Raw genomic sequence first — 144,179 nt, 5'->3', positions numbered from 1 at the left:
CTAAATGTTTTGATGAATTGAAAATGGAGGACCCTTATGTAAAAAAGCCGAAAGTCTTTTTCTGGTCTTCATCCTCCAGTCAGTCCACTGTTGTTGTATTGAGCTGTACTGTATTGTACCCATTCTGCAATCGTTAATAACGTTTTCATTCATTCAATCATTCGCTTGTACCCGCCCTGCTGTTCTTAGCACCAATCGGCAAGCAGCGCTATTCTTTTTTTACTTCCTGAATGCCCTCCTTGATTTTAACGAGAGCTCAGCTCAACGACAACAACAACAGCTCACCGCAGCCGACGAGTGATTACTAGCGCACCGCAGCATGACAACGAGGCATAATGATTTTACTGCAACAAATGTTATAATAAAAGCCTTTCCATACATCTGTCTGATTGAAAACTTTATTAACAGACCGCAGAATGGGCACGCACAACTCGGCACGGACTGAGATATGAACAGTAACGCTTGCTATCTATGTCGTCATCGGACGTTGCTATGTTTGGGTAAATACGCTGATGTGTAACTATATAACGTGTAACTATATAATGTTGATGCCACAAAACGAATGCCTTTGTTAATCATAAGTACTAACTAACTTTGATGCAGTAGTGTGTGTGTGGGAGCGGCGTTGTTCAAAAGTTTGAACGGGGTGGACCAGATTGACGCGACACAATCCTCTTGGGCAAAACATCACGATATCCACGATACGTTAAAAAAGTGTATCGTTAATGAACTGTACCCGATATTTATATAATATCGTCATATCGCCCAGCCCTACTGTCAAGGCAGATTGTTTTTTTATCGCGTCGTTTCCGTTTCAGAGCAGTTAGAAAAGCCCCCGTTTTGATATAAAAAACAGCTCATTCTGGAGCATTCTATGAAAATCGTCTTTTAGTGGAATATTCCACAACGTTGATATTCGTCTGCCTTTTTATGAATCGTTTTCAAATAAACGCTAGATGATCAATATTATACGTGCACGCAAGCACATTACGGCCGCGCACGGATAATCGCTCCGTTGATTTCCTCACAGACTTTTACAGTGAAACCGAAAGAAGACATTTCACAAAACAGCTTATAACTTCATCAAACTTACTCTGATTATCCTAACACTGATAACATAGAGTCCTTACCTGACATCAGATGGTATCCAACTGGTATATTCCAATTCCTGATCACCATTCGAAAAAATCGATACGTGTATGGATCCAACGCGATACTGTAGATCTCTATGATCAGCGGGGATCTGAGGTTCCAGAATTAACTGTGGTAACCCCGGCTGGATCAGTGAACTGGAAAATGTGGAGTACCGGATTTTTTTCCCAATAAATTTTCATTGAGTCCATTCCAAAATCACTTATGTCATCTGGGAGACGACAGGGGGCGCTTTTTTTCACAGTGATTGCCGGCGCCGCTCGGCTATACTCGGGTAGGCTCGGGTGATGCAATAATTTTTCAGATCGCAAAAAAAAAAAAAAAAAAAATCCGAGAAATCTCGTGAGTGGCTAGCAACCACCTATAAAAAAACCCGAGAAATCTCGTGAGTGGCACTCAAAGTGTTAATAGAGAGCTGGTCGGCTAGTTAGATACAACAACAATATTGTCGAGCCACCATTGGAAGAGCAGAGTGACATGGTTTGAGAGAAGTGAAGTAAATAATAATTTCTATAGATTTGCAGACGGGCAAATAAGAAAGGAACGTTGAGAGACTTTGGGCTGAACCCAGCGGCGTTCTGGATTCAACTAACTACTACTGACTACATGCGGGTTAGCCTTAGCATAAAAGGGCTAACTAGCTAGTGACCATGCCATCGGGCTTTTGGAATATTAGCTATTAAACCTGCCATTGGGCGTTTGGAATACAGGAACCAGGTCCGTACGAGACCCCCTATCCAGCGACGACAGGATTATACCACGTTGGTCTGCAGCTCTCTGGAGTAGGAACTCCAGAGAATATCGTCTCCATCCTTCTCTTGCTCCCCCCGTGCTGTTCACTCTGTCTCCCTCCATTCAGAGCTCCAACGGTCTGGTACCAGTAGTTTAGGAACTATAATTACTTCGGACATTGTTGCATTGACATTATATTAGTATCAGGAGATCTGTGTTATATATGACATGTATGTTTTGCTTTAATATTAAAGTGATTATTTGAACTTGGTATCACTGTCCCCTCAGTTAATAGAGTGTCCGCCATTTTGTGTACATTTAATATCTGGCTAATTAATATTTAGTAGTTGTCGAACCTATCCTTTAAATACAGTCAGGGTTGTGTAGCCCCTTAGCTACACTATGTATTCAATGCCTTACTTACACAACCCATTTCATTCACACCCTATTGCACATAGAACCTCACCATTTCATTGCAATCATCATCATCATCATCATCATCATCATCATTGGTTTCAGGATTAATTGTAAGTGTGTGAAGTCTGTAAATGCCAAATTGGAGTTTGTGCAGATAACAAAGGGTGTTCCGCAAGGTAACATTTTAGGTCCAGTCCTCTTTATCATTTACAGTATATAAATTATATCATCTCCTCATTGAAAGGTTGTTAGGTTCATCTATATGCGGATGACACAATTGTGTATAGCGGACTCTGTTCAAATTCATGGTCTTCTTAAAATCCCAAAACATAGACTACAGCAATCTGCATATCTGTACTGTAAATGCTTACAAATATCTTGGAATCTGGCTCTACGACAAATTCACGTAAGCGCCAAGTGTGTGTTTTGTCATATAATATGCCGTTGTACACTCGCCACTGAAAATTAGGGTCTCCCTCAAATGACTCCTGAGTTTAAATAAAGTATAAATATATATATCGATATATATTCGATTTGAGGCTATCCTACTATCGAGGCTATAACCTTTCAGCTTGATATAGCCTGATATGCATTATCAATCGGCCTATCAGTGCATTCGTATTACAATACAAAGTTTGCAGTATATAGGAATATGCTTTTACCTCATCATACAATGTTTTTTGTCCATGACAGTTTGCATCTGGAAAAACATCAGTGCTTTTTACTTTATTAAGCTTCTATTTTTCAGTTGCATGCCCTGCTTCTATTTTTCAGTTGCATGCCCTTCTCTGAATTCTGAGTGAGTTGGAGTATTATCCCACTCCAGTAGTGTGTGACATCATCATACGCAGGGAAGCATCTCAAAGACTTTGGACATGGAAAGAACTTCCATTTGGCCTAATAAAAATTCTAACCACAGAATAGTTCACAGTAACCTGCTCTGAAAATGTGTCCACCTGACGTGGCTTCGTGGACTAGTAAAATATCCATCCTCGACCATGCGCTACCAAGAGTATACTCTCACAGCCATATGTTATGCGGCTATGGCCATGAGTTACACCATCATAACACATTGACATCACAATGACATGCTCCCTCAGCAGTTAGCAGCAGCATTCTCGGGTTACCTAATAGCGGGCTCTGGGAACGGGCCCTCAACCCCTCGACAGTCCACAGCTCCAATGCATCACTCTGCAGCACTCACGGGGAGCAGCTGGGAGCCAGTGTCTGCGGCCCCATGCAGGCATCACTCTGCAGCACTCACAGGGAGCAGCTGAGAGCCAGTGTCTGCCTCTGCGGCCCCAGGCATCACTCTGCAGCACTCACGGGGAGCAGCTGGGAGCCAGTGTCTGCGGCCCCATGCAGGCATCACTCTGCAGCACTCACAGGGAGCAGCTGAGAGCCAGTGTCTGCCTCTGCGGCCCCAGGCATCACTCTGCAGCACTCACAGGGAGCAGTTGGGAGCCAGTGTCTGCCTCTGCGGTCCCAGACTGTAGCATCGCTGCTGACGCGCTTGCAACTCCTTCCAATGCCTCCTCTTCCAGTTTGGTCATTTTAGGAACAGGCAGGCTGCAATATTAGAAGGGGGAGCCCGTTTGTTCCTAAAATTACCAAACTGGAAGGAGGCCACACTATTCAAACTGAACTGTCACTTATATAGCGTTTCAAGAGGTTCAATAGCTCAACGCCTCGGGGATATTATTTAAATAACAAAACCTCCAACTGCCATGATTACTGCAGTCGAGCTTCTTGCAACTGTAGCTATAACCTAATGTTTTTTTCTTCCACATTGGTGGTGTTGTGAGCCATATTCAAGACGACTAGTCTGTCTGGTAAAGTGGTAATGGCTCTGGTATATAGTGCAAGACCCCAAAATAGCCTGGTGGTCTCTACGGTAAATCCCTGGATGACAAGTTGAAGCTTTAAATATCACCACATGACATCGCTTTGAACGGAAACCTAACGCGTCGATGCTTTTGGAGAGCATGCTTTGAGATCTCCTTGGAGGGAGCAAGCCAGGCCCCTCCGTTCTCCTCCTAGTATCAATAGGCAGTGTTTCGGGGGCCCTCATCATGAAGACAAAAGAGGGGACGGCGCAGGACGAGAGGCATGCTCTTGTTTCCCCATCACATGCTGCTGTCCTCCTGTCGCGCCCCCCCCCCCCCCCCCCCGTCCACTCTGACGTTAAACCGCACCGACTGCTCGGTCTATACGAGAGACTCACCTAATACACCGGAGGAGCTTTGCGTCGGGGCAGCGCTCGGTTCTGCCTTGTCTCCCTCTCCTTGCGACCGGTGTCTGTGCCGGGAGCTCTCGGGGCCGCCGTCGCTGGGGCCGCTTGCGCCACTGGCCGCGGCGGCCGCCGCCGCCCCCGTATCGGGCATGCTCTCTCTTTCAGCGAGGAGCCGCGGAAGATATTATTCTCCGGTAAATTCGGGAGTAGTATCGCATCTCAGGAAGGCAAAGCATTGATCTCGTCCCGGTTAGTAGGTCCGAATCAGGGGTTAAACGCGTGTGAAAGTGAAGTGAAGGTTGTTGTGGCGGCGGCTCATCCCGGTTGGGAGGCAGGATGCGCGAGGAGCGATAGCGGCGCTCGGTTGTGTCTTTACTATGGAGGAGGGACAAAGAGAGAGAGGGGGGGACGAGTCGACGACACACACACACACACATACACGCACGCCCGCTTGCTCATACGCCACGCGCACGCACACACACGCAAACGCACATACACACTTACACACACGTCCACGAGAGAAAATATAATGGTTCTTGTCTGTTTCGCCCTCCAAGAGAAATTTCCATCGCCCTACAATGACCTCTGTCAACAGCCAGAGATCAAATTGTTTCCAAAAATAGAACTCGCTACTGTAGCATTGCATAGCTGCTTGAAAGCCACCCCGACTACAACACTGCATACACTGGAAATAGCCAGAGTCAGTTTATCAGGTGCTCTGCATTTCACGACACGTTATGGCTACATAGCTGTTTCTGCTGAGGAGTAGACGAAAATGGAAAAAGATGCAGGTGCATTATTAATTCTTCATACGTTTTCATTATAGTATAGAGATTCCATAAAGCATCAAATAAAGATTTTACTGTCAAAAGTAAAGAGGTTTCCTATACCTTCAGTTCAGCGGCAGCAGGCAGGGTGGGCTCTGCAGACCATGCAGGTTGCCCAGGCAATAGCTACTGTACCCCTCTGGACTGTGTGGCACTGTCCTGTCTCGTCCCGCAAGATTAAGTAGATAATGATTTATTTATCAATGCAAAAATATCTCCATACATTAATTTTTTAGTGAGGCTTGCAGGTCTGAGGACAGGTAATCTGTCTCGAGTCTCTCTGCAGTCAGATGGTCTCTACAGTATAGCCTATGACTGCAAAATTAAAAGAAGCAAGCAGTTTATGTGAAGCACTCAAATGGTGATGTGATGTGAAGGTCATGCTCATTAGTATATATGAGATGTAATATGCATTACATGGTGATTGCTTATCAACCCCTGTACACCTATAATGTTATAAATAAATAAATACCTGAGTGGTGTCTGTGTACTCATGCAATGCAATTAATTGAGCAAAACTTTATTTATAGAGCAAACATTTGAGATGAATCATAAAAATGGCATCACCACAAACTCCACGGTCAAACAACTACACAGACAAGAAAGAAAAGCGACAGCAGAAAAACATAAAATGCATCAGTCAATAATGTCACAGATTGAGTATATAGCACATCAGTATACAGCCTATTATATTGAATGTGTGTTTGGATAAGGTATGGTGTGATTGGTCCTGTCCTGTAGGTCTGCAAGAGAAGCCTTTGAACTGGTGACGTCACCTGCACTTTACATCACCTCTGCATAGACAGTGAACAAGGCGCTGACTTTGCATAAAATGTTCATGTGGGGGCACTTTAAGTTAAGAGGGGGGTCAGGGCGGCCTCCCCCAGGAAATTGTTTGCGTCTTTACTTCATTTCCTGCATTCCGGTGTACTTTTCTGCAGCAATTTGTGCCTTTTCTGCAGCAATTTATGGTGGAAATGTATTTATGTAAATGAAAAGACACCAATAATGCAGTAAGGCTCTCAGGCATTCTGGATTGCTTTCAAATATATATTCTCCTGTATTATATATAGTTAAGAAGGATATATAGATGTTTTGACCCCCTTATCTTTTTACCTCTTTTGGGGAGGGGGTTGTCTTTGGCCGCTATCCTTGAGAACCCCTCCGACCCCCTCTATGAGGAGCTAGCCAAGATGAGGAGCACATTCAGCCACAGACTCAGACCCCCTCGACACACCACTAACCGCCTTGGCCAGTCCTTCGGAACAGCGGCCACCACCAAGCTCCACAACAGTGGGCAGGGACCGCTGCCAGCAGCCGGAGAACTAATGGCAGCAGAACTCGAGTACTACAGTACTAGGAAATAATGTCTGATCACTAAAATATGTCTGACTCTTACCACCTAAACTGCACAGACTATGTGGACTACACGCACAGATCACTGCACAGACTATGTATATCATGCCAGTTAGGGTACCTTATGTATACTGCACCTGTGTATACTGTTTACTTTACTTACTCATAGTATATTCAGATTCTAAGTGTTTTATTGCCCATATTTATTGTAACTTATACTATAACTGATAGGGCATACAGAACCTTATCTGCACCTTTGATTACACAGTTTACTTGCTCATATTCTTATTCAGAGTTAATTATATTGTTTACACTGCTTATCTTTATCATTACTATACTTTTATTGACTATGTATGTCTTCTACCATCACCATACCTGTACCTCCCCTCCCCCATGCTACTATGACGCCCACATTTCCACAAGGTCTTCAATAAGGGAATATCTTATCTTATCTTATCTTAGCTATATTTTTTGAGGGGGACAAATTTACCTCTTCTCAATATTGAGGGGGACATCTCTTACACACTAATGAGGTTAGAATTCTGGTTCAGACCTGTTAGCAAGACTAGTATAATATGAACGTCATTCGGGCTGAACTGAACATTTTGTGGCTCCATACAGTCAGTGCCTAATTCGTTGTCTACAGAGCAGCCGCAGAGTTATCCAAGTGACAAGGAATTTAAGGGTTCTCTCTTCTTTCTAGCTTTAGGAGAGAGTATATTATACATGTGTTGACAAATATAGTCTGAATGAGGCACAGGAATATCCTTTTATATCGTAATTCTTAATATTGTTGGTGTTCCTCTTCAACATAGGCAGGTCAGATAAATGTTCTCCTTCACATGTTAAATAAAATATATAGGTAAGAAGAATGACTGAATCAATTTGTTATTAAAACAAAGAAAAAGTGGGGCGGTCAGGTGGCGTAGCGGAGATTGCGCTCGTCACCAATGCAGGAGATGCTGGGTTCGAGCCCAGCTCTCTGTGTTGCCACCAGCTTGGCTGGCCGTTCACACTAATACAATTGGCAGTATTAGGGGGTGGGGAAGCTGGCGCGTGGGAATCTGGCGTTGTGGACAGCGACGCCTACAGGTCAGGTCTCGGCGCTTGCTAAGCGGGGCAGGACTTGGTGGAGATAGCGTGCCCTCCCACGCGTTACACTTCACCAATGAGAGTCCTCGCTGCCAAGTGAAAAGACGTCACTGGCTGTCGGCGCACGTCTCGGAGGAAGCATGCGATCGACTCGGGATGCCCTTGTACCAACTCGTAGGAGAACATGCATACAGCAGCCAGGTAGGGGAGGGGGGGGAATTGGCACAACGACTAATTGGGATGGGGAGAAAATCAGAGAAATCAGAAGAAAAAAAAATAATAATAAAAAAAAAGTGAATGAGAGGCCGATAAGTTACACCCTTACATTTGAACAAAAATCTAGAATTAGTTTGATACGTTTTATTTTGCCTAACAAGGGGATGGGGTGGGTATATGAAGAATCACTGTTTTCACTTGCATTTTTTATTTTTATTTTTTTAATTATCTTTTTCCCCCTTCTTTTTTCGTTTTTCTCACCTCCCAATGTTAGTCATTATGCCAATTCCCAATCCCCTTCCTGGTCGTTGCGCACTCTAACTCCTACCGTCGGTCTGGGAGGGCGGAGACTATCACATGCTTCCTCCGACACATGTGTACCCAGCCCACCACTTCTTTTCACCTGGCAGCGTGGACTCTCACTGGGGGAGTGTAACGTGTGGAAGGTCACACTACCTCCCCCAGATCCTTCCCTTGCTGTGCAGGCGCCCCGACCGAACTGTAGGAGTCGCTGTTTACAACGACCAGGACCCACCCTCGCCGGGTTTCCCACCCGCGACGGTCGGCCAACCCGGAAGCACCACAGCTGGATTCTATCCCACTGTCTCTGTGGTGGTAGGCAGACGCTTAGTCCGCTGCACTACCCGGCCGCACCACTTGCATTTTCTTGATGTGATGATCTGTCCTTACAATGGTGGATGCAGGAAAGGTGACATTGCTGGGATGCATGGGGTTGAGGATGAATTCCATTTTCCCTGCTACTCGCTCTATACTCTGTACATAACTGTTACTGCACCGCCTCCTCAAGTGCAATAGTTAAGACTCTTAGAAAGACTGTGTTTAAACTGTACAGCACGAACATATTCTTAGTTTCCACCCCTGCAAGTTCTCTGTATGTTCTAGTATACGCTCCTAATACTGTATACTGTCACCTCTCGGATTCTATTTTTGATCTTCGCCCCCAATGCATTTGTACAAATCCTCCAAACTCCACTGGCTTTTGTATTTTATATTTACGGGGATTATGTGATCGTGTCTGTGTGTGTGTGTGCCTGTGTGTGTGTGTGTGTGTGTGTGTGTGTGTGTGTGTGAGTGAGTGAGTGAGTGAGTGAGTGAGTGTCAGCTCTGGCCCCTGTTTACAACATGGACATGTCATAGTGAATCTGTTATCATTGCTATACCTTAAGCATTAACTCATTTCCATCATTGTCCAATGGAATAAGCCACGCCCCTCGTGCACGGAACCTGTTTCTAACATGCTTCCTATCACCCATCATATGCTTTCTAACATCATCCCTATGTTTCCTATCACTCTTCCTAAGCTTCCTAACATGCTTCCTATCACCCTTACTGTGCTTCTTAAAATATCTCCTATATAATGCAGGACCTGTTGCAGAGGTCTTTATTCGGCATGCAACGACACTCAATGTTTTAGTGGTACACACAGCGGTTAGTTTAGCACACACACCGGAACACACACACGCATGCATTGTCTCTTTAGGATCGCAGATGCGATTCGTCTCTGCGATTAACCCATCCCGTCGTCCTTCCCCCCCAAGGGCAGCCGGGAGCAGACAGGCGTCAACGTGAGCCGCGCCAGGGGTCCAATCCAAGTGCTCCTGTCCGTCTTCGTCAAGGACGCCACAGCGTTAGCGATCTGTTGTTGTGCATGTTTTTCCATTGGGTTTATCTTATCGGGGGGGGGAACCCTTGCGAGCACGGGGAGAACATGCAAACTCCACACAGAAAGGCCTGGGAGATACCCCACCTGGGTACCTGGCATCATGGAAACCTGGTCCCCAAGCGGGAATCGAACCCTGGACCTTCTTGCTGTGAGGTGACAGTGTTAACCACTACACCACCGTGCCGCCTTATATGCTTCCTAACATGCTTCCTATGCTTGGTGCTGCAAGGCCTCGTGTAAATGTCCTGGAGAGTGGGAAGCCCACCTCCAATTAAATTGTGCGTTCGGCTTATCGGGCCACTCTCTGCAGTCTGCTGTGGTTGTGTGCAGTGCTATTCCCAAACCAGGAGGTGATGTTACCAGTCAGGATGCTCTCTATTGTGCATGAGTAGAAGTTCTTTATTTCTCACTTTGAAATTCCTTAGACGCCTACGGAAGTAGAGGCGCTGCCGTGCCTTCTACACGGTCTATGTCTGTGGTCCATGTCAAGTCTTCGGATATGTGGACCTCCTAAAATCCACAATCATCTATTTGGTTTTGCTAACGTTCAGGGAGAGGCTGTTCTCCTGGCACTACAGCGCCAGGTTCTCCACCTCTCCCAGGTAGGCCCTCTCGTCATTTGCAGAGATCAGGCCCACCACAGCTGTGTCGTCAGCAAATGCTTCCTACTACCTTTCCTATGCTTCCTAACATCCTTCCTATGCTTCCTATCATCCTTCCCATGCTTCCTATTACCACCTAGTGTTAGAATACTAATGCTAATGCTAATAACTATATTTGGTGAGCAGTCAGTGTGACTGTTGGTCACTGTGTTTGTCTGTGTGTTTGTTGCTAGGAGAGTGGTCAGTGTTTTTGTGTGTTTGCCTGTCTGTGTGTCTGGCGTGCAGCCTGGTGGAAATGTACACTCTACTGAGCACACTTTTCTAGTTCACTTTCATATTATTCTTGATGTGTTTTCTTTTGTCCTTTTTGTGTGAGAAAACACCAAGACATGTTCCTTGGATGCAGATACTTAGTAATAAACATTCTGAACAAAATGTATCCTGATTTGGATACACAGGGAGATCATGAAGATTGTGATATATTCTTGCATAAACCATATTTAATATTTAGTTTGTATTCATACATTTCACGACCGCTGCTCTGATACTCAGTTGATACTTTTAATTGTATTTAATAAAGTTGCATGTTTTTCTTGTATTTATTTTAAAGGGGCACTTCACCAAAAAACTGTGCAGATTTATTTTGCACATAATCTCACACACATCCAAAACTCTAAACAGTTTGCACACATTAATTTAGTTTGACAGTTGTTGAGAGTAAATTTGTTTGAATATGGACACCAGTGATGTACTTATTCTTAACGTATATATATATATCCACATTTCTCTGTATATACCTGGTTTGATAGGAATAAGTTGTCTCTTAATGAAAACAAACAAAATGTATGGTATTTGGTGGTGTTCCTACCGACTGGGAAATTAAACTGAATTTAAATGGAACCGAAATTGAAAGAGTATATGAAACAAAATTCTTAGGTGTGGTTATAGATCACAAACTCTGTTGGAAGCCACATATACAATATATCAAAGGTAAATTAGACAAATCTGTTGGCATTCTGTACAAAACAAGGGAGCTGTTAAACCAGAAATGTTTGCATATATTGTATTTTTCACTTGTTGTGCCATACATGTCTTATTGTGTTGAGGTCTGGGGGAATGTTTATAAAACAAATATAGATCCTATTATTAAACTACAGAAAAGAGTTATTAGAATAATAAACAAAGCTAGTTACCTTGAATCGACAAATCCATTATTCATAAAGTCCTGCACATTAAAATGTGTAGATATGGTTTACATAAAAACCTTGGAGATCATTTTTCGTGCTATGAGTAAGAACCTACCAGCTTGTATTCAATGTCTCTTTCAACCAAGAGAAGGAAAGTATAATTTAAGAGGGTTGTGTATTCTTAAAACATGTAAAAAGGTAAGAACTAATGTAAAAGCTAGATGTGTTTCAATTTTGGGAGTTAAATTGTGGAATAGTCTTAGTGACAAGTTGAAGTTGTGTACTTCTCAGGGGAGATTTAAAAAGGCCCTAAAGGATAAAATAATTCAGGAGTACAGTTTTTCTTAAAAAAAAAAAAAAAATAATATATATATTATATCTTGCAGCATATTTTAAAATTTTCTTTCTATATTTAGTTATTAATAATTGTAAAGGATAGGCATAAATAAGCATGTGCTTCAGCCTATTCCTTTTTTCGGTCATTGAGTTTGGATTTTGTGTGTGAGCTTACTTTGAATAATGTAGGCCTATACATTTGTGATTTTTCTTTTTTTCTTTTTCTTTTGAAAGTCCACACATGTGTGTTTTTGATTGATCTGTAAACAAAGACCGAAAATAAACTATTCATCATCATCATCATCATCATCATCATCATCATCATCATCATCATCATCATCATCATATAATAATTTTTACATATCTTTAGTTATATTATCATACTGGCCAATCGCATCTTGCTCTTCGCCATTATGAGATATCTCTTATCTCCTAGCACCTAATGTGCTCACGAACAAACAAATGCACTCACATGCACATGACCAGGCCACGCCCCGCGTCCCACTATATGACGCCGGACATGGTCACACTCTACCTTCCTCTTTTTTGTTTCCAACACGGAAGTAGCAGTGCACTCCGTGAACTAGCTGTTATGAAACGCAGGGAGAAATTACACAATGTTGGGTTTTTGCCAGAGGTTCACCAGCCCCTGGAATGTTCTTGGCACATAACAGCGCATCGGGCCTGTCCTGGGGTTTCCTCATCTCGTGACAGCGGATCGAGGGACATCGCACGACGGTTAGCAGTCGAGCTACGTCGCGCACAGGTAGGGCCTGCGCTAACAGGCATTGATACTAGCATGAGTGATACTGCTCGTTGTCCCGTGAGACAGCCGAGTTATGTATTGGCACGAGGGGCAGGATATTTGGGTAAACATGGTCGTCATGACTCTGTTTTGGATGTTTTCCCAGCTATCCTGGAGCGCGCGGCTAATGCTAATGCTACGATGCTGGGACGCCGTTCCTTTGTTTCCCGCCGTGGGCTGTCGCCACTCTTCCCTCCTCTTAACCATTTCATTGCTGAAGGTCAATCTGTGTCTAATGTGGGGGGTTTTGCTGAGGCTTATCTACCCTTTATACGGGTGGATGGGCTGACAACAGGGCGCAAGGGCTTGAGGGCCAGGTAGCATCGGTCCTTTGCCCTGGCATGGTTCAACGGTGTCCCACCCGGAAGCCGACGCCAGAGGGCGAGTCGGCCCGGCAGGTGGCTGTATGGGCTGATGAAGTTTATACCGCCGCAGGACGGAATTTAGCGGCGACCAGTGTCATTGCTCAGTTGACTGCTTTTCTGTCCACAATGGTGTCGGGTAGTGGGGCCTTAGGGCCAGCCGACATTGAAAACATTGCACGTGTTTTTGGGGTTATACAGCTTTTAACTCAGTCGCAAGCTATAACCGCAGGGAGGACTAGGATGCTGTCAACGCTTGTTCACAGACATCTTTGGTTGGAGCAGTCTTCCTTTGAGGAGGAGAAAAGGCTTCTCCTCCGCACCAAGCAGCCAGAGGTGAGGGCGCGGCCTCGCCAGCGACTGTGGCGAGGCCCCCGACCAGCGGCCATGTTTCCCCCACCTGAGGTACCCTGGACACAAAGAAAACAGGTGATTGCAAGGCCGACAGCCTTGGCGGCCGAGGGATCGGCTACATTAGATGAGCACGCCCTAAAAAACCGTCGCCGTCTAGCTGTGTCTAGCTCGCTCTCCGGTCACCCCCCCCCCCCCCCAACACCAGCGGGATACGGGCTCTGATTTGTCCCCTTTGGCTGCGGGCCGCATGCCTTCAACGAGGCGCAAGCGGTCCCACGTTTAACTTCTCATGGGGACAGGGGCTGACACCCAGTTGCTGGCTAGGCCTGGGTCTGCCTATGAGAATGCTGTACTGTCAAGCGGCTCCCACGCCACACGTTCTGCGTCTGTGTTTGGTGAGCCTGGTGTTGTGCCTGTCAATGACGAAGGTTGTCAGGGGGGGAACTCGAGGCCCAGGGGGTCGCAGCGTGAGTTCCCCCAGCCCCGCCCTCGCCAGGCTGGGTATCACATTAGTGCCTCCCACGGCCGGAAGACCGGCAGTGGTCAGTCAGGCACGCGTAATTTGGGTGGTAGTAATATCACTGCAGGGCTACAGTGTGTAGGAACCCACCCTATCGGGCAGTGTGGGGACCACACGCCTTGCATGTCCAGCTGTTGAACAGTTTCTCAGCAATCCATGCCGGGGAGGTGTTCAGTGGGGGAGCTTTTGTCACCCAGTGTGATGTCAGCTTTCCCCGTATCAAACCGGCCCTTTCTGTCGGGGTCCCCCGTTGGGTGCGATTGCCTCGTTGGTAGTGTCAGGGTGAGATATCCAGGCTCCACGAGACGCCCTGCTCGCACGGTTGGCGAGTCCAGGGTTGGCAACGCACAGCGGGTGGGACCGTTTTCAGGTTTGGTACAGACCCTGTTGTCAGGGTCAGCAGCACTGACAGCTCTGGCCGACGAGATCCAATCTCTGTTAGCGAAGCAAGCCATCTTGGTGGTCCCAAAGGAGGACGCGATGCGTGGCGTTTACTCACGGTATTTTCTGGTGCCCAAGAAATCGGGAGGTGTCAGACCTATTCTGGATATGTCTGCGTTCAATCGGCTGATTGTGGCGAGGCGGTTCAGGATGTTGACCGTCAAACACCTGATAAGCTCTGTCAGAGTGGGAGACTTGTTCACCTCCATAGACCTGAAGGATGCGTACTTTCACATCCCGATCTTCCCTCCTCACAGGAAATTCCTTCGCTTCCTTTTTCAGAGTGTAGCGTACGAATACCAGAGGCTGCCGTTCAGCTATTCTCTGGCCCCTCGCACATTCACCAAGTGCGTAGAGACCGTGCTGGAGCCTCTACGTCGTCAGGGGATACAAGTTATTTTCTATCTCGACGACATTCTGCTCCTCAGCCGGTCGGAGGAGGTCGCCAGGTCTCATACCAGGCTGGTGGTGGAATTCCTCACCAGTCTGGGTTTTGCTGTGAACTGGAAGAAGAGTACTCCTCTTCCCAGTCAACAGGTGGAGTACTTGGGCTTGGTTCTAAGCTCAAGGCCCATGAGGGCAACCATCTCAGAGCGACGGCGAGTGGATATTCTCGGCGCGCTCAGGGGCTCCGTCCTGGCAGGACGGTTACGGCGCTGTCCGTGATGCGCCTGCTCGGTATGATGGCATCTGCTCACTCTGTGGTCCCTCTTCGCCTCCTATTTATGAGGAGGGTTCAGAGGTGGTTTTCCAGTGTGAAAATAGACCTGGTGAGAGGCAAGTGGAAACGACTGAAGGTTCCCATGTCAATACTGGGGGATCTCGACCACTGGAGGAGGACTGGTACCCTCACAAGCGGGATCTCCATGGGCTGCAGGCTGTCACACGTCACGGTCTTCACCGACGCCTCCCTCACGGGATGGGGGGGGACGTGTCGGACCAACGCAGTAGGGGGCAGCTGGACGTGCCATGCTACCCGGTCTGCACTGCATATCAATGTGTTGGAATTAAAGGTGGTCCTTCTGGTCCTCAAGCAGTTCGGCCACCTGGTGGTGGGTGAGCACGTGTTGATCAGGACCGACAACACGACGACAGCGTCGTATATCAACAGACAGGGAGGAGTACGCTCCATCCGTCTGCACCGGGCGGCGGTCGAGTTCTGGCTATGGGCGTCTCTCAATCTGCGCAGCCTGAGGGCGCTCCACATCCCTGGCAAGGAGAATGTGGGCGCGGATGTGATGTTGCAGGGCGGTCCTCATCCCGACGAGTGGGGACTACGTCCAGACATAGTCAGACAGGTCTGGGACCGATTCGGGGAGGCCACGGTGGATCTGTTTGCGAGCAGACAGTCTCACCAGTGCCCCTTATGGTTCTCGGTCAGTCGGGGGGACAATCCTTCCCTGGGGGTGGATCCGGTGTCCTGCCCCCTAGACGCTGTTCTTTCCTTCTTCCAGTCTATCCTGGGTAGACTGTCGGCCTCGACGGTGAGGGTATACGCCGCAGCTATATCCTCTTGTCATGTGGGTTTTGGGGGCGTCTCAAGCCTGTAGGACGTTCTCTGTCTCCGAGTTGGGACCTCCAACTGGTCCTGGGCCGGTTGTCGGAGGCCCCGTTTGAGCCTTTTGAGCAAGCGCCATTAGAGCAGCTGTCTTTTATGACGGCGTTCCTTCTGGCCACCACCTCCGCTAAGCGCGTGGGTGAGCTGTGTGCTCTCTCGGTGCGGCCTGAGTGCCTGTCTATTCGGGCCAATAGCGGTGCGACTTTGAGGCCTAATCCAGTCTTCGTGCCAAAGAATATTCAGAGCTCTTTTCGCTCCAGGGATATTGTGGTTCAGGCGTTTCATCCGCCTCCTCACACTAGTGAGTTAGAGGCGAGCCTTCATCTGTCGTGTCCTGTCCGTGCACTGGGGGTTTACCTCAGTCGGACGCAGGATCTCAGGGCTTCCGATCAACTGTTTGTTTGTTACGGTGGCCCTCGCGCAGGTAAGGCACTGTCCAAGCAGCGCCTGTCACATTGGTTGTGCGAGGGTATTGCCCTTTGCTACACGTTGGCTGGACAGGTCCCCCCTGGGGGCGTCAGGGCGCACTCCACTCGTGGAGTGGCGGCCTCTGCTGCCCTGTTGGGGGGGCCTCGGTGGAGGACATCTGCGCTGCGGCCTCCTGGTCCTCCCCGGGTCCCTTCGTTAAGTTTTACCTTGTGGACATGACTGGGGGTTCTGTCTCCCAGGCAGTTCTGAGGTCTGGGACCTCTCCTGCGTCCCGCCATTTGGTGGGCTAGCAGGGGTGTGTGGGTGTGTGCCACGGGGTGCTGTGTCACAGGTGGTCCCGCCTGTGCTGTGCGTGCTGTGCGTTCCCCCTTTTTCGCACTTTGGTGGAGTTGACTGCCTCCCCCCCTTCGTTAGGACGTGCGGGTGGACGGGACTCCGCTCCTCCCTGGTTGGGGCTTACGGGCCCTCAGGGGGTACACTTGTCGGGCCACGTGTCTGCTCTGCCCCATATCTCATAATGGCGAAGAGCGAGACACGATTGGCCAGTATGATAATATAACAAAAGGTTATCCTATAACCTAGTTATATGAATACTGGCTGAGCGTCTCGCTCTTAGCGCCCTGAGGTCCCTTGGTTGGGTTTTCAGTGTTGGAAATCTTTCAGAGGAAGGTAGAGTGTGACCATGTCCGGCGTCATATAGTGGGACGCAGGGGCGTGGCCTGGTCACGTGCATGTGAGTGCATTTGTTTGTTCGTGAGCACATTAGGTGCTAGGAGATAAGAGATATCTCATAATGACGAAGAGCGAGACGCTCAGCCAGTATTCATATAACTAGGTTATAGGATAACCTTTCGATACTACATATCCCTTACCTACTCTTACTGTCACAGTTCCTACTTGGCTACTCCCTCCCTCTCTCTCTCTCTCTCTCTCTCTCTCTCTCTCTCTCTCTCTCTCTCTCTCTCTCTCTCTCTCTCTCTCTCTCTCTCTAATCGTGTTATTCTGCTCTCTCGTATAGTTCTAGTCCATTGTTCTTCGACTGTGTCTAACCCTTGTTGTCCTCCTTCCCCGCAGTCCTACCTGGCTCTTCACCCTGATCTCTGGCTCTCGATAGACGTGCTATGACCCCTGCCTCCCTGACAACTCTCCTTGCCTTTTCCCGGAACGTATGAGGACCTGCACCCATTTTCGATCCCTGCCTGGCTGACTACCCTGTACCCGTTTTGACCCCTGTCTGGCTGACTACCCTGCACCCGTGTATCGAATCCTGCCTGTCTGACTCTCCTGTCCCGCACACGCCCCTGGACTGTATGAGTACTCCCCCCGTGTATCGGCCTCTGCCTGAATACCTGACTACCCTTTTATAATTAAATATACCTGAACTGTAATACATCCTCTTAACATGCAACGGCCCACATGTGGGCCCTCACGAGGGCGATTTTCCCACCGGCACTTTGGCGACCTCTAGCGGCTCGGTGTGCATATTTTTTTATTAAAGCCCTATTTGTTGCCTGTCGATAGCCGTTTCAGGTGACAAAATCCGTTCAGCGGTTCTCGAGTTACATGCCGATATGTGAGGCGTGCGCCGAAGTACACGGTATTGCGCAAATATTACTCCCGACTCTTGGGGCTCTAGCTCCGTCAATCATTTGGCGATCTCGAAAATGATTGGACAGGGTTGTAGCCAATGAGGGTGGCTTTCCAATCATACCCCACCTGGGGATGTATGAATCAGGGATCTAGGTGAACGGTCACGAGCGAAAACAGGAAGAGAAAAAAAACAGAATGAATTGAAGTCTATGAGGAAAAGGAAACCATGAACGCTACACAGTTTACCAAAATCGCTCCTAATCACTCATTTCTGAATGGATTTCTATGAAATCTGGACATGTACTACATGAAAAGTGTGTCTTTTCAGCCATAGCTATTTTTGGGGAAATACTACTTCTGGACTACTAACTACTACAGAAAAACGTGAGTAACAAGTTTTTCTACAACTCAAATTCAGACCTACAGTATGTTACTCTATTTCATTAGCACTAAAAGTGAATAAAAAAAAACTAAAACTAAAATGACCACCTTTGGGGGCGATTACAAGATCTGTCTGCCGATTCTCATTATCTGCATATTGGGTTCAATACGTTGAGTCGTGACACTTACTAGTTACGCTGCTGACCAGTAGGACTTACTACCATAGTGTCTCTGACAACTGAGACAGTTGGTCAACACACATAGGCACAGTAGTAAAGAAGGCGAAACAGCGTCTCTACCACCTGAGACAGTTAAGGAAGTTCAGAGTATCGGGGAAGATACTCCAGTCCTTCTACTCAGGAGCTGTAGAGAGCATCCTGACCGGAAACATCACTGCCTGGTATGGAAACAGCACGGCACAGGACAAGAAGGCCCTACAGAAAGTGGTGCGCTCAGCCGAGCGTACCACGGGTATTGCACTACCCCCCCTGCAGGTTCTATACAACAAGAGGTGCAAATCCAGAGCCTGCAGGATAATGAAAGACCCTCACCACCCCAATAACAGCCTGTTTCAGCTGCTGAGGTCAGGCAGACGCCTGCAAATCCCAGCTACTAGGACAGAGCGGCTTAGGCTCAGCTTCTTCCCCCAGGCCATCAGAGCCATGAACAATGTACATTGAGTGCTCAGAACATTGAACTGTCCACACACAAGCACACATGAACACACACACGACACGCACACTGTGCACGCTCACACACGAGCAGCCACTTAACACTTTAACATGAGCGGGCACACACTCATGTCGCACACACGCACACTTATGGCCAAAGGAAAGGACACTTTAAATTAGAATAACAGGAACAGTGTATTGCACTACCAAAGCTAACTAGCATGCCACACATGCGCTGTAAATAACTATGTACAGATACCGAGATGTCACTCCATGTTACCTGCTACCTGTTACTGCACAATGTTGTTTCTTCTTTTGATTCTATTATATGTACCACTGTATTGCACATCGTTGCGGGCAAGACCACCCGCATTTCATTGTATACCTGTATGCCGTGACAATTAAAACTCTTGACTTGACTTGACTTGATACCTGTATCACTGTACATATTAATTAATTAATTACATGTACATACATCTGATTAGCACTATACTCAGTAGTGCTAATTTATATATTTTATGCTCAGTTTAATCACCTGTACATTGTATATTACTCTTGAACTTTACTGTTACATTATGCACTCTGGTTGGATGCCAAACTTCTTTTCGTTGTACTGTACTTATGCTGTAGAGGTGTAAAAAGTACCCAGAAATTATACTTAAGTGAAAGTATGGGTACCGTCTCAAAATCTGACTCAAGTAAAAGTCAAAGTATCTGGCTAAAAACACACTTGAGTAAAAGTAAAAAAGTCCTACTTTTAAATGTACTTAAGTACTAAAAAGTAAAAGTAATTTTTTTTTAAAGGGATACACCAGGGGTCTCAAACTCATTCCATCGTGGGCCAAGTTTTCATTTTAATTACAGTACACATTGCACCAGGTGAGTTAGTTGAAGAGGTGAGCCAATTAGTGAAATCATCAGCTGGTATTTAGGCAAGGCTGGAATGAAACCAAGCATACACTCTGCCCACAATGGAATGTGTTCTGCAATAGACAATGCTGAAATGAAAGAACCGAGGACACTTTTTTTGCATTAAAATTATTTAATGCACTTCTCCATTGAAGGTAAACTAACATGGACGGCATTCACATCACAGCATGAATAATTTCACAATATTAAAAACAGAATGGTGTATCCTGAATAATATCACAATATTAACCACAGCATACTGGATTATCCTGAATAATATCACAATATTAAAGGCAGAATACTGGAGTACCCTGAATAATATCACAATATTAAAGAGAGAATACTGGATTATCCTGAATAATATCACAATATTAACCACAGCATAATGCGGATCTGACTCTCTATTATTCTGATAGCAGGTGTTTAATCAAAGATCCCCGCTTTCTAGTGTTGCACAAGGACCAATCAGAATGGGTATGGGCGGGTTCATTTTCCATTGATGGGGATTTGATTGGCTGTTTACCTGTGGTCGCAGGATTAATAACATTAACGTTAGTTCGGCCAGATAAACAATTAAAATATACTAATTCAAATGGTTGGACCTGTGAGATTTGTACTTTGTAGGTCTGCATTTTAAATGTAAGGAGTAAAAAGTATGTTTTTTTTCTCTGAAATGTAATGGAGTAAAAGTACAAAGTATACAAACCTAATAATACTTGAGTAAAGTACAAATCCCCCAAAACAGTACTTAAGTATTGTAACGAAGTACAATTACTCAAGTACTTTACACCCCTGTGACAATACATTTTAATCTAATCTAATCTAATCTAATCTAATCTAATCTAATCTAATCTAATCTAATCTAATCTAATCTAATCTAATCTAATCTAATATAAAATAATATAACATGAGGGGTGCATTTGATAACATGCTAACAGTGGTGATGTCATCCCCCCTCGTTCTCCCTCTGTGCTCACCGCCACAGTAAAACAGCCTGATTAACTAACTTTCCTTTTAGCCAGCAGGAACATAGATGTTGTTGTCATGATGGTGCCGCATGTCTGTTGTGAGGTGGCAGCTGCCATGCCTGGTGGCACACACAGTGAGGGGCCCCATACATTATTAAGGTATCGGGTTAAAGATGGCTCCCCTGGCCCCAGCCCTGCTTTGCTCTCTCTCTCTGTCTCTCAATCTCTCTCTCACTCTCTCTCTCTCTGACTCCAACTCCTTTCTATCATTCTGTGTGTGGTTTGTGATGTGTGCGTGCACGCGTGTGCATCCATGCATGTGTATGTGTGTGTGAGAGAGAGAGAGAGAGAAAGAGTGAGGACGAGAGAGTACACTGTGTGTGTGTGCGTGAGTGTGTGTGTGTGCGTGTGTGTGTGCGTGCGTGCGTGCGTGTGTGTGTGTGTGTGTGTGTGTGTGTAGCCTACTTAATCTATTTCTTCTTTCTCCAACAGTCCAGGACATCTTCCAAACTAGGGCCACTTTCACAATGAGATATTCATCATTTGAAAGATGTGACAGCATGAAAGTAACTAACTTACGTACGACTGAAGTTGCTGCTTATCCCAAGACTGTTAAGGCAGCGGTGGCGGAGCCCAATAGCAGAACACAGGAAGAGAGAGAATGGAGCGTTTTAGGTTTAGGTTTTAATTCCTTTGGGTTCCGAGCAGACAAGGCAATAGAGAATATACAAGAATGTGCGACATTGGACGAGTAGCGACTCTTGCTTGAGTTTCTCAGGAACGTCCGGGCGGGTGGTACATCAGGAGACAGCGTCGGCCAAGAGTGGTGGTCCTGGGCACAGGGAGAACAGAGGTTAGGACATGGCAGACGACTTTCAGCTGGGCTGATTGTTGCCAGATCACAGCGTGGGGAAGATGGCGTCGGAAGCAGGCGGAGAGATGGAGGCTCTCGCCGTGATTGTGACAGGACCCCCCCCTCTACGGGCGCCTCCTGGCGACCCTCCAGGCTTGTCTGGATTGGCCCGATGGAAGTCCCGGATGAGGGCAGGATCCAGGATCAGCTGGCGGGAGATCCAACTGCGCTCCTCCGGACCGTAGCCCTCCCAGTCCACTAAGTATTGGAAACTGCGGCCACGGCAGCGCACGTGCAGCAGCCGCCGGACGATGTAAGCGGGGTGGTCATCAATGATCAGCAGAGGAGGAGGTTCCGGAGCTGGAGGGGACAGACTGTTCAACTGTGAGACATGAAAAGAGGGGTGAACGTGCACATGGGAAGGAAGCTTGAGCCTGACGACTGAGGGGTTGATAATAGACAGAATCTTGTAGGGACCAACGAAACGGGGGGTGAGCTTCCGGGAAACTGACTTTAGAGGAAGGTCTCGGGATGAGAGCAAAACCATCTGACCTGGTTGATAGTCGGGAGCCGGGGTCCGGCGGCGGTCGGCAAAGCGGCGTTTCCGGTCAGCGGAGCAGAGCAGAGAGGCGCTGGTGTCCTTCCATATCCTCCTGCAGCGGCGAAGGTGCGCCTGCACAGAGGGGACTGAGATATCTTCTTCCTGAGTAGGAAACAGTGGAGGCTGGTAGCCCAGAGAGGACTCGAAAGGGGACTGACCTGTGGCAGCGGAGGACAGGGAGTTGTGAGCGTATTCGATCCATGGTAGGAAGGCGCTCCAGCCAGAGGGGTCCCGGGTCGTGACGCAGCGGAGGGCGGACCCTAGGTCTTGGTTGGCCCCGCTCCGAATGACCGTTGGTCTGTGGGTGGTACCCGGAGGAGAGGCTGACCGTGGCCCCCAGGGCTCGGCAGAAGGCCTTCCAGACCTGAGAGATAAACTGAGGCCCTCTGTAGGAGACGATGTCCACCGGGATCCCGTGGAGGCGGAAGACGTGAAGCACCATCAGGTCCGCAGTCTCTGAAGCAGAGGGGAGTTTGGGGAGAGTGACAAAGTGAACGGCCTTCGAGAACCGATCGACAATGGTTAGAATGACAGTGTTACCGTGTGAAGGAGGCAGACCGGTGACGAAGTCTAGGGCGACGTGTGACCAGGGCCGGCCAGGAACAGGCAGTGGAAGGAGGAGCCCGGCAGGCGGTCGGTGGGAGGCCTTCCCACGAGTACAGATGGAGCAGGCAAGGACGAAGGAGCGGGTGTCTTCCCTCATGGAGGGCCACCAGAAGTGCCACTTCAGCAGGGGTACGGGGGTCCCCAGGATGACAGGCGAACCGGGAGGTGTGGATCCACTGGAGCACCTGAGATCGGACAAGGTCGGGGACAAAAAGCTGGTTAGGTGGGCCGTTACCTGGATCAGGCTGGGTGAGCTGGGCCTCTCTGACGACGGACTAGATCTCCCAGGTGGCGGAAGCCACCAAACAGGAGGAGGGGAGGATGGTGTCTGGGTGAGAGAGAACCCCTTTGGGGACAAACTGCAGAGAGAGAGTCTGGCTTAGCATTCTTGGAACCAGGCCTGTAGGTCAAGGTGAAGTTGAACCGACCGAAGAACAGCGCCCAACGGGCCTGGCGGGAGTTCAGGCGCTTGGCCGTCTGGATGTAGGCGAGGTTCTTATGGTCCGCCCAGACAAGGAAGGGGATCTCGGAACCCTCCAGCCAGTGTCTCCATTCTTCCAAGGCCAGCTTGACCGCCAGGAGCTCCAGGTTCCCAATATCGTAGTTGACCTCGGCCGGGGTCAGGTGGCGAGAGAAGAAGGCGCAGGGGTGTAGTTTCTGGTCGAGAGCGGAGCGCTGGGAGAGGACCGCCCCCACCCCAGTACTGGAGGCGTCCACCTCCACCACAAACTGGCGGGACGTGTCCGGCTGGACGAGGATGGGTGCGGAGGTGAAGCGCCTATGCAGCTCGGAGAAGGCGGAGTCCACCTTATCGGACCAGACGAAGGGCACGGAGGGTGAAGTGAGTTGGGTGAGGGGTGCGGCGACCTGGCTGTAGTCCCTGATGAAACGTTGATAGAAGTTCGAAAACCCCAGGAAGCGTTGGAGCTGCTTGACGTTGGTGGGCCTGGGCCACTCCAGCACAGCCTTGATCTGGCCGCCCTCGATTATGTAGCCGAGGAACCCGATGGAGGAGACGTGGAACTCGCACTTCTCTGCCTTGACAAACAACTTGTTCTCCAGCAGGCATTGGAGGACCCGGCGGACATGCTGGACGTGCTCTTCCATAGAGCGCAAAAAATCAGAATGTCATCCAAATACACAAAAACAGAGCGGTTCAGGACATCACGGAGAACGTCATTTACAAGGGCCTGGAAGACAGTAGGGGCATTGGTCAACCCAAAGGGCATTACCTTGTACTCGAAGTGACCGAGCCACGTCTTAAAGGCTGTCTTCCATTCGTCCCCCTCCCGGATACGGACAAGGTGATCGGCATTCCTGAGGTCCAGCTTTGTAAAAATGGTGGCACCTTGCAGGGGTTCAAAAGCAGAGTTAATCAACGGTAGAGGGAACTTGTTCTTGACCGTGATGTTGTTATAATGTGTGATAATGCTTGAGGCCAGGGACTCGTGGACATATTTCTCCATGGACTCCCTCTCCGGGCGCGAGAGGTTGAACAAGCGAGTAGCGGGGAGCGGAGCTCCTGGAAGCAGGTCAATGGCACAGTCGTAAAGACAATGGGGTGGCAGGGAGAGAGCATGCTGTTTGCTAAAAACAGCCTCTAGTCTAGATCATGATATATTGGAGGGATAGTGGAAAGGTCAATGGGTTCATTGGAAACGTGAGAATCAGTGTGGCCGAGCAGACCGCAGGCAGGTGGCGTGGCAGTGGGCGCTCCAGCTAACGACAGTAGGCCAGTTTATCACTGGGTTGTGTAATTTCAACCAGGGCATGCCGAGTACAATAGGGTTATGGGGGGAACTAGTGACGTGAAAGTGAATAACCTCGTTGTGATTTCCTGAGAGCAACAGGCGGAGTGGCTTGGTGTGATGAGTTATCCGTGAGAGCAGCCTCCCATTTAGGCCATGGGCATTGCGGGGAATAGGCAGCGCGTCAGTAGCAATGTGGAAGCGGGATACGACGCCGGCGTCAATGAGGTTTTCGTCAGCGCCCGAATCGACTAGTGCAGACAGGGGAAGTGACTGGCCGTTCCAACACAGGGTGGCACTGAATTGCATATTGGGACCGGAGCTGGGAACATAATTGAGGCTCGAACATGCACCCAGCATTAGTGTCGAGCCCCTCCGTTTGAGCTAAGCGGACACGAATCGCGGAAGTGACCGAGCTGGCCGCAATAAATACATGCCCCAGTCCTGAGCCTGTGGAGGCGTTCGTTGGGGTGAACGTGGGACCGGTCAAGTTCCATTGGCTCAGGGGAGTGGTGCTCGGCGCGAGCAGCGCGCCTGGGGGGAGAAGAGTGAGATGACTTGGATAACGAGGAGCGGGTGCCGCTCGTCCTTTCACGGCGGCGCTCACGAAGACGCATGTCTAGTTCTCTGGCTAACTCAATTAGCTCGTCCAGGGAGTTCGGTCTTTCTTTGGATGCCATTTCGTCTTTAAGGACGTTGCTGAGGCCTTGACGGAATGCCTCTTTTAACGGAATGTCATTCCACCCGGACCCTGCTGCTAGGATACGGAATTCAATGGAGTATTCGCTAACGCTGCGGTGGGCCTGGCGGATGGTGAACAAGCCAGCTGAGCTATCCGAGCCACAAGGGTGGTCGAATACTTTTTGCATGTCGGTGACGTATGTGGAAAATGAATTTACAGAGGGGAGACTGACTGAAATGGAGAGCTGTTGCCCATGCTAACGCAGGACCCTTGAGCAGACCCGACAGGTAATCGATTTTAGATTCATCACTTTGGTAGGTGTATGGCTGTTGTCCGAATACTAGCGTACATTGAAAAATAAAGGTGCGACACTTTGAGACGTCTCCGTCGTAGCGCTCTGGTGCGGGGACCTGGGACTCTCTGTACGGGGGTGCGACTGTTTGGGTTGGCTGGGCTGCAATGTATGTTCAAACCGGTTACATCGTTCGTATCGCTCAGCGCCGCTGATAGTCAGAGAGCGAAGTTGGGCAGAGGTCTCAGCAAGTGAGCGTGTGTGTTGGTTTACCAACCCAGCGTGTCCGTTGATGATGGTCCGGACCTCTCTCCACTCTCCGGCGTCCTGTGTTGCTGGACTCGTCATGTTGTTCTCAGTGTTCTGTTAAGGCAGCGGTGGCGGAGCCCAATAGCAGAACACAGGGAGAGAGAGAATGGAGCGTTTTAGGTAGGTTTTAATTCCTTTGGGTTCCGAGCAGACAAGGCAATAGAGAATATAAAAGAATGTGCGACATTGGACGAGTAGTGACTCTTGCTTGAGTTTCTCAGGAACGTCCGGGCAGGTGGTACGTCAGGAGATAGCGTCGGCCAAGAGTGGTGGTCCTGGGCACAGGGAGAACAGAGGTTAGGACATGGCAGGCAATACAGACAGAGCAGGCAAGCTGGGTACGTCCTCGTACCTATGGAATAACACTGAGACGATCAGGAGCAGGATCCGCAGGGTTGATATCCGGGCCGGTGATGAGCTGACGACTCTCAGCTGGGCTGATTGTTGCCAGATCACAGCGTGGGGAAGATGGCGTCGGAAGCTGCCCATATAAGGGCGTGGAAGCAGGCAGAGATTGGAGGCTCTCGCCGTGATTGTGACAAAGACATGCGTTTATAAAACAGTTACATTGCAAAAGATGTAATTATCTGCAATTAACATGCAGACAAACATTCAGAGACAATGTTTTTATCCATAATGCAAATAGCAACATTTTCATCATCATAATTCATTATTTAAAAACATTTAACCAATTGATCTATAAATAAATACCCTTTCCTTATCAAACATGTCCCAGAGCGGTACAACAAGAGATAATCTATTTTTCCAACAAAATAATTTGTAACCTGATTACTTATTTGTATTTGTAAAAACTTTATAATTTTTTTTATAAATGATATTACAGTTACCATTTATTTGTAATCACATAACTGTAATCCCATACATGTAATCGGTTACCCCTCATTGACCTCGATACCTTCTTTATGTAGGTGTGCAGGCCGGCCCTCCCCCTCAGTGAAAGCTCAGACCTACTAGTCCACCGGCATAAATTCTGCTTACTCACCATCCTCTCAGCTGACAGCTGCAAAGATACGCACTGGGGTGCACACACACACGCACACACACAGGCACACACAGGCACGCACGCAGGCACGCACGCACGCACGCACGCACGCACGCACGCACGCACGCACGCACGCACGCACGCACGCACACACACACACACAGACACACACAGACAAACACAGACACACACAGACACACTCCAATGCACATGGAGTCTCTATTTCTATACCCAGCAGTGAATGCAGGCTGAACAACAACCACCACTGTCTACTACACCGACACTGATTCTAACGCTTACAGACATCTTAAGAGTAAAATCCTATCTTGTCCACTTTGGCAAATCCACTGGTCTGAAATATAGATCCAGTGAATACAACTTTGATACATAATTTTTAGCAACAGGGTGTTGACTAAATGATGGTGCAGTAATGGCAAAAACAAGGCGGCATACTGTATGTACTTGAGGTGGAGCGCTAATCCCAACCAGGCCTGCTTAGGTTGTGTGCTGCTGGCTGTATTCTATTTCACCACACTGGTGGCATCCACTCGTCAGTTGGAAAGAAAGGTCACCAGGTTCATGTTCTCCAATCTCCTCCTATACATAGGCTATTATGAATTTTCTTTTTAGAATTTTTTTTGCCAAGCCTGCCATTTTCTGAGCAGTTTAATATTTGGCGTTTGCATATTCTACTTGTGCAAACAGAAAAGGAAAACCTGTAGCCAATAGGGGGGGGGGGGGGGGGGGGCGGGGGGGCGGTACAAATAAACAAACAAGAAAACAATTATCAAAAACGAGCAGAGATAATAATAAATATCTAATAAATAAAGAATCACACATTCTTAATTTGTTTACACTTTATTTTCATTAACTTCATTAATCTACATTGTCAGTCAATTAAAACAAATCCTAAAGGGAACCATTGGGTAAAAGAATGTAACGAGTAAGTAGTAACGCTAATGCAATGTAAAAAAAAAATTCCACAATGTTGCACCAAATGATATGAGTAGGGGGTATCTGCAGAGCCGCAGAGCCAGGCTGGACGGGTTGGAGGCGGTCTGGACAAGTATTAGTGGTCTGGACAAGTATTTGCACTACTGCGCACCATTTTCAACTTCACTTTCGTCTCGTTTACATAGGTACATAGACAGTAATGTTACATCTAGACATTTATGACATGTAATAATAGAGTAAACTTGTAAATAGACAGTAATGTTACATCTAGACATACCAGATCTAGTAATAATAATAATAATAATAATAATAATAATAATAATAATAATAATAATAATAATAGTCCCTCAAACTGCAGGACATGTAAACAGTCAAGTTGCAGAACAACTGTTTGCACAAATGAGAAAGAACAATTACTTTTTAACGCAGCAACTACCATCGACCCATCTGTTCCTGATGAGAAACATCCTAGAACACTTCAACAACAACAAAAACAAGAAGCGAATGGACAACATCAAAAAGTTATTTGGGACGACAGCGGTGGCAATAAACAGCTACCACCAGGCTGTATTGGGTACATTTTCTACTTGCACTTGCATTAAAGATATTTAATGCATTAATCCTGTTTTTAATTGATCTAGGAAATAATGTATAAATGTCTTCATTCATCAAGTTCACTGTTCCTTACTAAGCTGTGTTTGTCATCTGCTTACAGTGTCACTGGAAGCAGCTCAAGGTGTGCTCCCTGAAGCGGGTTCAGGTCTGCCCCCAGCAATGACAAGTAAGTGGAATTGCATGCCTGGGTCCTTAGAAAGTCTTAAAATGTCTTAAATTCAAGTTTAGCCGCCTTGACTGAAACCATGCATGATTTGTCCAATAATCATATTAAACTGCCACCCACCACCTTAAATAATGAACTCTTAATTGCTCCAAGTCAAGAGTGCTAACTATTACACCATAGAACCTGGCTTCTGCAGCAGAAGCAGGCCTATAAAAACCTATGCCTACCTACAGTAATTCTTACCTCTACACTATTAGTTTTATTAAACATTGTTACTATTTCTCTTATATTTTTGTGTATGTCCATCCCTGTAGAACTTGAGATTCCAGTGGACAATGACTACTCACCAGACCAACCCTGGGCGAAGTCCCGAAACCCTATCCAACAACAACTGGTAGGCAAATTTCTACAAATAATTACTGTGGGATATTTGTAGATATCCTGATGAAGAATGTTCTCAGTCAACCGAGGTCAAGATAATATGGTTTATTATCCAGACAGATAGAAATATACATAGTACAAGAGAGAATGGCTGAGGGCTTCCCCCAGGTGATCAGCTGAAATGACCCAGGTAAGAAGACCTCGATTGTGGTCGGGAGGAGCCCTATATAGTTCAACAAGGGGGGGTGTGTGGTCCCATTTGATAGGTCAATTGGGGGGGGGGGGGTACAGGTTTGGGGAGAAAGGGGAGGGGAATGTCTTATTCCACAGAGAGGGGGGGGGGGCACAGGTAAGGGGGACACAGGGGAGGGGAGTATATTTACATGAGGACATTATATTATACCACAATACTCACTTTTCTTTCTTATAATGTGGGTGAGATTAATGTATAATATACCAGGATTGTTTGGAACAGGTAAAAGTGGATAGGTACAAGAATGGGACCGATGTAATTCATTGGTTATCAGATAATGAATAAAATAGAAAATAATTAAAATAATGAAAATGTTGGCCAATGTGATCTGTTGGTTGTTGGCATAACAGTTTAAAATAGAATTATTTACATACATGATTCATGACATGATCGACTGGACTGCGGTCTGTGTTATTTTGATATCAGAGATGTGGGAATAGGTATCACCCTTTTCTTTTATTAATCGCTCAAAATATCTATATCAATGAGTGGTCCTCAACTCTGATATCAAACAACAATTAACATAATCATTAGAAGCTATAGCTGTGCAAATATCTTGGCATACCTTCAGTCGTTCATGTCGTGACTCAGGGGAGCTAATGTGATGGTTGTGCATACAGGCATCGTAATAAACCAATTAAATACATGCACTGTCTCTGTGTGGTCAGAGTGCACAGGGTGAAAACACAAAATCGTGTGCATAATTATTAGGAATAGGATTTACACATAAGCATTAACTTAGTGGCTAATGTGTACAAAAACATTTAAACAACCGTTAACCTAGTGGTTAATAAAACTAACATGATTGATTATGGGAAACTGTTCAAAAATATATATATGCACAATTTATAATGATTCTTGATGAAATTACTTAGGATCCAGTTGTATTTAACCTGAGTTTGAGTGTCACTTTCATCTGTGATTGAAAGATTGATCTTTACTTAGAATCAGGCAATTTTGTAACCTAAGTAATTCAAATGTGATGTAATGTGATCATGTGACCACTTCTTCCTTCAGCAATACATTTTAGCTCATTATTACTAACCATTGTTAATGCTTTCTCATTGATTTCTTTTCATCACATCCCTAGTTCATCGTTTTGCAGATACATACAATTGTGTGAAAAGTTTCCTGCTTGTGAAGGTATTAATCTGAATGATGTTGCGTCGTTGTTGACAAGGTGTTCTCTGTCGGTCGTGTGGCAGGGCCAAACAGTAACACATAAAAATTAAATAAATACATAACAATGTGGACACTGTGTGTTCAGAAGTCTCTTGGTTCACAGGTCTCTGATGATGTGTCTCTTGTTGACGATGCAGTCGGGAACATTCACTGGTCCATCATTCAGAGGGGGCCTACAGGAGGTCGCCGTCCACTCCCTGTGTACCTTGTCAAGGGTCACCGGTAGCAGTCAACTATAGTGGCCTTGCAGACTCTTTTCCTGGAGCCTATGTTGTTCTCCACCACCATCACATGTCTGCCACTGTGCTCACGCTTGACCTTTATCAGGCCCAGAGACATGGTGGTCAGGGCGTTTTTGAATGTGTTGTGCTGGTTGTTGGTCCCCCCGTTCCTCGTCATCGCGGTACTAGAGGGGCGAGGGTTTGCTGGTGTAGCGGCTTGTCTGTAGGACGCTCTCTCTCACACGGATGACAAGCTTATCATCGGAATCCATCTTGATGGTCAGGGCTTTGGTTCCCATCTGCAGGTGATGGGTTTGGTCTGCCGTGGTCTGCAGTGTCGGGGTGGAGGCCGTCAAAGGTTGATCTCCTCTTCGTCAGTGTCTCCTTGGTCAGTCTCCTTCGTGGTCCCCTGCTCCACTTCCTTGGGGATGGCGTCCCTGGGTGGGCTGGGTTGGATGGCGGCTCTCTCAGGTTGTGTCGTCGCCCTGGTTGTGCTCCCCTTCGTTTGGTCTGCCGTGTTCTGGTTCAGGTCACGCGTCGTCTCACTCATCCTGTCCTCTCACCAATTTATGATCTGAGGATGATAAAAAAAAACTGCCTTAGAAAACCTCCTCACATAAATGATTCAACGCCTTTCTGCTAAAGAGGAAAATCATTTAGGGTTAATTCAATTCATTGTGTAATACCATCATGCATTTGATATAGTTTGGATCCGATCTTTGCATGGAATCAGAAAATTTCTTTTTATCTTTATAATCTGTGATGTCAAATTTAATTTGATCTTACCTCAGGATGCGTTGGGTGTACCTCAGGATACTTACCTCGCCACGCCTTCTCTGGCGTTCTTCACGTCTCAGTGTGGCTCGTCATAATTTAGCATGGGGAAAAAACATAAAATCTAGGCAGCCAGTTAATTTTGCATGAAAAACAATCATTCATTTTCTCGTCTACTCTTAAGTAGTATTAATTTAATTACCTCTAATATACCTTGTGCATTTTGATAATCATTGTGTAAATGATTATCCTGCTTTCAACTGATACAAATAATTCTAACCCTAGCTAACCTTACTGTCATGCATTTGTCCTAATAAACTAACCTACACTGTAGCACTCAACACTTTGATGACCATTGTTACTCAGCTGATAGAGTTGTACCCTTTTTGATGTCCTGTCATACAGACCCTGTGAGTCTCTTTTGGATAAAAGTGTCAGCTAAATCATCAATGTACGTGTATACCTTGTACATTTAGATAATTGTGCTTCAATTTTGGTGGTTGATATTTTGCAGTCATGGAAATGTATTAGTTTGTTAAAAGAATCATGCATGTTATTGGTTATAAGCAGAGAATAGAAGGAGGGGATAGCATGCAAGTTATGTTATTTTGTTAGTATGGGAAATATGGTGTCTTTCATGACTGCAAATTCTTCACCCGTGTCTGATTCATGTTAACTAAGTGGTTCTCTGTTGGTCCACCAAGTCTGTGGTCAGATGCAGGCATTTGCATTGCTTTGTCTCTCTTCTCCATCACCTGTGGGTTTCAAGTGTCCATCCTGAATAGTGTCTGCTATCGTCTCACAATTGATTTCCCTTTAGCTCCAAACTGCTTTGTTCTAATGTAGATTAACTCAGTCCCTTTCTGTCTCTTGATTGTCTGTTTGCTTCCTGTAAACACAATTTACATGTGGGTGTTTGGATGCAGATTTGTTTTAACTGGTCAATCGATTGTCTTTCAGCTCCACACATGTTGACATGCAAATTGTTGGAGTTTCAGTCTTTTGTGATACAATTTGGGTGTGGGTCTCTGCATCTCGCCTCAGAGCTTGACTGAAAATAAAAACACATGTTAATTTTCCACTCTTAAGACCATTTGAGTGGGTTCTTTGTTGATTGTCTGTGAGCTTAACAAAAACATCAGCTAGTTCTCATCCATCCCATCCTAGGATGTAATGATAGTGTTATCATTTATCAATCATATCGCATATGTACACAAGCATCATATGAATGTGGAACCACACATTTTGAATCATGTTTAAAAATGTCTTACGATGGAAAAGGCTAGTTATCTTTCATTGGTTCTTTAGATAAACACATTAACTCAAGTGAATAAACCTACTTGTTAACCTAAACATCTTACTTTTAAACATAATCTATGTTGTTTGTGCCCAAGTTTTCAACATTAAAAGCTTATAAAGTCTAATCTAACGCTGTTTATGTGGACTACAATTCCTGTACTGCCATATACCGGAAACCGGAAGTGTTTGTTTAGCTCCCCGTATTGGTCAGTATGACCGGTATGCCCACAGATGTATTATAATTCTGAAACAGACATTGTAATTAGCTTTATGTGACTTATAATGTGTAAATTAAAGCAACATAAACACTCAAGTGATCTGAGATATAGTTGTAATTTACTGTAACTGAGATGATAGTTGTGTATGTAAGTTTCTACGTCAAATGTATATACTCTCTTTTCTTGACTCCTTTTGTATCACAAACAGTACTGAATTTGCAATTCTGGTATGTCATAAATGTATAGATGTAGCAGTACTGACTATCTGTATGTCATGTATGTCATATATGTCCTGATGAATTGAAAATGGGGGACCCTGATGTAAACAAGACAAAAGTCTTTCTCTGGTCTGCATCCCCTTAACAATTGTGTGTATTGAGCTGTACTGTATTGTACCCATTCTGCAATCTGTTAATAAAGTTTTCAATCAATCAATCAAAGCATCTATATTTATGATTTTCATACTCACCGGGGAAAGCTGTTGTGTTGACGTCGTATATTATACGTGGATTTCATATACCTTCGGCCTCGGGCATATTAAACCTTACCGTTCGCCCAATGATAGTTTCATATCGCACTTTTGTATGACGTCATCAGTCCACGCGACGTTCACGCGTTCCCATTCGCCTCGGAAATAACGCTTTGCAATTCATACAGTATTTTTTTTACGAGCTCTCAATAGCCTGGAATTCCTAAACCAGCGTTTTGTTACCGAATGAACGCACCTGTGCATATGTGAAACGTAAACAAACTGAAACGATAAAACTATACTTCCCCAAATGGTCGTTCCCGTGGGCCGGTTTTGTTGATTCCGGAAATTACTATCCTAATTTGTCCCGTGAGTTGCACCTCAATGTTATTCTCTGTATAACGGTACTCGTCTCTCAATGCTCGGCGCGATATCAGTCGGCATATTGTGCGTATACAAACGAGACTTTAAACAGACAAACAAACATTAATACATATAAGTTAACGTGTGTGTATATCTGACTGTTTTGGATCGCTGTTCGTTTAGTCGACCAGCATCTGCGGCGACAAGGCATTTATCCCTTGATATATTAACTATACATCGTTATTAAAGTCATAACGACCGAACCTGACTTCGAAATTTACCAGCGATATATTAGATGTGAATATACCGTTTAATCATACTCTCGGTCTCTTCAACTCGCGACTAATGTCCCGTTTAATGTACTTTCCGCGACTGATGTCCCGTTTAATGTACATTCACGTACTCCCGGGGCGTCGCGTAATCATGTACTACTAGGACATCGCGTGATCATCTTCCCGCTATCTGTATGATCAATTGGTTAATTTAATCCAAATATATCGTTTTCAGGAATGGAAGAGGTTGTGAGCTTAGTTTGAGGTTGCATCTATGAATATATGACGTTACTCTGTTAAATCTAATTAGATTATAACAGCTTCTCGGTCCTAACTTCCCGCCTCTTTGCCAAAAGAATCACAAGTTTCTAAGAGAGTAGCGTTTTCCAATGATATCACTCTAATAAGCTCACGTATCTCCTTTTGTTGCCTATATTTCAGTCTGAATTAGACTTGGGTTAGCAATCCAACAACCTGTATTGTGTGCCTTAGCTTTTGGTCGGCTCCAACTCGACCAGGAATAGCACTTCAACCTTTGTGCCTAAACTTTCGGGAATAGCACATATAACCCATCCTCTCAGAACCGCCTGATAAGGACCCAGGTGCACGCGCGCCCTGGTAACGATTCTCAATACAGATCAGATATATTAATGCACATTATTCTTACTCAGCCATGATCTCAATATTTGACAACATTCTGTAATATTCACCTGGCACAGAGAAAAGCGGGAAGGTTTTAATTCCTTGCCATACATTTTTGGTCGACCAGTCTATTATACTCACTTTTCTCTGTATAGCTGAAACAATACAGCACGCCGGTAGGACGCAAGAGTCCGTCACAAGTTCGTAGACGCCAATTGTGGGATATTTGTGGATATCCTGATGAAGAATGTTCTCAGTCAACCGAGGCTTGGATAATAACAAGGTTTATTAACCAAACAGAGATTACATAGAGAGAATGGCTGAGGGCTTCCCCCAGGTGATCAGCTGAAATGACCCAGGTAAGAAGACCTCGATTGTGGTCGGGAGGAGCCCTATATAGTTCAACAAGGGGGGGGGTGTGTGGTCCCATTTGATAGGTCAATTGGGGGGGGGGGTACAGGTTTGGGGAGAAAGGGGAGGGGAATGTCTTATTCCACAGAGAGGGGGGGGGGGGGGGCACAGGTAAGGGGGACACAGGGGAGGGGAGTATATTTACATGAGGACATTATATTATACCACATTACTTTCTATGTAAAACTACTCATCTGTATCACAACAATGGTTATTATCTTCAGCTCAGTTATGTCCTGGACCGAAAGAGGCCTTCGGAAGAAATAATTGTGAAGGAAGGACAAACTTGTTTGACACGGGATGAGTTTTGGAGCCTTGGGTTGAACAGCTATATGGATTCAACTGTGAGTAGTCACATGGTCTAACAGATTAACATTTATTACCGAAGGGAGAGTTTCAGTCATGTTCACTATAATGTCTTAATTGTGATTTCTTGCAGATTGGAAATGCATGCCTGAAGCTCATTGGTGAACTGGCTCTGAAACGTGTATGACCTATTTTTTAATTACACATTTAAAAGTAACTTTTGGTACTGAAGGCAGACTATTAATAATCATGTTTGTTTTTTCCTCATCAGGACATGGACATTTATATAGAAGACATGTATGTTGTTCCTACCTGGAAGGACCGAAGTATCAACCCGTTAGCTTCATTTCCGGTAAGTGTAATTAATTGATGAAATAAATATAATTATTCAGTTAGTAAATTGAATAAGCATAATGGCACATCCCTACTCTAATGGTAAACTCATGTTTCATAAATATTAGGCTGACATGAAGATGAAACATGCAATAGTCTTTCCAGCCTGGACCGAAAACCACTTTGTGCTATGTGTAAGTGAAATTAGTAATGCGTGTCTTATAAACTAATCATGTCTGCCGTTCTGGGAGAATAGCAGAATCCACATTCCCACAGAAACCTGACTGACATGCTGTGCTTATTTTTACATACCCATTATAGGTCTTGAAGCCACGCATACAGGAGATTCTATTATTGGACTCGAAATACATAGAGCATACCTCTGGCTTTGGCGATGAAGACTACAGAACTGTTTTTAGGTACACAGATGAGAGCTACTTTTTGTTGTGTTCATATGGCATTTAGATGTGATGGTTCACCGATGAGCGATGCTGCCCTTGGGGGGAGGGAGTGCAGAGACTCAAATGCATCAGCGACCCAACTAACTGCGTGTCTGTCTGCATGAATAAAGACTTCTCAAAGTCCAGTTATTATACTGATATCGAATAATTAATTCTGCTCCCTCCCTCCAACCTTGGTTGCTATGCCCACACAAAACCGCAAAACTTCACCCTGGACTCCGGTTTTCAAAGACCGGGGTTGCAGTGTAGCAAATCCCCGGTTGTGTGTGGCCGAACAGTGCAACTGCGCACATACAATCATGGTTATATTAAATCCAGCGCTCGTGTGGACTGGGCCTAACTTGCCTGCCATTACGTTGCGTTCTGAAAAGCGAAACTGACCCTGAAAACGAAACGAAAATGGCCCTGTGTGTAACTGCAGCCGTCTCTGTGCTAACAGTCACGTTTTTAGTACGAGAAGACAAGACAAAACTTCTTTCTCTGGTCTGCATCCCCGTAACAATTGTGTGTATTGAGCCGTACTGTATTGTACCCATTCTGCAATCTTGTTGAAATAAACACTCATTCACACTCAAAATCTGTGTTCATTTTTTATTTTGCATACTAATGTTCCGTGTCTTGAGTCGTACTTGTATTGAAAAACTGATTTTATATGTCTGAGGAGAAGACCGGTACTCATCATCTTCGTCTCCACAAAAAGAAAAATGACATGTGAAGTATGTTGTGTGCCAGGTTCAAACAGTGCTGTATATGTACAGTTTATTCCTACTCCTATCCAAGCTCCGGGAGGGTCATCAAAGAGAAGTCGCCTATTCTTAGTCCTTGCCCCACAATGGTGGAATGAACTACCCACCCCAGTTAGGACAGCCGAATCCCGTCTAATCTTTCGCCGTCGACTAAAGACTCACTACTTCAACCATTATCTAAATTAAAAAAATCTAACCCTAACTAACCTTACTGTCATGCACTTGTCCTAATAAACTAACCTACACTGTAGCACTCAACACTTTATGAACATTGTTACTGAGACGAAAGTTAAGTTTACTCTATTATTACTAGATCTGGTATGTCATAAATGTCTAGATGTACACTTTATGAACATTGTTACTGAGACGAAAGTTAAGTTTACTCTATTATTACTAGATCTGGTATGTCTAGAGATGTAACATTACTGTCTATGTACACATCATGTCTAGATGTACACTTTATGAACATTGTTACTGAGACGAAAGTTAAGTTTACTCTATTATTACTAGATCTGGTATGTCTAGATGTAACATTACTGTCTATTTACAAGTTTACTACATGTCATAAATGTCTAGATGTAACATTACTGTCTATGTACCTATGTAAACGAGACGAAAGTGAAGTTGAAAATGGTGCGCAGTAGTGCAAATACTTGTCCAGACCACTAATACTTGTCCAGACCGCCTCCAACCCGTCCGAACCCGTCCAGCCTGGCTCTGCGGCTCTGCAGATACCCCCTATTGAATGATATCGCCAGTTGGGAAAGGAAGCAACACGGACAACATTTGATGGCGCAAAATGGGTGGGTCGTCCCAAAGATTGACAGGTCTTGAACCAGTTGGATTACAGAAATATTATCAAACTGGAACACCCGGACCAATCAAAATCATCATAGATACTGACGAATAATTCGTGGTAAATGTGAATGACAGCGGATTTGTAAACACGCGTGGCTGTTACTGTTAGACGGGATAGGCTGTACAAAATGTAATTTTTTTAATGAATGTACATTTGCTATCATGTAGCAAGACCGGTTTCTGTCTGACCGATTCATTCACCAATTGCAATTAGCGTGACATGGACTCCAAGTCCAAGCAGAATATGAAACTGCACCGATTATCAGTATGAGTTTGTCAATGTCAAGACAAAAACGTAGGTCTCCGCGTCAGTCTCTCAAAATAGAAATACTTGACCTAAATCAGACGTCGTTTCTTCTAATAGTGGCAACATTCCTAACTACGGTATGTTGAAATCCATCTCCGCTGCGATGTGGAGAGGTGCTGCTGTCCACACACTCAAGACAAGGTTTGTGGGTAGATTTGGTCTGTGAATGATGAATGAAAACTTTATTAACAGATTGCAAAATGGGTACAATACAGTACGGCTCAATACACACAATTGTTAAGGGGATGCAGACCAGAGAAATACTTTTGTCTTGTTTACATCAGGGTCCCCCATTTTCAATTCATAGTAACATTTATGACATTGATTGATTGATTGATTGAAAAGTTTATTAACAGATTGCAGAATGGGTACAGTACAGTACAGCTCAATACATACAATTGTTAAGGGGATGCAGACCAGAGAAAGACTTTCGTCTTGTTTACATCAGGGTCCCCCATTTTCAATTCATCATAACATATATGACATACATGACATACAGATAGACAGTACTGCTACATCTATACATTTATGACATATCAGATTTGCAAATACAGTACTGTTTGTGATACAAAAGTGTCCAGAAAAGGAGTGTATATACATTTGGCATAGAAACTGTACATTGGAGGAGGTTGGTTGGGTGGGGTGGGGTTGGGTGAGGGCTGTACATTGGAGGTGGGGGGGGGGGTTGGGAAGGGGACACACACACATTTTACACTGTACATTGGAATATTGACAAAGCCTTACTTGGTCATTTACTGTACAACTAGGTTAGGACATTTGTAGGGGCCAGTTTCGAATTGCAGTCTCACGTAGGTGTTTTTTGAGAGTGTTTTTGAAGGTGGGTCGTGATTCACATTCCTTTACAGCTTTAGGCAGGGCATTCCACATTGATGTGGCATAATTGCGAAACGTGTTTAGTCCCTTGTTTGAGCCGAATCTGGGTTTTACATGATTTGTGGAGCTCCCTCTGGTGTTGTGATCGTGGTATTCACTGACCTTTGGGAAGTATTTTGACATGTACATGGGTACCTTGGTCGCGTAGTGTATCTTGTAGACCAGGCCCATTGCAAGTTGCTGTACTCTGTCGTCTACTCTAAGCCATCCTAGGTTGTCAAAGTGGGCAGGGGTGAGGTGGGTTCTAGGAGTCAGGTCAAGTAGTAGTCTGACTAGCTTGTTTTGAGATGTTTGTAATTTGTTTTTAGTGCCTTTGAGGTGCTTTGGTACCATGAGGTGCAAGCATAGTCGTAGTATCCTTGAATGAGTGCTCCTGCTAGAGTCTTCAGGGTATTCTTGTTTACCAGAGAGGAGATCCGGTACAAGAATCGCGTTCGTTGGTTGACTTTTTTTATTACATTGGATGCCATTTTGTCACAGGAAAGATTAGCCTCTAGGATGGAACCCAGGTAGGTAATTTCATCTTTCCTTGTGATAATATTGTCACCCACTGTAACCGAGAAGCCGTCGGTCTTGCTGAGTTTGTTATTTGAACCGAAGAGAATGGACTCTGTTTTGCCCATGTGTAATGATAGTTTGTTGTCGGCGAGCCATATGCAGATTTTGCCTAGTTCCAAGCTGAGGGCTTTTTCAACCTGTAACTTGTTCTTGTCAGAGACCAGCAGGGCTGAGTCGTCCGCAAACAGGAACAAGTTGCAGTCACAAGCTGACGACATGTCATTTGCATAAATTAGGAATAGTAGCGGTCCTAGTATGCTTCCTTGTGGAACACCACAGCTCACTGTGAGGGGGGGGGGATAGTGTACCGTTTACTTCCACCATCTGTTCCCTCCCCTCCAGGTAGGATTGTATCCAGCTCACTGATAAACTATCAAAACCAATTGCTTTTAGTTTGTCAATCAGAATGGTGTGATTGACAGTGTCGAAGGCCTTTTGTAGGTCCAGCATGACCATGCTGCAGTATTTGCCCGCGTCCACCTCTTGTTTGATGTGGTCGTTCAAGTAGAGAAGGCATGTGTCAGTGGAGTGGGATGTTCTGAAGCCAGATTGGAATTCGTAGATTAGATTTTTTTCCGCGAGGTACTTTTCGATCTGTTCGTATACTATTTTTTCCATGACTTTTCCATGACTTTCGAGATGGATGTAAGGATAGAAACAGGGCGGTAGTTACCCGGGTCTAATTTGCTGCCCTTTTTGTGCAGGGGTGTTACTCTCGCAATTTTGAAGTCCTTGGGGACGTGTCCCTGTTTTATGGAGAGGTTTATTATGTGTGTGATGACTGGGGTGATGGCTGCTGCTGAGTCTCTGAGGAATTTGGAGGGGATGTTGTCATGGCCAGTGGCCTTGTTTGGTTGGAGGGCGCTCAGTTTTTTGAGTACCTCATCTGTAGTTACTATTTCCAGTTTGAAGTCGTCTTTGTGGACGCCTAGGTTCTTGTAGTATGCTACTATGTGTTCTACCCCATACTGCCCTGAGTGGGAGGGTAGTTTGTTTACCAGTGTTGTGGCTATGTTTGTGAAGAAAGTGTTTAAGTAATTGGCTACATCCAGCTTGTCTGTGATGAGCGTGTTGTCCGTCTGACATACTCAACATACATGACATTTATGGCATAGGGACATACATGACATCATGACATTTATGGCATAGGGACATAAATGACATACAGGTACTGTATAATAGTACTGTTACATTTGTGACATATACGATATGCAAATATACAGTACTGTCTGTTACCCATAGATCCTGACAGAGTATATGATGGAGACTGTACATTAGGAGGGGGTGGGTGGGTGGGAGAGAAATATACATAAGGTGGGGAGAGAATATATACGAGGGAGGAGACTGTCTATTAGGAGGAGGTGGGGGGGTTTGGACATTTACGGTGGCCAGTTTCGAATTGCAGCGTGCTCTTTAACACATTGACTGTCACGCTTCTATCCATCAATGTATGCTCACTGCCACCAGTCTAAGCCTATGGAGATGTTCACCTTCTTTGCAGGGCTATAACTTTTTAAATTGTATTGCTAAATTGACATTACTATGGCCCATTCAACATCGATTATCTATCGTTCAGGATGTAGGAACGTTATACTTTTTCATTCATAGATTCTTCCAAAAATAGCTTCTAGAATAGAAGTATGTTTTTATCGTTTTCTGCAGTAATTCATAGAACGTGAGTTATAGGCATAAACCCATATATAGATTATCAACTGCCGTTCATTGCCGATACACGCTATATTAAAAAAATTCAACGGTACATACATGATCGTATACGTTATGATCAGGGGTGCAGTCGTAATATGGGCGGAGGCCAAACGGTATCCTATTATTATACAAAGTCTAGGCACTTATCACCTAGACTTTGCATAATAATAGGATGCGCGCACTTCGAAGCCCAAACTCCGTTTGACCGCGGTTGCCCAGCACTGCACCACTGGTTATGATTCATCATGCGCGGATGAAAGGGGGGGGGGGGGGCATTTATAATTCCGTGATCGTCAGTAAATGCTTTATGTAGTATGGGTGATATATTGATCAGAGCGGTTTGCATTGAAAAGAATAAACAATCAAGCTGAAAGTAACGTTACTGTCCTCTTACCGTTCGCCGATGAGACTGGAGGAAAAAGATCCCACTTATTTGACGTCGATAGACTAGATCCATTTCCGGTTTGTATGGCGCAATAAACGCCCAAATCATATCGATTATTGAGTTATGGCAGCAATCCATTGCACGCCAGTGTGTGTCTATAGTCCCGCAACGATACGTGACTGCCGGACGGATTTCCCAGATGCACTGAGATTACCAGATCCACTTCCGGTTGCAACTCGCCCGATCATCCACCAGGCGGCGGTATTGAGGCGTTGCACTGTTGTGCAGAGTCCCACTGTATCAGCAGAGGCTGGGTGGCGGAATTATGAATGCCATGGCGAAAAAATGAAATATGATCTCAATAACGTCGTACAGCGTGGTTTGGCAGAATTCGCATGACCAGCAAACCCGTCGTAAGCCGTTTTTGGCGGTCAATGTGTTAAGAGCGGTTTTTAATGTGGGTAGGGATTCACATTCCTTTACAGCTTTGGGTAGGGCGTTCCACATTGATGTGGCATAATTGCGAAACTTGTTTAGTCCTTTGTTTGAGCCGAATCTGGGTTTAACATGATTTATGGAGCTCCCTCTGGTGTTGTGGTCGTGGTATTCACTGACCTTTGGGAAGTATTTTGACATGTACATGGGTACCTTAGTCGTATAGTGTATCTTGTAGACCAGGCCCATTGCAAGTTGCTGTACTCTTAGGTAGTCAAAGTGGGCAGGGGTGAGGTGGGTTCTAGGAGTAAGGTCAAGTAGTAGTCTGACCAGTTTGTTTTGTGATGTTTGTAATCTTGTTTTTAGCGCCTTTGAGGTGCTTTGGTACCATGAGGTGCAAGCATAGTCGTCAGGGTTAGAAATTAACATTTTTTTTCAAGGGCTTTTTTTGCCCCCCTTAATTGATTTTCGGGGGCTTTTTTTTGTATTTCGGGGGCACTGAATTTTTATGATGAAAATTAACATAAGGATTATAAAACATTGTTGACACTTTTTTTTACAGTCTTCGTCCCTATGTTTGATAATGTAATGTTAATGTCTCCATATATAGGGCTCTACGCTAACCTTTTTCCCAAGGAGCACATGTGCTCCTAAATAAAATGTTAATAAATAAAATCTAAATAAAAATTTAGGAGCACACAAAGAAATTTAGGAGCACAGTGAAAATTGTTCAAGTAACAGAGTTTATTAACTATTTATCTCATGCATTATTATACTGTGCGTGTGCACACTATGAATTGAAAATGGGGGACCCTGATGTAAACAAGACGAAAGTCTTTCTCTGGTCTGCATCCCCTTAACTTGTGTGTATTGAGCTGTACTGTATTGTACCCATTCTGCAATCTGTTAATAAAGTTTTCAATCAATCAAACGCAAAGGATATCGGTGCTGCTTTTGTATGTTGTAGTGTTGTTATGATACCAACATTTTGACTTTGATACAGATAGGAAAGGTAATGGAATATATTATTAGATGACAGAACATTGAAAATTCTTTATACAATTATTTAATTCATTATGAAATAGAAATTCCGTTTTTGGGTGGAACGTTTGTTGCAAGGAGGGAGGAGGCGGGGACCGCTGCGTGTTACACACAACACGGAGAAATGGTCTAGCTGCTTCGGTGCGTCGTTAACGTTAACGTCGGAAGAAATTCCCCACTAAGCCCTAAATTCAGAGCAGAGCAGTATCCTAATGACTTTTATGCTTCAGTCGATAAGGTGTTTTGCGAATTCTGTCAACATACCGTGGGGACTGGACCCGCAAAAACACGTGCGAATATCACTTCAAAAGCCATGTCAGCCGGATTCCTCTCTTTCTCCTCGTCTCTCTTTTGCTCAAAATAAAAATGAATGGGCTTCATGGCTGGCTGATTTTTTTTGCGTTGTCTGATTCTGAATGTATAACTTGCCTAAGCCGGTAACGTGACTTTGTTTTCGGGCGCTACTGTAATTGGACGTTTATGCGCCTTGTGTAATGTGGGACTATTATAACAGCGGAGCTGTTTTGTAATCGTCACTCGTCTCGAGTAAATGATTTTTCCGGGTGGCGCGCACACACATATTATTAGGGCCAAATACAAGGGAAATGCTCGCACTGTAGATCATATATATAATTATATATATAATTAGTAAACTGTCGGGGGCATTTTCTGCCCCCCTTAACTGATATTCGGGGGCATTTTGTCCATTTTCAAGGGCATTTTGCCCCGAGCCCCCGTTAATTTCGAACCCTGATAGTCGTAGTACCCTTGAATGAGTGCTCCTGCCAGAGTCTTCAGGGTATTCTTGTTTACCAGAGAGGAGATCCGGTACAAGAATCTAGTTTGTTGGTTGACTTATTTTATTACATTGGATGCCATTTTGTCACAGGAAATATTTGCCTCTAGGATGGAACCTAGGTATGTAATTTCATCCTTGTGACTAGGGATGCCCCGATCACGTTTTTTGCCACCGATACCGATCACCGATCGTCGTGATCCATATCGGCCGATACCGATACCGATTGTTTTTGATTAACACTTTGGGTGCCGGCCAAAAATCCGGAAAATGACTGTGGGTTGCCAGGATTCCTGGACGATTCTAGCATATCTCATGATCTTAGCGGAGCTATTTCTATATTTTATATTATAACTATGGGGAAATGGTTGGGCTCATTTGAAGACGACAAGTTGATGTACACAATGCAAAAAACCGTTTGTTTCTGCATGTCTTCGTTCGTTCACAATTACAAGTTAAAAAACGTCAACAAAAGATAAAAGTGGAGGTAAATTATTTAGAACAGAAGTTACAGGCACTTTTATGAAAGGTGTGCCGGCGGGGTGATAATAGGTACTGAACGTGTTATAAAGCAATTTAGACTGGGATGGATGGATGGATGGTTTGATTGATTGATTGTTTGACAGATTGTTTTATTGGTTTGATTGATAGAATGTTTTATTGTTTTGTTGATAGTTTGATTCATAGATTGATTTGTTTGATTGATTGATTACTTTGTTGGTCATTTGATTGATAGAATGTTTGATTGTTTTGTTGATAGTTTGATTCATAGATTGATTTGTTTGATTGATTGATTACTTTGTTGGTCATTTGATTGATAGAATGTTTGATTGTTTTGTTGATAGTTTGATTCATAGATTGATTTGTTTGATTGATTGATTACTTTGTTGGTCATTTGATTGATAGAATGTTTGATTGTTTTGTTGATAGTTTGCTTGATAGAATGTTTGATTGTTTTGTTGATAGTTTGATTCATAGATTGATTTGTTTGATTGATTGATTACTTTGTTGGTAATTTGCTTGATAGAATGTTTGATTGTTTTGTTGATAGTTTGATTCATAGATTGATTGGTTTGATTGATTGATTACTTTGTTGGTCATTTGATTGATAGAATGTTTGATTGTTTTGTTGATAGTTTGATTCATAGATTGATTTGTTTGATTGATTGATTACTTTGTTGGTCATTTGATTGATAGAATGTTTGATTGTTTTGTTGATAGTTTGCTTGATAGAATGTTTGATTGTTTTGTTGATAGTTTGATTCATAGATTGATTGGTTTGATTGATTGATTACTTTGTTGGTCATTTGCTTGATAGAATGTTTGATTGTTTTGTTGATAGTTTGATTCATAGATTGATTGGTTTGATTGATTGATTACTTTGTTGGTCATTTGATTGATAGAATGTTTGATTGTTTTGTTGATAGTTTGATTCATAGATTGATTTGTTTGATTGATTACTTTGTTGGTCATTTGCTTGATAGAATGTTTGATTGTTTTGTTGATAGTTTGATTCATAGATTGATTTGTTTGATTGATTGATTACTTTGTTGGTCATTTGATTGATATGCCTGGCGCTAATGAACAAGTAAGTTTTATAACTACTGGTGTAGGTCCAGACAACATTATTATAAAATACAGAATACTTTACAATGCAAAAAACTTGAAACTTTGATGCCATGAACATTTTTATTGTAAAATATGTTCAATAAACTGGGTGACAAGTCATCAGTACCAACCATTGTTGCTGTGCATTATATGCTGGTAACATTCACAGTATAGGATTATGGTAATTTACCAAGACAATACCTTATAAAAAGTGAACACTGGAGGATAATCAACCATTGTTTCAGTGCATTTAGGAGTTTGTTGGTAACATTCACAGTATAGGATTATGGTAATTTACCAATACAATACCTTATAAAAAGTGAACACTGGAGGATAATCAACCATTGTTTCAGTGCATTTAGGAGTTTGTTGGTAACATTCACAGTATAGGATTATGGTAATTTACCAAGACAATACCTTATAAAAAGTGAACACTGTGATGATAACCAACCATTGTTTCAGTGCATTTAGGAGTTTGTTGGTAACATTCACAGTATAGGATTATGGTAATTTACCAAGACAATACCTTATAAAAAGTGAACACTGGAGGATAATCAACCATTGTTTCAGTGCATTTAGGAGTTTGTTGGTAACATTCACAGTATAGGATTATGGTAATTTACCAAGACAATACCTTATAAAAAGTGAACACTGGAGGATAATCAACCATTGTTTCAGTGCATTTAGGAGTTTGTTGGTAACATTCACAGTATAGGATTATGGTAATTTACCAATACAATACCTTATAAAAAGTGAACACTGGAGGATAATCAACCATTGTTTCAGTGCATTTAGGAGTTTGTTGGTAACATTCACAGTATAGGATTATGGTAATTTACCAAGACAATACCTTATAAAAAGTGAACACTGGCTGATGATAACCAACCATTGTGTCAGTGCATTTAGGAGTTTGTTGGTAACATTCACAGTATAGGATTATGGTAATTTACAAAGACAATACCTTATAAAAAGTGAACACTGGAGGATAACCAACCATTGTTTCAGTGCATTTAGGAGTTTGTTGGTAACATTCACAGTATAGGATTATGGTAATTTACCAAGACAATACCTTATAAAAAGTGAACACTGGAGGATAATCAACCATTGTTTCAGTGCATTTAGGAGTTTGTTGGTAACATTCACAGTATAGGATTATGGTAATTTACCAAGACAATACCTTATAAAAAGTGAACACTGGAGGATAATCAACCATTGTTTCAGTGCATTTAGGAGTTTGTTGGTAACATTCACAGTATAGGATTATGGTAATTTACCAAGACAATACCTTATAAAAAGTGAACACTGTGATGATAACCAACCATTGTTTCAGTGCATTTAGGAGTTTGTTGGTAACATTCACAGTATAGGATTATGGTAATTTACCAAGACAATACCTTATAAAAAGTGAACACTGTGATGATAACCAACCATTGTTTCAGTGCATTTAGGAGTTTGTTGGTAACATTCACAGTATAGGATTATGGTAATTTACCAAGACAATACCTTATAAAAAGTGAACACTGTGATGATAACCAACCATTGTTTCAGTGCATTTAGGAGTTTGTTGGTAACATTCACAGTATAGGATTATGGTAATTTACCAAGACAATACCTTATAAAAAGTGAACACTGGCTGATGATAACCAACCATTGTGTCAGTGCATTTAGGAGTTTGTTGGTAACATTCACAGTATAGGATTATGGTAATTTACAAAGACAATACCTTATAAAAAGTGAACACTGGAGGATAACCAACCATTGTTTCAGTGCATTTAGAAGTTTGCTGGTAACATTCACGTCACATGAACTACAGGGCATATCTTACTTGGTCTCTCGCATCGATGACTGCATTGTCCATTGATAAATGGATGAAGCGCCAGATGATCTGTGGACCAAAAAATATCCAATACATGCTTCCAAAGTATATAAATAATAGGCCAATGGACTGCATTAGAAAAGTGTGGTATGTTACCTACAGTATATACTTTTTTAAACTGGGTGACTGTCAGCAACCATTGGTTCTGTGCAAACGGTAAAAATGAGGGGGGAAAAAGATAAATAAAAAAAAACTATATACACACACAATGCAAATTATGAATGGAGTCGATACAGCTAGATCGCTAACATAACGTCTCATCTGCAAGTGGTCCAAACATGCCTATGCAATATCGACAACCGTGGCCCAAATACATGTGTTCAACGCATTTGTCTTGTACAGAAAACAGTGCAACTACCCATACACTATACTATACTATACTATACTACAATATACTATACTATACTATACTACACTATACTATACTACACTCAGCTAGCTATACTATGTACCGGTACACATGGTTCTGTCTGTATCACACAATGATGGATTATTTAGAAGTAATCTGTACTTCTGTGTGCCGGATTATTTAGAAGTAGTCTGTACTTCTGTATGACAACTAATAAAGAAACTATTTAGAGAAATCCCTCTTTGTGTGGTACAGAGCGAAGCATTTGTCACGATGCAGGGGGACTTTGCACGATGTGCAAAAATATCTGGTCTCACTCCTGATGCCACGCCTACTGCAGACACGACATTTCCTACACGGTAGCTTTCTCTTCGGGGTGGCTTTGTATGCAACCATTACATGCTTCACAAAGCCACCCACTAATCTGCTCTGCGGGTCCCCCAGTGGGGCCCTAGGGTCGACACGCCCCACCTGCTCAGCCCCTGCCTCCTCCTCATCCCCACCCCCTGCCTCCTCCCCTGCCTCCTCCCCTGCCTCCGCCTCCGCCTCCATCTCCGCTGTCACCCCAGGAATCTTCTTCTCCTTACCGTCTGTGTAGGTCCGCGCCACAGCCCTGGTGAACCGGAAGAGGTTGGAGTAATGCCCTTGTGGGTGCTTTTTTTTGTACAAGACAAACGCGTTGAAGATACATATTTGGATCAGATACATCACAAACTTTTTGGTCCACTTTCCAGTCTTACGTGTAACCGGATAGTACGATATATTTTGATCCAGCTGATCGACGCCGTTCATGAATTTATTGTACTCCAGGATTGATGTTGGCTTGAGCATCTCCACCCTCAGCGCTTTGCCCTTCTTCTGCTTCTTCCACACCATCGCCTTTTCCATAGTGTCCTCGTGGAAGCTGCTGATGGTCTTCACGATTCTCTTATCGCGCCATGCCACGATCAGGACCTCCTTGTTGTTGACCGCAATGCGCTCCCCCACACCGATGTCACGTTTGGTAATGTTCTTGATGATGGCTGGCTCGCCCCGGTGCTTCCTGAGGGTACCACAGACGTCGGTCCTCAACTGTCGGAGCCTGGCTGACATACGTACCGAGTTGTAGAAGTTGTCCATGTAGAGCGTATAGCCGGCCCCAGACAGACGTCCAAGCAGACCGACGACCGTGTCCCCCAGGAGCGAGCCTTCCCGACAATATGGCTTAAATGAAAAGCAATATCCTGTGCGTGATTCGCACAGGAAGTAGGACTTGATGCCATAGCGGGTGGGCTTGTTGGGGTTGTAGACCCGGAAGGTCAGGCGGCCTCGCCATGCCATCACCCCCTCGTCAATGGCGAGCTCGCGTTCAGGCTGGTACAGCTCCTTGCACCTCGTGTTTACATGGTCGACTACAGGGCGTACTTTGCACAATTTGTCTCTAACCTCCAGGGAAGTATTGTCCGCAAAGTGGAGGAATCGCCAGATCAATTGGAACCTGTTGCGTGGCATGGTATCAGAGTAGTACGGTGTGTACATCATGTCGTCAGTGGTCCACATCTGGTCCACGCGAGGCTTCCGCAGGACACTGCTAAGGAAATGGAGTCCGAGGAACTTCTTCAGCTCCTTCAATGTGAGGGGCTTCCAAAGCAGTGCCCTGCTACTGGTTAGCGTGGGGTCCAGCCGGGCAATGGACTGCTCAGCGTAGAGGTTGGACTGGGCAACAATAGAGTTCAGAAAAGCATCTGTCAGGAACAGATCCATCCATTTCGCAGGCCGGTAAGATCTGAGTGCCTTGGCGTCCTGGAGCAACCCCGGTTGGGCTGTGAAGGGGATCCTTTGAGGCACCCAGCCCTCACGAGACCAGGCATTCTCCTCTTCCTGACGGATCGCAGCCCTGCTCTTCGCTCCTCCACGACCTGTCAATTATACAAATATACTATAACACCCCTACTGTAGACATTCATATGCCACGTAGTTACAAACTGTGTGAGTGAATGAGTGAGTGTGTGTGGGGTTCAGATGTCAGAGCTGGACGTGGTGTGGGGGTCAGAGGTCAGAGCTGGAAGTGGTGTGCAGAGTGAGGCCAACTTACCGCTCTTAGATGTGCGTTTCCGCCCTGCAACAGGTTCCGGCATGTCCAGACTAGCATCCAGTTCTAGAATCACATGATGTAATACATTACACTAGGGCAACGCATTGTCATTGTATTTACCACCATCACCACCAGACCAGGCCCTGCAGCAGCCAGTCACCACCAGGCCCAGGCCCTGCAGCAGCCAGTCACCACCAGGCCCAGGCCCTGCAGCAGCCAGTCACCACCAGGCCCAGGCTCTAGCAGCAGCCAGTCACCACCAGGCCCAGGCTCTAGCAGCAGCCAGCTACCACCAGGCCCAGGCTCTAGCAGCAGCCAGTCACCACCATGTACAATTACCTGCAGGAGTAGAATGTGATCCTATGTCGTTGCCAGTCTCAGCGTCACTATCTGCAGGGTCTGCGCCAGAATCTGAATTGGATTAAATTCATTCAGTAAGTAAGTCTCACAAAACACAATAGTAATACATTTACACATACATAAATGTAGTTAGTACATACCCAAGCATGTTGGTGTATTGGCCCCGGATTCGGTTTCGGAGTGTTCTGCTGTGTGAACACAAAATAAATCAGCGGCCATCAAAGCATGTACATGTGTGTGTGTTGTAATCAATGGAATTTTACATATGCTACACAACCATGCATTTAAATATAGGCCTCGCCATGTGTCCATGCCATTGTGTATGTGTGTGCTGTAATCAATGGAATTTGCATATAGAGGCCTCACCATGTACTGCGAAGTTCAAAGGTGTTGGAGAGGATGCATGTCTTTTGATCTTGTGTGTGTGTGTGTGTACACACACTGCACACACACACACACACATACACACACACATCAAATGGCATGGGGTGAGGCATCTACACACACACACACACACACATCCATGTAACTAAATGTAGTGGCCTGTACATGCCTACTATATCCTATATCATTCAACTATCGATTTGAACATGCACAAAACAATATTCACATTGCAACATACCAATTACCACGTCGACCACCACCACCACGTCGTATCATGCCCAGCATGCAACTATTATCACTTACATGATAGCTACACACTTCAAAGAGCCACTTCAAAGGGCGTGCACATGCACACACACACACACACACGCACACAAGACAACCTAACTGTAGCACATGGTAGCGTGGCCTGTACTGCATGCCTACTATATCCTATATCATTCAACTATCGATTTGAACATGCACAAAACAATATTCACATTGCAACATACCAATTACCACGTCGACCACCACCACCACGTCGTATCATGCCCAGCATGCAACTATTATCACTTACATGATAGCTACACACTTCAAAGAGCCACTTCAAAGGGCGTGCACATGCACACACACACACACACACACGCACACAAGACAACCTAACTGTAGCACATGGTAGCGTGGCCTGTACTGCATGCCTACTATATCCTATATCATTCAACTATTGATTTGAACATGCACAAAACAATATTCACATTGCAACATACCAATTACCACGTCGACCACCACCACCACGTCGTATCATGCCCAGCATGCAACTATTATCACTTACATGATAGCTACACACTTCAAAGAGCCACTTCAAAGGGCGTGCACATGCACACACACACACACACACGCACACAAGACAACCTAACTGTAGCACATGGTCGCGTGGCCTGTACTCTACATCCCTACTATATCCTATATCATTCAACTATCGATTTGAACATGCACAAAACAATATTCACATTGCATTAGTAAACATGACGTACCGTTGCCCCGTCGACCACCACCGTGTCCGACTCCCACGTCTGAATCGTGCGATGAATCAGACTCATACCTCCGACCCAAGCCGAGATCATCGTCAGATGATTCCGGAGCTAGAATATAATAAATGCATATCAGCGTTAGGTTTGGCAAACTAACGTTACATAGTCACAGAATAAGCGGTAGGTAAATCATCAAATACACGTTTCACACACACACAATCACATGCATATCGCCGGCGTTGGTTTGTCGAACTAACGTTACATAGACAGTCACAGTATGTAAATCATCAAATACACGTTTCACACACACACACAATCACATGCATATCGCCGTTGGTTTGTCGAACTAACGTTACATAGTCACAGTATGTAAATCATCAAATACACGTTTCACACACACACATATATATATATATATATATAAGACCGTGTAATTACCTGGTGGTTCCCAATCGGCGCTCCCATCAGATTCGTGGGCGGTCGAATCGCTGTCCCCTGACTCGCATGAAGAAGCTATGACCACAGCGGCAGCCTTCCTCTTCCTCGAACTGCGTCGGGTAGAGCCGCTCCCGGTCCCGGGGAGAGACGCGTTACTGGGCCCAGCAACGGTCTCACGGCTCTCTCCGATCGGAGCTACCAAAGACGTTGGTGCTGTTGGTGCTGCTGCTGCTTGAACAACCGCGGGTCCAAACGCCAGCTTCGTCTGAACAAAGCGACCCGCCGCCGGATTGTCCCCTCGCTTTCCTACACTACGTCTCTTCATACTGATCTAAATGAAACTACTAACTGATCAAACTACTATTACTACTACTGAAATATACTACCTAGACTACACACTAATCCCTCGAATAGTACTACTACTTAGCACGACTAAGTACTTTCTAAAGCACAGCTGAAACCTTACAATTAGTCTGATACTACCACTATACTGTATAACACTATAAATATAGACTATAGGCTGATCTCAATTCAAATCTCTCTCTCAATCTCTCTCTCTCTCTCTCTATCGCTCTATCTATCTCTCTCTCTCTCTCTCCTCCAAAACCTCGTAGATTCTGGGATCGCGCTAACGTTTTATACCTGTGGTTACATTGGCCAGGTATGCTGGCCAATCAAATGCCAGATTCATTGTGGGGTACAATATTCCCCCTATTGTGATAGTGTTAGAAAATAGGGGGACACTGCCACCTAGTGAAATTTGAGAGGAAATGCAGTTTCCGGTTAAAATTTTCTTCCAAAAGCTCGGCGGTGAAGTTCAGACGGGGAAAATCGAAAAAAGATGTAAACAGATCAAAGACGCTGTACAGCGTCCTCGGCACCTTGAGCATGGCCGGGAAAGACGCTGTAAAGCGTTTCCCGGCACCCAAAGTGTTAAAAAGAAATTAAAAGTTATTTTATATACAATTTTTTTTTTTTTTTTTTTTTATAAAATATATATATTATATAATTAGACTTGTACTTGTATTATCTGCGACTGCGAGACATCGCCACCACGCAACAAGTCAAAATGCTCACTATCTGCAAACAGCTCCACTGTCTGTGTGTACTCTAGTAGCCCAGCTCAAAAGGATTCTCCGGCGCTGCAGCGGGACCCCATTGGTAACGTTAAGTGCTTTGGTCGTTTCACATTCAGCAAGCCCTCAGCTCGAATACGCATTAAATCAATGTTATAAGACATTGATATCAAGAGCTATCTGTAGCTACTGCTAGCCGGCTAGATGACGTTAAGACAGAACTTTAGTTCAATGGGACATTTCGTTTTGAACAGTAAACGAACGTCAGCTAACGCAAGCTAACTGAGGTATGAACATGAACTACTAGACTTTCTGGATCATTTGTTGATATCAGGAGCTATCGGTAGCTAGCCGGCTAAATACCGTTAGACAATGCCTACTAAACGTGAATAGTTGACTGGGTAATTTTGTTTAAACAGTAACGATAGCTAGGTAGCTAACGTTAGCGCAGGTCGAATGCAGTGCACTACAGACTCGAGCAGAGGAGCCGCACCTCTTTGTTTACAAACTCTACACGGGGGCGGGCGGGGCTAGGGAGGAGGAGCAGCGGCAGTTTGCAGGTCGTGTGTGTCTGAGACAGACAGCGAGTGAGAGCTTCGCTTGATCGGTTTCCGCTATCGGCGAATATGACTAATTATCGGAATTCACAGATTGCATATTTATACTGAGTATCGGCCGATAACGATCGGTGGCCGATCGATCGGGGCATCCCTACTTGTGACAATATTGTCCCCCACTGTAACTGAGAAGCTGTCGGTCTTGCTGAGTTTGTTATTTGATCCGAAGAGAATGGACTCTGTTTTACCCAGGTGTAATGATAGTTTGTTATCAGCGAGCCAGGTGCAGATTCTGCCGAGTTCTGAGCTGAGGGTTTTTTCAACCTGTAACTTGTTCTTGTCAGAGACCAGCAGGGCTGAGTCGTCCGCGAACAAGAACAAGTTGCAGTCACAAGCTGACGACATGTCATTTGCATAAATTAGGAACAGTAGCGGTCCTAGTATGCTTCCTTGTGGAACACCACAGCTCACTGTGAGGGGGGGGGGTAGAGTACCGTTTACCTCCACCATCTGTTCTCTCCCCTCAAGGTAGGATTGCATCCAGCTCACTGATAAAACCAATTGCTTTTAGCTTGTCAATCAGAATGGAGTGATTGACAGTGTCGAAGGCCTTTTGTAGGTCCAGCATGACCATGCCGCAGTATTTGCCCGCATCCACCTCTTGTTTGATGTGGTCGTTCAAATAGAGAAGGCATGTGTCAGTGGAGTGGGATGTTCTGAAGCCAGATTGGAATTCGTAGATTAGATTTTTTCCCGCTAGGTACTTTTCGACCTGTTCATAGACTATCTTTTCCATGACTTTCGAGATGGAGGTAAGAATAGAAACAGGGCGGTAGTTGCCTGGGTCTAATTTGCTGCCCTTTTTGTGCAGGGGGGGTCACTCTCGCAATTTTGAAGTCCTTGGGAACGTGTCCCTGTTTTATGGAGAGGTTTATTATGTGTGTGATGACTGGGGTGATGGTGACTGCTGAGTCTCTGAGGAATTTGGAGGGGATGTTGTCATGGCCAGTGGCCTTGTTAGGTTGGAGGGCGCTCAGTTTTTTGAGTACCTCATCTGTTGTTACCATTTCCAGTTTGAAGTCGTCTTTGCGGACCCCTAGGTTTTTGTAGTATGCACTATGTGTTCTACCCCATAATGCCCTGAGTGGGAGGGTAGTTTATTAACCAGTGTTGTGGCTATGTTTGTAAAGAATATGTTTAGGTATTTGGCCACATCCTGTTTGTCTGTGATGAGCGTGTTTTCTGTCTTTATGTTTATGTTTGTAAATCTGGTTTTTAGTTTTTTGCTGCAGCCTAGTTGGTTGTTGAGTAATTTCCAAAGTTCGCAGGGTTTGTTTTTGTTTTTCCTCCATTTTGTCATTGATGCATTTTTTTGCGGTTTTGATCATGGTGTTTACGTAATTTCTTAGTCTGTTTCTTTGAATTTTTTGTTCAACCACGTGGGCTTGGAGTTCACTGTTTGAGCCATGTTCTTCTCAAACTGTCCGCAGAAAGGACATCTTTCCCCATGTAAGTGATTTGTTGTTTTGTTAGAGTAAGTGGTCTACACGTTAAAATATTTAGCTCTACGCTCCGCTATCACTGATATACAGTAGATTGTCTAATGTCTGGTCAGTAACATGGGTCTCCCAGTCCCTCCGCTCTGCAGTATGACATTTTCTGGTATCCCGTTCCCACTTTATCCAATCAGGAGAGAGAACTCCGAGTCCACACTGCAAAAATGGTCTGACAAAAATAAGAAATAAAAGCAAGTTTTAAGCAAATATCCTTGAAACAAGTAAAACAATCTGCCAGTGCAGTAAGAAAATTTGACATGGCAAGATTTCTTGATATAAGTAAAGAATATCTAAGTTTCTCTCTCCTGATTGGATAAAGTGGGAATGGATACCAGAAAATGGCGATGGCTGTTGTAATGTAGAGCTATTTAACACTTATTTTAACAAAAATATACCACTTACAGCACCTTTAATAATTCACAAGGTGACAGGTGCACTGATGAAATCACAAAGAGAAATGCAGTGAAACATTACAGAATGAATGTCTTCACAGGGATTATAGCTTCTCTAATTTCAACATCCAGTCGACGACCGGTTCAGTTATAGCTAGGGGATTGGTAGTGGTGGTGGTGTGAGGGCCGTGGTAACCATTCAGTTCAGGTCATTTATATTCACGAATCAATTAAAATACAAGTACAATCAATATAAAACACAATAGAGATAGGTGAAATGGGACACCCTGATACGCTGTCCGGAGCTAGAGAATAGGGGCCCAGACACTGAACAGATAGTATTTAGAATATACGTTAGAACACGTTGTTCCCATTGTTGTAACCACTGTTTCCTCTATATCAGTGGTCACCAACCTTTTTAAGCCCAAGATCACTTTTTTTTTGTGAAGGCAAGATCTACCTATTGAAGCGTTGAGAGAAAAAGACAGCCAAGATTGTACTTTAAACTAAATGACTTTTATTTGCCTGTATTCTAATTACATGCAATGCTTTGGTCCAACATTAAAACGTCAAAGTAGAACTGTAATATGTACTTTCTCAGTCAGTGCTAAGTGCAGTCATCTTATGCAGCATCACTTTTCACATCAAAACAAAAGTAGAACTGTAATGTGGACTTTCTCATATTATTAACATTGCCAAACATATTTACAATTAGAATTTTATAAAGTAGAACTGTAATATGTACTTTCTCAGTCAGTGCTAAGTGCAGTCATCTTATGCAGCATCACTTTTCACATCAAAACAAAAGTAGAACTGTAATGTGGACTCTCATATTATTAACATTGACAAACATATTTACAATTAGCATTTTATAAAGTAGAACTGTAATGTGTACTTTCTCAGTCAGTCCTAAGTGCAGTCATCTTATGCAGCATAACTTTTCACATCAAAACAAAAGTAGAACTGTAATGTGGACTCTCATATTATTAACATTATAAAATGCTAATTTTAAATATGTTTGTCAAAGTATAACTGTAATATGTACTTTCTCAGTCAGTGCTAAGTGCAGTCATCGCGATCGACGGGTTGGTGACCACTGCTTGGTAATATAAAGTGGACGTGTATTACATACTGACTCCCACCTAAACGGACAATATAACGTATGAAGTATATCACGGCATACATACCTTATGCATACTGCACCTTATGTGTATACTGTATACTACTTCATCAGAGCATATATCTAGCATTTTTAGCATTTCGTTTTTTTAGATTATATATATTAGATTTGTTTAGCATACTGCACCTTATGTGTATACTTACTTCATCAGAGCATATATTTAGCATTTTTAGCATTATAATTTTTAGATTATATATATTAGATATTAGTTATTAGATTATATATATATATTGTAACTATATTTATTGTAGGGCAAATATAACTGAGAGGGCATACATAGTTACATACCCTCATCTTGCACCTTGACCTTTTTACACTGCCTACTTGCCCATATGCGCATGTCCAGAGTTAATTATATTGTTATATTGTTTACACTGCCTATTTTTATTCAATTTAAATTTTTACTTCTCCACTGTACTATAATTCTATGACCTGTATCATGTCTTCTACTACTACCTACCCCCCCCCCCTCCCTCATGCTGCTATGATGCCAGAATTTCCCCAAGGGGATCAATAAAGGAATGTCTTATCTTTGACAAACATGTCAAAACCCTGACTCGCAATTGTTTCTTCCATTTAAGAAACATTTCAAAACTCCGATCCATCATATCTCACAACAAACTAGAAATGGCTGTACACGCCTTTATTTCATCCAGACTCGATTACTGCAACTAACTCTTCATCTGTCTAAATAAATAATCCATTGATCAACTTCAGTTGGTCCAAAACGCTGCTGCCAGGCTACTCACTAGGTAAAAAAAATCATGCCACATCACCCCCATCCTTGCTTCCCTGCACTGGCTCCCGGTAAACTCCAGGATCAATTTCAAGGGTGTTCGCCTAGAGAGCCCTCCATGGGGGCCCTACATTAATGAGCTCATCCATCCACTTTCCTCCAGTCGGTCACTGCGGTCATCCCATCAGGAGCTCCTGGTGGTGCCCAGGACCAGACTCAAAACAAAAGGGGACTGAGCTTTTGCGGTGACCGCCCCAAGGCTCTGGAACGCCCTCCCCTTAAACCTGAAAACCGCTCCCTCAGAGCTCATTTTTAAAAGGCAGCTAAAAACGTACTTCTACAGGCATGCTTTTTAAACACCCATAGCCATCTCTTTCTGTTTGTCTTTTTTGGTTTTTTGTTTTTTGTTGTCTATTCTGTTGTTTAGCTCATTTTAATGTTTTTTGCGCTATATAAATAAAGTTTTACTTACTTAAATGGTAAATGACTGCATTTATATAGCGCTTTTATCCAAATCGCTTTACAATTTGTTCCTCACATTTGACCCATTCACTCACACATTCACACACCGATGGCGAAGGCGACCATGCAAGGAGCCAACCTGCTCTAATCGGGAGCAATTGGGGGTTAAGTGTCTTGCTCAAGGACACTTCAACACGCTGCCCGGGAGGAGCGGGAATCGAACCGGGAATCTCCGGATTGCCAGACGACTGCTCTACCCCCTGAGCCACTGTCGCCCCTTACTTACTTCTTATACATCATAATTTGTTATAACAAGGAGGATGCTATCATATCTTTTTTATGTCATATATCCAGCAGGTTGGCTCCGGTCAGCAGAGGTCTCTCCAACAGTAACGCTCCGGTCAGCAGAGGTCTCTCCAACAGTAACGCTCCGGTCAGCAGAGGTCTCTCCAGCAGGTTGGCTCCGGTCAGCAGAGGTCTCTCCAACAGTAACGCTCCGGTCAGCAGAGGTCTCTCCAACAGTAACGCTCCGGTCAGCAGAGGTCTCTCCAGCAGGTTGGCTCCGGTCAGCAGAGGTCTCTCCAACAGTAACGCTCCGGTCAGCAGAGGTCTCTCCAACAGTAACGCTCCGGTCAGCAGAGGTCTCTCCAGCAGGTTGGCTCCGGTCAGCAGAGGTCTCTCCAGCAGGTTGGCTCCGGTCAGCAGAGGTCTCTCCAGCAGGTTGGCTCCGGTCAGCAGAGGTCTCTCCAGCAGTAATGCTCCGGTCAGCAGAGGTCTCTCCAGCAGGTTGGCTCCGGTCAGCAGAGGTCTCTCCAGCAGTAACGCTCCGGTCAGCAGAGGTCTCTCCAGCAGTAACGCTCCGGTCAGCAGAGGTCTCTCCAGCAGTAACGCTCCGGTCAGCAGAGGTCTCTCCAGCAGGTTGGCTCCGGTCAGCAGAGGTCTCTCCAGCAGGTTGGCTCCGGTCAGCAGAGGTCTCTCCAGCAGTAACACTTTCCCAGGGGCCACGTGTGACGCGGAGACCATCTTCGCCTTGTCATCGGGCCACGGCAGGTGTGGCGTGGCCGTGGTACGTGTCAGCGGTCCTGCCTCCTCCGCCGCCCTGGGGAGCATGGCGGGCCTCGCCCACGGCCTGCCTCCTCCCCGCACCGCCCTGCTGAGGAGCATCACTGACCCCCACTCCAGAGAGCTGCTGGACCGCGGCCTGGTCCTCTGGTTCCCAGGTGAAGTCACAAACACTTAGTTAACACTTTCACTGCCACACGACAGAAGGTTAACCCTTTACTATCACACAACCGACTGTCAACTGCTGTTGTGTGGCAGTGAAAGGGTTAACCTTCTGTGAATTGTCGCAGTGAAAGGGTTAACCGTTTTGGTAGTGCGGCAGTGAAAGGGTTAAAGGAGCACGCCGACATTATGGGAAATGCGCAGATGAATAAGCACAAATGAATGGAAGCGGATATGGATCAGCTAGCATAGCTGTTGGCCAAAAACACCTCTCCCGGAGTCTTAAGCTAGGCTAGTGGTCCGTGTCCGCTTCCATTCATTTGTGCTAAGCTAGGCTAGCTTGCAGCCGGATAGCTCTCTACTGAACGCACAGAGAGGAAATTGGTATCTATCTCCTTGTCTGACTCTGGAGAAGTCCAGAGTCTGTGCAGCATTCAGTAGTTAAAGTATATCAGTTCTAACAGTTATACAGCAATTGTGGAGCTTGATGGCTACTGGCACAAAGGACTGACCAATGCAATTTCTAGATTTATTATACTGTGAATTTCTCCAGACCTCTCTTGGTAGAACCTGAGGTGTGGCCAGCAGTAGCAACCCATCCCATATCCCCACTCAACTCCAACCCACACATCAGACCAAAACAAAACAATTTAAACAAAGCACAATACCAAGAGGGTGTGGGTTGCTGTTTTGCTATTTGATGGCATTATAGATTATCTCTTTAAGGAAATGGTTATACTGCTGAGTACATTGCTAAAATCTTGTTAAATCATAATGTATATTTAACTCTATAAGAGCACATTTTACACTTGATGTGTACTTAGGTCCAAAGTTTCAAATATACTTTTATCACAAAAATACATTTTACACAACCTGCTAAACAATTAAATATTGATAGGCTACAGTTAAAACAACTGTGGGATTTGTGGATTATTTGCTCTCTGAACTGTACAAAGTCAATAGTGCCCTTTTTGTAGATCTGCCTAATTGAAAGCATTGATAACATTTGCTCCTCACAAACAGTCTTTGTTGTGCTTATGTTACCAGGTCCCCACAGCTTCACAGGGGAGGACAGTGCTGAGTTCCATATCCACGGCGGTCCAGCTGTCATTACTGCTGTCTTACAGGCCCTGGGTGAGACACAGATACTATATTATTTATTACCATACGATACAGGGTACCATACAGGGCTGCTAGATTATGGTAAAAATCATAATCATGATTCTTTTGATTGATATTGAAACCGTGATTATTAAACACGATTGCTCACTGATTTGAGAACATCATATGCGTTTATTGAACTTTAACACCGGTGTTTATTTTTACCACGATGACTTTGAACTTTAAATATAATTGAACTGAAAAACAAGAAATACATTTAAATAAATAAATAAGTGGGAAAAATTATAATAAAATAAAACAAATAATTATGAATAAAAACAAATATCAGCAACTATCTATGTTGTAGTGCACTCACCGCCAAAACCTACTGCAAACTACTAAATAATCGTTTTATCGATTATCTTGTTTCATGATCGTGGGAAGCCAAAATTGTAATTGAAATTGAAACTCGATTAATTGCCCAGCCCTAGTATGATATGATATGTTATGACTGGCAATTATGAGTTGGTACAACACATGAAACGCTCTACATGTACGGGTATAAATGCTTTCAGTCGAAATGCGTTGCTAGGGAACAGCTTGGACTGCAGTTGATTTCCTGTTGCAGTGTTTGCTCACATCTACAGTAGGGCTGCACGATATTGTGATTGCGATTAAATTTGCGATTATAATAATAAAAAAAAGTAAGCAGCCCCACAGAGGTTTATTGTAAAATGCGGCTTGCATCTGGCCTACACGGTGGGTCTTTTCGGGACACCGAGCCTGAAAATGTTTCTTTTTACCTGGGAATCGATACTGGTACCCAACGGTACCTTTTTTTCTGTACTTTACTCTCCCTCTCTGAAGTCTAAACTTCACAACACACAATCTAAAACCCCTTACCTCCCTCTCCCAAACTTCCTGGTTAAATACATAAAAAAGTATTTTGCGTTTTTATTTTATTTTTGCGATTTGCTAATTGCATCATTCCAAATCGCGATTTCGATTTAAAATCGATTAATCGTTCAGCCCTAATTGCATGTGACAATGACGCGCACAGGATTGTGGGCTAACATTGTTTCAGTATGTACAAAAATAATATGTACAACATTTTATTATCATGGAAATGTGTTTTATTTATACAGATCATATTTGCGATAATATCGGTTATTGGTATGGGACAAAATCTTCACATCGGTGCATCCCTGAAGTTATGTTAACTCTCGGGGAATGTGGATATCAAGTTGCTTAATACATATATTATTTTAATCATAATGAAACTGTGCAGCCATAACAAAAGAGTTTGAACTTACTGTATCACCAACTCAAGCTTCAAATGAAACATTTGGAATCGGCAGATAATACATGCATGATGACATTGACCTAGAATACAAACCGAGTTGTTTTCTTATCTTTCAAACTGCTTATTAATGGGAATTCATAGTTCAGTGGGAGTTTATACAGACCCGTTTCCTTATTCTCACCCTATTTCTCGTTGTCATCAGCAGTGGAGCCTGGTATATAACCAGCAGGCAGGAGACGACATTCACTCAACCAGTGGGCAGGTGTCACTTTAATCCTCACTGGGTGTCTTCAAAGCATTGACCCATATTTTCCAAAGTGAGCTCCGTACGCTTTGGCTCTGATAACTGTTAGTGCAGAAATAACACATTGACATCATTTGGTTGAAAATATACCCTCAAAATAATACCCTGACGTTTGACACTTTAACCTCTATTGTCACTTTGCAATAGAGCAGCACTCCTCAACCAAGCTATGTAACCATACATTTACATTACATTTAGCCGACTCTTTTATCCAAAGCGACTTACAAATTGTGTAGCAGGAGGGCTACACCTCTGGTGGCTAAGGGTCAGTGTTGTGTACAACAAGTCAACAGGAGCGGTTAACCTCTGGTGGCTAAGGCTCAGTGGTAGGGATGCTCCGATATTGATATCGGATATCGGCCCCGATATGACTAAAATAGCTAATAATATATATTTTTTCATAAATAAACGTTATAATAATTTTTTATTTTGTTATTTAATATTAATAATAAATAACAATTCAGTACATTTATATCTGTGTTAATTTGTTACATTTAGTTTCACTAAGTTGGGAAAGTAATGTTTTAAGTCGAGCCTGATTTGCCTGCACAAAAGAATGATCCCAGTCTCTTCCACGCAGTGAGGCATACCGTTTTTTTTTATACACTTTTTCTCCCATTTTTCTATATTTTTTCTCCCATCCCAATTTCGTATCATCCAATTCAACCCTCCCCTGTCACGAACGCTGTTTCTTGCCTCCCACAAGCCGGCTGCAATGTGGACTAAGTCATACATAGCACAAGTCCCCTCCGGTACTTGAGGTAACAGCAGTCGCATCTTTTCACCTGCGCAGCTCGATCTCTCAGTGGCGAGGAGTAACGCGTGGGAGGCTCACGCTGCCCCCGACACTTCCTGATTCTACTGCGCAGGCGCACCAACCGACCTGTAGGAGTCGCTGTCCACAACGCCCGATCCCCACCCTTCAGTTTCCCTCCCCGTAATACGGCCAATGTGTATTACTGCGGACGACCAGCTAAACTGAAAACAATGTGGAGAGCTGGATTCGAACACGCGAACCCAGCGTCTGCACATTGGTGGCGAGTGCCTTGCCCACTACACCACCTAGCCGCCCTCAGTGAGGCATACAGTTTATTAATTGAACAATGGGTATCGGATCGGTACTCTGTATTGGCCGATACCCAGGGCCGGACTGGGGAAATAATTCATACCGGGAGATATAGCGCGAAATATAGCCCCAATCAGGCCACTTTTTAAGCGGGGGGTCTGGGGGTCCCCCACCCGGAAAATTTTAGTTACAAAGACTTAATTTCCTGCATTCTGGTGCATTTTAGTGCATGTGAATCACAAACTAATGAGCCAACAATTGCTTAGTACAATGTACTGTTATGAACCTCAAATAAAACTGTTGTGGCACTAGCAATGCTACTCTCTCCACCTTCAAAAAGAAAAAAGCAAGAGCACAACATATTTTTCTATTTACTATTATAATACAGTTAACCACTCTCTCCACCTATTCAAACAGAGCAAGAGCACAATACCATATTCACTTTACTGATGCACTACTACCCATCAACAGTTAAAATAGCCCTTTACACAAACATTAAATAACAGACATTTCATTACAATACTATAATAACAGTAGCCACTGCCAGAATAGTGACACATGTATCGCGTGTGGTGAGCACAGCACACGCATACATGCACAACGAAGACAGAAGATTGCGTTGTCTCAATCATTTTAACTATAAAATGAGCTCAAAGTATGAGCTCACTGTCTGAAATTTCCAACAAAAAGCATCAATTGTCAAATAATATTGATCACATTAACTAGACTAGATGTTTTTGAGGAAATTAGAAAGGGAACAACAACTTAACCCTTGTGTCTGATCAGATTCTTATTTTTTTGATAACTTTGCAGTGATTATGTTTGTAGCCAATGTGGCAAAGGTGTGTAATCTTTGAATTATCTTGGAATTATTTTGACTTTCTCTTTCATAAATTGTTTATTCAACGTCAGCCCCAATCATAACCACCACATATTGTTTTTTGTAATGTCAGATTTAACAACTCCTTTCAGAAAAGTGGGTGTGCCATCTGCAATTCCATTCGCCGCCTCCGCTGTCAATCAGTTGTATCGCCTGGTCCCGCCTCCACCAATCACATGCGGCAGCACGGCTCCATTGTGTGTGTGTGATCCGTGTGGAGGGAGAGAAGTCAGATAGTTCTCCAACTCTGTCGCAGACAGTGAAATCCTGGTTGTTCCCCACCCACCTAGGTTATCTAACTATGGCGCAGCGCCGCCGCCACAACTAGAAACAATGGCCTGGCAAAAAAAAAAAAAAATTATAATAAAAAAAATATATAATTCTTTTTTTTTATAATCTGTGCAGGCCAGGCCACCGGGAAAACTCCCGGTGCTCCCGATGGCCAGTCCGGGCCTGCCGATACCCAAAGCCCAGGTATCGGTATCGGTATCGGGACTTAAAAAGTTGGATCGGTGCATCCCTAGTCAGTGGTATTGTTCGTCTGGCCGTGTAGAATTTTTGTGCTACACTCAAGTAGCATAGTAGTATAAGACATATTATCATAGTAGTATAGTCATAGTACATAGTAGTATAAACATAGCATAGATAATTATAGTAAAAGACAGTAAGAAGGTTTGATTTAATTATAAAAAAGAAAAAGAGAAATAATACATAAAAAAAAAGTGTGTTTTTAGTCGACGGCAGAAAATTGGATGAGTTTCAACTGTCATGACTGTGGTGGGAAGTTTGTTCCACCATCGTGGAGCCAGGACAGAGAATAGCCTGCTTCTTGGTCCATCAGGAGCTCGGATAGGAGTGGGTCTCAGGCGGCTGGAAGATGCAGAGCGCAGGGATCTTGAGGGTGTGTAGTTGGAGACCATGGACCGCACGTAGGAGGGAGACGTTCCCCTCACTCCACGGAATGCCAGGTCAAGAACCTTGAAGCGGATTTGTATGGCAATGGGAACCCAGTGCAGCTCTCTGACAAGTGGGTTGACGTGGGCTGACTTTGGTAGACTGGCGATCGGAGATCAGGCGGGCCACTGCGTTCTGTACGAGTTGAAGTGGCTTGGTGGCGCAAGTCGGTTAACCAGCTAGCAGTGCATCGCAATAGTCGAGGCGGGTGGCATATTACAAGAATGAAAAGTGTTGAACAATTTGAGTAGCTGCTGACCAAGGAGCAACATTTATTAACTTTGTTTGTGAAAATATTGTTAGCTGCAGATTTTAATCAAATAAAAAAATATCATAAAATATTTTAGTTTGACATTACATTTCTTTATTATTCTTGAGGTTTATCTGAACTTCAAAACACACCAGTCTGCCTCAGTTCACCACTTAAAGGAGAACGCCACCCATTTTAAGAATTCATATTTTTGAACACGCACTACTCTCTCAGAGAGAGAGAGAGAGAGAGAGAGAGAGAGAGAGAGAGAGAGAGAGAGAGAGAGATGGCTCTTCAGACCGTCTAGCTACGCTAGAATAATAAACGTAAATTTAGATGTAAGAGCTCACGCAAACATTTTATGGCTTGACAAAGTCCAAGATTCCCAGTCTATGGAGCGGCCCCAGATTTTACATCCCAGTGACATTATGGATTCTCTCTGATTTCTAGCTTTAGGATGTCTGTGTTCACAAAGACTGACTGAACAGTGGTGGGGCTCAGGAAGAACATAATGCCATTTCTTTAAATGGGGTATTTGCCTTTTTAAAGCCCCAATCTGTGATTTCAGGCTTTTTGGAACTTTCTCACCCCATCATAAAGCAGAATATATGTTTGACGTAAACAAACCATATACAACTAATCTAATTTAAAAACAAATATTTACATGTTGTCTAGTGTTAGTATTTGTATCAAGAGCAGAGTCAATCAACTAGAGAATTAAAAACAAAATGATTGCTCATTTTGGTTTTTGGTGGTGAGGTGTTTGGATCACTGATTGGGCCTTTAAGCACCACTGCATGCATACGCGGCCAAAAGATCAAACGGTGTGCACTGATACCTTTAGAGCTCGCTGTATAAAGGCTTCTGAGAATAAGAGGACTGATCTAGCGCCTGGTGTGGTCACATGGCCTTCTGTAATTCACTATGGACATTAGTCTCAGATCAGCACTTATTCTAAGATGCTTTATGAATACAGGCCTCTGGCAGCACAGCGTTGTTCCACTGTGACCGACTGTATTGGACACGCTTTTCATGCAATACTCACATTGGGCCGTTAGGGGGCACTGTTGTATAAACAAGGGGATTCTTGCTGCAGGCTCTGCAGTCCACAGTAGTCCACATAATGCTGTATTGAGTCTTTTGAAAATATCTGCCAATGCGGCGAGATGAATTCCCTTGTTACAATAGAAGTAAGCTTGTTATCTTGACCCCGAAGGAAGGTGACATTACTTGTTAAGATGAATGAATGATCATTGCATTCTTCTTAAAACAAGTAATGTCACCTTCCTTCGGGTTCAAGATAACAAGCTTACTTCTATTGTAACAAGTGAATTCATCTCGCCCCATTGGCAGATATTTTCATGCATAGTGTTTTTCCAGACATTGAAAGCACTTTACAATGTCAGGTGGAAATTGCCTCCTTCACCACCACTGTGTAGCACCCAACCATGGGCTACAGGCGTAATGGCTGCCATACACTGGCACCAGGAATACATCACACTATACAATACAATGGCTGAACGGCTCAGGAGACATGGGTTGATATCATCCAATTAAGGGGGGGAGGGATGATTAGGTGGCCTTGATGTCCAGAGACCTGATTGGGAATTTTAGCCAGGAAGATGGGGATTTTGTGCCGTGCAGAGGTATAATAGTGATTGTCGTGATTAAAATGACTCATAGGTAATCAAATTCAGTGTCAAAAAAAGGTAGTAACAATTAGAGATGCAGCTATTGCGATACTGGTATTGAATATCGGGCAGATACCAGGCTGAAACAGAGTATTAACCCAACGCCAAGAGCCATGTGTAACAAGTTAGAAATCAAAGCATGGCTTTGAAGTGAGAAGGTGATATTGGTGCATTCCTACAGTAGTAACCACTATGTTAAGATACGATAATATATTCCTTTATTGATCCCCATGGGGAAATTCGGATGTCATAGCAGCATGGGGAAGGGGAGGTACGGGTATGAGCAGGGTAATGGTAGAAATACATAACTATAAGAAATATGAGAAAAATAAACTGTGTAAACAAAGGTGCAGATGGGGGTCTGTATGTAACAGTTATATTATACGTTACAATAAATATAGGCAATAAAGAATTAGAATCTGAATATATACTATGAGTACGAGTAAAAGTAAACAGTATACACAAGTATACACAAGGTACCCTAACTGGCATGCTATATACGTCATACGTTGTAGTCCTTGCATGTTTTGGTGGTTAGTGCAGGTAAATCATCTAAAGTTACATCAACAGTCAAATATCAAAATTAACCAAAAATAGATTGCACACAATGTGAAATATACAGTAATACTTTCACTATTCATTCTCTCTCACTTTTTCTCTCTCTCCCTCCCTCCCTCCCTCCCTCCCTCCCTCCCTCCCTCCCTCCCTCCCTCCCTCCCTCCCTCCCTCCCTCTCTCTCTCTCCCTCTCCCTCTCCTGTCTTTTCAGTATGATTTCGATAATACTAATATATATCCTCCGGTTTATAGAAGAGGCACCATGTTCCCGTCGATGACGTCCTGACAGAAAACATACAGTAGTCTCTCCAATTTTTCCTTATTCTATTTTTCATATTAGAGCCAAGGCCTGGCAGTATCCGATATGGAAAAGGTCTCATGACCTTGGGTCTGAGCCAGACTGTTCTGAAATACTGTATAAAAAAGAACCACATGGATGTCAGTGTAGGGCTGGGGGCCACATTGCCAGAATGTCATGTTGATTGATTCTTAATTAGCCTTTAAGGAAATTGCCCTGCCTTCCGTTCCCTCTGTACTTGTGGACACTTTGATGGATGTTGAGCAGGTCTGTTGCCCAGCGATCTGACTGGACATGGCACACTATCTTATGTAACCTGTTTTCATTACTTAGTGATAAGGAAGAGTAATAATATACGACAGTACAGACATCTGTGTGGATTCATATTTTAGGACATTGTGGGCTTTTTAAATCATATATATATTTTATAGTTTTTCCAGATACATGAACGGACTAAACACTGACATACGTACTATACGTACTGTTAGACAATGTTAGACAACACTAAAGGTACCCATAAACAATAGGGTACAACACCATGTACAATACAAAACAAACAAAAAGGGGGAGGGGGTTGCAGTTCAATTACAATATATTTCAATCATATTTGTCACAGAGTTGCTAGTATTAATATGTACAGGTATAAATACAGTATGGTAGTAAGTCGTATTGGCCAGCAGTATAACTAGTAAGATGAATTGATGAATTGATGAATTGAAAATGGGGGACCCTGATGTAAACAAGACGAAAGTCTTTCTCTGGTCTGCATCCCCTTAACAATTGTGTGTATTGAGCTGTACTGTATTGTACCCATTCTGCAATCTGTTAATAAAGTTTTCAATCAATCAATCAAAGAGTAGGTAAGGGATATGTACATATATAGTATCTATAGATACTAAAAAGGATTATGCAGGTATATACAGACAGATATATATACAGCATTATTGAACATGCTATCATGCAGAGTTGTATGGGTTATATGCAGGTGTATAAGTAGGTATATATAATGATTATATGCAGGTATATTGAGACAGATATGGATATACAGTATATATATGCTGTACATATAAATATATGAATACATATATTAACATAATACTTAATATCACAAGTAAACAGGACAAAAGCACTTTGAACTGCAACCTCTGTATGAAAAGTTATAAAAATAAATGTATTATTAAATGTCTAGTACACACACACGGACAGGACAAGCTCCAAAATCCAGTAATAAAACCATAAGTAAGTAGCTAAATAATGCATAACTGTACATAATAATAATAATAATAATAATAATAATAATAATAATAATAATAATAATAATAATAATAATAATAATAATAATAATAATAATAATAATAATAATATTAATAATAATAATAATAATAATAATAATAATAATAATAATAATTAATAATAATATTCATACACACCTAATTTAACAACTAATGAAAATGTGAAATAATATCATTCTAACATAATGATGTTGTTGCAATGGATACAGTGAATTTGACCACATCATTGTAACTCACCTTTACAATCACATTTGAAAAACAACTTCTCACAACTTTCTTAACTCATTGTGATCTTAACATAACATAACATATCTGTTGAAACGTGCCTCAGTGTCTTGTTGTGCTGCTGGCTTGTCACCTTTGGATGACTGAACTTTAACCTTCATACATTTAAATTGTTTCTACATCTAGGTGCAGACAGGGGTAAAGTGGGGGAATTTCTTTTAAATCTCTATTTATGTTCTATCTTTAAGAGATGGCACACCCCACAGCCCTGTGGCAGTCAGAACACCAACAGTATGCAACTAAACTAAACCACACTACAATCCAGGTTTTCTTAGGACACTGGTCTGTATACCAAACAGCATTGTGCTTACTTTACTGATGGTATTGTCTCCTCCTAATTGGTTTTGAAAAATGTTGGAAAACATAACCTCTGTAACCTGGCAACGCACACCAGGTGACTGTTGTCGTCATTCAAAATGAACTCGGGGTGACCCATTGACCCTACATTTGACCATGCTGATGTTGTTTCTCTCTGTGTGCGTATGTGTATGTGTTTGTGTGTTAATGTGCCCCTGTTTCTGTGAATGCGCGTGTGCGTGTGTTTCTCAGGAAGCCTGCCTGGTGTGAGGCCAGCCGAGGCTGGTGAATTCACGCGGAGAGCCTTCCATGCCGGGAAGCTGGGCTTGACCGAGGTGAAGCAGGAGCACTCACCAGACTGACACTGTGCTAAACACCACACAACAGTCAAAACACACCAGACAGAGACCAGGCCAAACACCACACAACAGTCAAAACACACCAGACAGAGACCAGGCCAAACACCACACAACAGTCAAAACACACCAGACAGAGACCAGGTCGCGTCTATACTTTCCACAAGCAAGTTTGTTCTTCCGCGTTGCTCTGATTGGCCACAAGTTCAAATCACTCGTAGTTTTTTTTTTCTTTTTTTTTTAACGTTTAATTAATTTATCCACTCTGGTTGGATGGTGTATATGTATGTATTGTGCTGTATAATGACAATACATTTGAAATGAATCTCATTTTGAAAAATGTAACTAAGACTAGTGATTTGAACTTGTGACCATAGGCTCCACAGCCAGCTGACGAACGAGTTGAGCTACTGTAAGTCGGCGGATGTTAAAACTGAGTGACTAATCCATGATTTACACTTGTGCCAATTGCGTTTGTCCCGAATCATTAGTATTGGCATTAATAAATCAGATGTCATGCTAATATGTTATGTTCTACAGTAGGGCGTACTACTGTGATACCCATTTAAAAATGCGTGTGTGCGAGGCTCGCTCTCCACTCTCCTCCTCTCCGCTTGCTCTCGCATTATTATTATTTCTATTTACGCTACGCTCATAACTAGCGTAGGCTGGGGCGGTCAGTGGCCAATCAGAGCAATGCGGAAGAACAACTTGCTTTTGGAAAGTATAGACGCGACCAGGCCAAACACCACACAACAGTCAAAACACACCAGACAGAGACCAGGCCAAACACCACACAACAGTCAAACACACCAACAGTCGAACACACCAACAGCCAAACACACACAGTCGAACACAGCAACAGCCAAACACACACAGTCGAACACGCCAACAGTTAACCGTTTCGGGGCCAACCACGGATAAATCCGTGTTTCAAATCCAACGGTTGAGGACCAACCACGGACATGTCCGTGGCAAGGTTGTTTTGGCTTTTATTCCATTGTAATAACCTACTCGATGTCACAGAGCGGCACTGCAGATCTACCCTCCTCTTCGAATTCTGAAAAGTGCATTACCGGCCAGATCCTCTTAGGGGCGCTGTCTTGATAATGCAGTGTGCCCTGTGGCAGAGCGGTGCTTTTTTTTTTTTTTTTACTTTCAATGGAGTTTACTGTTAGCTGGATTCTGGATGTGCAGCCTAGTAGCTTGGAATACCTTTTGCGACGCCAAATTCACTATGCAGTAAAGGAATATATCATCAGCCAATGGACATATGGATCTACCAGATGGCGATCGATAACTGGGAAATGCTTTGTGTTCAACAGACTATAACTTTTAAATATAGTCGTCAGACTTGCAAATACATCTAAATTCAGAGTTACAAGTTCTACGTCCTTTCTATGAGAAGCTTGAGGGCTAAAAGGTGTGTAAGAACAAATGTGATCTTCATCAATGAGGCCCATTGAGTGCACAACATTGAATTGAATTTAATCAAAACTGTCCTGTACTGTAGGTGGAGGGTCTGGGTGATCTGATCCATGCTGAGACGGAGGCCCAGAGGAGACAGGCCCTCAGGCAGATGTCTGGAGAGCTGGGACGCCTCTACCAGGACTGGACCCACAGGCTGAAACGGGTAGGGAACACAGACACTGGTTCAGTAGCTCAGACAAAGAGGAAGATGTCTAAACAGAGAGTCGGTCAGACAGGCTTAATGACAGACAGACAGAAAGACAGACAGATGGACAGATAGATGGATAGACAGACAGATAGACAATCAGTTAGATGGATAGACAGACAGATGGACAGATAGACAGACAGATGGACAGATAGATGGATAGACAGACAGATAGACAGTCAGGTAGATGGACAGATAGACAGACAGTGTAAGATGGACAGACAGATAGACAGACGGTAAGATGAACAGATAGATACTCTTATGATATTATTGTGAAGGCTTCTGCTTTTGGACTGCTAAACTACTTGTATACAGTAGTTCAGGGGTCGGCAACCTTTTTGACATGGAGTGCCTGTTTGAAATATAGTTGTAACTAGTGTGCCTCAACAATATTCCATGCATCGTAATTTTTTTCTTCTCATAATCAGGTCTTTTTAATGATAATTTTTACATTATTACATCATTATTGTTATTGTTATTATTAACAATATTATTATGATGGTTGTATCAACCCTCAATCTGAGTTGGGGGGGGGGGGGGGGGAATGCAATGCAGACAAACAGCTGCATACAGTGCGACCATTTCACTCACATTTGCCCATTCATTTTTGGACACATCACACACCATTGGTGTGTGTACTGTACGTGTGCTGTCATAGCTCCACCTACAGGCCTAATGGAGAACACCAGGATGTGAATGGAGGGTGAATGTGAGGTATATCGTGTAAATAAGTTTTGATTGATCGCAAGACTACACTGTAAAAAAATATATAATAATAAGTTACCAGAACTTAAAAATATTGAGTTCAGTTACTGTGCATTAAGGTTTTCAGTTTTCAATCCATAATAAGTTAACAGAAAAATAAGTACACAACCACATTATTTCAACCTAATAAAACTATGTTTATTGTCATTGTTTTAAGAACACAAGTTGACTTGTATTGGTAATACTCACATTTTGAGTAAAATAAATGGCTTTTAACATGTGCAATGTTCAATGAAATAGAAAAATAAATAATACAATTTGTTGATTAATCCCACTGGTCACAATGGTGACCGTAATAATGTTTTTGTTATAAGGCTCTGCAAATGTTACTGAATGATGTAGCAATGTATTTCCAGCTAAATTGAAATAATAAACAAATAAAGGGTCTCAATTAAATATGTGGTAGTAAAAAGAACCTGTGGGAGGATTTCAACAAGATGAATGCGACTACAGTATTATATGTCACTATAATATTTCAAAGCAATTTTTTATTTTTTTTTATGCTGCCCCCTGTGCCTATGCAAATGCCCCCACGTGCCTATGCAGGCACGCGTGCCTAGGGTTGCCGACCCCTGCAGTAGTTCATGTCTAATTTATCGTTAATGGACTTGAGAGGGCTTCGGCATTGACAGCATACTTTTAGAGAATAGTTTAGAGACTCATTTTAATCTTCCCAAGATCCACGTGTGGCTCCCGACCCACACTTTTAAAAACACTGGTGTAGGCTATAGAAAAAGATTGAAATGGTTTGTTACAGTGCAGTAGAAAGCCTATAACACGATAGCTCAGTGAAAGCCTGAAACAGATACATGCAGTATAACATGGTAGCTCAGTGAAAGCCTGAAACAGATACATGCAGTATAACATGGTAGCTCAGTGAAAGCCTGAAACAGATAGGTGCAGTATAACATGGTAGCTCAGTGAAAGCATGATACAGATATGTGCAGTATAGCACGGTAGCTCAGTGAAAGCATGATACAGATACATATGTGCAGTATAGCAGGGTATCTCAGTGAAAGCATGATACAGATATGTGCAGTATAACATGGTAGCTCAGTGAAAGCCTGAAACAGATAGGTGCAGTATAACATGGTAGCTCAGTGAAAGCATGATACAGATATGTGCAGTATAGCACGGTAGCTCAGTGAAAGCATGATACAGATATGTGCAGTATAGCACGGTAGCTCAGTGAAAGCACGATACAGATATGTGCAGTATAGCAGGGTATCTCAGTGAAAGCATGTTCGGCTGAAAGGACACTGGCCACCGAAGCTCCCCCTCTGATGGAACAGTCCACATTCATTTGTGCGTCATCTCGCGTCGTCCAGACTCCATGGGCAATCTGCGCATGTGCATGCGGAATAGGTGCTTTAAAATTGGCTTTTTCTTTGCCGATTTAGTTCTGATCGATTAGGAATGGGTCGCGCCGTGTTCAGGAGATTGAGGCGCATAAACGTCTATTCGATCATGTCTCTAGCACCCCCACAGCCGTATCTGCAACCACTTACATCACGGCTCTCATCCACATTAATTCATTTGCTCCCCCCGCAATCTCCTCCCCGATTTCAATGTAACGCGGAAGTGTAGTGGTCTATAGCACGGTAGCTCAGTGAAAGCACAATTCAGATATGTGCAGTATAGCAGGGTATCTCAGTGAAAGCATGATACAGATATGTGCAGTATAGCACGGTAGCTCAGTGAAAGCACGATACAGATATGTGCAGTATAGCAGGGTATCTCAGTGAAAGCCTGAAACAGATATGTGCAGTATACTGTAGCATGATAGCTCAGTGAAAGCCTGAAACCGGTACTGGGTGTTCACACCTTTTCATACAAAACTCAATGACTCTATGCAACATTAACCCATCCATCTACATTCATTGTACACACATCCACATGCACACACTAAATTTAAACAAACACTCACCTTTAACACTCACTTTAGACACTTTGAACACTTTAACCTGTTAAGCTGTAGCCCTATTTTCAGAAATTCCGCCTAAAGGTACATGCCCAAGTAAATGGAAGATTGCTCCACTTCTACAAGGTCAATTTGCATGTTCTTGGTATCTAGGAACATCTAGGGACCTGGGGGTATGTATTCCCAGTGTCAGAAATATTGTGTCTGTTACTAGGCTTGAGTAAATTTGTGATGAAGGAGAATATAAATTATGAATAATTGTTTTAATCTTTGCCGGTGAATAACACCATGAAAACATTGATTTTTTTTTTATTATGCTCACAAGATACAAGATACAAGATACAAGAGTTTTATTTGTCACGGCATACAGGTATACAGTGAAATGCGGGGGGTCTCGCCCGCAACGATGTGCATAATACAAGTAATAATATAATATAAGAGTCCAACCAATAGAGCAACATAGTGCAATAACAAGTAAACAAAGTAGGCATATCGGTATCTGTACATTCTTAAAGTGATCTTTCCTTCTGTAAAGTGTCCGTAGTGTGAGCGTGTGCAGCATGAGTGTGTGTGTGCTCATGTTAAAGTGGCTGCTAGTGTGTGAGCGTGTACAGTGTGTGTGTTGTGTGTGTGCTCATGTGTGCTTGTGCGTGGAGAGTTCAGTGTTCAAGACTCTGATGGCCTGTGGGAAGAAGCTGAGCCTAAGTCTCTCTGTCCTCGTTACTGGTGCTCGCAGGCGTTTGCCTGACCGCAGCAGCATGAACAGGCTGTTGTTGGGGTGGTGAGGGTCTTTCATTATCCTGCAGGCTCTGGATTTGCACCTATTGTTGTATAGGACCTGCAGGGTTGGTAGTGCAATACCCATGGTACGCTCGGCTGAGCGCACCACTCTCTGTAGGGCCTTCTTGTCCTGTGCCGTGCTGTTGCCATACCAGGCAGTGATGTTTCCAGTGAAGATGCTCTCTACAGCTCCGGAGTAGAAGGACTGGAGTATCTTCCCAGATACTCTGAACTTCCTTAACTGTCTCAGGTGGTAGAGGCGCTGCTTCTTTTTTTTACGACTGAGTCTATGTGTGTTGTCCATCAGGTCCTCTGAGATGTGGACCCCCAGGTACTTGAAGCTGCTCACCCGGTCCACGGTAGCCCCGTTTATCCTCAGTGGTGTGTGTGTCTCCTGCTGTCTCCTCAAAAAATCCACGATCAGCTCCTTGGTTTTACCAATGTTCAGGAGCAGGCTGTTGTCCTGGCACCAGCGTTCCAGTACCTCAACCTCCTCCCAGTAGGCTTTCTCGTCGTTGTCCGAGATCAGCCCCACCACCACCGTGTCGTCCGCAAACTTCACTATGGAGTTGGAGCTGAACTTGGCCACACAGTCGTGTGTGTAGTGAGTACAGCAGGGGGCTCAGAACACAGCCCTGGGGGGACCCGATGCTCAGGGTGATGGTGTTGGAGGTCTGACCCCCCACCCTGACCGCCTGGGGTCTTTCACTCAGAAAGTCCAGTACCCAGGGCGGTTAGGTGGTCGAGCGGAGATTGCGTTCGTCACCAGCCCCGGAGCTGTGAGCTTGGTTCGCCTGTTCGAATCCAGCTCACAGCTCCGGGGTTGTCACCAGCTTGGCTGGCCGTCTGCACTGATACAATTGGCTGTATCAGAGGGTGGGAGAAGCTGGCGGGGTGGGTCCGGGTCGTTGTAAACAGCGACTCCTACAGTTCGGTCGGGGCGCCTGCTAAGCGCGGATTGGACGTGAGGGGGATAGTGTGGTCCTCCCACACGCTACGCCCTCTCAATGAGAATCCGCGCTGCCAGGTGAAAAGAAGCGGTGATTGGCTGGACGTGTGTCGGAGGAAGCACGTGGTAGCCTCCACTCTCCCAAATGATCTGACTGTGGGGGGTAAAGCGCAGCGACCAGGAAGGGACTGGGAATTGGCATACGACTAACATTGGGATGGGAGAAAAATCTGAGGAAAATGGAGGGGGAAAAAGACCAAAAAAAAAAAAAAAAAGAAAGTCCAGTACCCAGGCGCTCAGAGCGGAGCTCAGACCCAGCTCGACCAGCTTGTCCACCAGTCTGGTGGGGACTATGGTGTTGAGCGCTGAGCTGTAGTCAATGAACAACAGTCTCACATAGCCCCCCTTCTGGTGGTCAAGGTGAGAGAGGGTGCTGTGCAGTACTTGGGAGACCGCATCGTCAGTGGACCTGTTTGGCCTGTATGCAAATTGCATAGGGTCCATATCACTGGGGAGGGAGGCACAAATGTGATCCTTGACCAGCCTCTCGAAACATTTCATGGCCACAGAGGTGAGTGCCACCGGTCTGTAGTCATTGAGACATGTTGGGGAGGGTTTCTTCGGTACAGGGATGATGGTAGACATCTTGAAGCAGGCAGGGACCGTCCTGTTATACCATCTGGGCCAGCAGCTTTTCTGGTGTTCACCTGCATAAATGCTCTTCTCGCACTGTGTTCCGTCAATGAGAGAGCGTCCCCACCCCCCGCGGTTGCCCCCCCCCCCCCCCCCCCCCCCCCCCCTCCACAACAGCCGGCGCGCCAGTGACGTCACTAGCCGTTGAGCTAGCGGCGCCACTGTCTACACCAAACCGAGCGTAGAAAGAGTTGAGTTTGTCCGCGAGAGAGGTGTCGTCGCTCCCCATTGAGGGGGCGCTGACTTTGTAGTCAGTTATTGTCCTCAGTCCCCGCCATAAGCCTCTTGTGTCGTTTTGTGCCATTTGTGTCTCCAGTTTATCAGCATATGTCCGTTTTGCAAGTTTTACAGCCTTGCGCAGAGTATAGACTGTAGCCTTGTACTCCTCCATGTTTCCCGACTCTCTGCCCAGGTTGTAGGCAGTGGTGCGGGATTTCAGAGCTGCTCTGATAGTACTCACTGAGCTTGTTGTGAAGGGCCAGATTAAACCGAATATATATATTTATTTATATATATATATTTAATTGTATTTGTATATTCTCTAATATTCCCTGATATCCCTTGTATATTCCTTGTACAATATGCATTGAATATCCATTCTAGCCTACTGAACATCCCATAATAGTCTCCATTCTACTATTGGTCGAGACCTTGGTGCCAGGCTGCCATACCCCTCAGACCCAGTTCAAACGTACCGCTCGACATGTACGAACAAGTCCTAGTTCCGCGTAGGAATTTGGCTACCGCACCACTAATGGGACTATTTGTTTATAGTGCGTATATATCAGGGTTTCCGTTAGAATTTTTTTTTGCAGGTCTGAGTGTCCGGTAGATTTCAATCTACCGGACAAATGGGATAAATTCCGGTCAGAGTTTATTGAGCTTAAAAACAATTGATAGGCCTATATAAAGAATGACATCATCAAGGCATTTATAATATTTTAACTTAAAACTAGGCTACTTTTGCGTATATACAGTCATTAATATATTCCAAATAAAATAAGTCCCTCGAGACTTCGTGCTGCTGCCGACTTGAGGTGTCGGTGGGCAGTCTGCCCGACCTTAATAAACAGCAGTCTGTTAATTATAATCACATTTTTATGAGCTAACGAATTCCGTTATATTGGACATTTGTATTAATTATATCAAGCGAAGAACTGAGAAATTTGGCAGAGAGAGACGGCAACATTATCGTGGGTTTGCGTGATGTATATCTCCACCTCCCAACGACTTGGTGCTGGTCATAATGTCCTGTGAAAATAATTCCCTCTAAACACAATTTGATTATTTGAATTGTATTAAAATAGGCTAAAATTAAATAGCCTATGCGATGAACGAAACAATCATTACATTTGTCGTTGCTTCACCAAGCAGCCGGTCTAATAATGACATCCTGTTGTCAGCGCGAGCTGGCTGCTGATATATTTACGTGAAGCATGGAGCAGCAGTGTTTTTAGGTCCGGTCTGGAAACCGCTCAGCAGCGCCCCCACCCAACAGCTGAATTGCCAATGGCTGAATTGGAGTACTGCACCCTGCCAAGCCATGCTTCTCGCAAATATATCAGCAGCCAGCTCGCGCTGACAACAGGATGTCATTATTAGACCGGCTGCTTGGTGAAGCAATGACAAATGTAATGATTGTTTCGTTCATCGCATAGGCTATTTAATTTTAGCCTATTTTAATACAATTCAAATAATCTAATTGTGTTTAGAGGGAATTATTTTCACCGGACATTATGACCGGAGAGATTAAATATGTCGGACTTCAACAGATTTTGCCGGTCAAATACCGGTAATTACCGGCTAACGGAAACGCTGGTATATATACTGCGCTACTAAAGTAGGACTTTCTTTTCAGTCCAGTTTCTTACCCTCCAATAGAGTCACAGACGTAAAGCCTCCCCGCGACGCCACGTGTGGGAGTAAGGCCAAGTTCGCCTACCATCGGTATTGAGACATCGTGTATATTAATATTTGAATAGTCATATTTGGCACTATATCGTCGAGTTGGACGTAGTCTATTAAGCTAATAATAGTCTGTTAATATATAGTGCTTCGTGCGGTGAGAATACTACCGTAGTCAGTACCCCATCGTTTCGGGCAGAGAACTGGCTGCTTACCCAGGGTGGTTGACCCTATGTGAAGCTGCACCCGAGGAGCCCCAGAGCCGACGAGCGAGTGGACCTGTATACCGGATTATTCTACCGACGACAGCCCGCCTTCCCAGGCACGGATTATGCTTTGGATACTTTGATTATTCCATGGATAAAGACCCCCGACACTGCCGTGTGTTGGAACCCCCCCCCCTGGAGAGGACGCAAGGTGAGGAGACGCTCTGCAAGACGAGGTCGCTTCACGTCTCTCCCCCGTGGACCGGAGAGAGCCGGCCCACAAAGAGTCCACCTGCTTTCATCTGTGGTCCAAGGATCGCCGGCGCATTGAACGGCACTACAGTGGGTTCACCTGGGATACCCTTGGCCGGACGAGGCAGCCGGATTCTACCCCCCCCCCCCTCCTACTCCTGTCGGCTTACAAGCGACCGGATTAACCCCCTCTAGTGTATCCAGTATAATCATTAAAGTATCATTGCTGTTATTCCTTAACTATTCCAGGTCGTATATTTACCACCTGCGCCTTCAGAGATTGGACATTCTCTATTGATATACCGACGAATACTCTTTGCCATAAAAGTGCATACTATTTCAATTCATAAATGTAATTAAGTGATTAAGTGCTTATTCTACACACCATCGCTGTGTAGAAATAAAGACCTGTTTCTAATTCGTACATTTGTGTTGGATCCGTTTCATCTACGTGAGAGTGTTCATGATAATATATTTATGCCGTGTACTGGGTGGCCGAATATTAAGTACAAAGGTAGTGGTAGTAAGTATCATATCTAGTAATACAGTCAGGGAATTGTACCCCTCAGTTACAATTGGTCCTTCGAGCCGGATGGTAATCAGTGTAATATTAGTATAGTGGTATTAATATTGAAATGGCCTATGATGAACACTCCACGAAACGATCCTCCTAACCAACGCCCGCAGCGCGAACGACGGCTCCCTCAGTACTTAGAGGCTTACGCTGTCAGTCAACAACCTAGTCTTCTACTAACAGTAAACGCGGTAAAACTAGAAAGTAAAAGTATGTCTAACCCCAACGCCCAGACTACCCCGACCATAGAGGCCCCTACGGGCTCTAATGTAACTGACCAAGTTCACGGTGGGGACCAGTGGGAACCAGACATGACTTCACATCCCGCCAGTACTGAAGAAGTAGTCCCCGATGAGTCCCGGGAGGAATACAACGCTACCGAGAGAGAACTCGGCACGGAAGAAGACGGGGAGAGCACCGTGGAGATAGAGCTCCAAGGCTCCGCAAGGAGTACCCCGAGGGAAGGCTCCCCTATACAACCGCCTTCTCCAGAGGCAGAGAGGACCCTACAGCAGGCCTTCCTCATCAGCCTGAACGCCGCTGCTGAACGCGACCGACTGCAGATCCAGCAGCGAAGCGAACACGAGCAGATACGTCTAGAAATAAGACGCATTCAGATGGAAGAGAATGTGGCCCGAGAACGAGCCGGTGCTCAACGGGACGCAGCGCGCGACAGACAGCAGTCGCAACTAATAGAACAGCTGATCAGACGGACAACACCCTCTCCCTCCGCCAGAGGCTCCAGGAACTCGTCTAGACACACCTCCAGGGCGGCATCCCCTAGCCGAGTAAACAACCCTGAACTTGACCAACAGACGAGGTCTATACCCCCCACAGACCACCTCCCCCCACCGGTCCAAGCGAGACCTAGCAACCGGGAAGGAGCAGCATATCCTGTGGAGAGGCTAAACCAGAGACTACAAGCACTGGATGACCTAACTGAAGACGAAGAGGAAGAGGAGGAGAACCACGCCCGAAGACAGCACAGTACTCTACCGGACCAGGAGGTCCGGTACAGCCCAGGCTATACTCCCGCGGAGCTGCGCTACAGACCCCCGACTCTATACACGGGTGAGCACGACGCACGACCCGCACCGAGGAACAGCACCTGGACAAGCGGGCCATGGTACACTGCCGGTACCAGCCCATACCAAGGAGCGGGAGGAGACTCGCCTAGGAGGCCTCTCCTCCAACGCTCGCCGATGTATCCACAGTCAGCGTCATACATTGGCACGCCTATGGTACCCGACTTCACCCAAGAGAACCGGGCCCAGTATACAGAACTCCGCATGTGTCTGGAGACCATGTTGGTGGATGTATTGGATGAACGCCACAAATACGCCATCCTACTGAAGCACTTAAAGGTGCCCCGCGCACATAATATAGCGCTCGCCTACGCGACTTCCACCACCCCATACACAGCAGCGCTGGTAGCATTGGACCAGAGGTATGGGCGCATATGGGATTACGTGATCCAGGAGATCCGACACATCGACCGCTTACCCCCAGCAATAGACAATCGAGCACTGGACGACCTGTCCATCAGAGTGCAGTCCCTGGTAGGGATGTTGGGAGCGCAAAGAGAGAAGGGGAGGCATGAACTTTACGCCAACTCAAATGTGGAAAGGATCCTGGAGAAGCTGCCGCCCGCTCGTCAGGAGCGCTTTAGGCGGCAGAGGGACCACAGAGACCCGAATGGCCCCGAACCGAACCTCCTCGATCTAGCAGACTTCCTGGCGAGAGAAGTCAGCAGCCTACGGCTAGATACATTCGGACGGAGCACCCCTGGCTCCAGAGAAGGAACCAGACGACTAAATGATGGAAGAAGATCGGTGACTGTGATGCACCAATCGGAGTCAGTACCGAGCAGCAGGAGCCACAGTACCCCCTCCAGAACGGAGAAGTGGAAGATAGTGTGCCCCTACTGTGAGAAAGAACACTGGCTAGCGCAATGTGACTCCTTCCCCAAGCTGAACGCGGAGGAAGCAGGTCAATGGATAAAGTCCAACAAGCGCTGTTTTCGCTGTGCGCGCTCACACATGGCAGCCGAATGCCGCTTAAAGAAAAGGTGCACCAAGTGCGATGGAGCCCATCTGGACATACTTCACGACAGTAACAGACGGCGCCCTTCACCTGCACCATCCAGCCGCAAAGCGAGCGTCATGTACATCGATCCCGCCAGCAGCAGTGGAGCCCGAGTACTCCTAAAAGTAGTGCGTGTGACACTAAGCTACCAGAATAAAGTCCTGGACACTTACGCCGTCCTCGATGACGGGTCAGAGAAGACCCTGCTGCTCGCCTCCGCTGCGGCCCAGCTAGGGCTGCGGGGAAGCGAAACCCAAATGACAATTCGGACAATAAGACGAGATTTGAAGACGATAAAGGGCGAGAATGTCTCATTCTCTATCGCAGCAAGCGGCCAGCCTGAGCGACGGTACCAGATTGCAGACGCTTTCACCAGCCAAGAAATAGGACTGTCGCGGTACACATACCCCGTCGCCAAGCTGATGGAGAAATATGCACATCTGCGCAAGTTACCGATCCCGCTCATAGACAATGCTATGCCGACCCTGTTGATAGGCTCCGACCATGCAGACCTCATTGTCCCGATAGACCGGGTTCATACCGGACCCCGAGGCTGCCCTGCAGCAGTCGAGACCCGTTTGGGATGGACTCTCCAAGGCCCGCTCGCCAAATCTCTCAACCGAAGTACAGCCACTAGATGTCTCCACTCCCGAGTTACAGAGGGAGAAACCGCACTCCTGCAACACGTAGAGCGGCTATGGACCTTGGAACAAATGCCCTTTAAGAACGGAAAGAAAGACATTCGCTCTAAAGATGACATTTACGCCATTCACCTCCTCGAGACAGGGACCAAGAGAGTCCCGGTCAACGGCGTGTTGAGATACGCCACGCCACTCCTGCGGCGAGAAGGAATGCCTACTTTCCACGCCAAGACAGACGCCACAGAACGGTACCTGCTGAACACGGAGCGGCGCTTAGCCAAGAACCCCGCCCAAGAGAGTGTATACCGCGCTGAGATTGAGAAGCTCATCACAGCGGGACACGTCACAAAGATGGACATTAAAGAGGCTGACCAGACCACTGAATAGTGGTACGTGCCCCACCACAAGGTCCATCACAACGGTAAAGACCGCATAGTATTTAACTGCAGCTACCAGATCGGATCCCAAAATCTAAATAAAGAGTTACTGCCCGGTCCCACACTCGGCCCCTCCCTACTCGGCGTTCTACTCCGCTTCCGCCAGGAGAAGGTGGCCATCAGCGGGGACATTAAAGGAATGTTCCTGCAGGTGAGATTAGTAGAGGCGGACAAGCCCCTGTTACGGTTCCTATGGAGAGAGAAGCCAGGAGATGAGCACCCAGCCATCTACCAATGGGAAGTCCTCCCCTTCCGAACGACGTGCAGCCCCTGCTGTGCGACATTTGCACTACAGAAACATGTAGCAGAGGACCCAGCAGCGGACGAAGAGGTCCGACACAGCGTAAAGAACAGCTTCTACATAGACAACTGTCTACAAAGCCTTTCAACCCAGGAAGAAGCCGAGGCTCTCCTGATTAAACTCCGCGCCTCATTGATCAAAGGCGGCTTTGATCTCAGGCAGTGGGCCAGCAGCGATCCGCAAGTACTGCGCAGCCTCTCCTCCGAGGACAAGGCAGCCAGCAGCGAGACCTGGATGGCTACAATCCCGGGAGAAGCCCAGGAGATGACCCTGGGATTGGTGTGGCGATTCAAAGCAGATTCGCTTCACTGCAGACACGGGCCCCTGACTACGGAGCAGGGAAGGCCGGCGGCGGCGCCGACCACCAGACGGAGTGTGTACACAGCACTCGCCCGACAGTATGGCCCGCTAGGATGTATTCTACCGTACACCACCAGGGCAAGGATGATTGTACGAGCATTGTGGGACAAGGACCAGGGCTGGGACGACCCCATTCCCGCACACCTTGCATCCACCTGGAGAGAGTGGGAGATGGAGCTCCACTCACTCCCAGGCGTTAATATGCGCCGAAGCTACTTCCCACCCACGGTGAGGCCAGAGACATGTAAAATGGACTTACACGTCTTCAGTGACGCCTCAGAGGTCGCATACGGATCAGTAGCCTACTTGCGGGCCCAAGACCAGGGGGGAGAGATCTACACAGCATTTGTCCTCGCCCGCTCGAGAATAGCCCCACGCAAGCAACAATCTATCCCACGTCTAGAGCTCTGCGCAGCCCTAGCCGGAGCGCACCTAGCCACGCTCATCCAACGTGAGCTCACCATACCGGTGTCTAGAACAATCCTGTGGTCAGATTCCACGACGGTACTCGCCTGGATCAAATCGGACTCATGCAAGTACAAAGTCTTCGTGGGAGTCAGAGTCACCGAGATTCAAGACTTAACCGAAGAGTTAACCGGAGAAACAGAGTGGCGCTACGTTGATACAAAACAGAACCCAGCTGACGTCATCACCCGGGGGATGCCCCTGGATGACCTCACCCGTCGCAATGTCTACAGTGACGGCCCCGCATTCCTAAGACTCCCGGAAGGACAGTGGCCCATGCCTATCCCGAGGGAAGCAAGTCCAGAGGAGGTGGAAATTAAGAAGTCTGTGTTCTGTGGATTGAGCACCGTAGCCTCCACCGACCCTAACATAGACGATTGCACGTCCATAGAGAGTGCACAACAAAGAACATTCCTGCGGTACCACCCGGAGTGCAAGTCCCCCGCTGATATGTCAGCAGCTAACTACGAGGAAGCAGAATTGCTTCTACTGCAGCGAGCCCAGAGAGACTCGTTCCCCGATGAATTGGCCTGTCTACAGGGAGGAAAGCCCGTCCCATCCGACAGCAGATTAATTCACCTGGCCCCCGAGAGCGACGCTCATACCCTCATCAGAGTGGGTGGTCGCCTACGCAGAGCCCCCAATCTACCGGATGACATTAAACACTACCTACCGTCTCTACAGACCCGCCAGAAGTGGGTAAAGGAGAGAGACAATTTGACAGAAGGAACAGTCGTCATGATTATTGATCAATCACTGCCCAGAGCTATGTGGCCGGCCGGCCGCGTAAGCAAAGTGATCACCGGTGCCGACGGCAAGGTCCGAGCAGCTGAAGTGCTCGTCCAGGGTCGCACTTACACCCGTCCCGTGGCAAGGCTCATAGAACTGCCCCGACTCCCAGACACAATCGATGATGACCATGACCCTACAACTCTATGACTTTGTGAAGTTGACTGACCCCTACAGCAAACCCTTATGTGTAAATAGACAACGCGATTAATCTGTCTCTGTTTAACTGATTAGGTCTGGGACCTATTCAGGGGGTGGCTGTTGTGAAGGGCCAGATTAAACCGAATATATATATTTATTTATATATATATATTTAATTGTATTTGTATATTCTCTAATATTCCCTGATATCCCTTGTATATTCCTTGTACAATATGCATTGAATATCCATTCTAGCCTACTGAACATCCCATAATAGTCTCCATTCTACTATTGGTCGAGACCTTGGTGCCAGGCTGCCATACCCCTCAGACCCAGTTCAAACGTACCGCTCGACATGTACGAACAAGTCCTAGTTCCGCGTAGGAATTTGGCTACCGCACCACTAATGGGACTATTTGTTCATAGTGCGTATATATACTGCGCTACTAAAGTAGGACTTTCTTTTCAGTCCAGTTTCTTACCCTCCAATAGAGTCACAGACGTAAAGCCTCCCCGCGACGCCACGTGTGGGAGTAAGGCCAAGTTCGCCTACCATCGGTATTGAGACATCGTGTATATTAATATTTGAATAGTCATATTTGGCACTATATCGTCGAGTTGGACGTAGTCTATTAAGCTAATAATAGTCTGTTAATATATAGTGCTTCGTGCGGTGAGAATACTACCGTAGTCAGTACCCCATCGTTTCGGGCAGAGAACTGGCTGCTTACCCAGGGTGGTTGACCCTATGTGAAGCTGCACCCGAGGAGCCCCAGAGCCGACGAGCGAGTGGACCTGTATACCGGATTATTCTACCGACGACAGCCCGCCTTCCCAGGCACGGATTATGCTTTGGATACTTTGATTATTCCATGGATAAAGACCCCCGACACTGCCGTGTGTTGGAACCCCCCCCCCCTGGAGAGGACGCAAGGTGAGGAGACGCTCTGCAAGACGAGGTCGCTTCACGTCTCTCCCCCGTGGACCGGAGAGAGCCGGCCCACAAAGAGTCCACCTGCTTTCATCTGTGGTCCAAGGATCGCCGGCGCATTGAACGGCACTACAGTGGGTTCACCTGGGATACCCTTGGCCGGACGAGGCAGCCGGATTCTACCCCCCCCCCCTCCTACTCCTGTCGGCTTACAAGCGACCGGATTAACCCCCTCTAGTGTATCCAGTATAATCATTAAAGTATCATTGCTGTTATTCCTTAACTATTCCAGGTCGTATATTTACCACCTGCGCCTTCAGAGATTGGACATTCTCTATTGATATACCGACGAATACTCTTTGCCATAAAAGTGCATACTATTTCAATTCATAAATGTAATTAAGTGATTAAGTGCTTATTCTACACACCATCGCTGTGTAGAAATAAAGACCTGTTTCTAATTCGTACATTTGTGTTGGATCCGTTTCATCTACGTGAGAGTGTTCATGATAATATATTTATGCCGTGTACTGGGTGGCCGAATATTAAGTACAAAGGTAGTGGTAGTAAGTATCATATCTAGTAATACAGTCAGGGAATTGTACCCCTCAGTTACAGAGCTCATTCAGCACCTTCTTGAGATCAAGTGTACAGACAATCTAAGCAAATGAATAAAGGGAAGATGAATAAACAGAAGGATTTGTAGATACAGTAATAAATTATAATCCATTTTAATTATAAATTCATATTTGACCTTGAACTTTACCTTGACCTTATTATGGCCAAATCATACATCTATGGATAGGGAAAAATCTCCTATTTTCAATGGCAGTGTTACATCTGGATTTAGTCATTTCCTTGCGGTTTACGATAAAAGAGATATATTTAGAATTTTTTCGATAAATTCTTATTTTCGGTAAATCTTAAAAACATCGGTAAAAATGAAAATATACACTTTGACTGCTGTTTTGATAGGGTTAAGGTCTTTACTCTTGGCTACATTTGAGAAAGAAACACAATTATGCCCTTAACATGTGGGCCCTCTTGAGGACGATTCGCGACGCGCCACTTTGCCGACCTCTAGCAGCTTGGGTGTGCATTTATTTGAATACAATATATATAGAATTAAAGCCCTATTTGTTGCCTGTCGATTGCCGTTTCAGGCGTCAAAATCCGTTCAGCGGTTTTCGAGTTACTTGCCGATATGTGAGGCGTGCGCCAAAGTACACGCCAGAGTACAATCATTTGGCGATCTCGAACATTTCTGGACAGGGTTGTAGCCAATGAGTGTGGCTTTCCAATGATACCCCACGTGGGGATCTAATACGGTCTGTATTGATCAATTTTGAACATGATGATCTGGTAAGAATGAGTTTAGGGCTGAGCGATATGTCCAAAATACTTGAGTTGTTTTACCAATTACAATGACCTTTTTATAAAAAACATGTCTCATGTCTTTCCTAGTAATACAATTGTCACAGTCTTATTTCATTCAAAATGGTCTATTTTCTTTAACTTTTTAATACTTGTCCCAATACCGATAACAGTATCAGATACGACAGTGTCATGTTTGTTCAGGAAAACACAAAGTTGAATGTTAAGAATAGGATTATATTGCAGGCAGCTGGGTGGCGCAGCGGACATTGCGCTCGTCACCAATGCAAGAGACACCGGGTTCGAATCCGGCTGTTGGCGTTGCCTCTGGCTTGGGCCGGCCGTCATACTAACTCAATTGGCAGAGTTAGCTGGTGTAAGTCGATGGGTGGTAATCTGGACGTTGTGGACAGCGACTCCTACAGGTCGGTTGGGGGACGCCTGCACAGCAGAGACAGGAAATGGCGGGGGTAGTGTGAGGCTCCCACACGTTACACCTCGCCAAATGAGAGTCCGCGCTGGCAGGTGAAAAGATGTGACAGGCTGCCTCCTCGTGTATCGGAGGGGAGACGTGATGCAAGGCTTCTATCCTCCCTACAACCGGCCAGTGGGGGGCATATGCGAGCAACGTTCAAGACAGGGGAGGGAAGAATTGGCGCAGCGAAATTAGGATGGGAGAAAAAAATTGAAAAAAGAGGAGAAAAAGTGAAGAAAAAAAAAGAATAGCATTATATTTATATTATTTTTACTTAAAATGTCAGCAACAGCATCATGTTGTATATTTAATTTGCTACAGTCAGAAAGTGAGGAACATCTGATGAAAATTAAACATGTTTTCAAAGTCATTGTTAGAACTGTAATGGTATTATTAAGTACTCTGTATCCAAACTCAAATCAGTACCCAAATGTAAGTACTTGGTTTGAAAAATAGTGGTATCGGGACATCCCTAAAAAATATACTGTATGTATATATTTTCTTTTACAATATGTATATATCGTGGACAGCGTTATAGTAAAAATCCATACCATTGCATAGATCCATGATGTTACACCTTCGTATTCGGAGTACTTTCCAGCCCTACATTAGCTATAAAGAGGTCCTTCTGGGAAACTCACATTTTACAGATTTCTTGATGAAATCAACCACACGATTAGTCGACAAAGTCCTTTTTAATGGTTTAATTTCTTTAGTCACAGGAGGACGGCCCTAGTTCTTAGTGTTGGTAGGAGTCTGCTGCAGCCAAGGGAAGCAGAGTCGAGCAGGACTGTGTACAGTAAGCAGCACAAGGATCACAGTTAATGTTATTTTATCAGTTTGGGAAATCTATATTAGTGCGTGTGGAAAACACTGTATATGTTAGTATTTAGTTTCAGTATTTATATCCTGTATTAAAAACAAATCTTTAAAACACACAACACAAGAAGTAATCGGGCAGAAGCTAAGATGGAATTCTTCATGGTGGTGCGACAGCTCCTCTAGGCCTATCTATAGTCATAGGACTTTATTCAACTAATCTATTAGTTGATTTGATCGACAAATCTGTACAATAGGTTAAGTCTAGTACACTACTTACCAGGGATGTGCTTTTAATTTTTTTATTTGACAAGAAATAAGTAATTCAGTCTCAGACCAAATCGACTAATTAATCGACAAATCATGTAAGAGCCTAAACCATAATAAAAAATTGGCAGATCCATACCAGATACAGTAAGTGTCTTCGAGGATCTAGGACCAGTTTCACCTTTCACATCATAACATTGAATGAGTTCAGTGACCCTAGATGAAGACGGATACAGGCCTATAGATAGATACACACAGGCCTATAGATAGATACATACAGGCCTATACTGCTATTGTGCTTGAACATTCCTCAGGAATGCAGATCACCAAGGCAGTGTGCTGTACTGTAGGTGAAGGTGAACTGTATTATCCCAAAAAGGGAAATTCCAGAATTTCTCACTTTTGGTGTGATAAAGTTCACCTTGACCTCGCGCTTGACCCTACAGCAGACTGCCTTGGCACCAGACCTGAGAACCCGTCTCCGGAGAAACCTCGTCTGGTTGAGGTGTTAACATGAACCTTCCTGAGGAAGGCTGCTAGCTGCCTGTCTCTATTTTTGACAAGATTTCTATAAATGCATTGTTTTGGAAAGAGAGCTCTGTCCTGCCCTGCAGCGTGGCCGCGCCAGTGACCCCAGATGACTGAAGGTCAGACTTTCCCTGAAAAGCACTCGCTCAATATTTAGTTTATGTTTCTCAGGTGGGGGATGCACCGGTATGAAAATATTGATCGCTGGCCGATAACCAATATCTACTGAAGATTGATAGGATTTTGTGTGTGAAATATTTAAATAAAATAATAACGGTACTCTAATTTTGTACATGCTGAAAGTAACAATACATGAAAACAATGGACTTTTTTATTTTTTTATTTTGAACAACAAAAGCAAGGCAAAAACAACAAATAAAACTGATAAAATATATTGCGCATCTCTAGCTTAAGACAGAGATGGGTTTTAGGAGGACAGCAAAGGAAAGAAGGACATTTATTTCTTTACTATTATTATAAAATGTTTTGGTTGTTTTTATTTACACAAAATGCATACGGTACTTATACACATGCATGCCCCCCACACCAGATAAAAAAAGAAACTGATAAAAAAAACATTTGAAAAGACAAAAGAAAATCAATTATACAATTTACTACAGTATGATATTTACATATCGCAAATATACATATATGTTACTATATAACCTCTCTACATCATAGTATATCATTTTATTTTATTTTGTTTTATTTACTTGTGTATTTATCTTATTTTACAACACAATCACATATTTCACTAGGGAATATAGATATAAGGAATATACTGTAGAGAGATATTCTCAACCCCACAAGCTGGTCATATTCTATGTCAAGTGTGTCAAAGAGTATACCCCTAACCAGAGTGTGTGTACATTTACATTTAGTCATTTAGCTGACGCTTTTATAAGCAACTTACAAATTGTGAACAACAGGTCAGCAGGAGGGGAACACCTCTGGCAGCTAAGGGTCAGTGGGATTGTTTGTCTAACAGTGTCGAACTTGTGTGCTTCACTCTGAGTGCATAGTAGTATAGACATATTAGCATAGTAGTATAGACATAGTAGCATAGTAGTATAGACATAGTAGCAAAGTACACAATAGTAAAAAGACAGTAAGAAGGTTTGTTTTGTGTATGTACTGTGAGTGCTGCATTTGTTGCACATGTACCAGCAAACCAAGATACCAGAATGCCTTCCCCACTCCCTCTCTCCCTCCCTCCCTCCCTCTCTGTTGCATTTCGGGGAAGCTTGGTGGGTATGCGCCCAGTGCTTTGAGCGCCAATGTTGTAGAAGTGTTCTCTTGAGACACCTTGTCCAGCTGAGCTGTTAACGTTGAGTCCATGTCCAGTTGAGCTGTTAACGCTGAGTTTCCTGAGGAAGGTTCACAGTGGCCATCTGCAGTCTTTTATTTATTTTGGACAAGATCTACTGTGTTTTGTGAACACGGCTCTGTACTGTATTGTAGGTCTACCTTCACTAATTCGGTTTTCAAACAGCCATTTCCTGTGTGAATATTTTATAGCATTGTATGTGTTTTAACTAGGCAAGTTAAAGGAACACATCAACATTATGTAAGCCCTAGCCCTATTGTCTGAAAATCGGCCAAAAAATACATACTGTGGCAGATATCATCCCCCGTCCCATGGCTACATGGAGGAAGGGAGATACTACTGCCACGGGCAGAGGAGAGTCAATTAGGGAGGTGATTAGGACTGATGGAACACACCTGTGCACCACGTGATCACCCACATCCCACACACACACACACACACACACACACACACACAGAGACACCCATAGTTTAAAGCCCGAGGAGAGACAGAGAAAGGTGGAGTGGAGGTGAGGAAGGAGCAGAGAGCAGAGAGAGAGAGATTGTTATACAGAGTTTGGTTTGGAGGATGCGAGCAGCGTTCTTTGGGCAAAAAACAAACACAAGAGCAATGGCAACTCCAGTCGATGTCAAGGCATTGTTCCAAGAGTGGGCACGCTACAGCGAAACCCAGCAACAGTTGAATCAGCAACGTCATGAGGAAGCAATGCGTGATACCCAGGCACGCCATGACACTATACTATACTGAATGAGACACGGGAGACCGCAGAGAAATGGAGGTTAGAAGCGCTCGATTCACTACTCCGCGCAGAGACCCACAGAGCTGAAAGGCAGCCGGGCAATATCAACCCCGGCCGCTTCCTGGTCAAACTAAATAGTGAGGATGACATTGAAAGCTACTTATCGGCGTTTGAACGCACCGCTGAACGGGAAAACTGGACAGTAGAACAGTGGGTTAGTTTGTTGGCCCCATTCTTATCTGGGCTAGCCCAGACAGTGTATCATGACACCGCTGGAGGATACGACGTATGATTTTCTAAAAAAAAAAAATACTGCGACGTTCAGGGATTACATTTCTCACTCGCTCTCAGCGGTATCATGATTGGTCATATGATGGGACCTTGTCCCCCAGAGAACAACAACATGACTTGTTACGGCTAGCGAACAACTGGCTATTAGCGGAGCCCCGGAACATTTCACCAATCGAACGAATGGCAATGGATAGATATTCATGTGCCCTACCTGCCGACGCACGTAAAACCATTAGCCAAACAAAACCAAAATGTTTTGACGAGGTCATAGAGGGAATGGAGGTTTATCAAGCGTCCGAAACCGGGCCCCCCAACCGGCTGAAAGAGAAGGGTAAGTGACATGAAACACCCAGTTACCTCAACCCGCCCCACACACCCGACAACCTGTAATGTATAATGAAAGAAGAAGCTGTTTCAATTGTGGCGAGGAGGGCCATATTTCCAGAAACTGTCCATATAGGAATGATGTGTCAATGCCCTCAGCATCTGAACAACACCCGCCCTGACCGTGTGCACTTGCAACCGCCTGTTGGGCAGAGGAAACAAATGCATCCACTCTCACACCAGTAAGAGCTCATCACCACGACACAACCACACTGTTAGACTCAGGGAGCACTGTGATGCTCGTAAAACCAGAGTTGGTGGACGGTCCCCCCCTGAGAAAAACAGTGGGAGTCACATGTGTGCACGGTGAGACTAAACAATATCCGACCGCCACCATCGAACTAACATCCACCCGGGGAAAGTGTACAACGACCGTAGGTGTAGTAGAAAACCTACCGGTATCAGTGTTAATCGGGACCGACTGTGCATTGTTTCCGACCGCTATGGGAGAGTTTGGCGGCCGAACGACGTCTGCCCCCCAGAACAGTGACCACCACCACGCCGACCAGAGCCCGGGCACGAAGGACCCGGATGTGCGGGTTACACGAGGTGGACCCCCACACCTACCGACCCCCTGCCAGAGGAAGACTCCAGCCCTGTCAGCGAGGACAACGACGAGGGGGATCCTGCCGCTGGCCCAGCAGAGGACAACACTCCAGCAGTCGACAGCGGAGGAGAGGAGTCACCACTCCATGACGAGGATGAGCCAGTCTGGGGAGATCTGTTCCCCGGTAACCTTAACGATGAAACCCCACCCTTGCCACCACAACTGACTGGACGATTCGGCACCGCCCAGCTGGAGGATGAGAACCTGGCCCCAGCACTATGACAGGTAGCCGTGGTCGATGGTAAGAAAATGGACGGGGTAGGAGAGTTAATGTTTCCATATTTTGCCATCAAAAATACTTTGTTATACCAAGTTGTGAAACAAGGGGGGATAATTCAAGAATTACTGTTGGTACCCCGACCACACATAAACACAGTGTTACGACGGGCGGCTACGTGGCGTAGTGGGCAAGGCGCTCGCCACGAAATCTGGAGACGCTGGGCTTGCCTGTTCGAGCCCAGCGCTCCACATTTGCTTTCAGTTTAGCTGGTCGTCCGTACTAATACACATTGGCCGTATTAGGGGGTGGGAAACTGATGGGTGGGGATCGGGCGTTGTGGACAGCGACTCCTACAGGTCGGTTGGTGCGCCTGCGCAGTAGAATCAGGAAGTGTCGGGGGCAGCGTGAGCCTCCCACGCGTTACTCCTCGCCACTGAGGGATCGAGCTGCGCAGGTGAAAAGATGCGACTGCTGTTACCTCAAGTACCGGAGGGGACTTGTGCTATGTACTGTATGACTTAGTCCACACTGCAGCCGGCTTGTGGGAGGCAAGAAACAGCGTTCGTGACAGGGGAGGGTTGAATTGGATGATACGAAATTGGGATGGGAGAAAATATAGAAAATGGGAGAGAAAGTGGATCAAAAAAAAAAACACAGTGTTACGACTAGCACACTCACACTTGCTAGGGACTCACTTGGGGGTCGAGAAAACCCTGGACCGGATCAAGGCCAGATTTTCCTGGCCGGGGATGAAAAGAGCCATGGAGGATTACTGTCGGTCCTGCCCCGAATGTCAGCTGGTAGCTCCACGACTGACTGTACAACCCGTTGATTTCCCTGCCTATCATCTCTGTTCCCTTTAGCAGGATTGGGATGGACCTTGTGGGACCCCTGCCCCGCAGCGCCAGGGGCCATAAATACATCCTGGTGATTATGGACTATGCCACCCGGTACCCCAAGGCCATCCTACTCTGCACCATGGCCACAAAAGGTATAGCCTGGGAGCTCATGTTCTTAATCACTAGAGTGGGAATTACGGACTAAATTTTTACAGACCAAGGCACTCTGTTCATGTCTAAAATAATGAAGGATTTGGCTGGGACCAGCTTCTCCCCTACTTGATGTTCTCCATCAGGGATGTTCCCCAGGCATCCACAGGATTCTCCCCCTTTGAACTGTTGTATGGGAGAAGGCCTAGGGGGATGCTAGATATAGCCAAGGAAGCCTGGGAACACCAGCCATCACCGCACAGGAGTTTGGTGGAACATCATCAATCAATCAATCAGATTTATTTATATAGCACATTTCACATGACGCATGTCAAGTGCTGTACAGAGGGTAGGTACACATAGATACATAAAGACAAGAATCACACTCCGTTTTATGGGAGGGCACACAGGCAAACACATAGGAAAACAGGGCATGAGTCAGTGAACGGGAAAGGCTAGTAGGTAGAAGTGGGTTTTGAGCCTCGATTTGAAGGCATCTATCGAGGGGGCGAGCCTAAAGGCTAGGAAAGGCGAGGTTTATAACAACCCTAGACCTCACCAAAGGCTACTGGCAGGTCCCCCTAGCTTCCGATGATAGGGAGAAAACTGCGTTCCAGATGGGTTGTTCCACTATGTTGTTCTCCCCTTTGAACTACACGGCGCACCCGCCACGTTTCAGAGACTGATGGACCAGATCCTCCGACCCAACAGAGAGTATGCAGCGGCCTATATCGATGACATCATCATTCACGGCGAGGATTGGGGGACTTTTTTTTTAAACTGCAACCAGCAGTTGGTCGATATTTGTGTGCCAATGCATCGCGCCAAATAACACACCAATTAGTCAGATGTGGCGCTATAATCAAAAGTCAAAAGGTAAAATAGTGAAAAGCCATAACTCGTACACTTTATGTCCGATTCGCTCAAGACTTCGTACACATATAAAGCTATCCTTTGTCTACAACCTTGCAACAGGAACATGCATGCCATTTTGACCTTTTGGAAAATTCTGTCCTCTGCTCTGCCTAGGCTATCTGTGTAATTCTACAACTCTCACACTAGATAACTGCATAAGGATATTGGCTACAGTGCTCAGGTCGAAGCACATTAAAGCAGCAGAACCAAATCGGTCGCAGCTTATCACAAATGACTTGCTTGTTGGCATTGTTGAGCTGTTAATTAGGACCTTCCTGCGGAAAGCTGCACGTAGCCATTCAGAGACTTTGCCTCTAGGGGGAAGATTTCTACGAAGATGCAGAAGATGAAGACGTGTTTTGGAAAGACCTGTTCGGCACTACATCTAAGTCCATGTTCAGTAATTTGACGTTTAGACAATGGCTGTTCTCTCATTACCCTTGCTATACTTGGAAGTGTGTTGTGGATAAAGACCAACAATGTGTCGGATCCTGTACACTGCAAAAAAAGGCAAGCTTACCAAGCAATTTTTACTTTTTAAATGATTAGTATTAAGCCCTTTTTGTGCATATTTCAATTTATGTTGTGCTTACTGCACTGACAGATTATTTAGCTAGTTTCAGGATGATATTTAATTAGTTTTAAGACATTTTCTTGCCGGACCCACAGCATGCATGCGTGTTTCAACAATGAGCAGTCAGTCAGGGACATTCGCTATTGTAGGCCGGCCCTCTGGGTCCGGCAAAAGTATATTCAAACAAGAAACTTGTTTTAAGATAATCATACTTATTTGGAGAACATGTCTTAAAACTAGTTACATCATCCTGAAACAAGTACAGTTCTTGAAACAAGCTAAATAATCTGCCAGTGCAGTAAGTACATTTGTCTTAACAATAGACAACATAACTTGAAATAAGCACAATCGCTTGCTAAGCTTGCCTTTTTTTGCAGTGCACAACTTTGGCATCCATACTGAGCCAGCGGTCCAAGATGTTTTCTCGCTGGAAACCTTGATCAGTTGAGCTGTTAATTTAGTTTCCTTTGGAAGTTTATTTTGATCAGTAATTCAGAGGAACCCTCTCTATTTTTAGGAACACTGTGTTTCTTTTGGGAGGGGGGGAGACACCTTGTGTATTGTTCTATACGGTAGGTATAGGTCAGACACGCTCACTAATATGACACTTAGACAATGCTGCTATATTTTCTCCTCACAGGTGGCTTTGTACTGTGTGTTGTGGATGGATCAAGTTCTGGGAAGCTGAGGTTTCCTGTTGTTGTGCGACCGTATAGTCCTGGTGTGTTTCTGGTGTGGAGTTCCACGCTGTCACTCAAGATACTGATCTCTATGCTGTGTTTTTCTGCATCTCTACATCCTGTATTCAGACTCGGACATCAAAAACACAAGTAATATGGCAGATGCCTCCCAGAAATACGATTTCACCAGAGTACTTTAAGCAAATAAAATGTGTCCAGTGAACTGAGATTGAGCCATAGTTTAAATTATTTGGGTAGTATACAATATATATTTATATATATATATATATTGGGTGGTATAGTGTGGGAATACATTTACCTGCTACTGTATGTACAGTAAGCCTTACACACTGTGGCACTGGGCCAGCACTATCTGCTGGGATATCTACAAAGATGCTTTAACTGCCTATAACAGAACCATCCGACTAGCCAGGCAAGATTATTTTTCCAATATTATCACTATGGATGTCCCGATCCGATCACGTGATCGGGGCCGATCACGTGATTTTCCGAAGATCAGGATCGGCAAAAGAAATGCATTTTTTTTTAATTTTTTTTTATTCAACAAACATGACCATGTTCACGTCTTAAACTCATACTGATGCCTTAGTTTTGGTTTTAAATTGCATATCATCATTAATTTATTTATTGTCAAATAATTATTTTTTGCCAAAACAAACCAATAGTATCCAGCTGCAGAACGGCAGACCAGCCACACTCTCAGACCCAAATCATTTTTTTTTTTTTTTTTTGTATCCCAATTTCTCACATTATATTCACCCTGAATGTTGACGTTATCCAGGTGAAAAGTTAACTTCATAAATCATTTGATGTATAATTAAATCAAAGGAAATGCGTTTGGGTCTGAGAGTGTGGCTGGTCTGCCGTTCTGCGGCTGGATACTATTGGTTTGTTTTGGCAAAATTCTTCTGCTCTGTGTGACAATAAATAAATGAATGATGATATGCAATTTAAAACCAAAACTAAGGCCTCAGTATGAGTTTAAGACGTGAGCATGGTCATGTTTGTTGAATAAAAAAAGAAATACATTTTTTTTTTTTTTTTTTATCGGATCGGGAAATATTGGTATCGGTAGATACTCAAAATCACATGATGGGGATCGGATCGGGAGCAAAAAAACGTGATCGGGACATCCCTAATTATCACAGAAAATGCCGGAAATTCCAGAGTCCTTTTCTCCACTATCGATCAACTGTCTCTGCCCCCCCACCCTCCTCAACAGCTAAATGTGAGGAATTTGCTCAGTTTTTTTAGAACAAAATAACTTCAATCAAAGCTAGTATCATTACTAGTGGAGGTGGAGATGAAACAGATCTCAGTAGAGTATGCAATGTAACCGTGAGTAACTTTACATGCATCACACTAAGCAAACTGTATAAAACTGTCTCAGAAGCAAACTCCACAACCTAAGATATTGATCCTATCCCCACAAAATTCTTTAAGCGAGTGTTTGATAGCGTCTCCAGTCCGGTCCTGGACATTATAAACACATCCCTTAAAACTTCCCAGATGCCTTTAAAACAGCTGTTGTAAAGCCTCTATTAAAGAAAGCTAAATTGGATAACAACACAGTAGCAAACCACAGACCAATATCAAATCTACCATTTATCAGTAAAATATTGCAAATAATAGTCTCAGTCCAAATAAACTCCTATCTTAAAGAAAACAACGTCTTAGAAGTCTTAAACATTCACGTTAACATGGCCAAACTTTGTGGAAAGCTTGATCATTGGGCAAGGACACACACACATAGCCACGCCCCCTTTTGTGTGTGTGTGTGTGTGTGTGTGTGCGTGTGTGTGTGTGTGTGTGTGTGAGTGAGTTTTGCACTAATGTTTGAGAAATACATCACCTGAATTTTTCATATTTGTGTGGAGGCTATGTATGCGATTGTATTGTGTGTGACAGAGAGAGAGAGAAAATAAATCTTGTATTGCTCTCCCACAGTGCCTTGCCCATGTCGAAGCCTTCATAGACTTCAGTGAGGATGAGCTCATTGAGGACGGGGTCTTAAATCAAGGTATGTCCACTCTCTGTTGAATAAATGATGAATAGAATCCTCTCTCTGTGAGGTGTCTTATTATTTTCACCACAGATCAACATTTCAGTACACGCAGATCGTCCTCATGGATGATGTAAACATGTGATCAGATCTTCATATTGGGATCAAAACATTGATCTGGAAACTCCTTTTGTCTGCACCTAGTTCTCATTTATTTATCACTAAGGCTGAGAGCACTTATCGATATATAGATAATTATCGATAATTTGGTGATATCGATAAGTGACATCACATATCGATATATTTGCATAATTTATGTAAAAAAAAATCTAAACATTTTAATATATATATTTTTTAATACTTTATACTATACTAAAATACTAGGTCTTGTGTCATGTTTTAGTTAAAACATCCCCATTTCATGTAAATTCAGTTGAATTGCAACTCTGCACTGTGCATTCAATATGCAGTGCACTCCTCCATCACATCCAGAGACCACCGACTATAAAATGAGAAGGATCACTGGTAGTTTTGAATGGGGAAATCTGTAACACTAAAGATGGCGGCAACAACAAAGAATTGCTGCAAAATAAACATACATTTGTTGTTTAAATAATAAAAAAAAAATACTAATACTAATACAAAATACTAATAAAAATATAGATATTTATTGATAATTTGGTCCCAATTTATCGATTCTTCCAAATGGCATATCGTCTCAGCCTTATTTATCACTCTGGTATTTTTATATACGTCTTAAGAAATCCATTGTTTTCTCTTCCTGTAAAAAGTCCCTGATTCATGAGTTGCGTCACTCTGCACTTGTGAATGAGGGTGAACACCAAACACCTCCCCCATCTGGACAAAACTTGTACAGGTACTTTACGATGTCAATCAAACTTCAATCAAATCGACCCACCCACCCCAGGTCTATCATATATATATGTGTGTGTGTGTGGCCTCTTTGTCTACTGTTGTGGGGACCAAATGTGATGCCTTATGTGATTAAAATAAGATTTGTTTTTTCGTTGTGGAGACATTGGCAGGTCCCCACAAGTTAAAAGAGCAACTGTATTATAGGGTCAGGGGTATGGTTGGTTAGGGGTATGGTTGGTCAGGGGTATGGTTGGTTAGGGGTATGGTTGGTTAGTGGTACGGTTGGTTAGGGGTACGGTTGGTTAGGGGTATGGTTGGTCAGGGGTATGGTTGGTCAGGGGTATGGTTGGTTAGGGGTATGGTTGGTCAGGGGTATGGTTGGTCAGGGGTATGGTTGGTTAGGGGTATGGTTGGTTAGGGGTATGGTTGGTCAGGGGTATGGTTGGTCAGGGGTATGGTTGGTTAGGGGTATGGTTGGTCAGGGGTATGGTTGGTCAGTGGTATGGTTGGTTATGGGTATGGTTGGTCAGATTAAGTTTAGCATTAGGTTATGTCTAGGGTTAGGCATGTAATGGTTATGCTTACGGTTAGGGTAAGGAGGGAAGACTAGAAGGCTGTATGTAAATCTATGGAATGTTTCCACAATGCATGCAAACATGGCTGTGTGTGTGTGCCAAAGAGTTCTAATAGATATGGGGGGGTGTGAGGACACGTGTTTGTGCACGTGTATGTGTGTGTTTTGGGGGTGGAGGGGGTCTTTCTCTGCAGGGACCACAGGCGGGGGGCTTAGCCTTCCTGTTTGGATCTTGGACTAGCCAGCGAGAGAGTTGGTCGTGCTGTAAGGAGAGGCAGATCAAACTGCTGAAGAGACAGTTTCCTTTAGGAAGCATGGGGAGAAGGCCGTGGGGACACAGGAGGACATTCGTCTTGCCTTCAAAGCCAAGACCTGCCATGGTTGTCCACGGGAGCACTGGTGTCAGCAGTGTTGTCTTAAAGAGACCCAAACCTGTGTTTCCCAGGGCCACTGTGTGTGTGTGTGTGTGTGTGTGTGTGTGTGTGTGTGTGTGTGTGTGTGTGTGTGTGTGTGTGTGTGTGTGTGTGTGTGTGTGTGTGTGTGTGTGTGTGTGTGTGTGTGTGTGTGTGTGTGTGTGTGTGTGTGTGTGTGTGTGTGTGTGTGTGTGTGTGTGTGTGTGTGTGTGTGTGTGTGTGTGTGTGTGTGTGTGTGTGTGTCAGCGTGTGTGTGTGTCAGCGTGTGTATCTGTGTGTCAGCGTGTGTGCCTATGAGTCTGTGTACCCACATGGATGGCAAGTGCGTGTGTGTGTGTTGATAAGTGGATAAGGTGTGTCTTTGTTTGTGCTAGTGTATCTGTGTGTGTGTGTTTGTGCATGTGTGTGTGCGCACACGCGTGTGTGTGTGTTTTATCAAGTGGATAAGGTGTGCTTGTGTGCGTGCCTCTGTGTGTGTTGGAGCAAGTGGATAAGGTGTGCGTTTGTGCGAGTGTATGTGTGTGAGCGTGTGTGTTTATGTGTATGTGTCAGAACGTGTGTTTCTATGTGAGTGCGTGTGCAGGGAAAGGACCTCCCCTCGGGACGCCTGCCTTCTGGAATTGGCAGTGGCTTCAGAAGCTTGTGATCCTGTGGTATTTAACACAATAAAGACTGGGAACAGATGTTTGTTTTGGTGGCACGGAATGCCTGGCTTATACCCTAGTAGAGTCAGCAACCATAATAGACTGCAGAAGTGACATTCCAGCCCCCCCCCCCTCCAAGTCTGCTTACAACTATGAATAAAACCAAAACATAACAGTGTATACATCTGTATTTCCCAGAGACACCTTGCTACAGTATATGTATAATGCAGTTTGCTTGATCTAACTGACCAGCCCCCCTGGAATCTGGCCGCTCTGTGGCAGCGATGTCCCAACTAGGATATTGGCTTAAAGAAGATAATTATTTACTTGCCATTTCCCTTATTTTGAATATTAAATTTTTCCGGGCAACTGATCCAGATCAGATCGAGCACAGGGGGTCTCTGTTGGTTTGTTTCTTTCTGTTCATATTCCAGCTCTTTTTCTTTTCAGCCTGGCCTTGGGCATGGCGACACATCCATAACCAATATCATTCAATCTTTATTTAATCTGGAAGGATCATTGAGAGCAAGCTCTCATTTACAATGATGTTGAGAAATACATAATAATAACATAATAAATACAAAAATAAATTTGTAAACCAATCACCAGAGCGAGTATGATAAGGTCCCGAGCTCCAATCCAGCAATGCTGTGATGTAGGGTGGGAGATCACCAACAAAAAACGTCAAGGCATTATTCAAATTTGCATAACATAGCCTATTTAACCAAATACGTGAAATTGATATTTGGAGTCGCTCCAAACTGGACACATTGTTTCCCACAGTTGAGAGGGAAAAAGGTTTTTGATGTCTTGATGTCTACAATCTGATAAGATATTAGTTCCCCTCCCACCCACTATACACAGACTTGGCTGACAGGAGGAGCATGTTCAGTGCTAGACTAACACTCCCAAGATGTAGCACTGAACGGCACAGGAAGTCCTCCATTCCGACAGCCATCAGACTTTACAATGCATCACTGTGCCTCACTGCATCACTGAGCACAGGGTGACAGTTACCATCTTCCTGGACTTTTACTTTTAAAACAACATTGTTCAATATTAGTATTACACTTACTGTACACTTATGTATATTTTTACTGTATATTTTATACTAGAATGTATATACATAACATAGGAAATGTGAATCCCGGACCGTACTTTATTATTATTATCTTATTGTTAGGCTTATTTTATTCTTTATTCTTAGGCAATTTTTTTTGTTATTTTTATTAGTTTGTTCTGTCTACCTAAATGTTTACTGTGAGAGATTTGTAGTGCCGAATTTCCCTCGGGATGATTAAAGTATTTCTATTCTATTCACTCAGGACCCGGGAGCACAAGGCTGTTTCGGGCATCCCCCTGATTTGACGAGAGTACTGATATGTTTGGACATGAACCCGTGTTTCAAGGGCAAAGCTTAATTGACTCATTATCTCTTTTCTGGACTGAAGAATGTCTCCATGAGGACATGTAGCAACAGGCCTCCTTTTTAGAGACCAGGGATTCCTTGAACAAACATTGAAGCTGAAGTTGAACCCTATGTCATGTCCTGTTCTCTCTCTCTCTCAATCTCTCTCTCTCTCTCTCTCCCCCTCCCCCCCCCCCCCCCCCCCCCCCCAGTGGACAGCTCAGTGTGTGACCTGCAGGCAGAGATAGAGAGGCACCTGAAGGACGAGAGGAGGGGTGAGAGGTTACGGAGTGGAGTTCAGGTGGTCATCGCAGGAGCCACCAATGCAGGGAAGAGCAGCCTCCTCAACACGCTGTGTAAGACCAGCAGCTTCAGCACGCACACACACACACACACACACACACACACACACACACACACACACACACACACACACACACACACACACTCACATGGGGAGCTGCACACTCGCACGTGCAGTCATGATGTATGTTCATTGTTTCATTCATTCATCAGATGGATATATTCCTTATTGTCCTTCAAGGGAAATGTGTTGCCAGTCTGCACATTACCTCACATGAATACATACTAGATAAGGTCACCTTTATTTATATAGCGCATTTAAAATCAACCAAAGTTGCACCAAAGGGCTTTACAGTATAAAGAAACAGACACATAGAAAATGCACAAGTCAATGCAATACAATAAATACACTAAATAGTCACAACAGGGCCAGGGATGTATGGCTTAACACATTGACCGCCGGGCATTGTGCCCATCTCATACCCCTCTCTGCCACCGTTAAAAGCCAATGGAGATGTTTACCTTCTTTGCAGGGCTATAACTTTTAAATGTTATTGCTATATTGACATTACTATGGCCCATTCAACATCTATTATCTATCGTTCAGGATGTGGGAACGTTATACTTTTTCATTCATACATTGTTGTGTTAATACCTTCGAGAATATAAGTATGTTTTTAATCTTTTCTGCTGTAATTCCAAAAACGCTATATAGGCCCAAACGCATATGATAGATTATCGATTGTCGTTTCTTTCCCATACACGCTATATTAAAAAATTCAAATGTATATGATCGGTATACATTATGCTTCTTAATGCGTGAAGGAAAGGGGGGGGGTCGTTTATAATTCCTTGATCATCAGTAACGGCTTTATGTAGTATGGGTGATATATTGATCAGATGGTTTGCAGTGAAATTAATAAACAATCGGGCTGAAAATAACGTTATATTCCCCTTACCGTGGGCCGATGAGACTGGCGGTGAAAGATCCCAATTATTCGACGCCGATCGCCTAGGTCCATTTCCGGTTTGTATGGCGCAATAAACGCCGAAATCATATCGATTATTAAGTTTAGAAAGCGATCCATATGTACTATAGTGTCTGTCAGGAGTCCCGTAGCGAGATGTGACTGCCGGAGGAATTTCATCGATGCACCGATGGTTTTGCGAGAGTGTAACTCGCCCGACCATCCACCAGGCGGCGGTATTGAGCCGTTGCAGTCAATCTAGGGTCAAGCTAGGGCATCGGGGGTTGGCTGGATGAATTATGAATGCCATGGCGAAAAAATTTAATATTGATCTCAAAAACACTGTACAGCGATCTTGGCAGACAACGCAACACCTTTTAACATATAATATTTAACATATGTATTCTATACAGCGATGCTGACCGGCACAGGAATCCAAAACACGTGCCACACATGTAAAATTATTTCACTCATGTTACTTTTCTCCCATGCTTTAATTGTGAATTTGAAGGTGGAAAACACAACACATCTTAACTCGGCACCAGACACCACATCCTTGATATCATCTCAGAACCACTTTTGAGGTGGAAAACAAGCCTTTATGCAACTGCATGTGCTGGCCAGTCTGATTGCGTATGTGGTGTTTCCATATTTGGCCCCCTTTTTTCTTTGGAAGACGTGGTTTATATTTGTTTGACATATTGCCTCCTGACATCATCTCGGTTTGTATACACAGCAAACTATATGGAGAGTTAGCTCAGTGGGAGTCCATCACTGCTTCCTATTAGAATAATAGACGTATTTATCAGACTTCAGATACATTCCTATTATTGTTTCCTATTGGGCTTTATCTGTCCCAGGCCTTGGCTTCACAGCCAGTCAGCGTGGAGTATTAATGATTTACTTGACTGTGTTTTCTTGGCTCGGGGGCAGAAAACTGGGATGTTGTAGTACTGTGGATGAACTAGGTAGTTCCTGAATACAGCTGAGGCAGCAAGGTTGGATGAACATATCCCAATGTTTTTGTTGAGGGCTGAGAAGAATGAAAGGTAGAATCTGTAATGCCATCAAACAGTGACCTCTTGCAGAGCCCCTCTTGGTAGTGCACTTTGTTTACATTCTATGTTTTGGTCTGACGTGTGGTAGGGGTGGGGGAAAGAATCTATACAGCAATATAACGCAATATTTTGCGTGCCGATATTATATTGATAGTGTTAGTGTATACTTTTTTTTAGCTTGACAATCTCATTTTACTGCAATAAACATATTGGAATGAAGTGAACAGGCTGAAAACATTATCTTATTTGATCAAACAGATTTTGCTTGCAGGTGTTAACAAAGTTTTCCTTTGGAGACATAATTCGCAGTTGAAAAAGATGATAAATAGCAATAAATCACAATATTGTGATATTACAATATGGTTACTCTAGTATTGTGATAATATCTTAGGACCTCTGGTGACAACAAGAAACAAAAAAGAAATATATATAGTTCAAGTTCAAGTTCTTTAATAGTTGTCATACAGAAGTACAGAATACTTTCATACAAAATGCTTCTTACTGTTACGCTCCAGAGACTGTGCTAGACAAGATAGTATCAAATAACATAATAACATAATATAGCATGAATTTAGAAGAAGAAAAATGAGGTCACAGTGTTCGGTATAGACATATGTACAATGTTCTGAGTTACCATATAATATACAATACACAATACTATGCAGTGTACTAATGTACAGTACTATCTAGTGCAAAGCAGAAATGGGATGAGGTACAATTTTAGGTACAATTTACAGTAAGGTGTACGGGTTGTAGTGCAATCCTTCATCCATAAATATAAAGTGTGGGGAGTGGGTGCTACAGTGTGTTTGTTTAAAGTGGGTGTGTGCTATAAAGTGTGTGGAGTGGGTGCTACAGTGTGTTTGTTTAAAGTGAGTGTGTGCGTGTGGATGTGTGTGCTATGTGCGTTTGGTGGTTGTTGTTGTGTAGTGTTCATTCATTGTTCGTTTAGCAGCCTGATGGCCTGGGGATAGAAGCTTCTTCTGAGTCTTTCTGTGCTCGCCTTGAGACTCCGGTATCGCTTGCCTGACCGCAGCAGTTCAAAGAGGCAGTTGTTCGGGTGACTGGAGTCTTTAATGATTCTCTTAGCCTTGCCCGTGCAACGCTTGTTGTAAATGTTCTGGAGGGTGGGGAGCCCCCCTCCAATTGTGCGTTCGGCTGAACGTGTCACTCTTTGTAGTCTGCTTCGGTCTTGTGCAGTGCTATTCCCAAACCAGGAGGTGATGTTGCCGGTCAAGATGCTCTCTATTGTACATGAGTAGAAGTTCTTAAGGATCTTCTGGCTGACTTGGAACTTCCTTAGGCGCCTGAGGAAGTAGAGGCGTTGTCGTGCCTTCTTCACAACACTGTCAATGTGTGTGGTCCATGTCAAGTCCTCGGATATGTAGGCTCCGAGGTACTTAAAGCTGTTGACTCTCTCAACCGGTGCCCCGTCGATGCTGAGGGGGCTGTAGTCCTTGACCCCCGACCTCCTGAAGTCCACAATCATCTCCTTTGTTTTGCTGACGTTCAGGGAGAGGCTGTTTTCCTGGCACCATCCCGCCAGGACCTTGACCTCTTCCAGGTAGGCCCTCTCGTCGTTGGCAGAGATCAGGCCCACCACCACTGTGTCGTCAGCAAATTTGATGATTGTATTGCTACTCCGCTGAGCCACACAGTATACAGTGTGTGTACAGGGAGTAGAGGAGGGGACTCAGAACACAGCCCTGGGGGGCCCCTATGTTGAGGGTGATGGATGAGGAGGTGCAGTTGCCTGCTCTCACCACCTGGGGTCTGCCAGTCAGGAAGTCCAAGACCCACTGGCAGAGGTCGTAGCCCAAGCCCAGGTCCCTGAGCTTGGCTATGAGTATGGAGGGGACTATGGTATTGAATGCCGAGCTGTAGTCGATGAATAGCATTCTCACATAGTTCCCCTGCCTCTTGTCCAGGTGTGATGCTGCTGTGTGCAGCACATGGGCTATGGCGTCCTCCGTGGACCTGTTGGGGCGGTATGCAAATTGCAGGGGGTCCATGTTGATGGGGAGGGAGGAGCAGATGTAGCCCTTTACTAGCTTCTCAAAGCACTTCATGGCTATGGAGGTGAGAGCTACAGGGCGGTAGTCGTTGAGGCAAGCAGGCTTGGATTTTTTGGGTACAGGGATAATAGTGGACTTCTTCAGGCAGGTGGGGATGACAGCCTGTTCTAAGGACAGGTTAAATATGTCAGTGAATACTGGGGCCAGTTGGTCGGCACAGACTTTTAGGACGCGGCCGGGGATGCCGTCCGGACCGGCTGCCTTCCTGATATTCACTTTTTTAAAGGTCCTCCTCACCTCATGCTCTGTTACCCTGAACACTGCGCCTCCATCAGCAGCCGACCCCCCCCCCCCCCCCCCATTGCCGTGGCTTGTGAGCTGGTGTTGTTATTACCAGCATCAAACCTCGCATAGAAGGTATTGAGGTCATTTGCTAAGGAGATGTCACTGTTCAGTTTGAGGGAGGCGCCTTTGTAGTCTGTCATCGTTTTGAGCCCCTGCCACATAGCTCTAGAGTCAGCTTGTTCAAACTGGAGTTCAATTTTATCCCTGTAGCGCCGTTTGGCCTCTGACACTGTCCTCCTTACGTTGTGTCGCGCCACCTTGTGGTCATTCATGTTGCCTGCCACTAGGCCGTCGTTGTATGCTTTGGTGCGCTCTCTCAGAGCTTCACGGACGGATTTGTCTACCCAGGGTTTTTGATTTGGGTAAACTTTCATTTTGGTAGTGGGGATTGTTTCTTTCACCCTAGTACAAACATAGTCCAGCACTGTTTCCGTGTAGACATTAATGTTATCTGTGTCGCGGAACACATTCCAGTCTGTGTAGTGAAACACTGACCGGAGCGTCTCCTCTGACGTCAAATCCCATTTCTGCACCTCTCGCAAGACTACAGGAGTGTATATATATGTCTTTATTGCATTTTTATGTACAAACTTTATTAAAAAAAATTATATGAAATTAAACCAACACCCACAACACGTTTTCTTGGAGGTCACTCTTTGACGGCATTACAGATACTACCTTCAAATGTAACGTTATTGGCTGTGGATGTTAGACAGAAGATGCAGTTCCTGAATACATCTCTGTAGAATGTTCCAAAATAACCCATGTTACTTTTGAGTTGGACTGTTGAAGTAGGGCTGGGCGCTATGGGCATACCTTACATGAGATACCAGCGCAGACACACCCATTATGTGTGGAGTTTGCTCCTGATCTGCTCCAGCGCAGTTGGCTCACGGAGCAGTCTGCACTCCTGACAGCGCTGTTGGCAGATATCAGGAAGGGGAAAAACAAGCCCGAAATAAGGCATAGATAGACATAAACGTATTTTTCACCATTAGTATTCTGTTAATTTCATATTGTATTTAGTTTACTTCGTAATGTATAGAGCTTGCTTAATTTGTATTTTCATGACACATTGGGCCTCATGCATGAAGCGATATAAGAACAGATTTCGTTCTTAACTAGCATTTCATCTTATTTTGTTCTTACCTGGGATTCAGCAATGTTTTCTTATTGTTGCTTTTCTCTCAGGCAAGACCAAATTCTAAGAGTGGTCGAGAGCACTCTTACCCATATAAGAAAATCGTACCAAAAAAAGAAAAAAAAAAGCATACCATTGGTTAATTGCTGGCGGCTAGGTGGTGTAGTGGTCTAAGGCACTCGCCACCAGTGTGGAGACGCTAGGATTCGCGTGTTCGAATCCAGCTCTCCACATTGTTTTTCAGTTTGGCTGGTCGTCCGCAGTAATACACATTGGCCGTATTACGGGGAGGGAAAAACTGAAGGGTGGGGATCGAACGTTGTGAACAAGCGACTCCTACAAGTCGGTTGGTGCGCCTGCGCAGTAGAATCAGGAAGTGTCGGGGGCAGCGTGAGCCTCCCACGCGTTACTCCTCGACACTGAGAGGTCGAGCTGCGCAGGTGAAAAGATGCGACTGCTGTTACCTCAAGTACCGGAGGGGACTTGTGCTATGTATGACTTAGTCCTCACTGCAGCCGGCTTGTGGGAGGCAAGAAACAGCGTTCGTGACAGGGGAGGGTTGAATTGGATGATACGAAATTGGGATGGGAGAAAATATAGAAAATGGGAGAAAAAGTGGATCAAAAAAAAACCATTGGTTAATTGCTCCCAAATACGACTTAAAAAATACAGAACTTTTAAAATAATAATAATTATTATTATTATTTATTATTATAACTTATTGCATGCGTTCTGTCTGAAATGGATTATATATTGCTGTTAGAACAGTTATGCTCTGGCCGCCCAGGCCATTGATTGATTGGAGATTTTATTAACAGATTGCAGAATGGGTACAATACAGTATGGCTCAATACACACAATTGCTAAGGGGATGCAGACCAGAGAAATACTTTCGTCTTGTTTACATCAGGGTCCCCCATTTTCAATTCATAATGACATTTATGACATACACAACATACAGATATACAGATATATATCATGACATTTATCATGCCATACATGACATACAAATATACAGTACTGTATACGTAGCATAGAACGCATATTTAGAGATTGTCTATATCAGTGGTTTCCAAACTTCTTGTTTATGCGGACCAGTAGATTGTTATCAAGAACATTTGCGGACCACCTCGTATGCAAACAGTAAAACAATTATAAATAAACAACTGACTTTGACCAGCGTTGCAGGCACTGCGTTCCGTTTTCAGAGTGGATTTGAGAGCAGTCTGACTTGGAGCATGCACTGTACTATAGTATGCGCACTGCCAGTCAGGCTTATGCAGAGATATTCAGACTCTAGATCTATTTGCAGAACCAGATGAGTGGCTGCTTAACCGTTAAGTATTTCCCAACCTATACTGTGCGATTGGCTCTTGACAAGCGCACAGTAGTCGGTTCAGTATTGACAAAGCCTACTTTGCTGGAATGATTAATTTTGCACGTACTGTATACAGTACGTGTGTGTGTGTGCGCGCACTGCGGGAGGTGGCCAGAAGCGCGCAACTACTATTATATTACTACTATATTAATACCACTATATAGCTATAGGTGCTGTATGATGACAATACATTTGATTCCTATCTAATTTTGATCCATCGCAAAGCGCTCCAGCGCCTGAATACGACCGGGGGATCCGCTCATACAATGCAGACCCAAGTTCGCACACGGCTCTCGTATTATAATGAGCCCGTGAGGCGTGTCTCTGTATGCAAATGACTTGCGTGAGAACGCACATCCCCGTTTAGAATGAGTGGGATTCATCATTCAACAAATCTGGGTAAGAACAGATTTGGACTTTAAGAACGGCTTGATGAATGTGGCGGTGGCTTTTCTTATTGTTCTCTTAACAGACAGGTAAGCAAGAATATAAGAAAAATAATAAGAGAGTATTGTTGAATGAGGCCCATTGCATCCTGTGTTTTTGTCACTATCTTTCGTCATTGCATTTGTTTGTGTAACCGAGGAATAGTCCGCCTATACTTTTACACTATAGTAATATAAAATCACGGGAGACAAAACGGGTTTTCCTTTATTTCTCTCCTCCTCCTCCACTCCAAAAACACAACCACCGACTTCTCACAGGCGTGCAGACAGGCCAGGCGCGTGCCCCCACTCTTCCCCAAGACAAAAACCCCAAGAGGGCGTGCCACTCCACCTAATAACGTCCGCCTCAATAATAATATAGAACACATTAAATAGCTTACATACCCCCCCCCCCCCCCCCCCCCCCCTCCAAAAAGAAATCAAGAAATGGATAGGGAGCATTTTTGGACGAGGCTCATTTGCATAGAAAGGGGACATATTCCGCCCATATATAACTCATTTAAATACGCACCAATTGCACCAGACGCAATGCTGATGGAACACAGTTCCCACCTCATTTCACCCGTTGCACATCCTCTGTGGATAGCAAACTGAGTTTCAGAGCGATATGCACTGGCTTTGCATCGGAAAAAGCCGTGCAAACCCTTTGTGGATCCCGCCCTAGGTGTTACCAAGCCTGGAGGGTCATGTGGCTAGAAGGTATCCACATTACAGCCGCGTTGCATTGTGGACTCTTCACATGACCTGTCTGACGTCACGGCAGCTTAATGGAACTCTGCTGTATACTACTGCAAGGAGTATTTTTTAGATGAACTATTATTTACTATTTTACTGTATTGTATCACCTTGGGAAGTCTATTTTGTGATGGGTCTATCTGAAATAAATCTATGTATAGGAAACACTTGAGTGATTACATAACAATATTTACAGCAACATTTAGTGAGATTCCAAATTAACCCGGGATGTATTTGTATTATTATTGTCTTACATAATTGTCTATTGGGTTCATCCCTAATGGTGACTTACAATATCTTTCTGTCCATAGGCCAGCGGCCGGCAGCCATAGTGTCCCCCATTGCGGGGACAACCAGGGATGTAGTGGACACGTCTCTGGACATCGGAGGTTTCCCTGTCCTCCTGAGTGACACAGCCGGCCTCAGGGATAGTACCGACCTGGTGGAGAGAGAGGGGGTCCGCCGGGCACGAGAGAGGTAGAGGAGGATCACCATAAGCACTTTGAGTGACAGTCATCCACACAATCTGCGACTGGCACAGAGAGAGAGAGATAGAGAGAGACTTAGGGGGATACTAATATATTTTGCCGCGGGGGGGCATAATCCCACGGGACAATGCATTGGTAACTTGTTTCAAATGACAATATATACCTCTGTGATTATTATTGTACGGATCGGAATATGGGCGTGCGCGTGGGAGCATGCGCAAAGATATTACAGTGATATGCTGGTGCTCCCGACTGCCTGCGAGGGAGAGAGAGAGATAGAGAGTAGGGATGTCCGATATTATCGGCCTACCGATATCGGCATTAAAATGTGATATCGGAAAATATCGGTATCTGTTTTCAAATTTTATTTTTATTTTTTTACATTTCTATAACCTTTATTTACCCAGGCAAGCAAGTAAGAACAAATTCTGATTTAATTTATTGTCAAAAGTATGCATAATGTTGTGTTAATTCCACAACAAGAGATATGTAATGTTAATTACCTGAAATTATTCCATTTTTTGGGGGAGGGAAACCCTGCATATATCGATATCGGTTGATATCGGTATCGGAAATTAAGAGTTGGACAATATCGGTATATCGGTATCGGTATCGAGCATCTCTAATAGAGAGGGAGAGAGAGAGAGAGAGGGACACACGGAGGCACGGAGCACTTACACACAACCTGTGTAAACGCTCCGTGTGTGTGTTTGAGAGAAGACAGGCCCCTCTCTCTCACTCTCCGTCTCTCTCTCTCGCTCGTCCGCGGAGATAACGTCGTACGACGGGTTTCAAGTTCATGCAAATTCTGCCAATAACGGCGTACGACGTGATTCTGATCATAATTTCATATTTTCGCCATGGTATTCATATTTCACTCACGGAGCCTTGTCATATGGTGCGTCTCCCTATTCCGTCCGGCCACTCGTTTATCGTCCCTGGACTCAAGACACACACCGTGGATATGGATCTTTGCCATAACTCAATAATCCACATGATTTGGGCGTATATTAGTATTATACAAACCGGAACTGGATCGCATCGATCCACATCACATAACTGGGATCTGTTTGCTCCACTCTCATCGCCCAACGCTACGAGATAGCTGCCGTGAGTTTCAGCGTTTTTCTTTATCATTTTCGATACAAACTGCTCTGATCTATATATCACCCATACTACATAAATCATTTAACGTCGGTCACGGAATTATAAACGACCCCCCCCCCCCCCCCCCCCCTCTCTCTGTTCACCCGCGGATGATCAGTCATAACGTTTAGGACCATGTACAGTTGACATTTTTAATATAACGTTGATCGGTATCAAACGGCATTTGATAATCTAATATATGCATTTATGTCTATATCTCACGTTCTAGGAAATACTGCAGAAAACGATAAAAACATATTTATACTCTAGACGGTATTTTCGTATGAATGTGTGAATGAAAAAGTAAAACGTTCCTACATCCTGAACGATATATAATCGATGTTGAATGGGCCATAGTAATGTCAATTTAGCAATACAATTTAAAAAGTTATAGCCCTGCAAAGAAGGTGAACATCTCCATAGACTTACAGTACTGGCAGAGAATGGTATAAGATGATCAAAGTGGTGGCAGGGAATGGGTTAAGTAGCATGGTTTTAGGAGCACACTGCTACTTAAACGAAAATGGTCGCACTGTACAACCTTGGTTGCAGCACAAACCAAAGTGACACAAACCACAGCTAATTCTGGGGTCCAATCGAAGTGGGACAAAAAGAAAATCGAAATACTCAAACAGTAGTATTGCAATAACAAATAGAAACATTTATTGCAACTGCAATGAGGGTGGTACATTCTCTCAAGGAAAGGAACAGTCTTAAAAAAAATTAAAGTTTTTTTTATTTGATCGATTTATTCAACAAATTAAAATACGGGCGGCTGAGTGGCGCAGTGGGCAAGGTGCTCGCCACTAACACAGGAGATGCTGGTATCGAGCCCAGCTCTCTGCGTTGCTACCGGCTTGGCCGGCCGTCATACTAACACAATTGGCAGTGTTAGAGGGTGGGAAAACCGGTGGGTGGGGATTGGACGTTGTGGACAGCGACTCCTACAGGTCGGTTGGGTGACGCCGGTACGGCGGAAACAGGAAGTATCGGGGGCAGCGTGAAAAGATGCGACAGGCTGCCTCCTCGTGTACCGGAGGGGACACGTGATACAAGGCTTGTATCCTCACTACAGCCGACCAGTGGGAGGCATAGTCTAGCAACGTTCAAGACAGGGGAGGGAAGAATTGGAAATACGAAATTGGGATGGGAGAAAAAATTGAAAATGGGGAGAAAAAGTGGATCAAAAATAAATAAAAAAATGTAAATACAATTCAGCCATAATAATTATAATAAATTCAATTTGTAACGCACTTTATATTTGTGACAATCTCAAAGTGCTACATGAAAGGAGTTAAAGATAAAAAAGAATTAAATGAATCAAAACAATTAAAATGAATAAAACAACCAATGAAATGGAAGAAACATTCAGATAAAAAATAATAATAATAATAAGAATAAAAAAAACACACAAGGAATTTAGGCAAATGCCTTGTTAACACTTTGAGTGCCGAAAGACGTGTTAAGACGTCATTCCTAGCCATGCTCAAGTTGCCGAAGACGCCGTAACTCGTCTTTGATATCAATATTTCAAAAATCTGTGATCGGAATCATATTTTCCATCCGCTGGCCTGAGACCCACCAAAAAGCCCCACTGAACTCTCTAGCGCAGTGGTTCTCAAACTTTTTACACCAAGTACCACCTGAGAACGTAGCTGGCTCTCCAAGTACCACCATATGACCGGCGTTAAAATACAGTCTATTCAGCTATGCACAGTTCACGCAGGAGGCAAATGTATTCCTAATACCATTATTTATTGTTAACTTTTGTCAGACACAGCCACAATGTACAAAGGGATAGCAAACGCTTCCACACATGCAAGAACAACTGTATTTCAGCAAATGTACTTAATTCTCTCTCTCTCTCTCTCTCTCTCTCTCTCTCTCTCTCTCTCTCTCTCTCTCTCTCTCTCTCTCTCTCTCTCTCTCTCTCTCTCTCTCTCTCACACAGCAAGCAATTGTCCGTCACACACTCTCTCTCTCTCTCACACACACACACACACACACACACACACACACACACACACACACACACACACACACACACACACACACACACACACACACACACACACACACACACACACACACACAATTATTTTGTTACAAAAACTTAATTTCCTGCATTCTGGTGCAGGCATTTTTGAATTTTTACCCTTTAAATGCCAGTGTTTGTGATGGGCATCACAAATTATTGTAAAAAAGAAAAGAAAACACATATTCAATACATTTTTGAATGGCTACCATTTAAATGCCAGTTTGTGTGATGGCATCACAAATTATTGTTAAAAAAAACACAAAAAGTAAAATATTTACAATATATCAAATGCAAAGTACATTTTTCTGGGGGGGATTATTACAGGCTAGGCATGTGTCAATGATTAGCAGCAACACATATTTTGATGGATTTTTTGTAATGTCAGATTTAACACCAACTCTTTTCAGAAAAGTGGGAGTATTTAATTTTTTATCTGACATTACAAGAAATCTAAAAATAAATGGTTATGATCAGGGCTGAAGTTGAATTAAAGATTTATGACTGTTTAGACTGCATTACTCTCTGTCACAGTGATCTCCTGGTTGTTCCCCACTGAGACTATCTAACTATCGCGCTGCCGCAACCAGAAACACTGGCCTGGCCTGCTTATAAGTTCAGTGGCCTGACTGCAAAAAAAAAAAAAAAAAAAATTTTTTAGCTTTTTTGGAAATGTTTTCAAGTACCACCAGCAGTACCACCAAGTACCACTAGTGGTACGCGTACCACAGTTTGAGAACCACTGCTCTAGCGGTTCAAGAGCGCCATCTGGTGGCCGATCGGCGCAATCGCCAAACAGGAAGCCATATGGGTGAAGTGCTGTTTACCCATATTACTTCCGGGCACTCTCTATAGCTCCCGGCACTCACGCTCGATACAATACATAGCGATCCGTTGCCAATAACTCGATAAACAACATGATTTGGACGTATATACTATTATACAACCCTGGAAATGGACCGGATATTTCTACATCCCATAATAGGAAAATGTCTGTTCCACGCTCATCGCCCAACGGCGCGAGGAAGATACGGTAAGATTCAGCGTTATATTTCAATGTGTTCGATACTAACTGCTATGATGAACATTTGACCCACATTAGATTAATTGTATAACGCTGCCCACGGAATTATAAACGCCCCCTCGGCCATCCGGTCAACATCAGATGACGTGTAGTAACTTCCAGAAGTACGTGCCGTTGAAATTTATTATCTGGCACAGATCGCTACCAAACTGTATTTCATCATCAATATAATGCATTTGGAGCTATAAATCACGTTCTGGAGAAAGCTGCAGAAAGAGATGAAAACATACTTATACATTAGACCATATTTTAGTATGAATATGTGAATGAAAAAGTTTAACGTTGCTTCACCCTGAACAATACATATAGGACTTTGAATGGGCCCTAATAATGGCAATGTAGCAATAGGATTTAAAAAGTTATAGCCCTGCAAAGAAGGGGAACTTCTCCATAGACAAATAGAGCTGGCAACCCATGGTATATAATGAATTTAACCTCCGGCACCCAAAGTGTTAAAAAGAAATGTTTTTAGTCCCCTTTTAAAATCCTCAACGGACTGTGGTGCTCTCAAATGGTCTGGGAGGGCATTCCACAGCCGAGGCGAAGAACTCATTCTCATTGTCGTCCTGAAGTCAGTCAGGCCAGGCAGGAAATAGTTTCAAATACAATTGGCAGCACAACACAACCTATACCTGTAAACAAAACGCACATTACTCATCAGGTATAGTGACCTTCCGGTGGAGCTGCCAGTGCCACCCGTTTTCTACTGGACTTTGTCCAACGGACGTTTTCTAAGAGGCCTCTTGAAGCACCGGAGGGTAGAAATAGATACCATTTGTTCTTCTGCATGTGTACTGAGAGAATAACTTCCTCCACCCCTACACTCAGTCACGGTCCCTGCGATCCACGGACACTGGTCAGCTCTCCATCCCCCGAACCAGATTGCGGACGTTCGGGGACAGAGCTTTCAGTGTGGCAGCTCCCACCCTCTGGAACTCCCTCCCCGCAGAACTCCGCACCGCCCCAACTCTGGACTCATTTAAAAAACTGCTCAAAACCCACCTTTTCAACTTGGCCTTTAACCCCTAATTTCTCACTCTATATGTATATGTTGTGTCTGTCCACTATGTTTGTTCATTTGTCATCTCCCCCCCCCTATGTAAAGCGACCTTGGGTCTTATGAAAGGCGCTATATAAAACGAAGTTATTATTATTATTATTATTATTATTATTATTATTATTATTATTATTATTATTATTATTATTATTATTATTATTATTATTATTGTCATGGTTCTAAAATGTTGCGGCCTAAAATTGGCCACACTAGCTCTCTTGTGTTACGGCTATAATGTGAATCCATGACTCAGTTGAAAATAGCCTGCAAGTAATTCAGTCAAAGGCCATGCGCAATCTTAAAAAAAAAAATGTATAATTTATTTACTTAATGCTGTCCTAACGATGAGGGAGCTCACTGGGCTTAGGGAGAGGAAAAGATACATCATGTTTAAAGCCATATCATTTTAACTGTTTACTATTTTTTAAACATTTTTTTACCCATGTTTAACATTCATAGCCTATTCTCAAGATATCTGTAAAAAATTACACATATTTTCGAATTTTAACCACTTAAATTAGTGTTTGTTTGATACCACGTCAGTTTTTATTGAAAAAATATGTCTTTTCATCGAAAAAGACGGATACTTGTTTGTTTTGACCATATTTCTAATATTTATTTTTGATAAAGACCAATTAGGAATATCTCGACGAATTACCTCTGAATATGAATCAAAAAAAATATTAAAGATTCGCTCATTAGTTCGACCACAAACGCAGTTGAGGCGAAACTTTACCAAGTGGGCAACTGCGAATTGCGTTTCAAAAGAAACGACTACATGTTGTTTTTGACCATATTTCTAATATTTATTTTTGATAAATACCAATTAGGAATATCTCGACGAATTACCCCTGAATACGAATCAAAAAAAATATTAAAGATTCGCTCATTAGTTCGACCACAAACGGCGTTGATGCGAAGGTTCTGTCTTGAAAATTCACTCGCTTCCCGAGTCACCCCCCCCCCCACCACAACAGAGTTTTTCATCGAAAAAGACGGATGAATGTTTGTTTTGACCATATTTCTAATATTTATTTTTGATAAAGACCAATTAGGAATATCTCGACGAATTACCTCTGAATATGAATCAAAAAAAATATTAAAGATTCGCTCATTAGTTCGACCACAAACGCAGTTGAGGCGAAACTTTACCAAGTGGGCAACTGCGAATTGCGTTTCAAAAGAAACGACTACATGTTGTTTTTGACCATATTTCTAATATTTATTTTTGATAAATACCAATTAGGAATATCTCGACGAATTACCCCTGAATACGAATCAAAAAAAATATTAAAGATTCGCTCATTAGTTCGACCACAAACGGCGTTGATGCGAAGGTTCTGTCTTGAAAATTCACTCGCTTCCCGAGTCACCCCCCCCCCCACCACAACAGAGTTTTTCATCGAAAAAGACGGATGAATGTTTGTTTTGACCATATTTCTAATATTTATTTTTGATAAAGACCAATTAGGAATATCTCGACGAATTACCTCTGAATATGAATCAAAAAAAATATTAAAGATTCGCTCATTAGTTCGACCACAAACGCAGTTGAGGCGAAACTTTACCAAGTGGGCAACTGCGAATTGCGTTTCAAAAGAAACGACTACATGTTGTTTTTGACCATATTTCTAATATTTATTTTTGATAAATACCAATTAGGAATATCTCGACGAATTACCCCTGAATACGAATCAAAAAAAATATTAAAGATTCGCTCATTAGTTCGACCACAAACGCAGTTGAGGCGAACGTTACGAAGCGCTCAGCGGTTCGAAATGTTGTTTGACCATATTTCTAATATTTATTTTTGATAAATACCAATTAGGAATATCTCGACGAATTACCTCTGAATATGAATCAAAAAAAATATTAAAGATTCGCTCATTAGTTCGACCACAAACGCAGTTGAGGCGAAACTTTACCAAGTGGGCCACTGACCTGCATTATCCTCCGGGCGCTCGATGTACTGCCCCGGCCAGAATATTCGGCTCGGCTCGCTGGTGAAACAAGGACCAGAGGTGATCCGCGCAGTACACTTCCTCGTTGGCGCGTGCCGCCTATGGGGGTCCTGTTTTTTCGGCGTGTGGCGCGCTGCAGACTGCGCGGTCCGGTCGCCTCTGGTTCTGTCTTGAAAATCCACTCGCCGGCCCCCCCCCCCCACCACAAAACCTGTGTGCCGAGTTTCAAGCACTATCAGCCCGCCACAGTCTATTCACCTCCCCTGACTTGTGGCAAAGTTATCTGTGGAGCAATGACGCCACCATGAGTTTTACATCGGTAACAGCACACCCCAGCAATGGCAGGGTCCTTGTCTCGTGGAATATTCAATGCATGGCAAGATATATAGAGAATTGAACGAATAAGAGCAGATTTAAAAATGCTTAAAAATGCCGTTTTAACGTTGGAGTGGATGGGAGTAGAAATAGTAACTAGGGGTGAAGAAGGCACTAAATCTGTCTCTCCTATTTCTAGAGTGTTTCATGTTCTAAGCTTTTCACACAATGAACATATATGTAAAATTAAGATATTTACCCAATTTCATGAAATAATAATAAACACAGACACCGCTGTGCTCACACACACACTCAAAATATTTCAAAAAAGTAGAAAAAGCGACTAGGACAGCACAAGGGTTAAACTGTGTTGTGATGTATTATAGAACATTTGTTTCCATACACCGTTGCCAACGCATCCCTGTGAATCTTCACTAGAAGTAACTAAGAACAGGATGATCTCGTCATTCCTCATCTACAGAAAAACCTTGGAGTTCTAGCAGCTCTCTCTCTCTAGACGGAGAGAGTCTGAACAGAAACTGCAAAAGTCGTCTTGCGGTCTCACTTTTAATTTTGCGTTTAGACTAGTGTTTTGGGGTGGAATTCTCCGTGCAGACGAGGCTGTAACAACTCGAGACAACGGAGCCCCGCTGTCACACGATTGGCGCATATGTCACATGACGTGCTGTGAAGACCCGCCCTACTCTGCCTCTGATTCGCAGAGTGTGGGTGGGGAATGTGATTGGACCAAAGCAGAGTCACTCACAGACAGTGGGTCCAGTCATAATAGTTGTGATAGCCGCGGGACAGATTCTTGTGTATTTAAAAGTACTGCCAATGTAGCCTTCAGGTGATCGCCATGGATAGAATCAGACATGCTTTGTTTACGCTTCTAGGCTACTGGCGCATGCCTGTGATGTAAGCAGTAGGCGCGACGAGAGCCTTGACGACCCTTTCGTCATCGTTTTATGCGGTTTGACAGTTTAGATGAGAGAGCAAAGGTTTACCGTTTCTAGGAATTCCACCCTGGAAGGTGGTCTCACTTTTTTACGGTTTCACCCCGTAAAAACGCTGTTTCCGTATAAACGAAAGGCACATCTGAAAAAATATTTTTGCGGATTCACCTGCTAGCGTTTCCGTCTAAACGGGGCCTGAGACTCCCAGGAAAGGAGCGTGTGGAAAAACACAGAATGGACCGTAGTCACATGGCGGCCATTTTGCTCTTATGTCATGCTGTCAGGTTGGGATTTCTTTCCACCCTGTAGGTCAATGACCCTCTAAAGAGAAATGGTACAATTATTATACATATTTTTTTTACCTGAGACTCATTGGCCTTGGCTAATTTTCTGTGAAGAACAAAAGGACACATTTTCATTGAGCACACACTGTGCACCTTCCCTACACATTTATATTACATATGTGATGTTCAGGTGAGGGAATTGTGAAAACAAATAAACATGGTAAAGATTCAACAAAGGTTCACTGTGTGCTTTCACGGTCTGCCTCCAGCTTCTTTTATTTATAAGATAAGATACGATAAGATCCCCTTGGGAAAATATGGGCATAGCAGCATGGGGGAGGGGAGGTACAGGTATTGGAAGGGTAATAGTAAAAAGACATAAATGTAGGCAATACAATTAGATTTGAATATTAAAATATGAGAATATAAACAGTGTAAACAATCAAGAATATAAAACAGTGTAAACAATCAAATTAAATCTGAATAAAAATATGAGGGAAAATGCCCTATCGGTTATAGTATACATTACAATAAATCTAGGCAATACATTTATAATTATATTTTTTTAGATAAATATGATCTATTCCATTCATGTCTTGATTATAATTAATAATTTTTTTTACAGACATCACATTTTATCACAAAAACTAATATCACATGTATTGACAAATGTGATCTAGCAGAGGTAAATGGCAAATATTAACCATATACGGTATACTGTCTAGATTGCCTGTTATTGAGATAAAGTATTTTTACATGAATTGTTATGGCTTTATTGTTTTAAAATCCCAATAACGTTATGGGTCCACCAGACCCCGTGAACATAATGTGAGTAACAAAAACATGAACACCACTCAAGGCTTGAATTCAAATTAAATCAGATTTTCATTTGAATGTAAAAAAAATTATAATAATAATAAAAAAAAATCCAGATCGACTTGATCATTCTATCAAGATGTATCTCCGTTCCACAGATCATAAAAAAAAACGACAGCCTTGAGAATGTGAGGCTGTCAGCTTTTGGGGGGGCGGGAGAGAGAGCTGTTATTTCAGCTTAAAGTTAGTAGAACATTGGGAGTTAGTGTGCAGAGGAGTATCTTCCTGTGTATTGGTCGACGCATCGCAGGACAAAGAAGGAAGTATTGTCTGCATTTTCCTTTTTTCTTTTTTATGACAATACAGAACAAAATGTCCAAGACGCTCGGATGAAGTCCCTGCAAACAAAGAAAGGAAGAAATAAGTCAATGCTTTTTCCCCGACACATATGTTGTATTTTGGAAGCGGCCACGCCATGCCTCCAGCGTGTATACATTCACTGACCCCTGGCTATAAATATCTGCTCTGAACACCCCCAGGAGGTTGTGCAACCAAGTGCCATCAGTCCCAATTTCATAATATTTGCCAGGGACCAATATGGTTTATTGTGAGGCTGATATCCGATTATATTTCTTAAATTTTCTATTTTTATTTTTTAAATGTGGTAAATAGCTCTACTGTACATTCCGACAGCCATCACTGATATGGAGTGTTTGGTCAGTAACATGGATCTCACAGTCCCTCTGCTCTGCAGTAAACAGTAAATACATTTTCTGGTATCCCGTTCCCACTTTATACAATCAGGAGAGAAAACCCTAGATGTTTTTAGTTATTTCATGTTAATGCCTTGTTTAATGACATGTTAATGACACGTTAATGACATGTTTAATGACATGTTAATGCCATGTTTTATGACATGTTAATGACATGTTTAATGACATTTTAATGCCATGTTTTATGACATGTTAATGACATGTTTAATGACATTTTAATGGCATGTTTAATGCATGTTAATGACATGTTTAATGACATGTTAATGACTTGTTGTAACATGGAGAGGCCTCGGCTACAGCGATGGGGCCCTGGCTCAGATCTCTGTAGAATGGCGAGCTAACAAAGTATTTACTGTATACAGAGTGAGTAGACAGAACTAAGTGGAGCATTGACATACATAATATGAATTATAGATATGATGTACAGAGATATCTGGGAATGATGTAGAGATATTTGTGTGTGTGTGTGTGTGTGTGTGTGTGTGTGTGTGTGTGTGTGTGTGTGTGTGTGTGTGTGTGTGTGTGTGTGTGTGTGTGTGTGTGTGTGTGTGTGTGTGTGTGTGTGTGTGTGTGTGTGTGTGTGTGTGTGTGTGTGTGTGTGTGTGTGTCAGAAAGTGAGAGTATAGATACTATGAGAAGGATGTGTGTGTGTGCATATGTGTACAAGTAGAGCGAGAGAGCGCGGGTGGGGCAGTAGTGTGTGTAGATAGATCTGTCTGGGAGTGAAGGCTGTGTGTGTGTGTGTGTGTGTGTGTGTGTGTGTGTGTGTGTGTGTGTGTGTGTGTGTGTGTGTGTGTGTGTGTGTGTGTGTGTGTGTGTGTGTGTGTGTGTGTGTGTGTGTGTGTGTGTGTGTGTGTGTGTGTGTGTGTGTGTGTGTGTGTGTGTGTGTGTGTGTGTTAGAAAGGGAGAGAGAGAAGTGTGTTGGTAAATTTCCATGTCATTCTTCAAACAAAAGTCCTTGTCTGTGTTATTATCGTGTTCCCTTGGCACGTGCGTTAACCTGTATGAAAGGTCCACTGATCCGCGAGCGACTGATGAATGCGACTAAAGAATGGGCATACCTGTCCAGCTGCTTCCACTGTTTACACCAGGGACCAATAGCATAATTTCTAGACCCCCCCCCCCCCCCCCCTCTCCCCAACTCTGTGTCATACAGACAGGCCAAAAAGACAGACACGAGAAAGAAAAAGAAGAAAAATTTTGGCACATTGGCACGAACCGACACTGCTGAGACCTTTAAACACACAAGAATAGCATTTTGCTATGATGCCCCTCTAGCTCATGGAATGAACTCCAACAACCCTTTCACTACCACACTACAAAGGTTTTCCCCTTTCACTGTGACACTACAGAAGGTTAACCCTTTTACTGCCACACTACAGATGGTTAACCTTCTGTAGTGTGGTAGTGAAAGGGTTCAAGCTTGAGATTCTCCCCTCTGTTGCAGAATTTAAAACCTTGATCTCCAACCATTGCCAATCAAGTTATACATGTTTTAATTTATTTACTATCTTTACTTTTGCCTCGCCTTATTGTCTTATTGTTATGATTTTATATGCTGTGTGATTTTATGAAATTGTTCTTATTTCTGTATGTACACTCGACGTGACTGTAAATGAGGGAAACCTCAGTTGCCTTTCGAGTTTAAATAAAGGTTTGAAAATATTTTATGCTTATGAATTTGATGCTAGTGAGAGAAAAACAGGCATATCAAAGGTTGTGTACATTATCCCGTGTTTCTGTATCTCAGTCGTGAGTGTGGCACTAGTGTAAACGTGCAAAGGGTTGATTTAGCGAGTGCAAGGGGTGTGCTGACAGTGTAAGGGTGCGTTTGGTATTTTGGTCTTTACCTGTCAGGCAGGGGAAACTGGATTCGTCTTCCAAATCATCTAGCTAGCAATCACACCAGTGGATCTCACTGGTTCATGGTCGCTAAAAGCATAGGGATGGATCAACAATGGGCAAGCAGAGACAGAATGGTGAACCTTGACACCAAATTATGATTTCTATTTTCCTTTTTCAGGCTGTTTAGCTTGATTGAACATTGGAGACTTCTAATGCTCAATATTGACAATAGGAGACTTCCAATATGCATGACTAGATGCATGATTGAAGAACGCACCTATACCAGATATCTATACCAAATATGTTGATGTTTTTGTATATATTTGTCTCTCTCTATTTCCTTCTCTTACATAAACACAACCCTCCTCTCCCCGCTGACTTCATGCATCCAGGCTGTGGTCCCACCAGGCCCAGCGCAGGGTGAGCTGCTGTCAGCCCCAGTAGGAAGTGCAGGCAGTTCTTGTTCTTCAGGGGGACTTTCTGTCTCAGGAGCAGGTCATAGGTTTGTGACCTGGGACGGGACAGGAAGGAGGTGGTTAGAATAAGCATCCGCTGCTGCTGCTGCTGCTGGTGTTGCTGCCTCCTCTGTGCAGGGCCTCAGGTCTGCTCTCTGCTCTCTGTGGGGCCTCAGGTCTGCTCTCTGCTCTCTGTGGGGCCTCAGGTCTGCTCTCTGCTCTCTGTGGGGCCTCAGGTCTGCTCTGTGTGGGGCCTCAGGTCTGCTCTCTGTGGGGCCTCAGGTCTGCTCTGTGTGGGGCCTCAGGTCTGCTCTGTGGGGCCTCAGGTCTGCTCTGTGCGGGGCCTCAGGTCTGCTCTCTGTGGGGCCTCAGGTCTGCTCTCTGTGGGGCCTCAGGTCTGCTCTGTGCGGGGCCTCATGTCTGCTCTCTGCGGGGCCTCAGGTCTGCTCTCTGCGGGGCCTCAGGTCTGCTCTGTGTGGGGCCTCAGGTCTGCTCTCTGTGGGGCCTCAGGTCTGCTCTGTGCGGGGCCTCAGGTCTGCTCTCTGTGGGGCCTCAGGTCTGCTCTGTGCGGGGCCTCAGGTCTGCTTTCTGTGGGGCCTCAGGTCTGCTCTCTGCTCTCTGTGGGGCCTCAGGTCTGCTCTGTGCTCTCTGTGGGGCCTCAGGTCTGCTCTCTGCTCTCTGTGGGGCCTCAGGTCTGCTCTCTGTGGGGCCTCAGGTCTGCTCTCTGCTCTCTGTGGGGCCTCAGGTCTGCTCTCTGTGGGGCCTCAGGTCTGCTCTGTGCGGGGCCTCAGGTCTGCTCTCTGTGGGGCCTCAGGTCTGCTCTCTGCGGGGCCTCAGGTCTGCTCTGTGTGGGGCCTCAGGTCTGCTCTGTGTGGGGCCTCAGGTCTGCTCTCTGTGGGGCCTCAGGTCTGCTCTGTGTGGGGCCTCAGGTCTGCTCTGTGTGGAGCCTCAGGTCTGCTCTGTGTGGGGCCTCAGGTCTGCTCTGTGTGGGGCCTCAGGTCTGCTCTCTGTGGGGCCTCAGGTCTGCTCTCTGTGGGGCCTCAGGTCTGCTCTCTGTGGGGCCTCAGGTCTGCTCTGTGGGGCCTCAGGTCTGCTCTCTGTGGGGCCTCAGGTCTGCTCTGTGCGGGGCCTCAGGTCTGCTCTCTGTGGGGCCTCAGGTCTGCTCTGTGTGGGGCCTCAGGTCTGCTCTGTGTGGGGCCTCAGGTCTGCTCTGTGTGGGGCCTCAGGTCTGCTCTGTGTGGGGCCTCAGGTCTGCTCTCTGTGGGGCCTCAGGTCTGCTCTTTGTGGGGCCTCAGGTCTGCTCTGTGTGGGGCCTCAGTTCTGCTCTCTGTGGGGCCTCAGGTCTGCTCTGTGCGGGACCTCAGGTCTGCTCTCTGTGGGGCCTCAGGTCTGCTCTGTGTGGGGCCTCAGGTCTGCTCTGTGTGGGGCCTCAGTTCTGCTCTCTGTGGGGCCTCAGGTCTGCTCTGTGCGGGGCCTCAGGTCTGCTCTGTGTGGGGCCTCAGGTCTGCTCTGTGTGGGGCCTCAGGTCTGCTCTGTGTGGGGCCTCAGGTCTGCTCTGTGCGGGGCCTCAGGTCTGCTCTCTGCAGGGCCTCAGGTCTGCTCTCTGTGGGGCCTCAGGTCTGCTCTCTGTGGGGCCTCAGGTCTGCTCTGTGGGGCCTCAGGTCAGCTCTCTGTGGGGCCTCAGGTCTGCTCTGTGTGGGGCCTCAGGTCTGCTCTCTGCTCTCTGTGGGGCCTCAGGTCTGCTCTGTGTGGGGCCTCAGGTCTGCTCTCTGTGGGGCCTCAGGTCTGCTCTGTGTGGGGCCTCAGGTCTGCTCTGTGTGGGGCCTCAGGTCTGCTCTGTGCGGGGCCTCAGGTCTGCTCTGTGCGGGGCCTCAGGTCTGCTCTGTGCGGGGCCTCAGGTCTGCTCTGTGCGGGGCCTCAGGTCTGCTCTCTGTGGGGCCTCAGGTCTGCTCTGTGCGGGGCCTCAGGTCTGCTCTCTGTGGGGCCTCAGGTCTGCTCTGTGCGGGGCCTCAGGTCTGCTCTCTGTGGGGCCTCAGGTCTGCTCTGTGTGGGGCCTCAGGTCTGCTCTCTGTGGGGCCTCAGGTCTGCTCTGTGTGGGGCCTCAGGTCTACTCTCTGTGGGGCCTCAGGTCTGCTCTGTGCGGGGCCTCAGGTCTACTCTCTGTGGGGCCTCAGGTCTGCTCTGTGTGGGGCCTCAGGTCTACTCTCTGTGGGGCCTCAGGTCTGCTCTGTGCGGGGCCTCAGGTCTGCTCTCTGTGGGGCCTCAGGTCTGCTCTGTGCGGGGCCTCAGGTCTGCTCTGGGGGGGGGTCAGGTCTCTTCTAAGTGGGGGGGGCGTAAGCGTCCTGTGGCGGTCTAGAACAGTCTAGAAACAGCTGTGTTTTGTTTACACATGCCGGCATTCCGGATACTAGCTCATATTCCAATGATGAACATTCCAACTCTGAGTCTCATACACTGTCCACACAGGAAACCACATAACTGGAATGAATAGAAAGGGCCTTTCTTAGAGTTCCATGGTAATCACCGGAATGTCCAATGAAATTATTCCATTGCCACGAAAACTCATCAGCTTCCTGAGGCTTGTGCACCAAACCAACAGTGGTTTCCATGACAACATTGTCAGAGATTCTGTAGCAGTCATTTGAATAAAGTGTGCCAGCCAAGTGACCATTCATGAATGTTACATTGAAACAGAATGGCTGTTCAATCAATTCAAGTTCTATGCATGAAACAATGTTCATTCCTGTGACATCATTATCAGAATTCTATGACAGCCATCTTATAATGTGATTAGATTAGAAAGCGTTATTGTCGGGGCAGCTGGGTAGCGTAGAGGTCTAAGCACTCGCCTACCACCGCAGAGACTCGAATTCAGCTGTCAGCGGTACCTCCGGCTTGGTCAGTCGTCCCTACGAACACAATTGGCAGTGTTAGCGGGTGGGAAACTGATGGGGTATGAGTCCTAGACTGGTCGGTCGATGCGCCTGTTCAGCAGGGAGGGGATCTGGGGGAAATAGCGTGAACCTCTGCACGCATTACGTTCTACCAGTGAAACTCCTTCAGGTGAAAAGAAGCGGCTGGCGACTCCACATTTATTGGGGGAGGCATGTGGTAGTCTACACACCATAGATATAACACTAGATGGCTTACCCGCGCTGCTGGCCAACGGAGACCGACATTGCCACATGGCGGCCATCTTGCAAGGGTGGAGCACGCCCACTCATAACATGCATGTCTGTACTATTGAAATAACCATAGCTTGCTCAATTTTCAACCGTTTGGTTTGTTAAAAACGTCAGAGATGTAGTTATCATACTGCATACTTATAATGGACTTTGATATGAAAAAAATTAATTATTATAAAAAAAAGTCTTCCAAGCAAGAATCATAGTTAATGACGTTTGTAATAAACCAAACCATTTGTAAATCCGTCAAGATTTCAGCGAGTTAGAGAATTTTTGTTTGTGCAGATCATCACCTTAACACTTTGAGCGCCAGCCGTGTTTTCCCTTTTACCCCCTTGAATGCCACCATCCACGGCCAATGTTAACGTTAATATCGCCTAATCTATGTTTTAACTTATGGCTATGTGTCTAATCTGCCCGTCGCTTATCAAAGAATCATTTTCCAGTCAACATTGTCAAGGCAGATTGTATTTTTATCGCTTCATTTCCGTTTGATAGCATTTTGAAAATCACCCGTTTTCGGGGAAAAAACAACCCATGCCTATGATAATCGCCTTTTACTGGAATATTCCAGAACGTTGTCATTTGTCTGCCTATTTATGAATCGTTTTCAAATAAACGCTAGATGATCGATAGTATATGTGTGCGCACGCACGCTCGTGCCGTGCGCTGATAATCGCTGCTCTTATTTCCTCATGGCTTTTACAGTCAAAACAGCCATATCACATATCACATAAACGCTTATATATCCGTGAAAACGAGTCTGATTATCCTAACACTGATAACATAGATTCCTTACCTGAGGTCAGATGGTATCCAAATGGTTTATTCCAATTTCCGATCGCCATTCGAAAAAAACGATAATTGTATTGATCCATCGTGTGTACAGTATAACCCATATTCGCCGTGGCTCAGAAGCTCCAGAATGAACTCTGGTAGACCCCGGCTGCATCAGTGAGAAGTAAAATGTGGAGTCAGAAATCCGTTCTCCCATTCACTTTCATTGAGTCCATTCCAAAAGGGTGATTTACCATCTGGGAGACGATAGGGGGGCGCTTTTTTCACATCTGAGCGCCGGCGGTCCCTGGATCTCCAACGGTAGGCTCGCGTGATGTAGGGCTGGGCGATATGACGATATTATATAAATATCGGGTACAGTTCATTAACGATACACTTTTTAAACGTATCGTGGATATCGTGATGTTTTGCCCAAGAGGCTTGTGTCGCGTCAATCTGGTCCACATGTTGACACTTTTGAACAGCGCCGCCCCACACACACACTACTGCATCAAAAGTTACTACTTATGATAACAAAGTCATTCGTTTTGTGGCATTAACGTTATATAGTTACACTTTCAATAACATCAGCGTATTTACATAGCAACAACCGAGGTCGACCTAGATATAGCAAGCATTAGTCGTTCATATCTCAGCCCGTGCTGACTCAGTTGTGCCCATTCTGCGGTCTGTTAATAAAGTTTTCAATCAGACAGATGTATGGAAAGGCTTTTATTATAACATCCGTTGCAGTAAAATCATTACGCCTCCAGTCGTTTAGTCCTTCTGCGGAGCTAAAAGCTAAACGTCGGCCGCGGCGAGTTGCCATTGTTATTGTCATTGAGCTCTCCAATGGCGGAAGTAAAAAATGAATACGCGCTTGCCGATTGGTGCTAAGAACAGCAGGGTGGGTGCAAGCGATGTGACGTAATTGGCAGACGCGACTGTCAATCAAAATTATTCTGTTTGCCGGCTGAATGAATGAGAACGTTATTAACAGATTGCAGCATGGGTACAATACAGTACAGCTCAATACAACAACAGTCAACAGCGGACTGGAGGATGCACACCAGAGAAAGACTTTCGTCTTGTTTACATCAGGGTCCCCCATTTTCAATTAATCATATTTCATATCTAAATCATATAATATCTCATTGCTAAATATATGCAATATATAATCTAATAATCCAATAATCTAAATCTAATATATAATATAAAAATGCTAAATGCATGGGTATTTTATTTTGTCTTTAATGTTAGCTTGCAAACTCAAATACTGTCTTGGTAAGCCTCATAATGAATTTTGGGGAAAAAAAGAAAAACATTGTGATGCGTATCGTGTATCGCCGAAAGGTCAGAAAATATCGTGATATCATATTTAGGCCATATCGCCCAGCCCTAGCGTGATGCAATATGATTTCAGATCGCTAATAAAAAAAATTAAAACCAGAGAATACTCGTGACGTGGCATTCAACGGTCGGGGCGTAAACCCGAGAAAAGCCGTGAGTGGCATACAAAGTTTTAAAGCAGTAGTCCACCCTCGCAAGATGGCCATCGGTGAAGTATGCGGGAGACTCCGCCTTGAGCCATCTAGTGTTATATATCTATGGTCTACACCAGGGGTCAGCAACCTTTTTGACATGAAGTGCCTGTTTGAAATATAGTTGTAACTAGTGTGCCATATCAACAATATTCCATGAATCGTAAAAGACATTTCTCATAATCAGGTATTTTTAATGATAATTTTTACATTATTACATCATTATTGTTATTGTTATTATTAACAATTATTATGATGGTTGTATCAACCCTAAATCTGAGTTGGGGCAGGGGTGCAATGCAGACAAACAGTTTTGCTTTACTGAGCTCCGTTATCTGGGGGCTGTAGTTGGTCACTTTAAGCTGCACACCGGAGCATCTTTTAATCCAGCTGTTTGCTGTTCTCTGATATTTTCTGACATTTCGTTGATGCGTCGCTCGACACTTCAAGCTGACATGGGGATATCTTTTATCTTTGATTTGATTGTCTCTTTGTTTGGCAAGCCTTCAAACAAAACATCTGAGCTACAGAGAAAAGTTTCCTCGATATACTCGATTTACAAAAAAGAACCTGTGGGAGGATTTCAACAAGATACATTTATTTTTATTTTTATTTTTTTTAATGCTGCCCCCTGTGCCAATGAAAATGCCCCCACGTGCCTATGCAGGCACGCGTGCCTAGGGTTGCCTACCCCAGGTCTACACCCTCCCCAGACCAACAGTAGGGCAATGCCCACAACGACCAGGAAGAGAATTGGCATAACGATTAATTGGGGGATGGGAGAAAAAGATAGAAAGGCAAAAAAAAATAAACGTTATTGTCATTGTACAGAATACAACAAAATTAGGAGTGCTACATTATTGCACTAGGGCTGGTAGGTTTCCCTTCCAGACGGTGCCAAAGGAAATGACCATGACACGCTAGGAAAGGCTCTGTGGTCATACCGCTGTAGTGTACAGCCCAGTGGATTCATAGAATGCCAGTACTTTTCCATTCCCATCGTTTCCAAATGGGATATATATACTGTACTTACACACTCTACGCCTGTAAGTAACAGCCTGCTAAACACCTGTCTCTACACCTGTACCTCACAGCCTGCTAAACACCTCTGTCTCTACACCTGTACCTCACAGCCTGCTAAACACCTCTGTCTCTACACCTGTACCTCACAGCCTGCTAAACACCTGTCTCTACACCTGTACCTCACAGCCTGCTAAACACCTCTGTCTCTACACCTGTACCTCACAGCCTGCTAAACACCTCTGTCTCTATGCCTGTACCTCACAGCCTGCTAAACACCTGTACCTCACAGCCTGCTAAACACCTCGGTCTCTATGCCTGTACCTCACAGCCTGCTAAACACCTCTGTCTCTACGGCACGCCTGTACCTCACAGCCTGCTAAACACCACTGTCTCTACACCTGTACCTTACAGCCTGCTAAACACCACTGTCTCTACACCTGTACCTTACAGCCTGCTAAACACCACTGTCTCTACACCTGTACCTCACAGCCTGCTAAACACCACTGTCTCTACACCTGTACCTCACAGCCTGCTAAACACCACTGTCTCTACACCTGTACCTCACAGCCTGCTAAACACCACTGTCTCTACACCTGTACCTTACAGCCTGCTAAACACCACTGTCTCTACGCCTGTACCTTACAGCCTGCTAAACACATGTCTCTACACCTGTACCTCACAGCCTGCTAAACACCACTGTCTCTACGCCTGTACCTTACAGCCTGCTAACCACATGTCTCTACACCTGTACCTTACAGCCTGCTAAACACCTGTCTCTACGCCTGTACCTCACAGCCTGCTAAACACCTCTGTCTCTACACCTGTACCTCACAGCCTGCTAAACACCTCTGTCTCTACACCTGTACCTCACTGCTAAACACCTCTGTCCAATAGGGCAAATATCTGTACCAAATCAGGACATCCACAACCAAATTAGTTTGAAAGAAAATGTGGCTTTAATGTTAAATTTGGTGAATACAGTTAACCAAGAATTAAGAGTATGAGTTATGCAGTGATATAGTTATCAGAAAAGTAAACAGGACTTGTTTGTGCTATGTCTTTTCTGCATACAGAAACCATACCTTCATGGCTCCATTGTTTCCATGTGACACAGCAAATAAACAAGGCTGTTTTTTTTCTTATTTATAAAAGAGACAAAAGAATATGGAGGGAACAATAATATAATATTATTTATTCAATATGTTAAAGGGAAATAATATGAGTAAATGTAGCACCGGTCAGTCTACTAGTTAGAGCAGAGATGTTTGACAGTGGAACGTCGTCCAATTCTCTGCGTAGGAGCGTGCTGGCTGTACTGTAATGTACAGTCCATGCCCAGAAACTACACCGGTTATTTGAGAAGTCAAGTGCTTCTCACGGGCCGTGGTGGCGGCAGCAATCCAGGAAGAACACCGTGTGCAGAGTGGAAGAGCTGAGAGGACTGTGTTACACACAACATAAGCATTGTTTACGTTATATCAGTCGGGGCAATCTATTCGCGGCGGACAAATCTATGTATGGGAAACACTGACATCACTGAAAGAGAAACAAACTTTTAGAGTGCTCTACTTGAGGATATATTGCCCACACCTCTGAAACAATGGCTTGTCAGCAAGTGGTAAAACTCTTCTAGGTTGTATTATGTAAAATTCTTGTGCTTTTGCTCTGTTATTTAATCAATGTAAACTTCCGCGGGTAAGAAAGCTGGAACCTGACCCCGACTTGACCATTCATTCACGTGTTCTCACTCACCTCGTCATCATTTTGACCTTTACAGCATACCGAACCTTATTGAATGTGAATGGTTGTCAGTCTTAAATTAATACTCTTAATTTTAAATACTTAATTTATACATATCGTACAGGTAATTAGATGAGATTTGATTTATTTGTATTTTATGAGATTGGATTAGAATTTAAACAATTACCGGCGGCCGGGTAGCGCAGCGGACTAAGCGTCTGTCTACCACCGCAGAGACAGTGGGATCGAATCCAGCTGTGGTACCTCCGGCTTGGTCCACCGTCCATACTGACACAATTGGCAGTGTCAGTGGGTGGGAAAGCCGGTGGGGTGGGTCCTGGTCATTGTAAACAGCGACTCCTACAGTTCGGTTGGGGCGCCTGCACAGCGAGGGAAGGATCTGGGGGAGGTAGTGTGACCCTTCCACACGTTACACTTCCCCAGTGAGAGTCCGCGCTGCCAGGTGAAAAGAAGCGGTGGGCTGGCTACACATGTGTCAGAGGAAGCATGTGATAGTCTCCGCCCTCCCAGACCGACGGTAGGGGGTAGAATGCGCAACGACCAGGAAGGGGATTGGGAATTGGCATAACGACTAACATTGGGATGGGAGAAAAACGGAAAAAGGAGGGAGAAAAAATTTAAAGAATTTAAACAATTACACTAATTCCATTCCTGTTTCTGTCTACGTCATCTTGTCGGCTAAACGCTTCCAAAACATATGTATCACAAACGTCATCACTGTCCTTTTCAACAAGTTTATATTAGTCTTTGATTCAAGAGGTTTATTCATCACATACATACACAAGACATATAGTGAAATGAAGGGGAAAAGGAATAAAAAATAAACACAATAACAAAAAATATGCACAATCGCGGCGGAGCTAACCAGACGGCAACTGACCTCAGCCGCACCATCTCCACTGGGGTCCCCTAAACAAGTGTTGCATCCTAGCAGCCTCTATACCTCTCTGTTTCAGTCCAGATAATTCAGTACAGATAATTATCGTACATCTACAGGTAGCAGTGCGAGCCTGTATCATAGAATGAAATTCAGATCCAACTTTCAGACTAGACATTGCAGATCAGATATGACTCAAGATCCAGCAATAACATAGCAATCTTGTCTTTAAAAAATGTTGTCAGAAACATATTTTAGGTTCAACCTTAGGTAGAAAAGAGAAGATTTACACACAGGCCGCCACCTTGTACATGCGCTTTTTATCAAGATATCTTATACTGATTATGGCTCTAATTCTGAATGGTTCATTTCAAAAGGAAGGGTTCTTGTCACAACTGAACTGCAGAAAAGGTACAATGCACATATTTAAGATATTCTCAGTGTTGGGACAACCCCTCATTCTGTAAAAACAATGCAAAACACAGGAAAGGCACTTTTCAAAATAGGTCCCCTTCAACATAAGATAAGGTGAAAATAGAGATGTCCAATATCATTGGCCTACCGATATTATCGGCCGATATTGGCATTAAAATGTAATATCGTAAATGGTCGGTATCGGTTAAAGAAATGTATTAAAAAAAAAAAAAAAATTATTTACCCAGGCAAGCAAGTAAGAACAAATTCTTACTTTATTTATTGTCAAAAGTATGCATAATGTTGTTACCTGAAATTATTCCGTTTGGGGGGGGGGGGGGGGGGGGGGGGGTGGGGGGGGAGACCCTGCATATATCGGTATCGGTTGATATCGGTATCGGAAATTAAGAGTTGGACAATTTCGGTATATCGGTAAAACCAGGTGTCATAGCAGCACAGAGAGGGGGGAGGTACTGTACAGGTATAGGCATGAATAGAAAGACAATAAATATGGTTCATAAAAAATATCAGTTGCAGGACAATATAAAATATGAATTCACTACAGTTCTCAAGTTCTGTCACTGTTAGTTCTCCAGCTTCTGGCAGTAGTCCATGCCCCCAGTTGAGGAGCCTGATGAAGGCCGGGGAGGGGTTAGTGGTGTGTTGGGGGATGTACAGTAAAAGTAACAAAAAAATACTTTAAAGGGTTTATTTAAACCCATAATGTCATTAGTGTCAGTACGTGATATGTTCCTGGGGGGACTCCTCTACTTTGTCCCTGATCTCTCCTCCAGGGTGGAGCAGGCAGACCTGACCCTGGTGGTGGTGGACTCCACTCAGCTTCCCTCCGACCCCCAGCAGGCTCCAGCCTTCCTCCAGGGGCACCTGAGGAGCGTCCTCCCCAGCCAGGATCACTCTCAGACGGGTACAGCAATCATTTCTGCCCCGCTGAGGAGGATGAGTCCTATGTACACTACTATACAATATACAGTTATACTATATGTCACCATATATATATATAAAGCTAAAAGAAGAAAACCTTCAAAAGAAGGGACCGCACACTCCTCAGGACTGATTTAGCTTTTTTATTTGTTTGGTGCACAACGCGTTTCGCTTCCGCTTCCTCAGGTGCTATACATATATATGTATGTGTACATAGGACTCATTACCTTTTTTAATTCGTAAGCTTAGCATTGTATTGTATTTTATCTTAGTACTTTTATCATGTCTATTTTTATTATCTATTCTATTCTATTGAATATCATGACAGGTAATGCTCCAGACAGATGCCTCGTGGTGCTGAATAAGACGGACCTGGTCCCCGCGGAGCAGAGAGACAGACTGGACACAGAGCTGACACGGTGTCCAGGACTCCCTCCCGTCTGCCTCGTCTCCTGTCAGACCAGCGCAGGGCTGGAGGCTTTCCTCACCGTTCTGCACAGCAGCGTCAAGTCTCTGTGAGTCAACCCTGTGATTCAGACATTCCAGGAGTTCCTTGTTTGTCACATGAAATCAATGGAAAGCTACACAAGCCTCCATGGAAGCCTGGATGTGACGTGTCCTGCTTTTAATGGTTTCATGAAGCCTGGGTGTGACGTGTCCTGCTTTTAATGGTTTCATGAAGCCTGGGTGTGACGTGTCCCACTTTTAATGGTTTCATGAACGATAGAAGCACTGGTTTATTTAACTTTGTACATTGTATAACTTTTATAAATAAGAAAATGTGTTGAACATGGTGTGTGAATGTGAGTAAATGGGTGGATGTGATGCATAAGTTGTAAAGCACTTTGGATAAAAACGCAGTCCATTTGTGATGATATTGTGATTATCAGACAAATGCTGTAAAGGTATAAATGGTATGATATTAAAGATCTGAATTTGAATCTATTGATCTGTTCAGGGACCTTCCACCTATGCGGTCTAATCTGACATATCCTCCCCAGGTGTGGTGATCCTCTGTCCGGGGCCCCCAGCTTGACGCAGGCCCGTCACAGGGCCCACCTGCAGCAGTGTGTCGGTTCCCTGGCTCAGTACTATCGGTACCGGGACACAGACCTGGCACTGGCAGCCGAGGGGGTCCGCTTGGCCCTCACCAGCCTGGGCCGCATCACTGGACGGGTCGGCGCAGAGGAGATCTTGGATATCATCTTCAGAGACTTCTGCATTGGGAAATAGACGGAGGCATAGTGGTGAAAACACAAACAATTGGCTCCTTTCGTTCGTGCCATTTGGTGTCCCAAAACTGAAGTGATGCTTCCTTTAGGAGGGATGCAAAATCGCTACCAAAGAATGGCCACAGGTGGGAGTTGTGACCACTAGTTGTGACATTTAGTTAAAAGGGACTATTATGTACAAATTAGCTTGAAGCTAACTCCGAACGAAACAAACAAACAAAAATAAAGAAATAAAAAGCATAAGGAGCGGGACTGAAAGGATCTTTTAAGTTTATTAATAAGCTTTTACACATTACAACGTGCTAATGGCTAAGAGTAATCCTAGCAGTAGTGGAGCTGGATGACACATGCACCTTAGATACACATATAGTACAATCAATCCATACTATAGATCAGTATCTCGATTGGACAGAATCCAAAAGCAGGTTGCAAACAAGAATCTCAAATCGCGCCTTGATTGGCCGAAGTAAATAACTGGGCACAGCTGAAGAGCATCGTGCTAAGTTATTCTGGTCTCAACATGATGTGTTAACTTGAATGAGGATATGTCTGAGAAGTGTCTGTAGAGTGGTCATCACTAGTGCTGGGTTAAAATTTTAAATTTTTCAGATTTGAATTGATCTTCATTTGAATAAAATCCCAGATTGATCTTTAATTTTTGTTTTCATTTATTTATTTGTATATATATATATACAGTATGCTATATTGTGTTGACTGCTGTAGTGTGTTGGTCATGTTAAATAAAAAGTACATTAATGCTTTATTAATGTGGTAAATTGTTAATGTAAACATTATTATTTAATTTTTTTATACACCACGTTAGAGGTAAATGGCTGCATTTATATAGTGCTTTTATCCAAAGCGCTTTACAACTTGTTCCTCACATTTTTACCCATTCACTCACACATTCACACACCAATGGCGGAGATAGATTAGACTCAAATGTATTGTTATTATACAGCACAAGTACAGTACAACAAAAATAAGTTGGCATCTAACCAGAATGCAAATGTAACAGTAAAGTGCAATGGTAATACAATACAATGTACAGCTGATAGAGTACAGTACTGGAGTATATATAAATCGGTACTACTGAGTAATAATGCTAATCAGATGTATGTATAGAGTTATAGTATGATATCATGTACAGTGATACAGGTATAAAGACACTATGGTAGTAGTCATACTGGCCAGCAGTATAACTAGTAAGAGTAGGTAAGGGATATACTGTAGTAGCTACAGAGTATATACAAAATGATTATATGCAGGTATATTCAGACAGATGTGGATACATATATACAGGTATATGGTAAATATATACTGTATAATATATATATACAGCATTCTATCATACAGAGTTATATGACTATAGTTTGAGGTAGGTAGTTGTAAGGCAGTTATAGACCATGAAGGCAGTAGGCAGGTATAAATTGAGTATAAGCGTTCAGAGTTCATACAGTATGGGTAACGGAGCCTAGAGTGTAGGCAATGGAGTTGTCTGAATGGCCTGTCATCGTGTTGTAGAGTTCAGAGAGATGACGGCTAAGGGGAAGAAGCTGTTCCTCAGTCTGCTTTACTTGGAACGGAGATTCCAAGAGCGCTTCCCTAGAATTTCCTGCTCGTTCTATGGCTCATGTCTGTTCTCTTATTTTTATTATTGTGAGAGAGGGGGAGGGAGAGACACAAAAGGACAAACAAAATACAACGGCCACATGCTGGAACGTAACAGTACTGTAGGTACTGTTGATACTGTATGTATGTAGATCACTTGATACTGTAGGTACTGTAGATTATGTTGATACTGTAGATATTGTAGGTACTGTAATGTAGATACTGTAGGTATTGTAGATACTGTTGATACTGTACTGTAGATACTGTAGGTATTGTAGATACTGTTGATACTGTACTGTAGATACTGTATATACTGTTGATACTGTATTGTAGATACTGTAGGTATTGTATGTACTGTAGGTATTGTAGATACTGTAGGTACTGTAGATACTGTAGGTATTGTAGATATTGTAGATACTGTAGGTACTGGAGATACTGTAGGTATTGTAGATACTGTAGATACTGAATGAATGAATGAAAACTTTATTTAACAGATTGCAGAATGGGTACAATACAGTACAGCTCAATACACACAATTTTTAAGGGGATGCAGACCAGAGAAAGACGTTTGTCTTGTTTACATCAGGGTCCCCCATTTTCAATTCATAGTGACATTTATGACATACACAACATACATGCCATTTATGGCATAGGGACATACATGACATACAGGTATTTAGTACTGTTACATTTGTGACATATACGATATTCAAATATACAGTACTGTTACCCATAGATCCTGACAGAGTATATACATATGATGGGGAGGGGACTGTACATTAGGAGGGGGTGGGTGGGTGGGAGAGAAATATACATACAGTGGGGAGAGAATATATACATACGGTGGGGAGGAGACTGTCTATTAGGAGGGGGTGGGGGAGTTTGGACATTTACGGTGGCCAGTTTCGAATTGCAGCCTCCCGTAGATGCTCTTTAAGAGCGGTTTTGAATGTGGGTAGGGATTCACATTCCTTTACAGCAGGGGTCAGCAACCTTTTTGACATGGAGTGCCTGTTTGAAATATAGTTGTAACTAGTGTGCCTCAACAATATTCCATGCATCGTAAATTTTCTTTCTCATAATCAGGTCTTTTTAATGATAATTTTTACATTATTACATCATTATTGTTATTGTTATTATTAACAATATTATTATGATGGTTGTATCAACCCTAAATCTGAGTTGGGGGGGGGGGGGGGATGCAATGCAGACAAACAGCTGCATACAGTGCGACCATTTCACTCACATTTGCCCATACATTTTTGGACACATCACACACCATTGGTGTGTGTACTGTACGTGTGCTGTCATAGCTCCACCTACAGGCCTAATGGAGAACACCAGGATGTGAATGGAGGGTGAATGTGAGGTATATCGTGTAAATAAGTTTTGATTGATCGCAAGACTACACTGTAAAAATAAATATAATAATAAGTTACCAGAACTTAAAAATATTGAGTTCAGTTACTGTGCATTAAGGTTTTCAGTTTTCAATCCATAATAAGTTAACAGAAAAATAAGTACACAACCACATTATTTCAACCTAATAAAACTATGTTTATTGTCATTGTTTTAAGAACACAAGTTGACTTGGTAATACTCACATTTTGAGTAAAAAAAATTGCTTTTAACATGTGCAATGTTCAATGAAATAGAAAAATAAATAATACAATTAGTTGATTAATCCCACTGGTCACAATGGTGACCGTAATAATATTTTTGTTATAAGGCTCTGCAAATGTTACTGAATGATGTAGCAATGTATTTCCAGCTAAATTGAAATAATAAACAAATAAAGGGTCTCAATTAAATATGTGGTAGTAAAAATAATGCTGCCCCCTGTGCCTATGCAAATGCCCCCGCGTGCCTAGGGTTGCCTACCCCTGCTTTACAGCTTTGGGTAGGGCGTTCCACATTGATGTGGCATAATTGCGAAACGTGTTTAGTCCCTTGTTTGAGCCGAATCTGGGTTTAACATGATTTGTTGAGCTTCCTCTGGTGTTGTGGTCGTGGTATTCACTGACCTTTGGGAAGTATTTTGACATGTACATGGGTACCTTAGTCGTATAGTGTATCTTGTAGACCAGGCCCATTGCAAGTTGCTGTACTCTGTTGTCTACTCTAAGCCATCCTAGGTTGTCAAAGTGGGCAGGGGTGAGGTGGGTTCTAGGGGTAAGGTCAAGTAGAAGTCTGACCAGTTTGTTTTGTGATGTTTGTAATCTTGTTTTTAGCGCCTTTGAGGTGCTTTGGTACCATGAGGTGCAAGCATAGTCGTAGTACCCTTGAATGAGTGCTCCTGCCAGAGTCTTCAGGGTATTCTTGTTTACCAGAGAGGAGATCCGGTACAAGAATCTAGTTTGTTGGTTGACTTTTTTTATTACCTTGGATGCCATTTTGTCACAGGAAAGATTTGCCTCTAGGATGGAACCTAGGTATGTAATTTCATCTTTCCTTGTGACAATATTGTCACCCACTGTAACTGAGAAGCCGTTGGTCTTGCTAAGTTTGAGTTCAGAGCTGAGGGTTTTTTCAACCGGTAACTTGTTCTTGTCAGAGACCAGCAGGGCTGAGTCGTCCGCGAACAAGAACAAGTTGCAGTCACAAGCTGACGACATGTCATTTGCATAAATTAGGAACAGTAGCAGTCCTAGTATGCTTCCTTGTGGAACACCACAGCTCACTGTGAGAGGGGGGGGGGATAGAGTACCGTTTACCTCCACCATCTGTTCTCTCCCCTCCAGGTAGGATTGCATCCAGCTCACTGATAAACTATCAAAACCAATTGCTTTTAGCTTGTCAATCAGAATGGAGTGATTGACAGTGTACTGTAGGCACTGTAGTTATTGGCGGTTACGGCGGTTATCAAAGTCACAAATGACTTACTGCTCTCTCTTGACTCAAACCTCACTTCTGTGCTCTTATTGCTTGATCTCAGTGCAGCCTTTGACACTATCGATCACTCGATTCTTCTAGGTCGGCTTGAGAATCATGTTGGCATTCGGGGTCTCGCACTAGCTTGGTTTAAATCCTATTTAACTGATAGAACACACTGCGTGGTCTATAATGATTTAACATCTGAGACCCTCCCAGTGCAATGTGGTGTCCCACAAGGCTCTGTCCTGGGCCCTTTGCTATTTTCGATTTACATGCTACCCCTCGGCGATATCATACGCAAATTTGGCATAAACTTTCATTTTTACGCTGATGACACCCAATTATATATACCTATTAAGCCAAATGATTCCTCCCAACTACAAAACCTTGAGGCCTGCTTGCTTGCCGTCAAAAAATGGATGTCGCAAAACTTTCTACTCCTTAATGCAGATAAAACTGAGATGTTAATTGTTGGCCCCCCAAACCACAGAGGCCTGTTTCAGGACATCTCCCTCAACTTTGATACCTGTCATGTATCCCAGAGCTCCACCATAAAAAACCTCTGAGTCATTTTTTATTCCTCCCTCTCATTTAATGCACACCAAAATTGCATTCTTCCATCTTCGTAATATCGCAAAAATACGCCCCATTTTAACTCTGGCTGATGCTGAAACCCTGATTCATGCTTTTGTCTCATCACGTCTGGACTACTGTAATGCACTTTTTTCAGGCCTACCTAATTCAAGCATCAAAAATCTTCAACTCGTGCAAAATGCGGCTGCACGGATACTAACTAGAACTAGAAAATTTGATCACATCACACCAGTTTTGTCCGCCCTACATTGGCTTCCTATCCAAGCCCGTTCTGACTTTAAAGTGCTACTCCTCACCTACAACATTTTAAATGGGCTTGCACCGCTCTATCTATCCGATCTCATCTCCCGATACTCGCCCGCTCGTGCTCTGCGCTCACAAAATGCGGGGCTTCTATCGACCCCTAGGGTTAAAAAGAAATCTGCCGGCCACAGAGCCTTTGTCTACCGCGCTCCCTACCTGTGGAACAAATTACCTGCCGTCATCAGGGGCGCCTGCTCTGTCGAAGCTTTTAAATCCCTGCTTAAGACTCATCTTTTCTCTCTCTCCTTCAACCTACCTTGATCTCACCTGGTCGGGGACTGAGCTTTAGATTAATCTGTGTAGTTTAGTTATGGTACAGGGTACTACATGGTACCACTGGGTAGTTTACTATAGGGTAGTTTAGTTAGGGTACAGGGTACTACATGGTACCACAGAGTACTACATGGTACTGCATGGCACTACAGGGTACTACATGGCACTACATGGCACTACATGGCACTACAGGGTACTACAGGGTACTACATGGCACTACAGGGTACTACAGGGCACTACAGGGTACTACAGGGTACTACGGGGTACTACATGGCACTACAGGGTACTATAGGGTACTACATGGCACTACAGGGTACTACATGGTACTACATGGTACTACATGGCACTACAGGGTACTACATGTCTGCTCCTTTGCAGCACCACAAACATGGGAACTCTCTAACTCTTACCCCCCCCCCCTCCCTCCCCCCCCTCCCTCCCCCTTCTCTCTGAGTGCCCGTCTCCTGGCGCTGACTAAGGTGATGGATGCCTCGGGGTCTTGCCCAAGATTGTAGTGACTGCTCTACATGCACCTCCGAGGCCTTGGATCAGTTATTCACTGCCGTCTGTCCGTGGTCCTGTCAACTGATTAACAGTATTAACAGACTGTTAACAGATTAACAGTCAACGCGGTTTCATTGCTGGGTTAAGTACTTCTATTCTATTCACATAATACGCTTACTTCATATATCTACTCCATTCACATATATGCCTACCACTTGTATCTATTGCTATGTCCGCCTACTACAATCTCATGAGCTGTCTAACGCCTGTCCCGTCTCCCTGTCTCCCTATGACTTGCTGTCCTGGAGTGTTGACCGGAGTGTTGGACGTCCCGTGACGAAGGCCGGGAGATTGCGACCCCCTCTGCGTGCCCCCCTGTCTCCGGAGGTCTCGTAGTGGTGACCGGAGTGCCGGATGTCCCGCGATGATGTCGGGGAGTTCGCGACCCTCTCTGCGCCACCCCCTATCTCCCTGTCTCCGGCTGTCCCTGAGCAACGACCGGAGTGTTGAATGTCCCGTGACTAAGACGGGGAGGACGTGACCCTCTTTGCGCCGCCCCTGTGCCTCAAATAGATCCGCTATCAACTCTATCTTTAATCTTTCAAAATGTTCAGTTGCTATCGCTATTAGCTCTATCTTTAATCTTTCAAAATGTACAGTTGCTATTGCATGCACTCATCTGTGTTTCACCACACACATGAGTGCATGCTTACCAACTGTCCGTCTGCAACACTACTATCACCAACATCTAAGAAGGGAGATCCCCCCTTGAATGGCCCTTCTAAGGTTTCTCTCCTCCACACTGCCTGTGGAGCTTTTTTCCCTATTGTTAGGTTTTAGTGAGTTTTTCCTTACCTTCGCGTGGGGTATGTCTGGGAGTGCTTGCATTCTTTCATTTATTTGCATTCATCTAAAAATGTTTGGACCTTATGGTGTTCTTGTTCTGTTCTTGACTTATTGTTATGTTTTCTTCTTGACTTGTTTAAAGAAGACCTGTACGGCCCATAGGGACATTAACGTGTGTTGTCGGGCCCTATAAATAAATTTGATTTGATTTATGATTTGATTTGATATTGTAGGTACTGTAGGTATTGTAGATCCTGTATGTATTGTAGATATTGTAGGTACTGTAGGTATTGTATGTATTGTAGGTACTGTAGATACTGTGGGTATTGTAGATCCTGTATGTACTGTAGATATTGTAGGTATTGTATGTATTGTACAGTAGGTACTGTAGATATTGTAGATACTGTAGGTATGTGCCTCTGCCTGGTGAGCCACCAGGACATCACTTCCTTTTCTAAAGGATTTTATTGCGTGTTTTGCTTCATTAGACAATCCTCAATAAAGAAAGACAGGAAATGGGAGCTGGAGTCAGAACCTATAATGTCACGATGACCTGTGCAAAAAAACAACTGAAAAACACATTGAGGAAAATGACCACCACAGCTGACAAACTTCTGAGGAAAACGCAGTCAGGTCAGAACAATCTACAAGACAAGGGACGTTGGACGAAGCACACAGAATTCCGTTCTTATTTTATTGTTACAAACCACACTGTGGTTTCTTCATGTCTCACATTGTGGTACACTGCATGTCAAAATAAAGTTACTGTACTAAAGTGTGCCTATTTGCCCCATGAGACAGTGGCATGCGCCATGTAATATAATTTTATAGGGTATATGTGACCTCTTGTCGTAAAAAGAATTTCCCATCGGGAACAATAAAGATTGAACTTGAACTCTCGCTTACACAGGAAGCATTCTGAAGGTATGTTTGAGCAGTTAGGGGAATGCCATTCAGAATGTGTGAACATGCACCATTGCACCACACACCTAAAGCTAGAAAGAGAACCCTACTGTAGGTTTATATATAATGTTTAGTTATGTTCTCACACCAAAGTGAGCTTTATATTATAGTATTGCTAAACGGTTCACACAAACATTTGATTGCTCCATTCATCGTTAATGGTGTCGTCTCGGATCATCCCCCTGACACACCACAAATCGCCTCGGCCAGTCCTTCATGCCAGTGGCCTTCAGACTCCACAAAATGGACTGCTGCCAATACTTGAAGAACTAATGCCAGGAGAACTTGAGAACAGTTAGGTCTGTCTGACTCCTAATTACTAAACACTGCATGGACTCTGGTGCAGTGTGCTACTACTATATATACCATGTGTACTATTATTATTATTATTGATTGAATTCTGCCATTCCACCATTATTACTATTTTCTACTCACTACTCTACTATATTACTATTTCTATTATTATCTGTCCTGCCTGTCCCTCCCCTCCCTCATGCTGCTATGACACCTGCATTTCTCCAAGGGGATTAATATCCTCCTTCTCTCCTATGTACACTACATAATCCAACACCTGCCATGAAAGTGTCTCTGTGTGTCTGTCTCTGTGTGAGGGAATGGATCACAGAACGTGTGTGTGTGTGTGTGTGTGTGCATGCGCGCGCGCGCGTGAGAGAGAAATGACAAACAAAACTGTTCAGCTGGTCAGAAAGTGCATAGGCCTCAACACACTCCACACGGGGCATGATCTTTCTCCCATGTGGAGAGGGAGGGCTGGGAGTCCCCAATGTCGAGTGGACCTACATAGCCACCAGGCTAGCCCACCTGCTCCACATGCTTAATAATGATGATGTCAGAGAAATGGCCAGGGCCTCTCTCCTGCTGGATCTACGCAGAAGGAAGATCCCCCTGGCCAGCGCAGACCAGAATAACTTCCTCGGCTTCAGGAGAAAACACTCTGGGAAACTGGACTCTCAGGCCAA

General features: G+C 44.3%; 2 protein-coding genes and 1 long non-coding RNA gene across 3 annotated transcripts in view; 2 read left to right on the top strand and 1 right to left on the bottom strand.

The window, feature by feature from the left end:
• The window catches only part of ano8b (anoctamin 8b), a gene marked incomplete at its 5' end in the record, with an annotated part of 202,263 nt that extends 197,578 nt beyond the window's left edge, over positions 1-4,685 (bottom strand). Inside the window, one exon of the mRNA XM_084310479.1 lies at positions 4,526-4,685. Coding sequence (XP_084166605.1) covers positions 4,526-4,685 — 160 coding nt within the window. The remainder of the gene's footprint in view (positions 1-4,525) is intronic.
• Positions 4,686-35,359: 30,674 nt separating this feature from the next.
• LOC311225248 lies at positions 35,360-35,954 on the top strand. Its single transcript, XR_014619495.1, has 4 exons — positions 35,360-35,480; positions 35,576-35,623; positions 35,714-35,794; positions 35,904-35,954. It is a non-coding gene; the product is annotated as an uncharacterized lncRNA (long non-coding RNA).
• Positions 35,955-58,776: 22,822 nt separating this feature from the next.
• On the top strand, positions 58,777-135,958 carry gtpbp3 (GTP binding protein 3, mitochondrial; the record flags this gene model as incomplete). Its single annotated transcript, XM_084311224.1, has 11 exons — positions 58,777-58,784; positions 58,826-59,241; positions 60,293-60,379; positions 69,775-69,857; positions 71,392-71,511; positions 97,906-97,978; positions 102,088-102,231; positions 110,576-110,741; positions 133,852-133,982; positions 134,328-134,514; positions 135,001-135,958. The coding sequence occupies 11 exons, from the start codon at positions 58,777-58,779 to the stop codon at positions 135,230-135,232; spliced, it is 1,647 nt and encodes a 548-aa protein (XP_084167350.1). The 3' UTR covers positions 135,233-135,958.
• Between the last annotated feature and the right edge of the window lie 8,221 nt (positions 135,959-144,179).

Source organism: Notolepis coatsorum (assembly GCF_963971535.1).
Source record: "Notolepis coatsorum genome assembly, chromosome: 3".
NCBI lineage: Eukaryota > Metazoa > Chordata > Actinopteri > Aulopiformes > Paralepididae > Notolepis > Notolepis coatsorum.
The sequence above is the reverse complement of the archived record's forward strand: the minus strand, read 5'-3'. Positions and strand labels throughout refer to the sequence as shown.